The sequence below is a fragment of the Hyalella azteca genome, unplaced genomic scaffold (assembly GCF_000764305.2).
Source record: "Hyalella azteca isolate HAZT.00-mixed unplaced genomic scaffold, Hazt_2.0.2 contig7398, whole genome shotgun sequence".
Taxonomy (NCBI): Eukaryota; Metazoa; Arthropoda; class Malacostraca; order Amphipoda; family Hyalellidae; genus Hyalella; species Hyalella azteca.
In genome coordinates, this window is record NW_025937524.1 from 98,463 (window position 1) to 242,641 (window position 144,179).

The 144,179-nt window shown below is 39.4% G+C and overlaps 8 protein-coding genes across 8 annotated transcripts; 5 read left to right on the top strand and 3 right to left on the bottom strand.

Annotated features, from left to right (window-relative positions):
* Nucleotides 1-11,639: 11,639 nt before the first annotated feature.
* Nucleotides 11,640-54,431, bottom strand: LOC108673131 (serine/threonine-protein phosphatase 6 regulatory ankyrin repeat subunit C). Its single transcript, XM_047881230.1, has 33 exons — nt 54,300-54,431; nt 52,457-52,558; nt 50,827-50,925; nt 43,745-43,861; nt 42,646-42,849; nt 41,111-41,216; nt 38,975-39,145; nt 38,499-38,623; nt 37,909-38,002; nt 36,524-36,732; nt 35,746-35,868; nt 35,044-35,178; nt 33,703-33,789; nt 33,012-33,188; nt 31,343-31,495; nt 30,642-30,842; nt 23,759-23,962; nt 23,476-23,623; nt 23,072-23,280; nt 22,505-22,585; nt 21,982-22,098; nt 21,403-21,609; nt 20,843-20,988; nt 20,473-20,485; nt 19,759-19,929; nt 18,292-18,422; nt 17,256-17,405; nt 16,206-16,397; nt 15,294-15,547; nt 14,593-14,717; nt 13,132-13,357; nt 12,495-12,638; nt 11,640-12,273 (listed from the first exon to the last, which is right to left on the bottom strand). Exons 1-33 carry the CDS (start codon nt 54,420-54,422, stop codon nt 12,023-12,025), a joined length of 4,995 nt encoding a protein of 1,664 aa, XP_047737186.1. The 5' UTR covers nt 54,423-54,431; the 3' UTR covers nt 11,640-12,022.
* Nucleotides 25,807-29,850, top strand: LOC108673143 (UDP-glucuronosyltransferase 2B16). Its single transcript, XM_018160927.2, has 6 exons — nt 25,807-26,524; nt 26,698-26,824; nt 27,458-27,556; nt 28,363-28,486; nt 28,754-28,973; nt 29,355-29,850. The coding sequence occupies exons 1-6, from the start codon at nt 25,839-25,841 to the stop codon at nt 29,644-29,646; spliced, it is 1,548 nt and encodes a 515-aa protein (XP_018016416.1). The 5' UTR covers nt 25,807-25,838; the 3' UTR covers nt 29,647-29,850.
* Nucleotides 54,432-60,687: 6,256 nt separating the features above from the next.
* LOC108673132 lies at nt 60,688-61,513 on the bottom strand. The gene is made up of 2 exons (XM_018160915.1): nt 61,467-61,513; nt 60,688-61,067 (listed from the first exon to the last, which is right to left on the bottom strand). The coding sequence occupies exons 1-2, from the start codon at nt 61,480-61,482 to the stop codon at nt 60,688-60,690; spliced, it is 396 nt and encodes a 131-aa protein (XP_018016404.1). The 5' UTR covers nt 61,483-61,513.
* A 3,445-nt stretch (nt 61,514-64,958) lies between these two features.
* On the top strand, nt 64,959-72,300 carry LOC108673149 (COP9 signalosome complex subunit 4). The gene is made up of 9 exons (XM_018160936.2): nt 64,959-65,084; nt 65,390-65,472; nt 65,953-66,071; nt 67,272-67,383; nt 68,091-68,230; nt 69,333-69,522; nt 70,130-70,300; nt 71,213-71,388; nt 71,770-72,300. The coding sequence occupies exons 1-9, from the start codon at nt 65,008-65,010 to the stop codon at nt 71,926-71,928; spliced, it is 1,227 nt and encodes a 408-aa protein (XP_018016425.1). The 5' UTR covers nt 64,959-65,007; the 3' UTR covers nt 71,929-72,300.
* A 97-nt stretch (nt 72,301-72,397) lies between these two features.
* LOC108673148 (N-acetylglucosamine-1-phosphotransferase subunits alpha/beta-like) lies at nt 72,398-88,967 on the bottom strand. Its single transcript, XM_018160935.2, has 16 exons — nt 88,640-88,967; nt 87,828-87,904; nt 87,492-87,650; nt 86,082-86,377; nt 84,735-84,856; nt 82,638-83,726; nt 82,122-82,321; nt 81,233-81,477; nt 80,452-80,588; nt 79,997-80,117; nt 79,022-79,293; nt 77,242-78,281; nt 76,785-76,937; nt 75,522-75,690; nt 74,583-74,764; nt 72,398-74,173 (listed from the first exon to the last, which is right to left on the bottom strand). Exons 1-16 carry the CDS (start codon nt 88,787-88,789, stop codon nt 73,822-73,824), a joined length of 4,764 nt encoding a protein of 1,587 aa, XP_018016424.1. The 5' UTR covers nt 88,790-88,967; the 3' UTR covers nt 72,398-73,821.
* Nucleotides 88,968-95,456: 6,489 nt separating this feature from the next.
* LOC108673142 (RUS family member 1) lies at nt 95,457-101,863 on the top strand. Its single transcript, XM_018160926.1, has 10 exons — nt 95,457-95,725; nt 96,217-96,331; nt 96,488-96,648; nt 96,960-97,158; nt 97,975-98,093; nt 98,404-98,606; nt 99,872-99,969; nt 100,252-100,362; nt 100,579-100,669; nt 101,214-101,863. The coding sequence occupies exons 1-10, from the start codon at nt 95,595-95,597 to the stop codon at nt 101,273-101,275; spliced, it is 1,290 nt and encodes a 429-aa protein (XP_018016415.1). The 5' UTR covers nt 95,457-95,594; the 3' UTR covers nt 101,276-101,863.
* Nucleotides 101,864-105,511: 3,648 nt separating this feature from the next.
* LOC108673133 lies at nt 105,512-110,173 on the top strand. Its single transcript, XM_047881231.1, has 3 exons — nt 105,512-106,197; nt 109,436-109,737; nt 110,075-110,173. Exons 1-3 carry the CDS (start codon nt 105,984-105,986, stop codon nt 110,171-110,173), a joined length of 615 nt encoding a protein of 204 aa, XP_047737187.1. The 5' UTR covers nt 105,512-105,983.
* LOC125178141 (transcriptional repressor scratch 1-like) lies at nt 109,769-111,554 on the top strand. The gene has a single exon (XM_047881237.1). It carries the CDS (start codon nt 110,188-110,190, stop codon nt 111,133-111,135), a length of 948 nt encoding a protein of 315 aa, XP_047737193.1. The 5' UTR covers nt 109,769-110,187; the 3' UTR covers nt 111,136-111,554.
* Nucleotides 111,555-144,179: the final 32,625 nt, after the last annotated feature.

Genomic DNA, 144,179 nt, shown 5'->3' on the forward strand with positions numbered 1-144,179 from the left:
GGAGTGTAGCAGGTGGTGGGTGATGGTAGCTATAAGAGTGTGGCAGGTGGTGGGTGATGGAAGCTATAGGAGTGTGGCAGGTGGTGGGTGGTGGAAGCTATAGGAGTGTGGCAGGTGGTGGGTGGTGGAAGCTACATATAGGAGTGTGGCAGGTGGTGAGTGATGGTAGCTAAATATAGGAGTGTGGCAGGTGGTGGTGGGTGGTAGCTATTGGAGTGTTGTAACGAAAATAAAGTCAAAGTTGTTTTGACAAAATAAAGTCAAAGTTTTGTGAGAAAACGAAAGTTTCAAAGATGAACACTGAAAATTTTGCATAAATTCAACAGGTTGTCGTGCTGGTCTCTCAAAATGGCTTTATCTTCAATGCTCACAGGCATCCTAATTCTAAGGATTACATAATTCTTATATACTGTGAAATAGCAATCATGTTCATTAGTTTATTTCAAAGTTAATAAATTCTTATATTAGATTCATGAAAGTTTTGCATTTTATTTGATTATTAAGGCAAACTACGACAAATTTGTGAATTGAGTTTTAACTTAATTAAATAGTTTATATTTAATAGTTAATTATGTAAAAAAGTTATGGCAATAATCAAAATTGGAGGATTTGCGACAAGTGACTGTAGACTTCATAAGTGGCCACCGCAGTTTGTATATAATGGCGGGTGTATTTGCAGTCTGTGAGATGAGTTGCAATATGCGATCCTGAAACCATTATTTGCTTCTGCTTTAAAGCTGATGTTTTAATAAAGGACATAATAATTTAAGGGAAGCCTCTCGACGCCAGTAATACAAGTAATAATAATTAAGTATTATTAATTTGCACGCTATATGAATCTCATGGTGGAAGCTCGATCTGAAGTCTCTTAAATCTGAAGCCACAGCCGCCATTGATGGAGCAGCTAATTAACGAGCAGGCTTTTAATAGGGGATGGTGAGCAGGAGTGGGGATGTGGTGAGCAGGAGTGGGGATGTGGTGAGCAGGAGTGGGGATGTGGTGAGCAGGAGTGGGGATGTGGTAAGCAGGAGTGGGGATGTGGTGAGTAGGAGTGGAAATGTGGTGAGCAGGAGTGAGGATGTGGTGAGCAGGAGTAGGGATGTGGTGAGCAGGCAAATGTGTAAGTAGACAAAGAAATAAAATGTACAACCATCCAACTATTAAAACTTGCAACGTCCCTAATAAGTATTTAGATTGAGAAAGAATTCGTATAATAAACCATAAGTTATTTACTACATCAAAGTTAAACAAAGCAACTGTAACTGTAATTTAGTCAAGTTATGTATTACATAAATAAATATTAGTTCTATCCGATATTAATTTTCATCGAATAAATTGGCACCACCAGAGCACAGCGGGTCCATTAAAAGCAACACTAAAAAAATGAATATGTAATTTTGAATGAATAGTTGCAAGCTCACAACGCGTTGCGCTGGCACGCCCTTATATCGGGCGAAACTGGGTCACGATGACCCACATATGTCATAAACTGCATCGCTTTTGGACAATGTTTCACTCATTTCTTTTAGTGTGGGACCGCGCAGCGCCGGGGGGCTGCGGACATTAATTTTCGCACGCGGGAGTAAGTGAGCGCAAAATGACTGAGTGAGCGCAGGACGCGGCATGAGCGCAATACGCAAAATGAGCGCAGCGGCGTAAACGAGCACAGTACGCAAAACGAGCGCAGTGCGCAAAACGAGCGCAGTGCGGAAAACGAGCGCAGTGCGCAAAACGAGCACAGTACGCAAAACGAGCACAATACGCAAAATGAGCGCAGTTCGCAAACTGAGCGCAGTGCGAAATACGAGAGCGCAATGCGCAAAACGAGCGCAGTGCGCAAAACGAGCGCAATGCGCAAAACGGGCGCAATGCGCAAAACGAGCGCAGTGCGCAAAACGAGCGCAATGCGCAAAACGGGCGCAATGCGCAAAACGGGCGCAGTGCGCAAAACAAGGGAACATCATTAACGTTAAGTAGATAACATGACAAGCTTGACACTAGTAAAAAGCGATCTTGTATAACATAATAATTCAGATCTTTCTCGACACTTTCCCTCGCATCTCATCTAATGGGAGTTTCACAACAATTTACACTATTTTCGCGTGTAAAGTTTACGGAAATATAGCGAATAAAATCTGTTTGTGAAAATTAAATACATTAATTACCAATTACCGTAAAAGAAAAATCGAGAAAATACAACCGTCATTTAAACGACACACGCTCGACAATGCTGTGCACGTGGTGTGACTTTCAAGTCAAATCGTCGTCGTTAGTACATGAAAGTAACCCTGAATTATTATCGATATGGTAAAAGAGGGAAAATTAAATGGTGTTTGGTTATTAGAAATCAAGTTTATCGTTAAATATATTTGACAAGATATTTGGGGGCTGGTAATTAAGCCGTGTTGATGTCACTAACTGAACGGTCATCGCCAGGACACAATCTGAAATGTGACTTGAGAGAGAAAATAACTTTCGTATGCAGTCACGATCGCTTGAGAAATGTCTATTCTTAATAAATTAATTAGTCGGTATAATCATCATTAATTGTCTATTCTTAATAAATTAATTAATACGAGACTGCAGTGTTTGCAAGCCAGTAGCACCGGTATAAAGTTTATTGGCTTTCATTCACGTGCCGATTGTTCCAGAGCTATCGTAGCTAGTTCGTGGATGCGTAGGTATTCTTGAAAAAGAAAATATAATGAAATCATCTGCATTGGAGCTTGTTTCGATACCTGACTACTTTTTCTATTTAAAAATATTCCCGAAAAATAATATCTGTTCGCATTAAAAAAGTTTCACTGAATGTTAATTTTCAGAAATTATAAATGGATGGCAAGTCAATAGTCATGATACAGCTATGAGTTTCACTCATTAATGGAGACTACGACAAAATTAAGAACTGACTGCCGCAGGTATTCACAAAATTTGTTTATAAAAATAACTTCAATTTATAAATAATGAATGAAAGCGAAGCCGAACATCAACAAAGTATATGTTTTAAATGAAGCAATTTATTAGAATTCACATGAAGACAGCTTTTTAGGCATTCTACTTCAATGATAATAATTTTCAATAATTAATTAGAAAATTCTTGGCATACTGTAAATAGAAACAAAACATAAAAGAACACAAAATTTTGTCCACTTTTTGAAGACCACGCCTAAGAATTCAAAATTTCGTACGAAAAGGAGATATTTTCAGCTCGTTTATCGTACGTAAAGCCGAAACGGAAGAAGCGCTCCAGCAGTCATCACTTTAAAAGACCACGGGAAGGTTTCTTAAAAGTCCAGTCGTGAGATTTTGCCGGCATGTCCTCAGAACGGAAAAATATTTAAAATCTTAATCTTTGTGATCTATATCGTAAAATCTCCGCTCACCACAATAAGTGAATTAAATAATAATATAGTCGATAGATATAGACCATATAGTCTATAGATATAGACTATAATAATCACTATATAGTATATATATTTAGTCTATAAATATCTTTGATTTGCAAAGAGCAACCCGAATTTCATCGAGAACGTTTGATAAAGCTTACGTTTCTGCGAGAATCACACGGAGGTAATATACATGTAACATTAATATCTTTAATTGTTCTTGTTCTATAATGAATTGCGCGCCGAAGCTCCGGAACAAACAACGCTGCACAACAGCTCGTATTGCCAACATAATTGGGTGATAGAGATGAGATTTAGTCAAGCAAACCTGAGCAGATTTTCCATTTCGTCATAACCTGTTTATGCAGTTTTGTCACTTTATGCTACATAAATATATAGTCTGAAACTTATATCTGGTGTTAAACTATCTTTTTGCAGTGATATTCTTCGCCCGGTCCTACATCGTGAGAAAAATGCTATATCCACGGGCAGGTAGAATACGAGATGAGGTCGCCTAAATTATATCAGGACTGGAGAGATGTCACTTTATGCTACATAAATATATTGTTTAAACTTATATATGATGTAACACTATCTTTTTACAATGATATTCTTCGCCCGCCCCTACATCGTGAGAAAAATGCTATATCCACGGGCAGGTAGAATACGAGATGAGGTCGCCTAAATTATGTCAGGACTGGAGAGATGGAGAGGCTTCAACGCGGCCCACACGCGGCCTGGAAACACGCGCGCGAGACCGCGAGGCACAACCTTACACGACCACCGCCAGCGCATCACTGAGTGTCGTGCTCTGTAGAAATGTCGCACAAATTGGCAAATAAAATATCTATTTCGCAAAATTTGATTTCGATTTTTATATTTCAGGCCGAAGCATACAAAATAACTAAGAGCTAATCACGAACAACTCTGTCAGCTAATCACTGACAGCTTTTTAAGCTCAACTCGAAAATCACGGACGAGAAATTGGCCTTTACGAGTACTTAGGCCGCTACAGGACGTGTACTTTGGCAGCTACGCGTACATAAGCGAGTTTTGCTAGTAGAGCCCTTGTTATAAGAAGCACAGCATAAGTCATGGGCTCATAATTAATTTGTAGATTAAGAATTTTGTGGGAAAAATAGCAGCTGCTCCGATCTGTTAATCAGGAAGACTCTTTATATTCCTACCGCAATTGAGATCAATACTGAACAACGTCAGCACGAAATGTTTACTAAAAGGTCAGAAAATTACTTTACAATTTGCCATGAGGTGTGCACGTACAGTGATATTTCATTCCATAATCTTGCGCTTCTTTTTTTCGATTTATAGGTCAAAGGGCAGGTAATTTAGAGGCAGAAAAATAATATTTCCAATTATTTTACGTTATAGTTATTTATGGTTATAGTTTTATATAGTATATATAAATAATATTTTTCGGTAATAGTCCTTGAATAGCGTTTTCATTCATTATTGATCGAAAAACAACATTTTGAAATCAATCTGAAAATTATGTCATTATTCTTGATTTTATAGTGATAAGAACAATCGTATTTTAGATTAGAAATGAAAATAATCCGCTAGAAATGTATTTACTACACGCATTCTACGAAAAAAATCACTTTCTCGGTCAAGTGAAGATAAAAGTTTTGTAATCTGACATTCGGGGCGAAATAAATTGTGAAAATTAACCTAATCTGTTCCACGGAATGGAAATACCAACTGCAAAGTTGATGCTAGCCAGCAGACTGCCGCATCACTCACAGAAATGAACGAGTCTGTCCAAATAACGATACACTTTCTGCCTGGTGTGGTTCACCATAACCCAGTTCATCCCTGTAAAAAGGACGTATCAGTGCTACGTGGAGAATGCTTGTTACTAGTTGGAAAACTTGAACAATTAATTTTTAGCGCATTTTCCCATTTATGAAAAAAGGCGCTATTCTGCTCGCCATGTCCGTCCGTCCGTGACTTCACGTTTTCGTCGACAAGAAAATGCGCTCTCTGTCACTCACTGCAGTGAGTACTGAGTTATATTCTTTGTGTGTGGGTTTGGCTCAACCGAAAGACGTGAATTCTCATCACTGATCGGCGCCCTTAAAGGTCACGCTCTTTCCTCATGCAAAGAATTAAGGCGAGGTGATATTTCGAGGAATGTTTTGTACGAATTGAAGGTGATATTATTAATATTGATATTATTATTAATATTGATATTATTATTAAGGTGATATTATTAATTGAAGGTGATATAATTAAGGCGAGGTGATATTTCGAGGAATAACCGCTGGCCTCATTTGTTTCGAACTTGATGCCTACCGATCAGCTGATACGTAAATGATAACTTATGACAAAACAATCACATGTTCACTCTATGTAAATGCATGCATTTCCCAGAGCTTAAAATTGTAGTTACTTGTTGATTGAAATCCATAATTAATTTTCAATTAGACAGCAGCCCCGGCCTTTGTTTTGTTGAGAACTAATTAATAGCGTCACCAGAGCTTCGGTAGTTCTAGAATGATGTGCACGGTGCTAAACAATTATACGTATACTGATCAGTGTGCTGAGGTGCAGTATATGCATACTGCGTTATACTGATCGCTGTGCTGAAGTGCAGTATATGCATACTGCGTTACACTGATCAGATGCGTTATACTGATCGCTGTGCTGAGGTGCAGTATATGCATACTGCGTTATACTGATCGCTGTGCTGAGGTGCAGTATATGCATACTGCGTTATAATAACCGCTGTGCTGAGGTGCAGTATATGTATAATGCGTTATACTGATCACTGCACTGAGTGAGATGTATGCAAATATAATTCATTGAGAGTGCAAAGCTTTTCTAAATATCGTATAAGATTTTGATCACAGCGCGTTGACTTCATTTATAAAATCATAATTAAAATTTCTTACTTTTATTTTCAGCACAATAGTGAGAGTTTTGAACCATCTGGATGATATGTGCTTAATCCTTAATGGGATTATATCGATATCAATTACAAGGAACAATGTCAAGTTGGATGAAATAATGTACAAAAAAAACTAAAGTCATTTCAACGAAGTTTTTAAAAATGAATTACGAGAAAAGATTGACAAATTCGAGAAATTAATTAAAATTTATCACCCAGTGTATAAATATGACGCTGGTTTACAATTAATTTTGAAGTAAAATTATCCGAGTTCGTAGATCAGCGTTGGTGTATTGAAGGTAACAAAACCTGTAAGTTCAAGTTCAGTGTCACCTATAGCTTCCTGCTAGCAACTTTCCAAGCAATTCCAGTACAATAATTATTACTGTTTTTACTCGCGTACCGCTTTTTCACGCAATTTCTTGCTCTGTTCGTTCAGTTTTTCCTGATATTCCGTGTCCAGGCCACGCAGCTTGAAACATTCTTTCCATGATAATCCGTGCCCAGTCCACGCAGTCTAAAATATTTTTTCCTAGGAAGTGCATGCGGAGCTTAAGCATTCGTCAAAGAGCAGTGCGCCGTTTCTGCAGGATGCCATCAAGTGCCCGAAGGATGGCGCTAATGTTGCGTTTGGTGCCCCCTAATTTGCTTCTAATTTCGCCATGCAACGTCCGTCTTGCAGCTCGCGGTGGTCGTGGCCATTTCTCACCTGCACGGCCGCTACCACCGCTTCAGTTCTTCAGTCTAACCGCCCGTACAACCGTCGGCTGCTGTTCTCTTGTGCTGCTCGGCCAAACCAAAAACTTTTCTGTGCCTCGTGGAATTCTTCTTGAATGTATATAATATTCTTTAGGTTTAAATAGGCAAATATTTACCGCAGATTTAAATTTGAATGCAATAAATAATAATTCAGGCCAGTACATGTAGCTGTAACGTTTATATGAAAAAAATATTACTCGGTACTCACTGCAGTGAGTGACAGAGAGCGCATTTACTCGTCGACGAAAACGTGAAGTCACGGACGGATGGACAGATAGACAGGCGAACGGACAGACGGACATATGGCGAGCACAATAGAGCATTTATTCCATAAATGAGAAAATGCGCTAAAAAGAGCGTCCTGATATACCATTTCTTAATTTTCTCGCATGGTGTAAAGAAGAATTCTGCGACAGCACTTGGATCACGACAGCTCCATATTTTATTCGCATGAACTCCGTAATTGTTTATAACTTCAACAAATGACGGCACCTAACCCGCACCCGAATTCATCGAATAGATAATTTGATATATCAGCTCTCTCGTAATCATCAAGTTGATGTAAGGTATTGAGACGAACTCAATATCGATCAAATTTGGGCTTTCTCGGTATAGTGCGATATGCTTGACAAAGTTTGATACGTGCAGAAAGTTCCTAAATTTAAAATAAAATCCCTGATAAATATCTTACATGTTATATCCCTGATAAGTATCTTACATGATAATATATCCTTGATAAATATCTTACATGTTAATGTAAAAAAATTCCATGTATACGAGCAGAGAAACAATATTAAATAAATTTTACCAATTTATCTTCAATCTTGTATTTCAAATGACAAAAAAATTTAGAGATTTCAATTTTTGCTTTCAGTCATATTTCGAGAATTTTGTCACGAGTGGAAATTGCAGCTGCTTCTTTATAAAATAATATTATTGTGTATTTTTCTGAGAATTTTTTCTAAAGAATATCCATTACTCGGCGCATGACATTATTTCTTTATGGCTGTGCCGTCAAGCAGCTTCAGTGTACTCTCAAAGAAATAATTAAAACTGTGTCCAATTAGCGATGCACTTTTTGCTCGTGTGTGCGTCATCATTACCGAGTTTGGCACGGTACATGGCGTGACAGTATGACATTATGACCCATTCAATTTTTTGAGTGCAGCGCACGCTGTTGCGTAAGACGATACTTTGATGGCTTGGGCCGCACCAGCGCCGCCGCATCCACACAAACTTGCCGAGATAATTTGCAGCGACAGCCAAACATCTTAGAGCTGAAAAATTAATATGATAACTTGAGCCGGCAGTTATCGTGAGGAATATTTGAAATAAAAATATTTCTATTGTACCGCGTGCCTGGAGAATTAAAATGATAACTTGATCCGGCAGTTATCGTGAGGAATATTTGAAATAAAAATATTTCTGATGTACCGCGTGCCTGAAGAATTAAAATGATAACTTGAGCCGTCAGTTATCGTGAGGAATATTTGAAATGAAAATATTTCTGATGTACCGCTAGCCAGAAGAATTAAAATGATAAATTGAGCCCGCAGTTATCGTGAGGAATATTTGAAATAAAAATATTTCTATTGTACCGCTAGCCAGAAGAATTGAAAGGATAACTTGAGTAGGGAGTTATTGAGAGGAATGAATAGGTATACATCAAGCGCCTGAAGAACAAAGACGTTAATATGAGTAGGGACTTATCGGGAGGAATGGACCATGCCTCAAGAGCCTGAAGAATTTAGATAACTTGATCAGACAGTTATTGTGAGGAATGCAAACATCCCGAAGTACAATTTTTCTGCCTTTCGATTTTACCTTTCGAACCTTTCCTCAACGTACGTCGTCGCAAGGCCTTTTACTTACTGACAGTGTCGGAATAAATTGTCTAATTCAGTCTACGGATTTTGCTCCTAACATTTAATTACCTCTAATAATAACTGTTTTGCGGATTTTACAGTTTCCAAACAACAATATTGCATTTAAATGTAAATTTTAAGTTTGAAAATTGGTCACTGAGATTTTTCACCATTCATTACATGAATGATATATATCAACATGCGCATAAAATCTTAAAAAGAATGAATGGTCTAGATGATAATTATTTAATACGTTCCAATAAAGAGATGAAGAAAAAAGTATCCTATGAAACATTCTTGCAGATTCAGATTTCTTTCTTTATAAAAGAAAACTCGAAAACTTTTTTGAATCGGCTTAGGCTACCACTCAATTGCAAGATTTTCTTTACGATCATGACCGTTTCCTTGAAATGACACTTTTTAAATCTTGTTCGTTAAGTCACGAAGTGCAATTCAGTGATAAATAAACAAGTAGGGAAATGAAACAATGAGTCTAATTTCTTTTAATTTTGTTCTAGATTACCATTGTATGGGAATACTAAGTTTAAAGTATACTAGTTAATTAATGAGCGTTAGTTCAATAATAAATACATATTTTCATCAAAAGTCCGCACCGATTCGATAATCCCAAAATGAACGATAAAACCCCTTATGCTAGACCTCAAAATGACATTTCATTTTCTTTATTTATTTCATTTAGCCAAACGTCCGAATTAGCTCGGCAGGGTAAGTTGTTAAATAACAATAATAGAATTAGAAAAGAGAATACGTTGAAATTGGATTATGATTTTTAAGTTGTAGCTACATTTATTGTTTTGTGTCTTTATGACAAAAAATATTCCATCCTAATAATCTTGCTGGATATGCAGTGAATTTTGCTCTCGAATCCACCTAATTAAATCTGCAGGCATCTCTACAAATGTTACTTACCTAACAGGATGAAACTATCAGACAACTATACGGATGTACCTGCATCACCTAATGAAACCTGCAGACAACTCGACGGATGTTACTTTCTGAACCTACGGACAATTCTAATGGGGCCCTTCAACAGATGAGGCCTACAGACAACTCTAAGGGGGCTCTTCATCGGATGAAACCTCTAGACAACTCTACGGGGGCTCATAATCGGATGAAACCTCAAGACAACTCGAAAAGGCTCTTCACCGGATGAAACCGATGAAACCTTCAGACAACTCTAAGGGGGCTCTTCACCGGATGAAACCTCTAGACAACTCTAAAGGGGCTTTTCATAGAATGAAACCTTCAGACAACTCTACGGGGGCTCATAATCGGATGAAACCTCAAGACAACTTTAAAAGGGCTTTTCATCGGATGAAACCTGCAAAGAAATCTATATGGGCTCTTCACCGGATGAATCCTGCACACAATTCTAAGTGGGCTCTTCATCGGATGAAACCTCTAGACAACTTAAAAGGGGCTCTTCACCGGCTAAAACCTGCAGACATCTGTAAGTGGGTTCTTCATCGAATGAAACCTGCAGACAACTCAAGGGGCTCTTCACCGGATGAAATCTGAAGACAACTAACTCTAAAAGTGTTCTTTACCGGATAAGAAAACATCGTGCTTCCTGCCATCAAAATAATTCTCAAAGTAAGAGTTACGTAATCAAATTTGAGGCTGATACAAACCCATACTCTTAAAAATCCTGCAAAGTATTTTTTTACATCATTATGGAATATAATGATGGAAACTGTTCAATATGCTCCACGTTGGCAGTGCCTCGTGTTAGCACTGATACCATTAAACCCCTCAATGGCGACATGCTGCGAGGAAAGACATGCCACGATGCTATCCACGAGACCGCGGAAGCCTTCAAAACCAACACAAAATATTCCTTACATGTATAATAGATATACGTATGTAATACCGCGGAAGCCTTCAAAACAAACACAAAATATTCCTTAAATATACAGTATAATAGATATACGCATGTAATACATGCATCCAGACATTCACATTTAATGATATACGACCTAATTCTATTAATCTAGAAGCGCGATATTTGTACTAGAATATCCAGTTGATGATTATGGAAAAGTTCATTGTATCTAAATACTGAAAAATACTAAACATACGTACAAGAAATAAAGATATCCATTCTGTGATACGCATCTAGTTTAGTTTTCATGTAAGCGTTCTTCGTAATTCACGAACAATGAATGTCACGATGTGATAAATATATATTATCCGATGTGATGTATTATACAATTATCCTATAGTATATGCATGTATTATAAATTATCCTCTAATGTATACATGTAAATAGTAGTAGTATTACATGTAATTAATACTCAACGCGTAAAATATATAATGTTATGGTAATAGAGTACATGGTGGATAATAATTATAATAGAGCTCATGGTTGTACGTGGAGATCACACTATCAATATAACTGCTACGCGCAGGAACGTAATATCATCAAAAAATATATTCTTCATGACGCAAAATTTCGGATTGAGATGACAAATTTCTCTTGGATCTCCATCTGTGGATGAAGATTTTGTCCATCTCTTTGTTGACGAGCGGACTAAGAGTCCTTGTTAGCAGCTTCCGGCTCGTCTTTTCGTCCCTTATCCTCTTCGTCCTTCGTGATCCCTACATCTCTTTGTTGACGGGAGGACTAAGAGTCCTTGTTAGCAGCTTCTGGCTCGTCTCCTCGTCCCTTGTCCTCTTTGTCCTTCTTGATCCCTACATCTCTTTGTTGACGGGAGGACTAAGACTCCTTGTTAGCAGCTTCCGGCTCGTCTCCTCGTCCCTTGTCCTCTTCGTCCTTCTTGATCCTTACATCTCTTTGTTGACGGGAGGACTAAGAGTTCTTGTTAGCAGCTTCCGGCTCGTCTCCTCGTCCCTTGTCCTCTTCGTCCTTCTTGATCCCTACATCTCTTTGTTGACGGGAGGACTAAGAGTCCTTGTTAGCATGGCTCGTCTCCTCGTCCCTTGTCCTCTTCGTCCTTCTTGATCCCTAAATCTCTTTGTTGACGGGAGGACTAAGAATCCTTGTTATCAGCTTCCGGCTCGTCTTTTCGTCCCTTGTCCTCTTCGTCTTTCTTGATCCCTACATCTCTTTGTTGACGGGAGGACTAAGAATCCTTGTTATCAGCTTCCGGCTCGTCTTTTCGTCCCTTGTCCTCTTCGTCTTTCTTGATCCCTAAACTTAGCTCGCCGCTGCTGGCCTGAGCGTTCTTGGCAGTGAGGGAATCTTTTTCCTTCTTCTCTCTGTAGCGCTTAACGACGTGGCTCCAGTCCACGCACTCCGACACGCTCTTGATCGCTTCTTCGCCCTCCTCGCCGCCCAGGTCTGACGTGCTTCCTGTTGCCTGGATCAAGTTCTCTGAAGAAATACATCAATTTATTTAAATCATCCATCATCAATTTATTTAAATTGATCTTTTTCTCGGATCAAATTCGCTGAAGGTTTACATATACAAATATATGTATAACAGATAAGCAGATTTACAACAACAGATGTGTTGGATCGAATTCTTTGCAGATATACCAATCGGATCTCAATATATATATTGATTAGATCGCATTCCCAGTGTCATGACCTACCTGTGCTGTGCGGGGCTATGCTGCCGCGGCTCTTGTTGAGGCGCTTGTTGAAGCGCTGCTCGGCCCTCGCCTCGATGGCGTGCGCGCTCTCCATGCGGCCCTCCTTGCGGATGTAGTCCAGCGCCGCCTCCGAGCATAGGTTACCTGCGGCAGTACCGCATCGTTACCCTCCGGTATCGTTACCTTCCTGCATCATTACCTTCCTGCATCGTTACCTTCCTGCATCATTACCTTCCTGCATCGTTACCTTCCTGCATCATTACCTTCCTGCATCATTACCTTCCTGTATCGCCCCATCCTGCATCATTATCATCCTGCATCATTATCATGCTGTATCATTACCATCCTGCATCATTACCTTATTGCATCATAACCATCCTGCATCATTACCTTATTTCATCATAACCATCCTGCATCATTACCATTCTGCATCATTACCCTCCTGCAACATTACCCCTGCATCATCATTACTAATGGAAGCCATTAAATACGAATTAAACTATAGATTTCATTTCAGTTCCCGGCAGTTCAGTTAAAAAATCCATAAAGAGGCACTAAACGAAATTTCTACTCATTTTGCAACTCAGAACCTTCCATAGTTTTATTCTGAATAAAAATGTGCTTGGCTGCGACTCACCTCTATACTTGGCGCACGCAACTGCGCTCACGGTGAGCTTGAGCAGGAGGTTGAGAGGCGAAGGAGTGCCTGAAGTTCTGCTCATGTTACGAATAAGTTTAGCGAGTCCATACTTCCATTCTATGTCGCTCTTAGCGTGTATTCTTTGGTAAGTGTCTGACATCATAGCAATGAGCAGGTTGATCAGTACCACAACTGTCACCATCTGGTACACGCCGAACACCACCTGACAAAATATATGAGTGAGATTTGACTTTCGATTTCATGATATTCATATATACTTTTTAGGTAAATATATATTTGATTGGAAAAGTACATATATAAAATTTATTGCATTTTCATCTACAAATGAGAAAGGAAGAAACATTTTTTAATTTTACAATTCGAGTAGGCGAATTCTTTTAAAGCTGGATAAAGAAAGCTCAAAAATAAGAGTTTAGAATTACTAATTCATTATTTTTCACAGAAATCAATTCATTCAAAGACCACTAAATGAAAGCATCATTTCCTCCCATAATTTTTTTTTGGGGGAATTTAAATTCAGATTGATCTGACATATGCAATTTCCTGTAGCTTAGAATAACTTTAAGATAAAACCAATCAATAGCTAAGAACCTTGCAATTGGAGCGTTGTTTGGTGTGAATGCTACCGGCAATAAAAGCTTAGTGTTTCTTTTCTTGTAAGACTCTAATGTAGGTGATCGCATTCCTCGCAAGTCTCAAATAAGGGTGGTTTGAAAACCCGGGCCTAAGATAAGATTACCTGTAGCTTACTTATCACGGCGTAGGTTGCTTACTTACAGTATCTAGCTTGCACTTCTTCTATCGCATGGCCAATGCTAGTACCTACAACCTTCGCTTTTATCTCTCACGATGTATAAATTAATAATTACTGTACTTAATCAAGTCTCTCCGTTTTCGAAGAGGCTTGTACGAACAGGAGTCACTGCTATTTCTACTCATTGTGTTCAGGTGCGACCAGAGATTCCATCACTCACGCGTGTTCTGATTGCAAGGCACTGCTGTGATTAAGCGTTTAATTCATCAGCCTTTAGCAACGGAGAGTAAGTTTGCCGAACGCACACGTACGGTTTCGTAAGACGTCTAGGGAAGTTCATATTGATTATACGACATTTTCTTCCTTATGTTTTGTTGAGGCTTGAATCCTCGACAGTAGTTTCTGTCCTCTTACCATCGTCTTCGTGGGCTAAACCCTAGACAAACTTGTCAATCCCATTTTGCGCCTTATTTATTTGATGCATTTATCTATTTTACGAGCTGCTGGAGCTGATACGTTATGCTCTCGTGTTATCGTCCACAAAGATAGCAAAGTGTTTCGTAGGAGTTGGTAATCCCTATCAAAACTTGTGGCAGACAATTTAGAGACCACTGATGACAACTTATGGACAATTTAGTGAAGAAACTCATGCGCGGAATTTTCTTTAATGAATCAATTGTTACCTTCATCAAGGTCTTTGCCCAGAAAGGATGGCTGTAGAAGGGTGGCATGTAGTCGGGCTCTACGAGACCGAAGAGCGAGAAAAAGAGCAGCTCGGAAGTGGAGAAGGGGTCTTGAACAGGGGCCTCTGCAGTTAGTAAGTATAATAACAGTGACTTTGAATCGATTTATATAGTCTAGAATACCTAATTGCAAGCTTTAAGCGAATAAATACATTAAAATATATATTAAATATTTTTATACGTTTGTAATATGCAAAAAATGCTAGTACGACGAATGCTATAGGTGCGAAATTGGTAGGTAAGAATGCACACAGTGCAAAATTAATAGGTAAGAGAATCTTACAACAAGAAAGAATCCTACATCTGTAGAATGAATACATTCAGATAGAGATCTTGCCAACTTGCTTGGTCATAAATATGAAATTGGTTCCAAGGAATTTGGTTCTAATGTGAAATATTATTTGCTTCTAGTATGAAATTTGGTTCGTAAGCAGTACTGGCAGCCAATGCTACATTCAAATGCTAACCGCCACTAATTATCAAGTTACTGGCCTGGTGAAAAGGGTTACTCGGTCCTTCCGTGTCCAGTAATGCTTATGCACGATGCCAATAGCAGGGTAAAAAGTGGCGGTATGTTTTTGAAAGTGATACTGGCCGCCATTATTGTTCCCATATACACTGTCTTGGTTTTTTCGACTCACCGAAAGGAGGGTAGCCTGAGCCCACGACGAGCGAGGTGTTACGTCCGGTGTAGATGGGGCGCATTGGGTTGTAGATGGCCGATAAATACATTGTGAATCCAAACATGAAGATGGCTAAGATAACCAGGAAACGACCGAGGTCAACCATGAGCTTACCAATGATTACAGCCCACGGACCAAACAAGTTGTGAAAAGACAGAAAATCCAGCAGCTGGACCGTGGCTAGCAAAAGTCCGCAGCCAATGAGCACATTTCTGTTGCAGAAAACAGGCAAGTGACAGGACTCAGGAGTCTGTCAATAAACATGATAACTAAAATCTATTAATTTATGTGAAATTGTCAGCATATTTATTCGTAAAATGTCTTATGAGTTTTTTGATGGTTATGTCAGAGCATTCACGAAACAATTAATTATTTTTCTTTTCAGAGACGTTTAAAACTTTTGCTTCTAAAATATTTTGTATTAATGCCTCAAATGAAATTTTCAATGATTTTTCTCATGTGCATCGCAAATCATATTGAAATTCTGATTGTGTTACTAAATACCAGACCATTAGCCACCGATCTCTGGTGGCGAACGGTCTAAGTTTTCAAATTCTCTTATTTTCGATACTAATATACCACCAACTATTTGCCAAAAATTATAGAAATTTTACTCAGTTTGTTCCGTTTATTGGAAATTATGTTCCGTTCCAATGCAACGGAGACCTTAAAGATTAAGTTAGATTAAGTATTAATGCTTCAGTAGTTCCTTCGACATCAATACTTAATCTAACTTAATCTTTAAGGCCTCCGTTACATTGGAACGGAACATAATATCCAATAAACGGAACAAACTGAACAAAATTTCTAATACAATCGCTATATGAAAACTCCACGAAAATCATCGCCAAAACAAACAAAATTCTTTACCTGACGTAAAGAATTTCTTGCAGCGGCCCCTGATGGCCGTAGTACAGGAAGCCGAAGACGTGAGTCAGGACGCCCATACCTCCGAACATCAGGACAAACACTTTGATCCAACCAAGTCCTGTTCGGTCACCGGGGCTGGTGAGTTCTGCCACCAGGTTACCGCTCAGCCAGCCTAGCAACATCCACTCGTACCTGCAGAAATACTATTGAATGAATGGTGCCATTCATATGGATGAATGAATGAATACCATTTACTTAGATGAATGAAGGAGACATAGTTTAGCACTTGTTATCCTAGTTTTCGTTATCGCGACCCATTTTGGCACAGAAAACGGCGTATATCAAGGGACACTCTCAGCTTGTGCTGTTGACAAGAAAGTATGTCACTATTTGGACAGAATGACCCATTCATTTTCTGAGCATATCCATTTGATGAAATGCCGTAATCGAAAATGAAAGTGATAATTCTGTGGCTGGTATAAATTGTCTTTCAGTTTATTAATTTAGTTTTTTTGAGGTTGCTTCTGATTTATAGGCATTATTTTTCTACTAATAATGCATTCGACGGAAAACGCAAATTTTTTCCTTTAATCAGGATTATCCAAATTATAATGAATATAGTGATATCATTAGAATCATTGGCTGAATTAGGTCATTAGATTCAATGCCTGTATAATGTCATTAAATTCAATGCCGGGATAATGTCATTTGATTCAATTGTTTGATAATGTCATTAGATTCAATGGATCGATTATGTATGCCATTTAATTCAATAGCTGGATAATTTATTCGGATTCAAAGGCAGCATTTTTTGCAGACGCGAAAACTGGATCGAAGAGCACGCCCAGCACCTACCATCTGGACAAGAGGTCGAGGAGCATGTCCAGCACCTACCATCTGGGCATGAGGTCGAGGAGCATGCCCAGCACCTACCATCTGGGCATGAGGTCGAGGAGCATGTCCAGCACCTACCATCTGGGCATGAGGTAGAGGAACATGCCCAACACCTACCATCTATACATGAGGTCGAGGAGCATGTCCAGCACCTACCATCTGGGCATGAGGTCGGTGAGCTCCCAGATGGGACTCAGGGGGGTGACGGTCATGAGGATCATGAGGAGCAACATGTAGCAATGCGAGACCAGGTAAGACAGGAACTTGGTGAAGGGAATGCGGTAATACTTGTGGCGGAGTGGAAGACTGGAAAAAGAGAATAACATCAACACACGCATTACAGGGGAACAGTATAGTGAAGAAAATGTCATGGCAACTCGTTCTAAAGTGATCCATAATTCATAATGAATTTATTAATACAGTACTGTGCAAATTAGTTCGGAAAGTGGTTGAAATAACACAATTATTTGCCCCATTGAAGTTTATTAAAAAAAACATGCCACTGGTACAAAATATGATATAATTAATAGGAGTAATGACCCCCTTTTGCTTTTACAAGCATTCCAAGGCCATTAACACTAAAACTACCCCCAAACATCTTCTTATGCTGATGTTTGGGAGATGGCATTTTTCAGCAGGATCACGCACCATGCCATACTTCAAGTAAAATGCCCCCATTCTTTGAAGAAAGTGGACTGGAGATTTTAGACTGCGCCTGGAAATTTTCCAGACATCAATGCCATTGAAAACTTATGGGCTATAATCAGACAAAGACTCCTGAAAGAAGACTGTCCGACAATGGCAAAGCTAATTAGTACTGCAATTAGGACCTGGTATCATGATGAGCAAGTGACTAAAATGTGTTCAACTTTGGTCGAATCCATGCCAAATCGTGTTCAAATGCTTGTAAAAGCAAAAGGAGGTCATATCTTCTATTAATTATATCATATTTTGTACCATTGGCATATTTTTTTAATAAAACTTCAATGGGGCAAATAATTGTGTTATTTCAACCACTGTCCGAACTAATTTGCACACTACTGTATGTATTTTCGGTGTGATTGAATTGATTTCTTTTGGATAAATATATACTGATATCGGTTATAGTATAAGTTATGGGATATTTCGCGAATCGGAAAACGCATGAGTGTCTCGTTTTCACAATTTTGAAAAACTTTAAAGTAGGTATTACCTGAAGAAGATCCAGACTGGCGGGACTATGAGGCACATGAGGAAGACGGCCGCCATCTTCCATGCCGGCCACTTGAGGCTGCCCATCCACACGTCATTGAGGTAGCGCTGCACGCTCGGGTGAGCGATCACCTGCGCCACGAGAAAAATATACACAAATTAATACAAACACAACACAAATGAATCCTGTTCTACTGGGCAACTATGGGCGGTTAGTACTAATTAACTTACGCTTAATCGCTTGGAAAGAATATCTGATGAATAAACACAGATGAAATAAGCATATCGTGAGCTAAACGTCTTGAGCCGAGCTACCCAAAATGCTAACTTTAACTCAGCCATCAATAGGTGAGTTTTAGCTGGGAAATTACTGGTCGGCACGCGAGAAATCATCGGTATATAATGCATTATTGCTACAAGAGATTGTAGCAATAAACTGTCATAAGAGAAGTTTCGACACGACGTATCGGGCATCAATTACAAACATGAACAAAGCAGTGTCTCATCAAACTCAATAACAGAACTCAGAAGCTAATGGCAACTCAAAGCACAGCTGACAACTTCTTCCTCTAGTCTAAAGATGGAGTGTGTAATCCTTATGACAATTCTGAGCGGAGCTGACTTTCGGGCGGAGTAAAAATGACAGCTCCATGTTCTTGTACAAAGGCGGAGCTAAGAATGACAATGATAACTACATGTGCTTGTCCAAACATGGAAATTGGAATGTCAATGATAACTCCATGCTCTTGTCCAAACATGGAGCTGGGACTGGCAATGACAGCTCCATGCTCCAGTCCAAACATGGAGCTGGGACTGGCAATGACAACTCCATGCTCTTGTCCAAAGATGGAGCTGGGACTGACAATGACAACTCCATGCTCTTGTCCAAAGATGGAGCTGGGACTGACAATGACAACTCCATGCTCTTGTCCAAAGATGGAGCTGGGACTGGCAATGACAACTCCATGCTCTTGTCGAAAGATGGAGCTAGGAATGGCAATGACAACTCCATGCTCTGGTGCAAAAAGGAAGCTAGGAAGGGCAATGACAAATCCATGATCTTGTCTAAAGATGGAGCTAGGATTGGCAACGACAAATCCGTGTTCTTGTCCATAAATGGAGCTAGGAATAGCAATGGAATGGCAATGACCACTCCATGCTCTTTTCCCAAGATGGAGCTAGGAATGGCAATAACAACTCTATGTTCTTGTCCAAAGATGGAGCGATAGGAGGAATGGCGATAACAACTCAATACCCTTGTGCGATAACAACTCAATAGCGATAACAACTCAAAGGAATGGCGATAACAACTCAATACTCTTGTCCAAAGATGAAGCATGGAATAGCAATGACAACTCAATGCTCCTGTCCAAAGATGGAGCTATGAATGGCGATGACAACTCCATGCCCTGGTCCAAAGATAGAATGATGCATGACGGGGAAATCAAAGCAGAGTGACGCGGCTGACCATTTTCTGCTCGTGTTCGATGAGGGAATCAAGGAGCGCAATACCGCGGCCGTCGAGGGCGCGCAGCAGCACGCCGGGGCTGAACGAGGCTGACGCGATCGCCACCAACTCCGTGGCCAGCTCCTCGGCGAACACCGACGCCTCGATCAGGTCCTTCTGGCTCTCCTTCTCCTGAAATTAAAAAATATATATAACTCAGTACTCACTGCAGTGAGTGGCAGAGAGCGCATTATCTCGTCGACGAAAACGTGAGGTCACGAACAGACGGACGGACGGACATGACGAGCCCAATAGTGTATTTTTTCCATAAATGAGAAAATGCGCTAAAAACATACATGGCTCTAAAAAACAATCATGGCTCTCCAAGCACAAACACGGCTCTTTTTCTGGTGATATCACAGGAACAAACACAGCTCTTCTTTTCCTGAGATCACAACATGCATGCTCGACATGGAGCATCTGGGTCGTCAATGCATTAAAAATAATAATTGGCCTTAATCACAAGATAACGTATCTTGCAAGAGATTAAAATTTGAAGCCAACAATTTTTATGATATGCTATGCTAAGCCTAATATTGTTTTTTATTATTTCAAATTCTTTATGATGTTTGTTGTAAACTCAACGCATATTTTGTTGTGCCGCCATATAACATGCTGATCGGGATGAGCATTTGTACTCACTTTCTGTCGTCTATAAATAAGTTAGACGGAGACCGAAAATGGAAGACTGAGAACAATTTGTGTAAAGGTTGAAGGACAGTTCAGTGATGAGTAACTCATGAATTAATAGGTCAAGGAAAGGTAGAACAAAGGTAGAAAGTTACATTAGTTATTTTAAATGAAAGCCCAAGGCACAAGATGAGAAATGTTGTCATCATGCAGTAATTTTCAAATTTTGAATTGTTCAAATTTCAATAGTTTGAAGACAGTTCCGAAAATTTATTTCTATCGTTTTATTGCAGATGCCATTTTATTATTATTTTTTTTGTCGGAAAAGTTTGTTTTATTGCCTTTTTTGGCCGGATAAGTTAGTTTTATTGCCTTTTTTGTCGGAGAAGTGAGTTTCAAACATTATTTAAAGCACTAGAATAAACTCACGGTTTCTGAGAGGTGCAGCAGCGTATGTGAGAGCTTATGAGCGATGTCAGGAGGGGCGGGAGAGAGCAGCACGTACTCCTGGAGGGGCTGGTGCGCGTACTTGCGGGACATCACCGTCAGGTCGTGCACATACTGCAGTAATTTATTTAATTTATATTAAGTTAATGCACATCACTGTTAACAATAATTGATATTAAGTTAATGCACATCACTATTACCGTTCATTGATATTAAGTCTGCACACAACTGTAATCATGCAAGCAGAGACTGAGATGACGGGAAGTTATAAGTTGTATATATATATTTATTAAATTACATTGATTTACTTTATATATAAGTTACAGACGGATTGTCGAGTAATGATGGAATTTCTTTATTATCATAGCTCTCATTAAATGATTCTTAAAGTCACTTGAGTCTGGACATTCACATTAAGCAAACTAACTTGAGTTGAAAATCATTTGCCTGTAAAATAAATTAAGATATGTGACGCAAATCCAAATTTGTTAGTGGAACTGTACCAATTCATTCACGCTGTAAACAAACCTTTTTATCTCCGAGTAGCTCGTAGGAATCGTGCTCCTTCTGTATGAGGTAAGAGAAAACTTCGACATGATCGTAAGCCGCAGCGTAGCAGATGGGAATTTTCCCCTCGTTTGTCTTGTCGGTGGTTTTGGCTCCTGCTTCTGTGAGTAGCCGCACTACCTTGATGTGACCCATCTTGGCTGAGTAATGCAGCGGCGTCCAGCCCTCCTGTCGTGAAATATTGTTACAAAATATTATATATATACAACCGATATATATATTTATATAAACAATTTATTATTTTTAGCGCATTTTCTCATTTATGAAAAAAATGCACTATTGTGCTCGTCGTGTCCGTCTGTCTGTCCGTCTGTCCGTAACTTCACGTTTTCGTCGACGAGAAAATGCGCTCTCAGACTCTAACACTCACTGCAATGAGTACTGAGTTATATTTTTTATTAAATCTTTAGATAATTCAGACTGACTTTCTATTATCTAAAATTTATCGGAAATTTACAATTCTTAACCTCATGAAAAAGAATCCCTCAAGTTCACAGCGTCGCTCAAAGTGACATGTATACGTAATTGATATTCACGGACCCGATCTTTGGCTCCGAGGTCCACTCCTTGCCCCATGAGCAGCGCCACCATATCGTAGTGACCGTGAGTGGCCGCTATGTGTAACCCGGTGCGACCTTTTTTGTCGGCAATGTGAACCTGCGGGAAGAATGCTGATGTTGATGAATAATATGTTGATATCAAGTTATAAGGAACATAGAAGTTCAATAATTAAATAATTGATGCTTACATGCAACAATGTAAATGATGCATCCAAGAAAAGTGTCATTGTATCTATCGAAGGAGAACGATATTTTTCAATTGTTGTAGAAGGTAAAGTGTTAGCCATAAATTCCAAATTGAAAATAAAAAGTGAACAAATTTTCATTCTTGAAATTCTCTTGCAACTTTATAAATTAAATTTTATGAGCTAAAGATTAACGTACAGACTTACATTCAATACAGTCAATCCAGTTAACAATCAATATAAATATTTAATAATAATCAATATCAACTAATTGATGATAATTGACCTCCCTTTGTTCATGTACGGTTCATTTCACACCTGCTTGGCTGACTTTGACAGGAGGAGCCCCACGACGTTCGTGTGGCCGTTGATGCACGCCATGTGTAGGGGGATGTAGTGCTGTAATATTGACATTATCAAATCTCAAAGTACTCAAAGTATTACAACGCTATCACGGTAATGATTCAATCGTAATGAGTTAGGCAAAGAAAAAACAGAACAGTTGTCAAACACAACAGTTCGAATTTACACAAACGAACTATTTTCCAAACATCTGACTAGCATACATGAAGTGCAATAATATTGAGATTATTAAATCTCGAAGTATTACATGACTATCACGGTAAAATTGCAATCATAATGAGATAGGCAAAGTATAACAATAACAGTTGTTAAGCAAAAATGTTCGAATGTACAGAAACGATTTATTTTCCAAACGTCCGAGTAACATACATGAAGTGCAATAATATTTAGATTATTAAATCTCAAAGTATTACATGACTATCACGGTAAAGTTGCAATCATAATGAGTTAGGCAAAGCATAACAGTTGTTAAGCAAAGCAGTTCGAATTAAAAAAAATCATCCAAACGTCCGAGTAACATACGTGAATTTTAGACTTGACGTCAGCGACGACGCCCGGTGAGTTGAAGAGGACGCGGATGACGTTCTCGTTGCCCTGGTGGGCGGCAAGGTGCAGGGGCGTGAGGTCAGACTCTGCCCCGAGCTCGGGGATGAACGGCTTGCCGCCCTTCGCCGCGGGAGGCATCGACTTTATTGTCGCCGGCATGTGGCTGATGAGCTCACGCAAAATTTCTGCCCAAGTTCAATAGGTATAAAAATTTCTGCCGAAATTCAAACCGTGCCAACATTTTTTCAACTGATGCGACTGTACTTAAATACGAGTAGAATTAACTTTGAAATTTATTTGGGCTTACAAACGAGTAGAAAAATTATTGAAATTATCTAGAGGGTATTCCAAGAGAAAACGGCCACCATTCTCTCACTCACCCGTCTGGCCGTAGTGAGCCGCGATGTGTAGAGCCGTCATGCCGAGTTTCCTGCTGAAGATGCCGAGGTCTTGGTGCGTGTAGCCCAGCGAGTTAATCACTTCGAGGTGGCCGTATCGTGCCGCTAAATGCACCGCCGTTAAACCTTCCTGCAGCACAAAACATTAATCATACCAAACAATTGATGCGAAGAAACAATTATTGTGCACTGAATTAAAGAAGTGATATAGTTAAGTCGGGATCTTTTGAGAATTAGCAAGAAGGTACCAATATTGAATGTTTACCCCGTCTTCCAAGGTAGCCGACGCTCCGTTCGTGACGAGAAACTCGACGAGCTCCGCATTTCCACCTTCTGCCGCGAGGTGCAGCGGTGTACTGTAGCTGCGGTTGCGCCCTCCCGTCACCATGCTGGGGTTGTGCTTCATCAGCTCTCGCACCACGTCAACAGACCCGCGCAAGGCAGCGATGTGTGCGCATGTGTTGCCGTCCTGAGTGGCAACAGATTCAAGAAATTGTGTTATTGGAGATTGTGGATTGAAGGGTCCTATAAAATAATATTCAATTCAATGACAAGTTTGGAGTAAAGATGTATAGATTTTGTATAGCGGTTTGAAAGCAGCCCCGCCTCTTGGCATGGGGGGGAGGGGCAAAGAAATTGAGCGACTGGTCCGTGATCTCGGAGTGTTGATGTGGCAATAGTTGCAAAAGGCAGACAACAGAGAAGCGGCGCTAATTTTTACACTTCTCAGAGCCTCGTGTTCTCCATTGTGGAGTACTGCTGTCAGCTTTGGGCGTCTCTCAAATCGGGCGTGGTGCGGCAATTGGAGGCCGTTCAACGAACCTTCACGTCCAGGATCAGCAGGATAAGAGACCTGCGCTACTGGGCTAAGTTGAACTGTACTCACTGGAGCGAAGAAGGGAGAGTTATATCGTACTGTCCACTTAAAGGATGATAAACGAACTGGCCCACAACTTTGAAAGGGAGACCTTCAGAATAGTGACGTATCACGAAAGGAGCTGAGACTGTGCATAATACACCCACTTGACAACCGAGCTGCGGTAGTAAAACCGTATTTCAAACTCTTCGACAGAATATCTTCCCGTTCAGTGGCTGTTCAATGCCTTGCCGAAGTAGTTTAGAGAAGGGAAGTTCACCCTTGAGACATTCGAGAGACGACTGAATGCGTTTTTGAGAACTATCTTGGATCTTCCGTCTATGCCTCGCTAGCAACAGTATTTTTCAGCAGCTGGCTCAAATTAGGGCTAAAGCGCGGTGGTCACGTTCAACGTTACTTCCGGGCCTCGGTAGCGTGCGTCCTGTCTATCGACGGTTTGGAGACGGAAGACGACGAAGGCGGCGCATTAGCGTGGCCTTGGACCAGGATGTCCTGAATTTAACATAGGGGCATAAGGATACTGATTTAATTTGACCATAGGCTGGGAAAGTCAATACGACCGTACGTGATTCCCAGACGGTCTTTGCCTTGAGCTTACAATTACGAATGTTCTAATCGAAGACTAACGTAGTACACAAAGGCTTTGTTTACGAGCTGAAGAAGTCCTCACAGTCTGAAGCAAATTTTCAAGTTTTAATTAATGTCTGTATAAGTATTTTGGTAATATATTCGGAATTTCAGCAAATTCCACATGAACTTGACCCATTGTCAAGAGTTACCATTGAAACAGCAATTATTACATCCTTCAAAAATTTGACCGTGCAAACGACCAAAACTTAAAAATTAAATTAAATTCCTCAAGTAATTGAACATGAGCCACAATAATTTTATTAATGATGAGCTTAAGGTTCAACTCGAGAGTAACTACGAGATTTGATCAAATCTATACGAATAACTCAGAGGAGCTCAATCAGGGCAAGAATGCCAGTTGAATAAGGAAATTATTCAGGAAACGAACTCATGCTCCGTGGGAATTCGTCCTACGTGCGGGTTAAGAGAACGGCCGTTATCAATCGCAGCGATAATCTTGATGGTCAAAGAGCTCCATCAAGTGCCTCCTTGAAGCTGATAAATAGCGAGCCGGCAAATTCGCTGACAGTCGCAGTAGGCAACTCGGTAATGTGTACGAGTTACTTAACGCTCCGCTATTGAAGAAAATTGTTTACAGCTGTTAGCCCTAAAATCTATTTTTGAAAATCAGAATTCAAAATTTCATTTTCCTCGATATTGTTTAAAGCTTTCAATGTATGCGGTGGCGGTGCCCTATTAATATACTGTAACTATTGAACTACACTTTATACATTTGATAACGTTTTCTGGTACAGGTATACTATTTAGAGTTTTCGTAACAACTTAAGTGAAGTAAAAACTTCGGTGCAGCCTGAAGGCAACGAAGTACTGATGAAACATGAAATTAAAAGTGACGATTGTTGCGGCGATTCTATGGGCATGCATGCTACAGGGTGAAGGCTTCAAAATATTGATCGCGGCACCGGTAACAACGATCTACGTCAAGGATTCACTATGTGCCATAGCAAGAGCCCTCATCAACAACGGCCATCAGGTGTCGATGATCACTCCTCTTGTTCCTAATTTTGCTCACAAAAATCTCAAAGTCATAAAAATTGTGCCCAAACTTAAATTCCTTCAAAATGTTAATTTATTTACTTTAAATTCATCGATCCTGGAAGAACATACAACAAAAGTGCTCGCGGCGACCGCAGAAGCCATGTGGGAAGGACTACCAATGCGAAGAGAGATGGGAACTTTCGCCAGTTTTGACGCAGTAGTGATCCCTAAATTTCTCAATGAGCTCATATACCCATTCTTGGACGACTTCGACGGAGTTTTCTTAACATTTACGACCCTAGGGGCCGAACACTACGCGGTGTCCCACATGCATGGACTGGAAGTAGGATATTGGTTCGTCAAATCACTACTTGATGGTCCCTACGTTGGTTCTCACTCGTTAACCGAAAAATTCATACTGAGTATTCTGGAATTGAGTGACCATAACTTCAATCACTCCAAAGTTCATCCTTCTGCATCGGATGCTATTAAGAAGTATGACTCACGTTCTATTGACTTTGAAGAGTAAGTATGGTACGGGGTACTGATATACGCATGTAAATGAAATAGGTATCATTGTTAAATCCCGTCACTGAATACGGAATTGCTAAGAAGCTCATTAAATTTTTCATTACATGTTCTTTAAATAATTTTATAACATGAAACCGCAGAACTAAAGAATTACAAGTCCTGTTTAGGTATGAAGAGAAAAGCCGCCTTCGCCTGCTAGATGGTCACTGGCTGCTGGACGGTCCCTTGGCGCATACACCAGCAACAGTGGAGGTTGCTTCGCTTACGGCCAGAGATGGCCAGCCGCTGCCAGACGTATGTGCTTATTCATTATAATGTCATATTATGCGATACTATGATAATACTTAGTTTAAAGCGTATTTGCATAGGATATTAAATAAATGAAGATCCTATATAGCTATGGCCCAGTGGTTAAAGTTCAGAGTACCAAGATTGGCGCAGAGAGGCGCGGGTTCGATCCCAGCTCTGTGCGCCGGTTTCTAGTCAGAATCGGCGAGGAGGCCGGGCGGTTAAGCACAGCAGAATTGTAGAAGTGAGTTGCGAGTTCGAGACCGCAACAAGCTGTGAATGTTCTGCGATGTTGAGAATCGGCGACAGGCCTACGGCCTAATAACGCTGAAGCCGCTATTATTATTATTATTATTATTCTTTATTATTATATCATTGTTCTGCTTAAATCGCAACTTTGATGATGACATGAGGAATTTATTAGTCGTTTTCTCAGTTTATAAGTAGTTGATAAAAGAAGATCTTTTTCTTCTTCATGATAGAGTGGATACTCTATAATTGAAGAACAACTTCACTACTCTAAGAAAATTGCAATTTATTTTGTAATGGGCATTCGAAATGAGATTAATTTACATTACACTAATGGAAATACGGAGGTGAAAATTACCTATTTCCATTATTTTCTTAATGATTCCACAGAGCCTCGAAAAGTTCTGGAGGTCGAACTCATCGCAGGGAATAATATACGTCAGTTTCGGTTCTTACCTGAAAAGTTCATTCATACCAACGCACCTAAAGGTAGGTCAGCTTAATTAATATAGCTGATACAGAAACTAGTTTTTACTCGCCAAAAATCGAAAACGATATATTTAGAGTTTTTTTTAGAGTGAGATTCTTCAGTAAAAATATTTCAAAATATATTATGAATGGAATCAACGGGAATAAAGACCTGCATGGCCCTGCTATTTTTAACCGAGATCCTCTGTAGAAGGGTACATAAATTACGTGCCTTCATCTATGGAAGGTACGAGCTTTATAAATTGTTAATTTCACATTGTATTTTCCTTCGGCACTGTAAGGTTTGTTCGGTTCGTGGGATCTGAGTACGCGAGTTTTCTTGATCTTCTAATTAAAATCGTTTTCTATTGAAAATAGTATTGCACATGAGTAAACGATTTCAATACTTTAATTCCAACACGAACAAATAAGATCTAAACCCGTTTTAAATATTAAGAACATGATTTCTAATTAAAAGACGTACAAATTGTTCACTTCAACCAGGTAATTTGAAAGCCAGCATCGAACTGCAATAATATACGTGGATTAAAATCGACTGTAACTTAGTTGTGTACGACACACAAGCACCACAAGAGAACGATTTAGCCAAAATATTCACACTTAATGACTATTAAATTCAACAGGCATCAACTCAATTTTTGATGTGTCTCAAACAGATCAATCAAAAATGACGCAAAAATTGCGATTTTTCTCGTATTAACTACTTATTAATAATTCAATGAGTCTCATTAATAATCTTTTAATAAATTTAATAATTTGTCAATTTTAATTTGTCAATTTGTCATAATAATTTAATAATTTGTCAGCACACTCTACTGCAAGCGTTCAGCAGCCTGCCCCATCGAGTGGTGTGGCAATACGACGGAGTTGATCTCGACTTACCGGCCAACATCTTCCGTCAAAAGATCCTGCCGCAACAAGATCTTCTAGGTCACAAGATCTATAATTCCCAGTGACTATTTCTAAATTATACACAATAATTTTGAAAGTGATATTTAAAAATAGAATGACATTGTTTCTGGCTTCCAAACAAGAATCGAACAAATAAGCTCAACCCTTTCACATTAGAAGCAAACTTAGATGAAATTATTGTACTAATACATTTCCAGTGTGTTATAGCAGTTGAAGATCAATAGAGAGGTAAATCAAATGATCACAAACGATCATCTTCTGAAAGGTAATATCAATAAAATGCAGGGGACAACCGGACGCTGCTATTCATCTCGTACTGCAGCGCGTCTGCGATGCGTGAGGCGGCCTATCACGGCGTGCCGGTGCTGGCTCTGCCCATTGCACTCGACCAGCACAAGAACGCCAAGAAACTTGAGGCCCTTGGGGTGGCAAAAATTCTCGACTGGCGAACGGTTACTGCGGACCAGATTGTCGGAGCCGCTACTGAACTCACTACTGATAAAATGTGAGTATTTAATTCATATGGATTGTTAAAATTTATTTGTAAACAACAAAAGAATACCTTAAGTTTTGTTGTGCAAGTCAATTTTGTTGGAGATGTTTAGTATATTATAATGAATACAATTTAATTTATGACTAAAAATGCCAGTGGAAAACGTACGGGATTCGAATTGGAAAAGAGATTAGGTCATCAAAATGTGTGTACGTAAGGGACCTGCTGAGAACCTTTCACATACAAGCTGCTGTTTTTTGGCTACTTTCCCGATGAAATACATGCATAAAATTAGGGGTAGTTGACCAAAGTTATGTGGATCTTATGCCGAAGCTGAGCGATGTGTATAAAAAATTAAAAAATCATCGAATAAAAAAATTCCTTTCCTCAAAGGTTCGCTGAAAAGATGCGCGAAATTTCTCGCGTATTGCGTGACGAGAAGGAGCGACCAGGTGACGTAGCAGCCGGGTGGGTGGAGCACGCCATACTTCACAGGGAGGCACCCCGCCTCCAGCTGCCCTATGGGCCCGAGCAGTTATGGGTCCTGGGGGACCGAGACCTGAGGATGCTGTGGGCAGCTACTGCTGGGGGACTCGGCTTTTTACTGGGAGTGATTTTGACAATGATTTATGTATCTGTCTGCCGCTGCATCAGAAGATTGAGGCATAAGGAAAAATCAGAGTAGTCGTGTGTAACATTTGGAGTATTTTTGTTTTGTAATTATTTGCAAGCTTCCAACTTCGACAATGCAGCATCGTTTCGTGTACTTACAGTGCTTGAACAATCGAGAAAATGAATGCTTAATTATACATTAACCCACTGGAGTTAAATTGTTTTTACTAATTTCTAGAAGGACTTCTAAATTTGTATGATAAGCCCCAGAATGTGAATTAATAAGCCAATAAAATCTGTCTTTCCCAACTTGTTCGACGCATGCCAATTAACCTTTGTTTCCCATGTTCATTTTTTCATAACATAACAAAGCATATTGATGTCAGCGCTGAAGGCTAGGCCTGATGTGGCCTGTCGCCGATTCTTGTACTTTTCGTGACTTGTTCACAAGAAATCAAAAAATATGTCCTTTGACCGGAACTTTTCTAAATTGACAATAGTTTGAAATAGCTACTAGACTTCCACAAGATTTGACATGGTGCTAGGCATTTTAAGTGTGAACAATTATTTTTCCATAGCTTTTTCTCCATAATTTTTAAAACTTATTCTCCTTCAGGCAACACTTCTCATTGCTTGCTATCGAATACTATTCCATCGTTGGAAATATAATTAAACGATGAAGCAATAACACATTTTTTCGTTGTGTTGGTTTTTAATACTAGCTTTGTGATGGAACTCAATTTCTAACAGACTTTCGTTCATCTTTCTTTATGGAATGTTTCACCATAAACTCGAATATATCACTATTACCTTTTTGCCCTCGACAAATGAAAAAAATTTAGATTTCACATAATACGAAATCCTTGATCAGATTCTCCCGAATTTGTTAAGCCGCCTGTCCTTGTCAGCTATGGATACGAGCTCTATTTTAATCAGCCTAACCTTATCAGCTGGGGAGAAGAGTTCAGTTTTAAGCCGCCTAACCTTGTCAGCTGTGGAGACGAGATCTGTTTTAAGCAGCCTGACCTAGTCAGCTGTGGAGACGAACTAAGGCTTAAGCCGCCTGACCTTGTCAGCTGTGGAGACGAGCTCCGGCGACAGCTTCAGAAAATGTTTGACCACGTCGGAATGGTTGCGCATGGCTGCGAGATGGACGGCCTTCTTGCCCTCCTCGGTGGTGGCGTTTGTGTCGGCGCCGAGCTGCAGGAGCGTCTCGATCACCTCGAGCTGGCCGTGCTCTGCAGCCAAGTGCAGCGGGGTTTGTTTCGTCTGAGAAGTGGAAGGATATTATTATTTTTCCTGAAAATAAACTCGTTTCCATGACATGCATGAATTTGCATTAGTAAATTTGATAAAATTTTATAATTACACACGGTTGAATAATTTCAGAAGTCACAAGAAATATAAAGGCATGAATGGTCAATTGGCAAAAATGATTTTTAAGTTGAAGATAAGGTTGATTTGTACTCAGGTGAAGTAAGGGAATTTACTTTTCAACTAATAAAAGCAACATCCTTGACATTACTACTTGTAAAAAATGAAATCATCTATAACTGAATAGCCGAAAGACCAGAGTCTTTTATCATCAGTCTTTTCTTGACGATGAATCGTTGAACTGGAATGAAACTATCCTACCATCATCATCGTATTTCTGCTTCACTCTTCAAAATCGCGATGGATCTTATATTTTTGGGCGCTGTGCTCAATGATGAGATCTTACATTTGATAAAGGATCTTTCTGAGCGCTGTGCTCGATGATGAGATCTTACATTTGACAAGGGATCTTTCTGAGCGCTGTGCTCTATGATGAGATCCTTGACAAGGAAGGTGTAGCCGCCGACCGCTGCGAGGTGTAGAGCAGTCAAGCCTGCCACGCTACGGGCGTTCACGAAGGCCTTGTGAGCCAGCAGAGCGTCGCTTACCTGTACAGCGGCAATCACTCATGAATTACTCACAATCACTCATGAATTACTCGCAATCACTCGTGAATTACACAATCACTCATGAATTACTCGCAATCACTCATGAATTACTCACAATCAGTCATGAATTATTCACAATTACTCATGACTTACTCACAATTAATCATGAATTACTCACAATTACTCATGAATTACTCACAATCACTCATGAATTACTTACAATCTCTCAAAAATTAATTACAATCACTCATGAATTACTCACGATCACTCATGAATTACTCGCAATCACTCATGAATTACTCACAATCACTCACGAATTACTCACAATCACTCATGAATTACTCACAATCACACATGAATTACTCACAATCACTCATGAATTACTCACAATCACTCATGAGTTACTCACAATCACTCATGAATTACTCACAATCACTCATGAATTACTCACAGTCATTCATGAATAACTCACAATCACTCATGATTTACTCACAGTCACTCATGAATTACTCACAGTCCCTCATGAATTGTCTGTTAGCCCTTATCGAGTCGTCAGCTAAATACTTGAACTTTTGCTTGACCAGCATCGTAAATTTTAATTAAACTTAGGGAACTTTCTACTTTGATTGGCGGGTATTTAAGAATCTCTAATTCTACATTAACTATAAAACTCAACCTGTAAATGCCAGAGTGTTCTTGCTAAGTTTTGGTGCAATTTATATGCGAAAAAGTGGCGACCTATATAACTTGTATCTTTCGCGGTCTTCAATAACTTCTAGTACGACCGCGTTAAACCTACCGTCTAAAACTTGCATATTGCAATTGCCGCGGCATTTCTAAAAGACCAGTACGTGCACTTATTTTGATTTATTAAGGTGAGCTGTGATAAGGGATTAACGCTATATTGATACTCTGAATTATTCGCCATCCTCAAAACTTCAAGTTACGGCCTCCATAAAGCAGACCGGGACGCTATTTTTTCTAAATTTGGATAACCTCGATTGAAAGAACAACTTCCTGTACAGCAGAAGATATCTGATTAAATCAGTTAAACTCCTTTCATTGTTGTCACTTGTTTCAAACCCTTGTTGAATTATTGCGATAGACTTCTAGAAGAGGATTTCCTCAAGCGTAGGGAGAAAATACCCTACACTGTCTCAAAGAAAACTAAATCAATAACCAATACCCTCAGTTTTTAGCAGGAAGCCCTCGTTTTGATTGGCTACCCTCGCTGACCGGCTCAAAGCCCTCGTGATGCCTGACTACCCTCACTGACCGGCTCAAAGCCCTCGTGTTACCTGGCTACCCTCACTGACCGGCTCAAAGCCCACGTGATGCCTGACTACCCTCACTGACCGCCTCAAAGCCCTCGTGTTGCCTGGCTACCCTCACTGACCGGCTCAAAGCCCTCGTGTTGCCTGGCTACCCTCACTGACCGGCTCAAAGCCCTCGTGTTGACTGGCTACCCTCACTGACCGGCTCGAAGCCCTCGTGTTGCCTGGCTACCCTCACTGACCGGCTCAAAGCCCTTAGCAGCGGCTAGGTGCAGCGCAGCGTTGCCGTCATGGTCGAACACGTCGACCCTGGCGTGGTTCTCCAGCAGGAGGTTGACGATGTTGAGGTGACCGCAGTCTGCCGCAGACAGCAGCGGCGACCAGCCTTTACGCGACGGCGCGTTCACGTAACTTTGAACCTTCAAACAGTCATTCGAGAGAATTAATTAAAAAACATGAATTACAGGAATGGTAGAATGAAAATAATTTTCTGAGGCCGCATGAATATTGTTAATATTCTATGTCTAAAATTCAATAAACTGTATAAAAAATAGTTTTAAATGTGAGCTCACTGAATTCCTCCTCATGAAAATCAAGAGGATGAGAACATTTGCATGAAATCCTGCATGTATTCCGATCTCAAGTCCAATTGATGTCGTGTTGCCTGGCTATTTACGAACAATTCAGGAAAATATTACTAAAGTCATCATTAGTGTAAAAACGCTTTCCGTTTTTGAGTTTGGGTTGCCGTAAGTCCGCGTTCAGGTTTTAGGATAACCACGGTTTCAACAACAAATTTCCTTTTATATTATGCATCATTAGCATCATCAACATTATTATGCATCATTAGCATCATCAACATTATTATACATCATTAGCATCGTCAATATTATTATGCATCATTAGCATCAATAATATTACAACCCACATTACCTTTGAAGGAGGCACGTGTGCTAGCATCTCTCTTAGCACAGCTTCGTTGCCGGAGACGCAGACATAGTGGAATGGTGTCTCCTTCGTCTGCAGCCCAGAATTACGAAATATTATGAAGAAATGTTTTATGAATAACCAATATTGAACATTAACAGCTTAACTTGGCATTGCCACTGATGCATTTGGTTTAACAAGTGCAAAATCAAATTTAAATGTGATCAAATGCTATCCTCTCCTTCGTCAAATCCTTTTAAATTTTCCCACATAGAAAAAAATTTAAGGTTTAGGTTATATCTCGACACGATATTAAATATCGAGTATCAGTATATTTGCGGTGCCAGGCTCCGAACACACCACCACAAACGCTCATACTTTGACATTTATACAAAGGAGTTACTGCCAAATGTCGCGTCCAGTACGCGTGCGACATACGCTTTTAGTTTGTAGCCATACACTGTTAGCGTAGCTGTATTCGGGGTCGCAGCCTCCTGCCATTCATTACAGTTTTGATGTTCCTAGGAGTTGAGCTTACGCTGAATTAATCTTTAGGTAAATTTGCTAGAATTGTCATATTGTCTTGTTGATATTATAGTAGTTAGTTTATAGTTCTCCAGTGTAAAGTAAAATCGTTTTCTTTCGTTTGGCAAAGTAAACTTAAATTCCCGTTGACAATTTTGAATTTAAAGACTATAGGGCACATACCATCCACAAAAGTTCCTAGTGATCTGTATCTGTTGCCACGTTCATATTTACTTTAGCCAGGAGTTGTGCGATACTAAGATATTGGTTTATTAATACCCATGTATATATGTACTTGGTAAAAATATTCAGTTTTGTATTTTCATTTGTTTTGATGTGCGGTATTTGTCCCGCAGTTTTACAAGAAGAAAAGGAAACCCGGAATGACTAAACTTCTTTCCTTATCATTGTTCCTGCCTGGCTCGATGAGGTGGCCGTTTGTAATTTAGCCAGGACACCAAATATTTATACAAGTTATCTCAATGATTATACAAATTATAACATATACTAAAAGATTGTATTGAAATCTATTAATAATTTTACGCGATTAAATCCCCTCCTCCCATCAGCGCAATCTCCCGTACGGTAGCAAGATTTCCCCTCATCTCCCTCATCTCCCCTCATCTCCCGTAAGGTAGCAAGATTTCCCCTCATCTCCCTTATCTCCCCTCATCTCCCGTAAGGTAGCAAGATTTCCCCTCATCTCCCCTCATCTCCCGTAAGGTAGTAAAATCTCCCCTCATCTCCCCTCATCTCCCATCGTCTCACTCATTTCCCGTAAGGTAGCAAGAGCTCAACCCGTTAACAGGTCCTCATGCGCACCTCATGCGTCTGGGCGCCGATGTTCTTGCCGTTGCTGAGGAGCAGCGCTGCCATCTCCTTAGACTGGTCGGTCTTGGCAGCGCTGCTGGGGACAATACGCGCCGTGTAGTGCAGCGGCGTCTCGCCCTTCAGGTTCTGGGGTGCAGAGTACGGTTTCATTATAACTTTGTTATAAAGTATATATCAGTACTACGGTATGTATTAGAATGATTTTTTAAACCGTCAAAACTCAATATGGACAGGAACGAGGTGATTATCTCCCGCTGTAGTCGGGTAAATGTGCTACCTTAATAATTTTAGGGTCTCTGCCTGCGGGCACTGCGATATGCGGATGATATGAAATCTACCAGAACTATTTCATATGGCCAGTATATATAATTGAATATTGGAGTAAATAATGAGAGATGACTTAATCCACATGGAACGACAAAATTCAATAATCCCACAACAGATTAAATTTAAAGAGCGTTGAAACTATAACAAAAAGTTTGGAATAAAACTAACGATTGATGCGCTGCTATTGACCACTATAGGTTTGGTTTTCCAGTTTTACTCTCCAGCCGCGTTTGGAAATGTGCTTCGACTTGAAATCTGGGGAGCACAGACCAAATATGGCTAACATTCAGCCGGCTACATCGCAAAGCTAGTCTCCGTTAGAAAATTATTAAATAACTGGTTATAATAGCGAGAAAATCTACTCACGGCCGTGTCGACGACGCTGGTCACGGCATCACGTCCGCTCTTGCGGATGGTGTACTCCAGGAGGCTCTTCGCCACGTCCACACGACACGTCTCGCAGGCCAGGTGCAGGGCCGTCTCACCGTTCTGATCAGCAATAATTAAACTTCAATTATTCAAAATTACGCTTTTTCATACAAAATTCTTAGTTATTCTCTAAATGGTAAAACTAGTAAATCATAGCATTATTGCGAACCTTTGGAAGCTCTCCGTGCATGTAGATGCTGGTGTTGTTGTTTTTTGTATTTGGATGCACGATTTTTTTCATAAATTCTAAATTCTAAGAGTCCCCTCAATTCGGTATAATTGAAACTTTTTTCGACATAACAGGACGAGAAAAGAGTTACTTTTAGCTAAATCGATCCGCAATAACTTATTCATGAGATCAGCTTAGGGACTGGAAAGATTACCTCGCGAGTGATATAGTGACTGGCGCTATTTGATTGTATATATAAATGAATTTAAAAATGTAAATCTCACCACTGACCGCAAATCGGACCACAGGGTGGCACCGCATACAATGACTGACGCTAATATATTGTTTATATAACACAACATTAGCAATGCAAGTTACGCCAGTGACCGCAGACCGGACTACAGGGTGGCACCACATACTTGGTATCTTGGTACCAGGTACCAAGTAAAATGACTGACGCTAATAGATTGATTATAGCATACAATGACTGACGCTAATAGATTGATTATATAACACGAAATTAACAATGCAAGTTACGCCACTGACCTCAGATCGGACTACAGGATCAGCGCCGTACTCTATAAGTAGCTTCATGACTCTGCTGTTGCCGTGATACGCTGCCAACATCAACGGCGTCTGGCCATCAAACTTCTGCAGGTTGGGGTCAGCGCCGGACTTGAGGAGCATTTCGGCGCACTTCTCGCCATCCTTCACTCGAGCTGCCAAGTGCAATGCTGACTCTTTGCCTGGTCCACCTAAAGAGGAAAATATTTAGCATGCTTTATAAAATTTTAGTGTCATAGGGTACGCACACAGTGAAAGCAGGTTTGCCCGCGCGGGCAACCTGCTCCAACCTTCCACAAGAATGAACATAGGGTAATAATGTAAGTGTTCACAGTGAAAACCTGTACGAATAGGCTTCTGTATTCTATGGTTTCAGGCGCCAGCCTGAGCAGGTAACCAGCACGCTGGCAACCTGCTTTCACTGTGTGCGTACCCTAAGAAACAAGTGGAACAAGCCATGATTTCATAAAGTTTGATGGACGAAGATCCCACCTATAAATTTGTCACGACTGAGGAGAAATACATATCATATTATAAACACTGTTCCGTTGTATCTCTCCGGAAATATATTTGTGTGCAACAACTGATATTAGTAGGGGAAATATTATTGATCATCAAAGACAAATTTGTAGATACGAAGAGCTTATTAGCATATAGCTAGAGTACGACTGTCGAAGTAAGCACCTCGCACGCTATTAGCGCCACAACTTTTTACATCGATATGATAGCAGGCACGTTCTCTTATGCGAGTAACTTAAAAGTCGCATTGAAAGTTGGAAGTCGAAGTCACGGCACGCGTAGAATTGTTGCTCATTAACCTATGCGGAATTTGATTACGTTGCAATAATCTATGTAATATTAAAGCTGAGTTGTGTCCAAAATTTAAATCCTCATAACTTATAGAGAAGTAAACGTAAAGTTTGGAATAGCCAGTCAAAAGAATTCGATAAACTCTAAAAATTATTCGTCTGAACGAAAATATTTTCGTTAGCGTAAATGAAGTGAATCACGAACTTAATGAAAGTTAGGGCAAGAATATTCGCTTGAGAATGTTCTTCATGATCCTAAAAATCTGCCCGCGAACCCAGCAAATACTCTAAAACAAATAAATACTAATTGATATAACTTGAAAAAAATCGATGTTAATACTCGAAATAATCATTGATAACTAACTAGATATCATAAACTTTGTTTAAATTGATTTATTTCCTTTTCAAAACCATCCGAAAAACTTTTTTTTTGTGTTACAGAATTGAACAAAATAATTTCATTTATTGAGTTTTTTTTTAAACCATCCGAACAACTTTTTTGCTCAAGAACAGCTTCGGAGAGTGCTATCGTGGACTGGAAATTTCGAACAACTTTACCTTGGATTTTCAGACTTGCGCCCCAACCCAGGAGGGTTTCGACCATGCCAGGTTTGTTGGCTTTCACCGCAATGTGCAGAGCTGTGTAGCCGATCTGCCCAAGATAAAAGTTTTGTTCGCATGTATGAAGTATAACACGATTCCTGATTACCAACCAACAAATTTGATTGGGTAGTTCCAGAAAGTTGGTGCCAAAGTGAAGCCCATATATATGATTATCGAATATTTCAAACATAAGTTTAAATACATATAAATGTATTTGGTTCTCTTTATAACATTCCTAAATGGGAGTGTTATGAATAATTTTTTACACGCCTCATCAAATTGAGATAACAGTGCTTTATATTTACCGATTGCAGCCATGAAAAAAATATAACTCAATACTCACTGCAGTGAGTGACAGAGAGCGCATTTTCTCGTTGACAAAAACGTGAAGTCACGGACGGACAGACGTCTAACACGGACGGACAGACGGGCATGACGAGCACAATAGTGCATTTTATTCCATAAACGAGAAAATGCGCTAAAAACAATTTCCCATCAATAGAAATATTATGCAGATGGTGAAAGTGACAAGTGATCCCTCTTACATTGGTGGGTACATCAACGTGTTCCCCTTTAGCCAGTATGGTGTTCACCACACCGATGTGACCAGCCTGCGCCGCGGTGTGCAGACATCGCGCCCCCTCCTTGTTCGGCATGTGCAGCGGCACTCCTAACATAGTAAGTTATCTTTTGTAATTATAATTTAACATTTAATTTAACTGATTTAACTAATTTTTAATTTAACTGATCATTCAGGTAACAGGTCATTTGTTTTTCTGAATGGCAACTTTCAGTTATGTTCTACCGAATGCCATCTGGATATTTACGTATCCCAATTAATTATGGCAAATTTATAATTGATTTGCATTGAATTTACGACAAACTTTACATGATTAGAAGTGCAAAAAATCTTGGAACTAAACATTTGTTTCGATTAATTCAAAACTTGAAGCGCACAAATGAAATTTTTCTTCATTTACATTCCATTCGTTTGTGTTCATTGTTTCCTCAGCATGATTACCTTTTTTAAGAAAGCTGAGTACGGTGTCGGGGTGGCCGTGCAGAGATGCAATGTGAGCGAGGGTGGATCCGTCCTTTGTTCTCTCCATGACCGAGGCTTTGAACTTGTCGGACAACAGCTCCACGATGGCCGTGTTGCCATGCTCGGCCGCCGTGTGGATGGGAGTTCGTTCTGATCAGCAGATGCAACATGTTTAGACAGCAAAATTTTCTGTTTGCTAAGATTACATTTTACTTTTTATAGGAAGCAAAATGCAATCAAACCCGAAAAAACACCACTTACTGAAACATTATGCATTCGAAGTTGGAAATGAAAATGAAACAACATCAAACAAAAATTAGGCAGGAAAGGAAAATCTTTCCGATCGTAAAGTTCATAAGCCCCAGTCGCGTAAGTAAGAAGATAAATAACCGAAGCCAGGTTGGAAGCTAAAACTTTTCTGCATACTAAGTAACAATTGGAAAAGTAAAACGATAAACAACCAAAATAAGGTTAGGAGGGAAAACTTTCTTGGTATCAAAAGTTCAAATTGCACAACTATAATTGTGTATAACTACCATCGTGTAATGTTGCTCTAACGAACAGCGCTGAATGACACTTAACGCAGCGTCCGATTTATGGACGCTGCGTTGATAATATTGAGTCGATTCATTACTATCCTCGCGTCTCACGATTATTTATGAAAAGAAACTTTTCAATCTCGTGTTTTCTAACAGAATAATTTTGTTTAATAAATGACACATATACCGGTAATTCATTAATAGTTCTTTGTAGTGCTTTGAAACTAATTGTTTATTGTCAAAGGTTTAGCAGCAAATGTTCGTTACTTTTAAAATAGTGACCTCAGCAGAACTGCCCATTGTATTTTTTAACTAAACGACATCTTCAATAAAAGAATATGGGAAAGTTGTTGAATTTTAATGAAGGCTAAAAGAAGCATATATTAATTATTTCGTGCTCTAGAAACGTCACGAGAAAAGGCCGCTGAAGAGAATATAGTAGTCATGGACGATCACCTGAGCCAAGTTGACTTCTGTTATTTGGCACAAAACAGGAGCCGTGGCGAGGTCAGGTCGAGGGGGAAGGGAGGGAGGGGAGGCAGGAGAGGGAGGTCAGGTCGAGAGGGATGAGAGGGGAGGTCTTCAGGTTGGATCGAGGTCACGCAAAACACGGACTTATTATAGATGGTGCCGTAAAATTCTGCACTATTTGCTTGCATTGCTAATATATCTGAAAATTTGGGGTAACGTATCTAAACAAGTTTTGAATCAGTTCAAGAACTTTTCTTGTTAATGAGTCAGTTGTAATCGACATTGATGTTCACATTTCGCATGTGTAGTAAAAATTCATACATGAATTCAAGTGATATTAGAGCTATACGAGCTGCACTGGTGTTGGAGTAAAAAATAACTCTACGAACTGCACTGGTGTTGAAATTAAAAATAACTATACATACGAGCTGCACTGGTGTTGAAGTCAAAAAATAACTATACGAGCTACACTGGTATTGAAGTAAAAAATAACTATACGAGCTGCACTGGTATTGAAGTCAAAAATAACTATACGAGATACACTGGTATCGAAGTTAAAAATAACTATACGAGCTGTACTGGTTTAGAGCCACCACAATATCTACGGGCGACGCTTGATGATGCGTGTACGATGACTGTAATGTTGGGTCGTCGCGTAATCTACTTACCGCGCTTAGCAGATTAAAAAGGTCAAGGTTCCTTAGCAAGTGAATTTGTCTCTTGAAATTGATTTAAAGCGGAAACATGACATTCATAGTGACAATTTTGACCATCGTATCTTGAACTGTTCGAATGACGTATGTTTTCATCGCAACAACATATTCCGATCCCTCATTTGTTAAATTAGAATAGAAAATGAAATCGATCTATTAAAAAGAAATGGGAACTGACGATAGATTTCGAAACTTAGTTTTATGCGATGTTGTGGTTGAAATGCACGACTCACCTTGGTTGTCGACGATGTTTGGGTTCATGTGGATGTTGTTCATCAGGACTCACCCTGGTTGTCGACGATGTTTGGGTTCACATGGATGTGGTTCATCAGGACTCACCCTGGTTGTCCACGATGTTTGGGTTGATGTGGATGAGGTTCATCAGGACTCACCCTGGTTGTCGACGATGTTTGGGTTGACGTGGATGTTGTAGAAGAATTTAGCTGTTGCGTCGTCACCCATTTCAGCCGCCACGTGTAGCGGCGTTTTTCCGGCGGCCTGAAATTGTCGCCATCATGATAATTCCGATTAATTTTTCTAACGAGTCTTCGACAATTCTATTGAACTTCCACATCAAAGCCATGAAAAAATAATGAAATTTAAATCTATTCAATTTCATTATTTTCATTATAATTGAAAGCAAAAATAGAGTATTTAAATGTAAAGATAATTTTCTTTATATTTTCCACATTAATTTCTGATATCATTCGCAATTCAATTGATTTCTTTTGCCTGACGTGCGGCAAGCAGTTGACGCGACCTAAGGTCACGCACATTAGCTGCTTTGTACGAAATCAGGATGTCATTTGGCTAAGTGCAGCGATCGTTACGTGCAGTATTTCCTTGTACTTTGTTTATTACTTAGAGCAGTTCTGGCCTTTAGGAGGTCATCAGCAGTAATAGAGCTCGGAGGTATGTAAGGCTAGGAATTGTGACTCATCTTCTACAGAAGTCTAGTTGATAACTGTTCCTTGACTTTGGTCTTTAGGAGGCCAACAGTAGTTAGGGCTTGGTGATCTTAATTTTATCTATCAACATCAATGTTGGTGATCTATCAACACTGTGATTTCTTGGAAAGCATTCAATAAAAGTCACTCATACAAGGATCAGAGCTATAACAGAGTGTAATTGATACTATACACTGACCAGCGTTGCTCTATCTTTGCTGTATGAGGAACGGGTAAGTGCGCTCTGTACGCGTCATTATCCGAGATAATGTTACCCTATATTGCCAACGAATGCAAATACTGTCTTTATGCTTAGTATTTAATAGTAATCGGATGATTAATTCGTGATTGAAGTCTCTGTACACGCGGCATTAGGGAGTGCATGAGGCATTGTGTCAATAAAATAATGTCACCTTCGCTAGAGGCAATTCGTGACCCCGAGAATAATGGCTGGTCGGAAGCTAGCAGTTTGTCTACACAGGAAGTCGTAACTCTATTTGAGTTAGTTTACCTGGCGCCTGCTCCTCGTGGAGAACGATCAGCCAGAACAAAGACCTGAGGTGGGCCTACCAAAAGTGATTGCTTCCTGCTGGGACAAGAGCTTCAGGGCGCGAGACTATTGACGCTCTTTACCATTGAATAAAGGCACATATCAGGACGATGGTTTGAAATGATAGAGTTAATGAATCTCGTACACATTTTTAGCATATAAAACCTTACTTTAAGGGAAAATTTTTATTGGGGGGGGGGGGGCGGGGGCGCAATCGGTAATCAAGGATGATACCAAAAAAATCCTATAAAAATCTTAGTTTAAACAATATTTGTGCATGATTAATAAATTATCTTCCACTGTGAGTTCATTGGCCTCCTAAGCGCAAATAATTAAAAAAAGCATTGATTACATGATTACAATTAATTTATTTTATATATATAAACGATAAAAGTATATTTTCTCGACCACATCCGGCGATCACACCTACATTTTTAGCGTCGACGATGCTGCCGGCGTCGACCAGGACCCTGGCGAGCTCGGTATCCTTCTTCCAGCAGGCGATGTGGAGCGCCGTGTCTTTGGTCTTCTGGCGACTGTCCCGCACCTGCTCCCTGGCGTGGTGGAACAACAGCTCCTTCACCAGACCTGAGTTGCCTGCCTCGATCGCAGTGAACAGTGGCAGATCTCCTTTCTGTTCATGGGAGAAAAATATGTTTTAACGATCGCAGTTTCTGGCCTCGATCGCAGTGAACAATGGCAGATCTCCTTTCTGTTCATAAGAGAAAAATATGTTTTAAAGATCGCAGTTTCTGGCCTCGATCGCAGTGAACAATGGCAGATCTCCTTTCTGTTTATAGGAGAAAAATATGTTTTAACGATCACTGTTTCTGGCCTCGATCGCAGTGAACAATGGAAGATCTCCTTTCTGTTCATAAGAGAAAATATATGTTTTAACGATCGCCAGTTTCTAATTGGAAATAACAATAGTACGTGGTAATAGCGTTATTAATATTTATTCAGTTTCGTTTGGTGCTTGTCACTTTTTTATACGTGTGGGGAATAACCTTTAGGTATACAAAAATTAATAAAGAAATTACAAAATAAAAAATAATAACGGGGAGAAAAACTTTAAATGCGACAGCGAGTTTCTGATTTCTGATATTAATAGAGGGGACTATCAGCTTTATTGGACATGTACTCATTTTAGTTAGGTATTTTTTCGCGGTGCTATGCAAGTGCTATGCACCCACACGGAGGTAGATCATATGGCATTCAAAACCGATATTGAAATGCTGCGCTATTTACTTAGGAGTTATGATAATTAATTTGGAAATTTTAAAACTTAATACCGTGCATAATAAACTTGAAAATATTAAGGATAAAACTTAATTTTTTAAATCGAAAAAGGAAAATTGTTTCTTCTAGGTAATGTGTTTCTAATAAAAAGAATTTTTTTCAATGAAAACAGCAATAACATTACAGAAGAACACAATATGTGTAACAGTTTTATGGTGTATAATAATAATAATAATAATAATAATTATTATAATAATAATAATAATAATAATAATAATAATAATACTTACGTTATCTTTGACAAGTCTTAGCTCAGGTTTGCCGTACATTAGGATAACTTTCATGAGCGAGACCGCGGCGCCGATGCTGCGACCTGCCACCAGGTGCGCCACCGTCTGTTCTTTAGGCTGCAAAAACATGACAATTTCTCTTTATTTCTGAACGTGGCTGGATGCGAAAAATTCTATTTAAAAACTCGCTAAATTCTTAAGTATAACGTTGAACAGGTTTAGTTTTAGGCAACAGGTATTATTTTCACATATATTCATGCATAGCAACAAGGCACTAGTTCACATATGTGTTCACATAAACTCTGGCTAGTATCTAATTTCAATCATTTAACTAAATTTGTATCACAACACAGACAGAAAGGACATTGAAGCCATCCACGATTATTAACTAAGGCAGACATGTTAGAAACTAAGCTCTCTAAAAAACCAAGGGTCTGGACACTTGGAACATACGAGTATTGACACCTAAAACTGCATGATATATACATACATGTATATATGATGTATTACAATGATATTTAGAAGGACCATGCGTATTTTAACATATTCATGCATGTATGGAACGATATTCTAATGAACGTTGGAGAAAATAAAAACGAACAACCAGTCATTGAAGGCTCAAATATTAAAAGATTATGTCGAAAAATTCATAAGAGACTTAGGCATCTTGCATGTGCAAAGGTTTACAAACTGAATAGACTGATTCATTTTCTTTTAAATTAATTTTTGGAAAGATTATACTAAATCTGCCCGAGTGCTGGACACATTCTAGCAGAAAGTTGAGCATGCATTACACAATAACAGTGATGTCAAATATACACGGCGGTGTCACTCAAGGAAGTGATGCGAAATATTATATATATTACATTACTATAATGAATATATGAATATATATACGCAGTGATGTCACACGAAGACATGGGTGCCAAACATATACAAACAGAACATCAAAAAATGAAATAATGGGCTGTTATTGATTGTTCAATGCACAAGTACAAGCAAACAAAACGTTTAGCACATTACAGAGAAAAACACAAGAGAACACGCATGCTTGTTCTATTATATTATATTCCATACGCAATAAAATCCTCAGACTTCTTACAAAAATATCTATATAAAAAATAATCGTCAAGAACACGATACAAAATTCAAAATAAATGTGTAGATCAAAATCGATGCTGATTCGCCCGGAAGAGTCTGCAAAAATGTTAAAACCGTAGAATAGTAAAAAATATTTGAAGATTCCGAGTCGCTTCACAAGATGAAAGAAAAGTGTTCTGTGTTAAAATGTGTGAGATATTTGAAAATACTCCGCTATTTGATCTTGATTTTGATACAATCAAAAGGAGAAATGCTCAGATTGAGGGGATCAAAACAGGTGCGGAATGTACAAGGTGTCATTTTTTCGTAACGAATTTTCCTAGGATGCAAGTAGCTTGGGTGCATTTTCTAGAAAACTTGAGTTGCATTTGAATTGAAACGTTTACATTTAAATTCATAGAACATTTAAACATATAGATTGTTTAAATTAAGATTCAGTCATCAAATGGTACACGTAGAGGTTCGAACTATCAGTGAACGATCACCGAAGCTACTTGTACCCCAGTGTAATTTAAAGTCAAAATCCGCAATTATATCATGGCTGTTATATGACAGCGAAAAAGCATGGAAATAGATACGCAGTACAGATGCGAGAGGGAAGTAAGGTAAATGAAATGTTTGCACGTTATTGAATACATCATGTTTGCCAGTCTTGGATTTGGGAGGAAGAGGCCTGGAGACGACGTGGTGTTGAGGTCGCTGGGGCAGCGCTCGCTCACAAGCGATGTGAAGTAGCGTTTGTTCGAACGGCTGCGGGAACACACCACTCAGCAACCAATAATTTCATATAAATTTATTAAAGAATCTGTGAGTTTGTTTGGAGGCTATAAACTTATACAGTATATGCAGGAGATGTTCGTTGCACGTTTGTTCGAACGGCTGCGGGAACATACCACTCAGCAACCAATAATTTCATATAAATTTATTAAAGAAACTGTGAGTTTGTTTGGAGGCTATCAACATAAATATACAGGGAATGTTCGTTTCACGTTTGTTCGAACGGCTGCGGGAACACACCACTCAGTAACCAATCATTTCATATCAATTTATTAAAGAATCTGTGAGTTTGTTTGGAGATTGTCAACATAAATATACAGGGGATGTTCGGGTGGATCTCCAGGGTGCTTATAGTTTTGGGCTACTACCTTGACCTGAAATTTTGTATTCAGAGAGAAAAGTTGGGCATGGCAATACAGGGAGGAAACGGTTGGAGCCAAAATTGAAATTTTGGTTTAAATTGGTGACTATATATTGAATTTAAAAGCCAACCATTTTTTCTCAATATTTGAAACTAGAGACGCATGCATGTTGGATGTTTAGAGTATATTTAGGATTTAGAAGGACATTTCATAATTAGAATAAATTTGACTGAATTGTTGTTGACGATCTTCAAGAAAACGGATATAGGTAACGAAATATTGGATAACAGGAATGAGATTTTCAGAAATTATGCAACCCGTTAACGAACACATTATACAACCCATTAGAGAACACATTATGCAACCATTTGCGAACACATTATGCAACCCGTTAGCGAATACATTGATGCTTAAAACAATATTTGAAGAACACAATTAAAAATTTATGTGAAATATTTTATCGCCTTAACGAGCCAATAAATAAGTATTTCGAATGAGTGACAAGGTGATTGTTGGGATAACTCCAAATAGAAACTGTGAATGCACTCTAAGACATATGGTTTTCGTCTTGTGAATATAATATCATACATAAGTTTATGGACTCAATGACGATCGAGGTCCTTATTTCTTTAAACCAATAAAACTTGTAAGGAGCCAGAACAGTTTTTTGCTAACATACAATAGCCGATAGAATAGACTAATCGATGTACAAAAGTTCCATAATATTATTCCTGTTAGAAACAACCCATTATTGGCCAAACTCAAAGTTCTAACGCTCGTCATTACCCAGTCTATGGCCCTGCCATTCCGCATCGTTCACGTTTATGCAGCAGTCTTGCACTGGACATCAAGTGTAGTCTAACATCGCAAATATTTCAGGCGTTGCAAGCCTACTTCGCTATCAACGATGATGTTACAGCCCGCATCAGCTATTCTTATGCTGTTACAACCCCGTATCAGCCATGCATGTGATGCTGAAGCCCGCATCAGCCATAATCCTTATACTACAGTCCGCATCAGCCATGCATTTCGGCAACAGGCCAAGGGCCTATTTTCTTCAATGCCGACACTTTTATTCTATGTGTTTGACGCTGCAATTAACCCCGCATCAGCAACGTTTCTTATCTTGAAGCTTCGTATTGATTATGGAGCCTCAAATCAGCTTTTCTCATTTATATGGCTTGTATAAAACGTGCTAATCAATAACTTTTGGACCTACAACCTTCCCGTTTTCTTCAATACACTAATTTAAGAAATGGTACTTAATCAATATTAATTTGGTCACTTGAAATTGCTCCCACACTCTGTTCACAATCGAATCTGTACCAAGCAACATTAAATCAGTTCTACTGTCCGTCCTCGCCTTAGCCTATGTGGATTTGAAATTCTTTATTATTCAACTTGTGACTCATTCCTCACGTTTCCGGAACCAGTCAAAGACTATAGTATGTGACCCTGCACACCGTATGTTTATGACGCAACGCGCCGCCATCGCTCCCTGCACACCGTATGCTTATGACGCAACGCGCCAGCATCGCTCCCTGCACACCGTATGCTTATGATGCAACGCGCCAGCATCGCTCCCGGCACACCGTATGCTTATGACGCAACGCGCCAGCATCGCTCCCTGCACACCGTATATTTATGACGCAACGCACCAGCATCGCTCCCTGCACACCGTATATTTATGACGCAACGCGCCAGCATCGCTCCCTGCACACCGTATATTTATGACGCAACGCGCCAGCATCGCTCCCTGCACGCCGTATATTTATGACGCAGCGCGCCAGCATCGCTCCCTGCACGCCGTATGTTTATGACGCAATTTTAACGCGCCAGCATCGCTCCCTGCACACCGTATGTTTATGACGCAACGCGCCAGCATCGCACACCGTATATTTATGACGCAACGCGCCAGCATCGCTCGCAATTAACGTATATTGATCACAAGATCCAGCGAACGTCGCGTGCTGCACTGCGATGCAGCGAGGCGGACTCATAGCAGGACAGCTCAGCCCCCCGAGTAAGTCAACTGTATTATGTCCAAGCATGAATCTTTACAAATGAATATTCAGGTTGATTTTCAATGATTTTAATGTCAGTACACTTGATTTAAATATTATTTAACATTGTTGATTCTTGCAAGGTGATATTGTTTGATTTCGGTCTACGTATAAGATTTGTCAGGTCAACCAAGGAATATTTTCTTTCGTCGATTGCTTTGGATTGGATTCTAGTGAATAAGTGCCAGGTTGCGAATCTCATATGAAAAAAGTTCAATTTGCATATTAGCTATAAAATGCGGCAAAACGTTAAAATGATGTAAACTATGAAGGATATTTTTTTCAAATTTTAAGAAATTTCAAATTTTCCAACAAAGTATTCAAGCACATATAGCATCACAAAATTCTGCCGGAGCATGAGGATAAGAACTGTATATATAGTTTATGCTGTCATGAGAAACACTTCATGTTTGCTTTAGAGTGGCCATTATTATGAATTTCATAGCATTCATTAGGAATTGAAAAAAATAAGGCTTTTTACTGTTGAATGACAAGCCTCGTTGACGTTTGTCCTCGCATCAAACTTGGGATATTTAAAAACCGTTTTTAAATTCTTAGTATTCATATTTGGTGTACGATAACTCCGTTATGTACACAGTAAATCTAATTGGTAGATAGAATATAAATGGTTGGCCGTATTTTTTCTTCCAAAACGTAACGATCCTTTAACAACTTGGTAAAAGAAATCTAATTCAAAAAAGGCAAGGTGTGGAGGAGCTACAAGGAGCATCGATCTTCAGTCCGCTAATCAAGTCTGACCTCCTGGAGGTGCGGATAACTGCTTATTGTAACAGCTCTGACGCCACGAACCTGATTGCAGCAATCGCCTGAGCTCACGAGTGTCTTTGCAGCACTAGTAAATGCTAGAGCTACTCCAGCACTAGCACTAGAACGGGCTTCCGATAGGCAGAACAATTGATGGCGGAAATATCTAAATTGTATACAAATATATAAGTCATGGAAGCACGGATGCAGTGCTTAATTAAAGCCCATTGTTCAAAATTATTTATACTCGAAATCCCTCGAATCTTAATATCAGTGTTCCGGGCGTCGAGTTGAATAGCGGGGCTCCTATTACTGAGCCACGACCGGTAATCAAAGGTGCAAACAGCAGAATTAACTCGTTTAATCTCGGGATGTGCCAAAAGATATAAATATTATTATAATAATTTGTGTATTATTTTTAATAAGGTGCTCGTGACGATTCCATTAAGAGCAGCCTTGTCACGGTTAGTTGAAGGCCTGCGGAGGAAGGCCACAAGGAGCGGGGCTCCTAATGCTATAGCGGGGCTCCTAATGCTGAGTCACGACCGGTAATCGAAGGTGCAAACAGCAGAATTAACTCTTTTAATCTCGGGATGTGCCCGAGATTTAAATAATATTTTAATAATTTGTATTGTTTTTAATAAGGTGCTCGTGACGATTCCATTAAGAGCAGCCTTGTCACGGTCAGTTGAAGGCCTGCGGAGGAAGGCCACAAGGCTGCCCCGACTGCGGCTAGCGTGTCCCGGCAGGTCAAGCGATCAATGCTTGGGATTCATATCCAGGCGAGCCGCTCAGGCGACCTGTAGGATCGCGGATTCCTGAAAACATTCCTATTGATTTTGTTGCTCTGCAACGATTCCTTGTAATGCTACGAGGGGCTCAGTCAGCGAACTGCTGAAGTTTCGAAGAATGCGTAACCAAAGAACTTGGAAACGAGAACGATACGTGTAAATTCCTCGGTTGTTAACTATTACATGCAATGCACGATAAAAACGATTCGACTCACACTATACGAAGAAAACCGTAATAAGTACGGCCTTTGGCCATTGCAACGAATTCTTTAACCGCTTACAGAGAGACAGGGTTCACATTAGATACACAGACTTGTGAGATTATTAATGAGTAATGGTGAAAAGGTTACATACCCATACGTATAATAAAATTGAAATTTAATGATTCCTTCTTTTTAAACTAGCTTGATTTTTTCTGAGATTTTAACACTCATTTGTTATTACATGATACTTTTAGAGGTAATCATACTTCGGCCCAAGGTCGTCAACATGGTCTAATGATAAACCTTATCTGCAGTTGGTACCATTAAAATATATCGTAAAAAAGAACTTCTTCATCTTATCTTTTCGTGGTACAGCGCTAATACCTATCATCTACCGCCGTCCTTCATACTCTCTCACCCCTGCCACTACCGTCCTTCATACACACTCACCCCTGCCACTACCCTCCTTCATACATCCTCACCCCTGCCACTACCGTCCTTCATGCACACTCACCCCTGCCACTACCGTCCTTCATACATCCTCTCCCCTGCCACTACCGTCCTTCATATACCCTCACCCCTGCCACTACCGTCCTTCATACACACTCACCCCTGCCACTACCGTCCTTCACACACACTCACCCCTGCCACTACCGTCCTTCACACACACTCACCCTTGCCACTGCCTTCCTTCAAACACCCTCACCTCTGCTCATTCACCTAACTATTGTAGTATCCTTATTACACATTCAATTCAGCCACTGCTTGCATTCATTCCATCACACTCATGGCATAAAATGCAATCATTCCTGCATTCTCTTCCACTGTATTGCACCAGTGAACTTCAACGCTTCCTTTCATAACTCATAGAATTGAATCACTGATGACATTCATTGCATTCATTCATGTCAGTACATTCCACTAGTGACCCTGAATGCGTGACATTCATTGCATTCATTCATGTCACTACAGTATATTCCATTAGTGACCCTGAATGCGCCGTGGTCACTGCGAACTCACCCCTCCAGTAGCGTTGATGTCTGCCCGTCGATGGACGAGCGCCCTGATGGCCTCCTCCCTGCTGTACATCGCAGCCAAGTGCACGGCAGCCCATCCATCCTGCCAGAGCCACAGAGAATCAAATTAAAGTTTGAAATTCAGAAGTAATTATTGAGTTTGAGACTGAATAGCGCCAAGACTTTTAATTTAGAGACGCATTCGAAAACGGTTGATATATTGTCCACATAAGATATATGGGAAATATTGATATATATCCCATATATTGTCCACAATGAATCCAATTAAAAGTCGAAGGAAATAATCAAATCGGATTCGGAATTATATCAAGACTTTTAATTTAGCTACGCATTCGAATAAGGTTGCTGTACCAAGCTATATAGAGGGCGTTTAAGATATTCCATATCGCTGTTGGGCGGAGAACAACCAAATTAAAATGTAAACAGTAGCGCCTGCTATTGAGGAAGATGAGTACGGGACGAAAAGACTATATATCGTTGCCTAGCCGCTGGCTATAAGGCGCTCAGTTTTGGGACTGTTCTTTTGAACAATAATGTTTAAGATTCAGCTAAACACTCTTGCTGGCATGATATTGATTAGAAATTTTCGCATTAATGAAAAGAATTTGCGATGGCGGTATTAGCAAATATTCATGCGTTTCAATTATATGTCAGCGCTATATTTATTTTAAGCGCTACCTGAGGATCGGGATACGGGACTAAGGCGTGAGGGATAAGTATATATAAGACACATCTGTCTAGATAACATATCTTGATATACAGAGTGGTAATACAAGAGTTACGATACAGGTTGAGGCCACGGCGTTGACCGTAAGATCGGAGAACTACAATGACGCAAGTTACATCGCGGAGCGCTTATCAACTACTGTGGGGGACCTTAATAAGGTTCCCAGCCCTTTTCTATACATCGTACCTCCGTGCACCGGGTTCTTGTCCCCGTGATACACATGCTAAGTAATCTGTCGACTCAACGTCTGAAGCAAGCTCTCAGTGACATAGTGGACTCATAGCTAACTAAATCTGCTTGTAAACACACAAGGATTTGTTTCCAAAAACTACTCTGGGACAATATCCGTATTTCCTTTAACAATATCAGTATTTCCTTTATCCGTATTTCCTTTAAAAACGGAAATACATTGAAAACTGGCACGGGGATTTCGGCTGAACGCGGCCGACAGTAAACTAAGATTACTCCATTTAACATTTGTTTTTCCGGTTATACTCCTTTGTTTTTACCATACAAAAGTAACAATCACTTGAAAGATCTATGGGGTAGCGCCAAATCATTGGTGTGAGTTTAGTAAGTTTTCCCTTGGTCCACATTCGAATCCATTTTTTATAATGATCACCAAGTTTAACTTGTAGATAAAATAAACTTGACTGAAAAGTGTACTGACGTATTTTCATTTGACTGGTAAAAACGAACGGCATAAAGAAAACGAACGTGACGTGATATAAAAAAAACTAAGAACAGTTTCAAAACCAGCATGCCTAATTCTATAGAACACAGCTAAAATCAAGCTCAACAGAAATCGAGTTTTAAATTATTCTTCAATGTAATCAAGCATTATTAAACTGGCCAATTGGCTGGAATCTTGTCTATGTTATCTAACCTTAGTCTTAGCGTTGGGATCGCAGCCGAGGTCGATGAGTCTATCGATGATCTGTACGCGGTTGTCCCGCGCGGCGAACAGCAGAGGCGTGTAGCCGCTCGCCTGTTGGCAATTAAAATATTCATTAAATATCCATTAGCAATAATATTTATTCTCCACGTAAAATGAATGAGCTAAATTTTAATTTTTCATTTTTATGGGCTTGTGCATGAATGCCTTAAAAATGTGTACTCATTCATTTCGAGAAATTTCGAGAAGGAAAAATGTTTTAATGCGGATTTTGAGATTTTGTACCAATCCTCCCTTCAGAAAGTGTTGGTCTAGAGACGAATGGAACCATCATAAAGGATTCAGTCATGCACTCACAAACTTAGCAGGAATGAGACGTTTGCTTCTTAAGAACAAGTTTTGGAGCGAAATAGCTACCTTACAGACAGAGAAACGTAATGACGTACGCTTTCCTAATTTTTCATGCTATTCTTGTCATTTTTACTTGACTCTACATCATAATTTTTGCTGCCGATTGTCCTATTGTAACAAAGAAAAACGGAATTTCTTCGCTAGCATTCATTTCAATATGGAAGGAGCAACATTAATGAGAATGTTTCCCCTCAATGTAATCGTTTATTTTCCTCGGCAAGCTGTGTCCCCTCGTTAGTAAACAGGAACGGGAAATTTCCCCTCAGGAGGAATGAGGACGAATATATGACCAAAAATGAAAGAAACGATTACTTTCTTTCAAAAAACATTTTGAGTTACCAAATATTCCTGATGACTTGCAAAGCCAGCCTTACTTCAGAAGGATTACAAACGGAGTCTTGATCGTTCACCGGTGGACTGCCATCCTCTGTGTCATTACAAGTCGAGTCAAGATGATGACTTGGTCTTTATAAAAGCCGGCGTAATTGATGAACAATAATGAAGACATTCGCTTCTCCGCAGTGCGGCGGCGTCCTGTCAGGCTAGGTAGTTAATGCGCTGCACAAATGGCTTCATACTATTGAGCTGCTGGAACTGACGAGAGTAATTTCTTCTCAAGGTTATATGCGAATAAATGTTTTAAGTTCAATAAATTATGGGTTAACGTGGTAAGCTGAGTATTCATGGCCTAAAATAATTGATAGCAATTGCTTGACGTAGGTATGTTATGAAATTCGAATAAATTTCCCTCTTAACAAATACTTCGATTTTTTTCAAGTCGTTGCCATATAACGTATGCTGGTAACGACATATTATGGGAGATATTTTAGACTTAATGTTGTACGTGTCCAAGTTTTGAGACCGGCCGTAAAATTGTCTGAGATTCATGTAGCTGCAGCTTCCCGAATGCTTCAAATGTTAAGTGCATCAAAGCTTAATTTGAAGGAACATTATTGGATCAATTTATTCGCGAACACTATTTCCAAGGCTACTAAGTCCCATTAAAGCCTAACAATTAATTAATGAAAATGTGCAGCAGGCTTTAGCTATAAGTTAGTCATGTATTAGAATTAAATACGTGTCTTCGAAAAATATACAATTCTGTAAGCTTTCGACGATTTCCATTGGAATATAGTGAGATTAAAAATTATTCTTTATTTCGCATGAGGTTAGTGATGTTCGGCCGCGTTTTAATACTCATAAAAAATTATTTTTGTCAATATCTCAACTTTATTTACAATTTTATTATTTGTTGTTGTAAAGCAGTTATGACTTGAGTAAGATATTCATGTACTTTGCTTCAAAATTTTACTTGAACTCAAACATCAACCAGGATGAATGCGTTACACTGTTTTCAACGATTAAAAAACTCGAATTCAAATGAGTTATTTATAAAAATTGTCATTGTCAAATAAAGAATTACCTCGTCAACAAGAGGTCGTAGAGGCGCGTAAGGTTCGAACTTAGTGCTCGGCAACCTGATTTGTTCCAGAATTCTGATGGCGTGGTCGATAGCTGGCCAATCCCCTTTGAGTGCCAAAGGCATTATGCGAGCGGTTTGTCGTTCTACCTCCAGCAGGATATCATCATCGAAGATGGTGGATCCATCATCGTCAAGATCATCATCAGAGTCACCATCTCCATAATCAGGCACCGATCCGATCGTAGAAACTCTTGATCGAGCCGACATATCAGGGGCTCTTGATGTCCTACTAAATGCAGATGCATCAGTTGGTCTCCCAGTACCGCGGCCTCTGGCTGGACTAACATCCCTAGATCGAGATGCACCAACTTTGGGGTTTACTGGAAGCAAGGAACCTGCCCCTCTTCCTCCTCTACCTCCTACAGTTCCTCTGCCTCTCGCTCGTCCTCTACCTCTTCCGCGCTTCCCAATGAGAGTATTGAGGTACGGATGCTGCGGTTTATTCTTGAAAGCTGCTTCGTCTTGGTCAGCTGGAGCTCGGGATGAGCTTTTGTCTCTCGGTGTCTTGGACACATTCTCTGGCACTGCAGATCCTTCAGGGCTTTCTTGCAGTAAAGGTGTGCTATCGTCCACATAGTCTTCACGCTTCGGTAAAGATTTAATTTCGAAGTTAGAGGCATTATCAAGATTCTGATCTATTTTTTCACCGGCATCAGCTGCCTGCTTCTGTCTCTTATTTGCTAAATTACCGCCTTCGACTTCAAAGAATGGATCGCGAAGTGTAGGATCAATGCTTCGTGGCCTTCGACTAGATTTTGATGCAGAATCTCTGGGTAAATTCTGCATATTCGATGAATATTTTAGTTGTTCTGGCAAGTGAAGCGTTTCTGCACTGCCAACAGTTCGATCACTGCCGCTAGCTGGCTTTGATTTCGGTAAAATATCTTCGAACGCACTGAATGGCTTTTTAAGAACCTCATCTAGAATTTGACGACTCTTCGCGGAAGATATTTTGGAAAAATCTCCAAAAGATTGACCGGCAAGTGCACCGCCAATTAGATAATCGTCTGGCTCCAATTCACTTCCGGGGTTAATTTGGGAATAGGCGGTATTTGAATCGTCAACTTTATTCCGTGGACTTGGTTCGGTAGAATCGGCAGCAGTCCTCGCAGCAATGCTCATCGCCACTGACCGAAATTTGTCCAATCGACTCTGCCTCACCACAAGTTTTTGACTTGCCGCTTGAATTGGATCAGAAGCAGGCAAATTCATACCAGTCTGGGAGTCGTCATCTTTAGTGAATTCTTCGTCACTACTACCCGTCTGGTAGTGAGGAGGTGTGGCCGCTCGCGACTCATAGACGCTCGTCAATCCCGACCCTCCAGGATCTTCGAGAATTCCCAGAGATGTTGTTGCCGAACGATAAGTGTCGGCGCTTTCCCGTCCTCTGGGACCATTTTTTGGCTGCTTGGAGGAGCTGGAAGCCCTACTTGGATTTGACTTGCTAGCTCCAAAACTTGTTTTCTCTGAGCTTGAAGAACCAAATTCGCTGTCATAATTTTTTTTGGCCGTTGCTGGTCTTGTCGCTGGTGCAGATAGAGTGTCTGAGTTCGCTTCTCGCGACATTGTGGCAGATCCAGCACCTTCTGAGGTGCCTGAAAGCACGCTGCTTACAGTTTCTGATTGCAGCGCTGAGGCATCGGAAGTGATATTTGCATCCTCTTGGACATATTCTGGCCTGTGAGCATCTTCATCTTGTGTAGTTTCTTCCTTTGAGATTGATATCTCTGTTTCATTTTCCCGACTATTCTCTTCTGGATTATGAGATGTATTTGCTCCACTCCCTGTTGGTTTTTGTGTCTCAGGGAGAGTAAAATCTGGCTCTGGCTTGTCTTCAACCTCAGCCTCCTTATCACGAGTCCCTGCAGATCTCGTTTTTACATGAAGCTGATTTCCAGACCGGTCATTGCTTTCTTGTTCCTCTTCTTCATCTCCTCTGTTGTCTCGAGATGCATCTTCTGATTGTAGATTTTTCCTATACATTCTGCGCTCTTATATTAAATTTATTTTTTCACTCTCACTGCTTGGCCCTAGTCATGAACTAAACGACGTATTTCTCTGCATAAAAAAATCACATTGTTTTCATATGCTAAAATTAAAAATTCAATGTTCCAATGAAATCGAAAATTTTACAGGTAACCTACGGCTTGCAACGCACAAATCAAATGCTCATCATTAGTTCCAGCGACGCAGGTTCAGATAAGACGCTCGAACGGTTGTCTTCCGCGCTGCGGTGGCTACTTTGATACTGACCTGTCCAGGTCACGCCTGCGGACTTACTGGTCACAGCGAACTCTTGGGTCAGCCAATCATCATCCAAAGATTGTGCGTGATGTGATTCACGCTGAGGGGTCTGAAGATTCGAGAAAATAAAAACTTACGAGATACCATGTATAAACTTGTCAGACTGTTTTCTCTATGCATTGTTTGCCAACTTAGCTGTACATGCCAATATGTTACCACTATGAAATCATATGAATGGTAGTTGGTCTAATGTTGAGGACATATTATTATTCTTTAAACGCCGAGACGACACTACAGCGTGAGACGCGACTTATCATTAAAATCCCTTCATTCATTAAATGTAATTTTTTTATTTTGCAATTTCTGAAAAAGAAATAGCAAAATGAAGTGTGTCCAAATAAAATTGGAAATGTATTTAAATTAAATTTATCTCAAATACGCTGTACGCTTAATAAAGTCATTGTTTGAAGATAAGAACGAAGATAAGAGGATAAGATTGATGGGTGAGAACGCGTACAGTTTTTTCGTTTCAAATAATTTTCTTGTCAATAAAGTTTCAATCTCTTTGGTGTATATTTACCGGTCCGACATGTCGTACTGCTAATTTTATTCATATCCTAAACCTAAAAAAATTAGGAATCGATTATGATAATGGTATATGAAATATTTTCAATGAAGATATGGTGATTTTAATTGACATTTTCCTTGCTTTCATATTTTTGGGTAAAAGTGATTTGACCAGTTTGGTGATATAAATACTTTATTTTTCCGGTAGTGCGGATTGATTTGAGAGTATATAACCTGCTTCTTGCTTCAGTCACTCTCAGTGCTGGGAGTACGGGCTGTACGGCCGTGCACCACCAATTTTGTGCACCAATAAGCCCTGAATAGAACGCCTTGGATTTCTCCGGAGTCCGGACATCCACCAATCAACCGTGAACCACTCGGCTTTGTCTTCCTCCGGCCTCGTATTGAACCTGCCGCGTACCACCAGGCCGCGGATCGAATCTGACTTCCGGGCATCGTTAAATTACGTAATTTTACGTTCACCGCATCTGAAGTTAGATTTCACTGTTTCAGATGGCATAGTTGAATAGTTCTGTTCCAAAATTTATCGTCCTTCGACAAGTGGCCGTTCAGCCGAGGGCTGGTTCGACCCACTGTCTAGATACGGACGGCTTGAAGTGTTGAAGATGAAGGCTACGTTCCGCAAGGCAGAAATCATCATGGTCCATTACATCCATGATCCAGGGCAGTGGTGACTAGTGGTCTTCAGCAGGCGACCCCTCAGCCTCAGTGCTTGACAAATTAGACTAATTAGTCGTTTGACGTCGCTCGTTGAAGCTAGTACTGTGGCAGTGTGGCGTGGCCGCCGTGGCGGACGGCCCTGCACTAGCGCGTGACTAGCCCACTAAGCCCAAGCTCTCGTGCTTATTCGTGCAAGTACTGAAGTACATATTAACCCTTTACTGCCCAAATTATTTTTATGCAGCGAGTAAATGTTTTGATCATGAATTTATGTTGTTTCTGACTCAAGGGAAGGCAATATAAGAAGAAATCACCAAATATATTTGTATGTATACTAGTATGGAATATATCTACTTGGCGAGCCGCGACTGAATTTTTCGAGCCGTGGTTTTATGGATTTGCCAGCCGTGATTCCATTTCTACAGGAAGTTGAAAATTTTATGAAATGACATGTTTGCGAAGTGCAAACCGCGATTTTTTAATCAAACAAAAATTTATGACATTCAAGACGCGAGATTTCATACCTACTGAAATTATATGATATTAGAGCCGTGATATTTCAGACAAAAATAGGACTTTTCCAGACTAGTATGTATATAGATACATAAACGCAACTTTATGATCCACTTGGGCTTCTGAAAGAAAAATCTACACTGGCTTTCAAAATACACTTGGGCAAATGAATAGAATCAATTGACTAGAATAAAATAAAACATCTCTAAAACTTAATAAAATACAGCAGAATACTTCACAACCTACATATATCTAAATACATGTTCAAAAGCATTTATTCTTGGTGAAATTTTTTGAAGCAGTTGCGAGATTGTTCAAAGCACAAGTGGACATTACATTTGTGACAGAACACTAAAACACATGCTTTGCATCCAGGCATTTTGCATGTTGCTCTTTCTGCAGCATAGTCAGGAAGATGAGATGATCAATACGATCCAGTCGGACATCATCTTCAGGAATGGGCTTAGTTGCTTTACCTTTTCTTTTTCTTTACCTTTACCTTTTTTCTTTTCCTTGTAAGCTTTTGCTACAGACGAGGGGCGGCCTTGCCAAGGAGTCATTTGCTTACCACTTACCAGCCATCATGAGTGATTTTGAGAGTCTCAATTTGAACTGCGACAGTGAATCTTGTTTCCTGTTTGGTATCTCAGCTTTATCCGCAGCCCTTTGGTAAAGCAACCAGGAGTTTATCCACTATGCAGAGAGTGGATGAATATAGCAAGATCTTTGGCGACGCTTCAGTAGCCAAATTTTCGCCTTCAGAAGATATTGCCGACACATTTAGATTGAAATTCTTGCATTTAATATATTTCTCAGTCTTCGGCCAACTATTTAGAAAAAAGTAAGGTTTCCGGTATGTTGGATGGATTACGATGCAGCAAAACTTGTCCGGAAATCAGTTGCGATGAGTTCCCGCAAAAATGTAAACAACATTTTTTCGATTGCGTAGTTTCGGTCACATTAGAGTGGTCAGACTGCTTTATTACATGTTCAGTTAACACTTACTGTACAATCGGACTGTTTTTAGGGTAAAATTAGTTATGTGGGGTAACACGTGCCTGCAACCTTTTAAATACGTTTGTGGCTTGTAAATAGTTCGTCATTACTCAGCGTAAATGGCTTTTCATTAAAAATTACCCGGCGACGCATCTTTAAAATGGCCGGCGACGCTTTGGGCTTAAAAATCCATATATTGGCGACGCTGCATCCACCCTCTGCATAGTGGGAGTTTATCACCGCCATGTCCATCATATGGAAAACTAATCGCATGTAGTACCTTTTTGAACAAAAAGACATCATGTAGTATGAAAGGAATTGATCATGTAGGTCTACTCCTCCCATGTGGTCATTGTAGATTCTAACAATATGAGGGATGGGGACATCTACATACTCTTTCGCTTTCTTATTGTACTTGTTTGCTTGTTCAATTGGAGCAGATGAAGAGAAAGAAGAAGCTAAACAGACAGCACGATTGTCGTACCACTTGATGGCTGTCACAGTTGTACCTCCGCTTTTTGTTTCATGTTCATCAAAAGTTCCTCATCCTGCAAGAGCCAGTTTCTTGTCATCCTTGAATGATAAACCAGGGATTCTGCGTGCCTGAATTGTGCCACAAACCCATATTGCTCTTGTTGCCAAATGCTCAATCAAAGGTATGGACGTGAACCAGTTGTCTATGTAGAGTTTATGGTTTTTATTTTCAGGTATTGATTTTGCTAGGATCAGAACAGCGTTAGCACTGGCTCCAAGATCCAGTACCCCTTCTCTGTTTACTGGTTGCAATTTACCATGATAGGGGAAAAAGTCATATATCATTCCCTTATGGTCTGCAAGGACAAACAGTTTGTACCCCCACTTGATAGGCTTTTTAGGAATATACTGCTTCAGTCATGAAGCCCCTTTGAAGGGAACCATCTGCTCATCAATTGACAAATGTTCAGTCATAGGGATTTGCTTGAATTGCTGACGAAGGTGATCCAACAGTAGTCTTACTTTAGCAATCTTGTCATTTCTGTCGATAGATTCATTATCTACCAAATGGAAACATCTTTTGATGTCCTCCCATCTTTGCCTGCTCATGACTGCCCCAATCGCTTCAGTGAGACACTCTGATGACCAATGTTGACGGGTGGAGCCAATCCTGGTCAAAGACATCCTCAAGGAAATGCTGATCCATTGCTCCAATTCTTCTCTCGAAAGACTCAAAGGTTTATTAGGGTTTTTCTGTACTGCATATATATTGCATTGGTGGACAATTTGGTCCAAAAAATCATCTGAGAAAAACCCTTTGAAGTAGGTCATGGGTGACAGACTTTCATCATCTTCATCTATTGATAGGTATGTCCAAAAGAGGAGGAGTTTCTTTTGGAGGTTGATTTCCTGTTACAGAATTCCAGGTATAATTAGATTTTCGTTTTTTCCTCTTTGGTCTTTCCATTTGTGGATCATTATTGTTTCCGCCTACGTCATCAATATGCAAGACTACAGTTTCTTCTTCATCATGGATTGCATCCTCATCATCAGATAGAATAGATATATAAGTAGGATCTTCTATGTCGTCATCTTCAGATAGATCCAACCCATCTGATTCACTGTCAAAATCTTCTGATACTATCATTCTCTCCATGCGTTTTTCTCTCAATACAATGGGTTTTGCTGCTTTGGAATAAAACATACTAGCAGGTAGTATGTTGCGCGATGATCCTGAAAAAATAACTACAATGAACAAACAGTCAAAAACAATATCTCTTTCGTGGAGGGAATGAAGGGATAAAAGCGATTATTCTGTATGAAGTTTTCCTGATAACATGTTAAAAATGTGAAAATTATAAAATATTATCTTTCACATGACAAAAATATCGCTGTTCATTCAAAAATTGTAAATTTAAAAATTTGTACATAATTTTATCCAGCTTCAACGCCCAGATGTACTTTCAAATCCACAATCGTTCATGGCACCTTGAGCCCAACTGGATTTCTAAATCCACCCAATAAATACTGATGGAATGAGAGCAATGTCACCTCAATATCTGATGTATGCAATTCTTTTCTTTCTTTATATATCAGTGAAGATGCACAAATTATTTTGAAACATTTTCTCACCTGGTTTATCCTCCATTGCACGTCAAATCAGGGACATTTACAAGTGCAGCATTGCATATCATAACGCCACGGAAGTTGGCGGGCAACTGACGAACGAATGTAAACAAACCGCTCATTCACTTGCTGAGCTTTGCATAGCAGTGTAATCTGAAGGCCAGTTGGGCTGCTGAGCCATATGAGTGAGAAATATTCCCTATACAAGTGTTTTTTTGAAAGGCGACTTGAAAGTCCGATTTGGCGGTAAAGGGTTAAGGCCCTGATTGAAAGCCGAGAGGCTTCGAACAGGCTCGGCTCTTCCCTAAGCGTTTCTTCGCTAATTAGGATAGACTTTAATCCACTCGCAAATGAGATGGCGATATGGATTTTTCCATACTTACCCAGCTATTTATTTATAAGCGTCGACCAGTAACAAAAAATATGTAAACTTTGTATTAAAAGAGTTTAATGAGAGGAAATTTCAAGAAACTTTGAATATTATTGTCCATCAAGTCTGCAAATTTTACACTTTTTCAAGATATAAACGGGTTGTAATTTTTATTGTCAATTGAATGGTATATTCGGCATTCCTTGGTCAGCTTCCATGTTATAGATATTTTCCACCAAAAAATATTTATGATCGAGTCTGCTGATACGCGGAGGGAAAATCCCGCATACTAGCTGCTCAAATGGAGATGTTGTGCAATGTTTGAGGGGAAAGAGACGTCGTAAATTACTCCAACTGTCAGTTCACAATGGGTGACATGGTAAAGGCGAAGTCAATGAGGGGCGAAGAATAAGACGTGGCCAGTGGTCGGCCTATCCAATTAGTTATAGCCGACCGTTGGCCATTTCTCGGCCACCTGAAAGCGACCAGTTACCGCGAAGAAGGTTCTGGCTAGGATATCATATTACAAAGAGTACAAGCTCGAGGGTAGCGACTGGCTGAGCTTTGGGCAGATCAAGGATTTTACACGATGGTCGCGAAAACCTCGCTCTCAGACTTCGCTGCATTTTGACTACAAGCCTTAATGGTCGTTCTGTGGCTTCAAGTCCACCCATTGTGAAGACGTGGACATACTGTAAAGAGAAGCTGTGTTCAGGGACATTTAACAATATTCTATAGTATAAACTATAGGTAGGCACTAGGCCACACTCAGGATTATGTATGTTTTCAGGGAATTTTCCTGCGCATTTTGACTTTTTTTAAGTTATTGCTGCGCACAGTTGGCACAACTTCTGGCCATCCCCACTTGCGCGTGCAAGTGTCTGCGCAGGCCGCAGTGCGCACATACATTTTGTCGAGGGAAATAGACAGAAAACGTATAATACTCAAGTCAATATGCATTTCATTATCCATCAATAATCTATGATTTTCCTTGATATGGAAATTTCGTGAAAGTAAAAATCTAGAAATTTATTGTCAAAGAAATTTTCTACAAATTTCTTATACGAACTTACAAACATCGTTTGTTTACCTTCCGTAGAACAAACCCATTTCTCCAGCGTGCAGGATGTTGGGAACGTAACGTATTCCTGACATTGACATTCGGGTTTGTACTTTGTAGGTACTATTTGCCAACGTCAGTCCTTTGTTAGAAGGAACAAATCTCAAGCCATGTGGATTGTTTCCTTCTACTATTCAGTTTTGTAATTAATTTCCAACCGAATTGTGATGTATGAATAATGAATAATTATTCATAACATTGCTGACTCTTAGAACCTGAGTTAACTGGTTAGAAATCCAGTCAATGTGATGCAGATATTTGTTCGTGTGTGATAGCGTTGCCGCACATTCATTTTTATACAACTTTTGGAGCACGGCGCAGGCTGGCGCACGGTGCACTTTTTTACTGGCATATTACAGCGCACGGCGCATATTGATGCAATGATAATATAAATTCCCGCTCACCTGGCACATCTTCCTGACCGTGGTAGCCTGGTAGGTAGGTAGGCCAATGTCTGAGGCTATGTGCACAAAAAAATTTTTCCTTTGACTGTAATGAAAATTACACCACTGAAAAGAGAAAAAAATTAGAAAAATATCAGATAAGTATGAGTGGAGTAGGTCAAAAAGTGAAAAAAGCCATGAATTTTTTCATTTTTTCAACTTCACTTCAAAAATGGACCAACTTCTGTCTCCTTTTTTTTTTGAAAAGATCATTTCTAGGCTTCCTATGAGCCAATTTCAAAGATTCATGCACCATTGTAATATTACTATTACACTGTGACAGTGTTTGCCATTCTAGATGCATTCTTAATTACTGACACTGTCTACCTATGGAATTTAGTAGCACACCCAGGCCTGAGGCCCCAGTGGCATCACTGGCATGGAGCCATGGACCGGACTCTTTACCTTTAGGCAGGAGCCATCATCCATGGACTGATTTATATTTTCTAAACTAATGATGGTTACTTTTATATGTGCTGGCAACCTGGCTTGACCTTGACTCAGGACAGAGTAAAAAGTACTCAAAGAATATAAAATTTAGTTAATTTAGTTAGTAAGGGTAATTTGGGACTGGCATCTGGCACCTTACGGATAGCGTATGAAATTTTTTTGGAAATGCCATTTGATAGCCATCACAAAGAGCTTGAAAATAAACCCAAACATGTTTATGAAATGTTTCATGGTAAGAAGTTATTGACAAAAAACGCTCAAAACTGTCCCTTGTTGCTCCATTTGACAGCAGGGCTGCTGGGCTGGAAAAGTCGTATTTTTGTCTGAAATATCGTGGCTCTAATAATTTAGACTAATATAATATAATTTCAGTAGGTACCGTATGAAATCTCACAGCTCGAATGTCATAAATTTTTGTTTGATTGAAAAATCGCGGTTTGCACTTCACAAACATAAAATTTTCCACTTCTGCAATCCGCATTGCTTTACTGTTCCCGCCAAAATATCCTGCAGAAAAAACATAAACATCGTAATGTAAACAAATCAACTAAACGTTTTATTGAAGATCGCGCATAGTTGCGGTCATGTCAAAGTGGTCAGAATGCATTAACACATGCTCAACTTACAGTAAAGACAAATTTTATTGTTGCCATTTGACTTTTAGGGTAAAATTAGAGATTTGGGGACTTTGTAAATAAATTCACGCCTTGTAAATGGCTTTTCATGGCCAAGATATGGAATTCACGGCTCGGTGAAATGGAATCAAGGCTCAAAAAAATGTAATCACGGCTGGCAAATCCATAAAACCACGGCTCGAAAAATTCAGTTGCGGCTCGCCAAGTAGATATATTCCATGCCTGTTTGACAGTATACTTGAAGATTACATACCTCATTTTATGTTGTTATGTTAGTGCTGATTTTCATGATACCACTTGGGCTATTTATATTTAGGACTTGATAATGGTTAACAAAAATCTCTTGTTTGTCACTACTTTGGTATAGAGGAAAAAGCAATTAACTGTAAACTCAAATTCAGGCACTAATATGTTGGGAGGAAAAATACCTTATCAAACACAGGCTGTGAAATCTTTTGAAATAATTCCTATGCATTTTCCAGATTGTGATTTTTCCCTTGCACTACAAAAAGTTTGGAACTTGAACATAATGTCTGTCTCTGCTCAAGTTAAGCAGCAGTTGCAGAATCTGGTACCTGCTGGAGGTTCACATAAAGACCATGACAAGTGAGTTATATCATCCCTGGTTAATAATTGATACTACTATATATTTTTGTGGAAGATCAAATTTGATTTATTATTGTTATTTCTAGCATTTCTTAATTTTGTATCCCAGTTAAGCAAGTTTTCAATGTATTACTGGGTATATATATATTGACACTACACATTAATGACATTATGTCTTTTGATCATTGTTTGCATCTCACAAAATGCCCAATTGTAAAATCAAGCACTCTCATCTCTTGTCAAGTGTCAATAACTTCTATGTATGTGATATGTGATTGTATCTCTGAGCATTCTCATCTTTGCAGGTATAAAGCTGTCCTTGATCTTGTCTTTAGCTCAGCTGATGTGGAAGAAATGGTGAAAGCATTGCAGATTTTTGTTGAAGCAAGTAAGTTGATCTGTTTTTTTTTGTGATTCTTCAAAAAGTTTTTCTCCCAACACAGGAAATACCAAAGAGAGTAAAATTGTTCAAAAATGTTTTGAAAAATTTTGGGAGTTCAAAGTTAGAAATAATTTTTCTGACAATTTCATGAATAAATTTAATGTTATTAATGCTATTGATATAATATTGCAAATGGAAGTTATTATAATCATTGGAAATTATTCTATTCAATGGAAAATTTTGTATTGCCTATAATTTTTACTCTGTTATTGCAGTGTTTTATATATTACTGAAGGCTAATATTGCTGACCAAGTACAAGAGGCTGTTTCAAGTTATTATTGTCATCCTTATTTGTTTTATGAAGTATATTGCAAGTTCATAATTTTTATGTACTTACCGTACCCATTGCATTGTTGGTTTACTTCTATGTTTTTAGAAATTGTAATTTTCAGTTTTTAATTCATTTAGTGTGTGAATATTTGCAGTTGTTCGAGAAACGGTAAGCCTAGTCATTTCACGCCAGCTGCTTACCGAAGTATCCACTAAGCTGATCAGTATGCCAGATGAAGTGGCTAAGACGGTGGCACATTTCACACTCGACAAGGTGAGAGACTGGTTGTGATCTTTATAAACTTCTTGATGTATTATCATCTCTCAACAATTATATTTTTTAAATCAGGCTGCTTCAAAACCTGCAAAAATTTGGCAAAGCTTCTGTGGATTAAGCCATTTCTCTGTGTACGTATTTACTACCAAGCAATAAACCCATAAATTTTCACATATTTTTGGAACATATCACTGACGCTCGTAATTTGTAACCAATTCAACATATGATCCAACTTGTATTCCTCTACAATTTAATTATGTTTAGTATCTGATCACAATGCAGCTATGATAAACATGAACTGAAGTGTAAAATTTCAACTATACCACAGATGACATTGTGAGAGCTAAATTTTTAATGATGAAAATTCATGTATAACTATTTGAACAATATTTACCTATATTTTTTTTATCTTCCCTCTATCCATGATTTCACTTCTAGATGATGTATACAGTGAACGTTCTGTATGTATGTTTCTCATCAGATCTTGGTTATGAAGCCTGGTGTTTGTCTTAACATTAGGTCACACACTAGATTTGTGCGTCATACCTGAGTAGCAAGGCTTTGTAACTCACTGGACACACAAGTCTGATTACAAAAATCAGGTGTAAGACAGGGTGTGTACCGGTTATGGAAAACCCGGAAAGTCTTTGAATTTTATTTTTCATTTTCCAGGCCTGGAAAGTCATGGAATTTCATTTCAGGTAATGGAAAGCCATGAAATTTGCAAATAAATAAAGAAAAAAAAGGAAGTGTTTTTCTGTGCCACGTGTGTTAACCCATTAATGCCGAGCGGTTCCATTTAAAACCAGCGGAGAAAAATAGATTTATAATAAAATTGTATGATCAAATAAAGTATGCAAGTGGATGCGTAGGTACGTTTGATACACATCTTGTTCATGTTCTGGCAGAGTTTGGTTCTGCTGCGCCGACTATTCTCTTTTCAGTTAACGTTCAAAGATTACTAGAACCAGTTCATGGAATTTTTTTCTAAATGCCAGTAGGTACGCACCCTGGTAAGACCATATTAACTGCTACATAATAGATTAGTATTCCTCTTTTACAAGGTGTGTCAAAAACCTTCCTTTAAAAAAAACCTTCCTTTAATATATATGCATGACTTTGCATTAGGTTTTTGCTTTGTTCACTTTTTTATCAAATAATGACTAAATTTTAAGACTGTTTGCTGTGTTGTAATAGGTTCAACCGCGCGTGATTAGCTTTGAGGAGCAAGTGGCCACCATCAGACAGCACCTGGCCTCTATCTATGAGCGCGAGGGCGCCTGGAGAGAGGCTGCTAACACCCTCACAGGTATTAATCCTATCCCTAGCTTACCTACTCAACTGTCCCTTGGATTGCCATTGAGCTCATCTTTAATTGCTTGATTTCAGTCTGCAAGACGATGTAAAACAAAGATTTGGTCCTGATCTAGTCCTGTTTATTTCGATATAATGTTAGGTCTTGTTTAGGTTTTATGTCAGTCTTTGAATTTTTACTTACCGGTATAGAGTGATTTTATTCATTTTTAGTTTAGTCGAACTGATGATGGAGCTGGACTTCAAAACGTTTTCAATATCGAGATGGTGAATTTTCTTGGCGTTTCTTTGATTTTAAATTCCTTGTTAAACAAATATTTGGAAGTGATTAGAGACTTGATGTTTGAGCTTAAGTAATGGACGTTTGTATGCTTATGAACCAGTATGCAGTCTTGTTGATTTGAGTTCTCTTATGCAGTTCAATTATCCAGTCCGCCTGTGTTTATATCTTCAACATCTTATTTAGTTGGCTTAGGAACTCCACGTATTAATTAAACCTATTGTGCATCAGTTGACCTGTGGGAGCATAAATTTTTTTTCGGCATTTTTGACAAGGGAGGATTTTTAATTCCCATCATAATTGTGAATTGTTTATTTTTATTAACGAAGTTGTTTGATGCAGGTATTTGGAACGGGAGGATTTTGAATTACCAGGATTATTGAGAAATAGTAATTTTTATTAATGAAGTGTGTTTGGTGCAGGCATCCCTCTGGAGACTGGCCAGAAGCAGTACAGCGCTGACTACAAGCTCGAGACGTACCTGAAAATTGCCCGCCTCTACCTCGAGGACGACGACGTCGTGCAGGGAGAAGCTTACATTAACAGAGCCTCAATATTACAGGTTTGCTTTTATTTACTAACTTTCAGCTTAGCGTTCCCGTTTGTGCCCCCAAATGCATATATATATATATATATATATATATATATATATATATATATATATATTTTCATATAAACTTCTGGTGGTTTCATCAAGCATTCGGGGACAGGTTTGAAGAACTGACTCAGTAAGCAACTCGGATCAAACGAGTGTCTCGTTAGCTTCCAGTTTGCAATGTGTAATAGTGGTTTTCAGATAGTAGTATCATCATTTCTTTGCTTAAATTGTTAATTAGCCGTGGATTTAAAGAGCAGAGAAAGTGCTGGAGAAATTCACCAAACCTTCATTGAAGGCGTTTTGAAAACCAGCCCCAGCTGGTCGCCAAATCTCAAAAATCATGGGGTAGGTTAAGTGGCCCGTTTCGTTTTACTTGTGTTATTGAATTTATAACTGATTATTTAGCTGGTGATTTAGCTGGTCTCCAAAAAGTTTTCGATGAAAATTCTTCGAATTTTCTTTATCGCGCAGCATATTTGGCGTGTATAGAAGATAAGTGTTTTTTGCCAAAAATATTTTAGTTGGTCTACCTATTTTCTTAGTGAAATAACGACAGCAGAGATGAAACTGACACAAACATGAAGCTAAGGCAAGATGAAGCATTCAGGGCGACCATCGGAAAAGAAAAATAATTCCTAAGTTGAATGTGCTCAAGCTAATTCATGTGTGTGTATGTATAGCTTCGATGCTTCCAACAAATGAAAGTAAGCCTTTGATGGTGATAAAATATTTTGCGCAGTAATGTTTGAATTGCGTTGTGAATTGTGGGGCCGTACATAACCTGACAAACGTACTATGGCCATCAACCGGACTACAAATCATATACCTTTCAGGTCCTAAGAACTGAATAATGTTAGAACAATAAATTCGTCAGGTATTTTTGGTATTAATATTAAGATTATTTGGCTTCATTTCTGTCCTCAATAAATTAGAAAAATTTTTTTTTGCAGTCAAGTCGTCTTCATTGTGTTGGATTTTGAATCTGAGGTTAATTTTGCATCAAGAATAAAACATTTTATTTTCCAGTTCTCTACAATAATGACTCGGTGTTTTTTCTTGTTGGTAGGCAGAGTCTAAGAACGACCAGCTGATGATCTATTATAAAGTTGGCTACGCTCGCGTGCTGGACTACCGGCGCAAATTCCTAGAGGCAGCGCAGCGCTACAACGAACTCAGCTACCGAGCCATCGTGCATCAGGACGAGCGCATGGAGGCCCTCAAGAAGGCACTCATATGCACCGTCCTTGCTGCTGCAGGTTTGCTTTAACTCCTCAGCTTCCGCCTCGAAATGAAGATATTTATATGTAGTAAATACTCCTGGTGATGCTTAGTTAGCTTGTCAGAGGCGAGTGCGCCTCCCAGTGTAGAAAGTAACACAAATGGAAGCCAGAACAAAGGAATGACTGTGCGAGTAAACATTTAAAAGATTACTTTCAAAGTTACCTATCATATGGTCGTATCTTATTTCCGATACTTGAACAATGATTAACAGTATGCTTATTACGCAACTATGTACTGACAGAAATTGTACCTTCGATCCAGAATTGATGCCAAGTATCCTAGCAACAGCTACACAGATGGTACTCGAACTGAGCATTGAAGCAGAGCCGCACGCTTGAGTTATAGATTATTTTGCAACTCTAGACTATTACCTCCTCGGATGATGGGCCCGCGAAACCCTTATATAAATAGTTCTCGATGACTATCATCTGGCTTTCTATAGCAAACAATACTGATCGTAATCGCCTCAAAATTTGATAAAGCTTTAGCGTACCTGCTCAAGTTTTAACTATATGAAATTTTTTGTTTTAATATTATAACGTCAGAACATGTCTTGATCATGAATCTATCTTAACCATGCAGGTCAGCAAAGATCGCGCATGTTGGGCACCCTGTACAAAGATGAGCGATGTCAGCAGCTGCCGTGCTACAACATCCTGCAGAAGATGCATCTCGACCGCATCATCAGAGCGCCCGACCTCACCGAGTTCCAGGCCATGTTGCAGCCTCACCACCTCGCTACCACCGCTGACGGTACAGTCTTGGCAGTCCCTGCCTCGGTATAATGATTTACAAGAGATTAACCACCTCGCTACCACCGCTGATGGTACAGTCTTGGGAGTCGTGGCCTCGTGGTTGCCATATTATTTTCTGGCCGTACGAATTTTTTCTCGAGAATCTTCCGATTTTCTTTTAAGTAATTGAATAAGACAAATTTCAAGGTTTTTCCCTTGAAGTGCTTGTAGTGTTAAGGCATTTTGCGACTTTTATTTTGTAATAAGATTATGATTTACCTTTACCTTGGCAACACCGGTAGGAAGTTAACGTCGCAGACGATCACTTATTAGATTCAATCTTCAACAGATACGCACGTTGCCAAGGGTATTATTCTTTACACTATTTTTCCATCTTGATACTTGTATTCAAAGCCCACCTTCTTGTTAATTTGCCTTGCAGTAAAATCTCAGTTCCAGTCTCTTTCATTTCCATTCTTGTTTTACTGTGTGGGTAATGACTGGCACTTACCCCACATGCTAAGTGCACCTTATATTGATTGTCCTTTATATTTAAAGAAAAAAAATCCCGGTCATCGGTCAGATGAAAAATCAAATTCACTATCCGATGCAATCACTGCCGCCGTGAAATGTCAACTCTCAGATACTTCACTAACTTTAAAATTTTGGTCTTCATCACAGTTTCTTCTGGGCTTTTTCTCATGTTTCTTGGCCCGAGTCTGAAGTATAAATCCTTCACATGTTACCGTAAGTTCTGTAAATACGACACAGGTTGTTTGAAGCGCCAGCTTCAATGAGTAATCCTGTAATTTTTCTGTGTGATACTTAACAAGTTGTATAAACATTGTAATTATTTGATTAGCTTGTCACAGTTCTGAAAATCACTAAAAAGTTTTGTGACATTTTATGACTTTTCCTTATTTCTGTTCAGGTTGGACGTTGCTGGAGAGGGCAGTGACCGAGCATAACATGATCGCTGCCAGCAAACTCTACACGAATATTCGCTTCGATGAACTCGGCGCTCTCCTGCAGATACCGCCCGGCAAAGCTGAGACAATCGCCAGTAAAATGATAACTGAAGGGCGCATGTCGGGCTACATTGATCAGGTGAGACCTGCAAGTTTGACTGGAGTTAAATTCTGGTCTATCACATCTCATTCTTTGAAGGATTTCATCACTGTAGTCACGTCTGTAGCCGGTAATTTCTTTTTGACATGTCAAACGAAATTTCGTGTCTCCAGATGCTAGATAGATAAAATACATTACATCATTTATCTACATCATTATTTATCTACCTTCACATTTGTACTACAATAATTTGTCTTGATATCAGGTAGAATTTAGAAATTTGGATATGATTTTTGATGGTGACTAAGAACTATTGGTAAAAGTTCTAGTCCATCGTGCTTCTAGATTATCCAGTTATCCTAAAAATTTAATTTTATATTTTTATTTCATTTTTACTAATAGTATTTCTTTCGTTTACAGATCGACTGCATCTTACATTTCGAAGGGCGTCAGGTGTTACCCCAGTGGGACAAACAGATCGAGTCTGTGTGCTATCAGCTGAACTCCATCATAGACCGCATCACAGCCAAGCAGCCTGAGTGGTGTGCCAAGACCATAGAAAACCTCATGGTGCATTGACCATTGCGACTTAATTTGAATCTTGCATAGATTGGCGCTTGTGAGTTTCGAGTCGCCGGAGAAATCTTAGTTACCTATCGGCTCTTACAGTGACGGCCTGCAACAGCTTGTGTCAGTCAGGCTGCTATCATCTCAGCACTACTTGCAATACACGAATCGGGGTATTAGTCGTTTTCTGTCTAATATTCAGAGGTCATGTAAGATGCATAAGTTTATGCTATGAAATATTACGTTAAATTGCCCCTGTTATGTACAACTAGGACAAATTGCAAGATAACCTACCAGGTAATATTTGTAATACTGTTAAATTTGAAAGCCCAAATAACGGGGCAGTTGCAGTATATTTCATCTCAGTCCTACAATAAATGATGAAATGATAAAAAAGACGTCATGTTTATTTGGTAGTTATTCATTTAATAAGTGTGTTATTAATTTAAACTGCAATCATTTTCGTAAATTTTTTATTTATCGATGCAAGAGATATTAATGAGCACTTAGTTTCCGGGAGTTGCTTTATGTATGAACACCGGATATAACTTTTCGTTATCAGGTAGCAAGGATCAGTGTCCCAGTATGCTCTAAAATTATCATCAGAGAAATCTATTTGAAAATTAAATATCAGCACAAGCTCAGTTACTTCCGTGGACGAGCCACAAGCATGTTAAATTAATGTTGAATTATTTCGATGCCACACATAACGTTCCTTAGCGTACAATTCAAGTCTTATTGTAAAGAATGCTGTTAACCAACGAGATAATGCCAGCTGAGAAAAGCAAAGGTCTTCTGTCACAGCCAAATATTGCAGTAGCGTGCTCATGCAATCAAGCCAACTTCAAAGCACAAGACACCTTTGGTTACATAACCTTAATTAACTTAACGATACTTGACGATAAACAACATAATGCCGCGAGTTAAGTGAGACTAGGAGAACAATCATTGCACGTGTTTTGAACACTTAACGGCAACCCACGGTACCAGTAACATAGATACGAATAACGTGGACGACTGCTTATCAATACGCAGATGAAAGGTTCAAGCAGAAGCGAAGTGGAAATAAAAAGGAACACGCAAAACTCAAACTCCTACCTTTAAGACTGTTCACAGACACAAATGTGGACGTACGAATTGCATAATTTACGATAATTCGAAGACATGAAAATGGCGGACGGAGATCATATTAATTCGATCAATCGCAAGAATAAAAGCTACGGTGATCATGAAATAAAGAGCGTGGCAGCAGAAACCTAAAATGTCATGTATGAGACTTCATAAGGAGTAAGGTGTCTCCTACTCATGAGTTGAATGGGTAGGACGTGACTAGACTTTATTGGAATTTTCTTTGCCGACCGTTGCGGAGCACACGAGCGCAGTGCATTACCTCGCGTGAAGCACTTACACAGCGGAGTGAGAACTTAATTGCAGAAAATAAACCAATGGTCAACATGGATGAACTGAGCTCTCGCTCTCACGCTGGACTTTTACCCAGTTGCCGCACTCAATCCACAATGCGCGCAAGAGATCATAGAATGAAATAGCTAAATCAAATATCGAATAGCTTAATTTAAAACAAAATATAACAAGTGGCACCTGCATGTGCAACACATGCCGTGTAAGTTCTGGAAACGCTAACGTGCTAACAAATCATAGAACAGCAACATAAAAAACATACAAAATAAATATTTTATGATTAAAAATTATGTGATACTTAAGTAAAGAGAGAGAATTCGATGAGAAGAGATCAAGATTTCAAACAAACAACACAAAATCGTGTACAAGCCTAAAATCGTAGAAGCGATCAACTGACAGAATTAAAGTCGCAATGATGTTCAGCACCAAGCTAAGTTCGAAAGATCGGGCTAAAAGTGTCCTAAAAAATAAATAGGTACACTTGGCTTACACTGGGAATTCAATCAATCTTTTCTGCTGCTGAACTAAGTAGTGTCCGTTGCCTCTTCTTCTGCAGCAATGGCGCTTAAGAGCTTCTATCTTCGATCCCCAGAAGGTAGTGAGTGTGATGAGGAGTAGGAGAGCAAAGCAAGAATACACGACGACCCTCACAATGTTACGCCAGTGCCGCCACTGCTGCAGCTCCTGCAGGTACAGGAACCTGTTGCGGTAGTTGGGCGGCAGCTCAAAAGACGAGGGCTGAGGATACAGCGACTCGTACGTGTCCTGCAGCAGTGCCAGAATCATGTCGTTATCGCCGTGTTCAGGGTCGAGGTTATTGTTGAGGCACACGAACTTTCTGTGGGAATGGAGAAAATTGCTAGGCACCAATTCATTGAAAACGCTGTAAACCAGTAACTCCTTACTAAAAAGCTGATTAATTTGCAATGAAATTCATTTGAGATTGTGTTTCGAGATTGCGCCTAATCTGCTAACAGAACTTGCCTAATTACTTAAGTTACGAAAACTACGACAGAAGCCGTAAACATTCTATAAAAAAAGTGTGTTCTGGAATTTTTACCGCGTTGACCGAATTATAGTAACTCGTTATTCAATGCCATAATGCCCAGCCATAAAATAACGCCATCCAGGAAGCATGCTATCATATTCAAAAATATATCGTCAGAATTGAATTCGAATAACATTCAACATGTCGTGAATTGCGAGTTTTAGACAAAGTAAGGCCAGAAAGTTTGAAAATTGCGCACCTGGGTTCGCGTCGCACTTCATCGAGCATCGTGATGACTTTAGAGAGATTACTAGAGATCATCTTAAAGTGGAGCGAAGAGTCGGAGACCTCAGTTGCCCTGTAGCGCGGCACGGCCCGCAGCGGCGCCAGCAACGCATGCACTTCTTCGCACTGCTGCACCAGCGCCAGGCTTACTGCAGGCTGCGGGGCGGGGTTATAACATTTGTTCTTATTAATTGACGAGCTATGCAAACAGAAACGAAACGATTAGCTGATATTCTTGAGTCAACGTCTTGATAGACAGATAGACTTGAGTCAAAATTTTTAAATATCACGATGAAGTGTTTCTTACTGCAAGTCTTACAAACAAATGATGCAAGTCTTATAAACAAATGACGAGGTCGTTGAAATAAAATTCATACGAGAAAAGTTAATGATGATGTTAGTGTAGGAACTAAGACCGGTGGTCCAGCCATGAAAGTTTGACCAGTTCAGTATTAGAGAACGCGGACGAACAATATGCATGAGATAGGAAGTAAGCTAAGCATGGAAATAATTTAACGGAAGAAAAGATAGATGATCTTACCACTGCCTCTTAGGGACAGACATATGATCAGTATGTGTCGTCCACTAGACGAGATCAGAGTGGTCATAAATGGGTGGCGTGAGACGAGTCTCTGTACTCACGAGACACGAGTCTCTGTACTCACAAGATACGAGTCTCTGTACTCACGAGATACGAGTCTCTGTACTCACGAGATACGAGTCTCTGTACTCACGAGATACGAGTCTCTGTACTCACGAGACACGAGTCTCTGTACTCACGAGACACGAGTCTCTGTACTCACGAGACACAAGTCTCTGTACTCACGAGACACGAGTCTCTGTACTCACACGAGTCTCTGTACTCACGAGACACAAGTCTCTGTACTCACGAGACGCGCGACTCTATACTCACGAGATGGGAGTCGGCATATCGCTCGTAGGGCGGCGTGGGGACGGGAGGCACGTCATGCACCAAGGAGCAGTTGGAGAGCAGCTGATGCAGGAGCTTCACGCGCGCAAACTGCACCGGGATCTCGCCTACACGCGCCAACAGCGTGCGGATCTCGCGGTCTGACCACGTCCTGGTATTATGGAAACTTCGTCAGCAGCCGTAACTCCCATCAGCCAATCACTGATAATCATTCAAACTAAATCTACCAAAACAGATGAGAAATCTGGCCATTACGTGTACTTACATGGGCTGCTACGTGTACTTGCTTGGGCCGCTACTGTGCTTGCTTGGGCCGCTACGTGTACTTGCTTGGGCCGTTACGTGTACTTGCTTGGGCCGCTACGTGTACTTAAGGAAGTTTTGTTAATACGGTCTTAGGACCTTTCGCTGGGAACTACCTCAACGGTGATGCTGGCATATAGTCATAATTCGAACTATCGTGCATCTTTTGTTGCTTGCACTTGCAGACGTTCAACAACTAACTCAGAGTTGTGCGAAATGAATAGACTAATAAATCACTTTTCGCATCAGCCCCGTTCTAAAATTACAGCAAAAACTTCTTACGAATTTGCTCATAAAGTTCATAACGCTTTTTTATCTTAATTATGATGGATTGAATTTACCTGCATTCGCAAATCTTAAATTTTAAAGCTCTATCCCTTATCTTCCGACCTGACAACATTGTATAATAGTTGATAGGAAAAATAGTGGCTCTTTAGAACCCCTTTTTAAATAATTCATCGAATATAAAGTTAAGTGAGCAGAAATCGAATTATCCATTAAGAAGTATCATCCAGACACATGACACATTCTCGATTGTTATTACTTGCAACTTGAGCACAGATCCTGCAGAGCATAGAAGTTAGGGACTTGGTCTTCGGCAAAAACACTCAGTAGAGTTTTAGGTAAATTGTTCGAACTAACTCAATAGTTACCGGTACTTTAATCTTTGACTATAAATATATTGTCGGCGTAAGTATGGATTGTAGAATTGGTTCTTCTATAGGAATTCTATTGAAGACCAGAGAAAGAGCATTATCAAACATTTCCTCGATTTTTTTTATAAGTCGAACAAGAAAATCGTTAATAAACCCATTCTCTGATCATCAATCGTATTTGGAAGTCTCCAGTATGGTAAAACGGAAGCCATTTGTCAACTTGAATCACAGCCTCTTACCACTCATGAGAGCTTAATAACCAGGCACAACTTTCAGTTAAACTTACCCAGAATTGTCCGTATCAAACTCGACGAAGATTTCCTCGATAGTTCTGATGCGGGTGGCGCCCAGCAAGTAATAATAGTAAGAGAAAGCGAACTGCATGTCGTGGCTCTGACGCACTTTGTGCGATGACGTTGCTGTAAACTCGGCCGCAAATCTGAGGACAAAACGGGTTATTTATCAATGTATGGGAAAACAGCGTTAAATGAATTGAGATATTCCATCGCTGGACATATGGCCAGGTCTACAAATTATTGTCAATTGAGAGCATGAGGCATAACTGAAGCAAGTTCACATACAAAATTATTTATAGAATATGTAATAATTTATTGCAAATTGAGAATCCGGTCTAAAAAATGTTAATTTTTTAACTTCGGGAAAAAAATTTAACCTCGGGAAAAATCGGGAAAAAAATTCCCAGCCACGATAAGAAGAAGACAAGAAGATGCCGCAAAAAATACCTGTCTTGTAGGTCGGTCATGACAGAGATGTTGATGAAGTGCGGTGTGTGTGCGGGCACTTTGCGTATCTTCATGCCGAGCTCTTCGTTGTAAACTCGGTTGACGTAAAGCAGCGACTCCGCAAACATGTCTAGTAATGCACGCCTACCAGGAAACTTATTTTCCATGTCTGTTACTAAAGAAGTAACCACGAAATGGCTTGATTTAAGAATATTATTCTCTGGTATCTTTACTGAAAAATTTTGTAGAGGCTTATTGTAAAATTTTCGGATAAATCTACTATTAACGACTAGAGAATCTCCCAATCTAGAACGCATCTTCCTAATAATCTCATCCCAATCAGATTTATCTGAAGAATGACATTCAGGTTGTCTCTCCCATGGAAAAAAACCACGATAGCTTTCTAGATCACCTGAAGTTTTATCGTGAGGTTCACTCGATTTCAAATCTTGACTTTGAGACACAGAACTTTTATGGACAGACAATCTATGTTCAGATGAAGTAGATTTTGTTGGAATGTTTAGAAATTCATTCAAATAATCGAATTGCTGCCTAGTAAAATTTTGATGTCCATAAGCAGTCCAGAGCAATTTACGCCCAGTGCTGACATTCGCAGGATGAACAACAATATTTTGCACAACCGGAGTCTCAGAGGAGGAACTTTGATCCCTTTTTAAATCAGCTACCCAGGTCTCAGGATATCGTTTTAAATTATTTTCGAGGTGAGGATGATTCTTTACGTACTTTTCGACAATTGCCGACTTTTTTACTTTAAGACCAAGTTCCGTGAGATGTCCAAGAAGATACAGTTGCTCAAGATGCGCAACCTGCATTTTAATGTTAGGTTCCATCTTTGACAGTCGAACGTCAACGTCATGATACAACGTAGAAGCGTTGTTGCGGGGTTGAAGCAACTCCGGCGAATGGTATGTAAAGTTGAAGTGAAGGGGAGTTGCGGTGGCGTTATTGTCGGGGCTTTGCTGAGGCTCCGCAGCGGGATTGTCTTCGACCACGTCACTCACCGACACCACATATTTGAACTGCACAGAAATAAGTTCAAAGTACAATTTAGGTTAGTTTTTCAGTGAACAAAATGAGATAAGTGACCTCAACGTTATATCACTACTTTAGTTTGATTTGCGTCGGAAGACTGAATATACTGACGTGCAGTAAAACTATTCCTATAAAGAAGACGAACAAAATTTGAAACGCGCTGATTTTGCTTTTTTTTCATTGTCGATACTGCGATACAAGTTATTAATTTCAATAAAATAGTTCTTATATCTACGAAGTCAAAACGATAGCGGCTTATAGGCAAATAAAGTAATTTAGCAACATTAGAACTGTCAGCAGGTATATCAACTAGTGCCAAGGTCAAATCAAGAAGTTTTCCAAATTTAGAAAACTTTAGGAAATGCACCGCAATAATTTATTAAAATACAATTAAATAAATTAATTTAATAATTAATTAAATTAATTAAAATTAAAATACATTACAATTTTTTAGTTGCATCACAATTTTTAGTCTCCAAATATCATGCCAAAATAATTAATTTGTTGTCATGCTTCTAAATGTCCCTCAGATGGTGATGCTTCATACTTAGGTCACACTTCTTACTCAGGTCACACTTTTTACCCAGTTAATACTTCTTACCCAGGAAATATTTCTTACCCAGGTCACACTTCTTACCCAGGTAATACTTCTTACCCAGGTAATACTTCATACCCAAGTCATACTTCTTACCCAGGTCACACTTCTTACCCAGTTAATACTTCTTACCCAGATCATACTACTGGCTATCTTGTTAATAATTTTGATATGCAAGTGCAGATCTTGTTCCAGGTCTGGCGTCAGTACAGCAACGAGGAGCTTCAAGGTGGTACTGGCAGTGAGGGCGAGAACTCCTGCGTGTTGCAGGTCCACTGGCAGGGCGTACGGTGGACTTGGTTCTGCCTGGGGCGCTTGGCCAGACGTGAGCGTCGAGAAGTCGCCCTCGATGGTCGTATTGGCACCGAGCACGGCTGACAAATCCAGCCACCATGAGCGAGTTCCTGCGTCATTAGTGAACATTAAGTTTTTATGGGCGAGAACAAAAATTTGCTTCAGGAGCTGAGTTTTTACAATTATGCAAGAAGTGACTTTTTCAGAACCTATTTAAATAAGTCCCAATTCAGCATAATAATTCATGATTAGAGTCTAGCAGTCCAGATTCAAGGGTTAAAGTTATCTAATTTTTACGTTTAGAGGGTTGCTTTTAGTACACAGATTTTTATTTGATAATCCCTCATGACTTGAGTGAGATATTCTGATTGTATCAATAAACGCTCAAAAAGGTGAGGGAAATAATTCCAGAAATGTTCATCCCAGCTGCAATAATAACATTAGTGTTGTCTATAGTCGATATAACACATTAGTGTGTCGTAATTATGTTCATTATATAGGTAGTCATGCAAAAATAAAAATAAAATGGTGTCTAAATGTAGACCAATGACTTGACAATCGACATGAGAAACCAATTCCAATATTTATTACCAGCAATAGAACGCAAAATCACTAATAATAAAACTGTAAGGCTTACCGTAATTGGCTGAGCTACATTCACACGAGCTCTACGGCTTAGCCTCAGAACAAAGCCAGGATATGGCACAACAAAGAGACGTGAGTTAAATCAATTTTTTGATGGATTAGTTTCTTTCCACTCTCAACGAATGACTCGTCTTAATCGGTAGGCGGCTAACAATTATGAAGTAACACCTCGAGGCATCGTGTAATGAAGCGAGGTGTTGGGATGTGGCAGAGGCAGCTGAGGCAGATGTCGGAGTTCGCCGTCACCACAATCGCCGCAGTCGTAACCACATGACGCAACATTGCAAGCCTGCAAAACATATTAGGTTAGACAGATCTGTGGAATACTCGTATTATTCACACTAATGCCGGTAATGTCGTGTTTCCGTGGCCTAATAATAATCGTTTCTGACTTGGCCTCTTCTGCAGATAAACAATCTGGACTTGCGGCATCAGAGTTTATAATAGCTGGTTATAAGTTCAGGATCCATCGAAGCCAGGGCCATATGACATGTGCATTGTACATGTAAACCTCACATTGCTCCACATGCTCAGCAGAACTGACGTGACCACAACACAACTGACGTCACCACACCACAACTGACATCACCACACCACAACTGGCGTCACCACAGCACACTGACGTCGTCACAGTAGCCGTCTGCCAGCCAGGAGTCGATGCAGGTGTCAGCGCAGGCCCCGGGGCCAGTGCCGGCAAGGTCCTCGTAGGCGCTGTCCAGGCCACCGTCATCGGTGTAGTGCGAGCCGCCGAGCCCCACACCTACACATTAGAGGCTCAGGTAAACCATGCGACGTAATATTCAAACTAGTTTGAGTACATGTAGCGGCTCAAGTATACCCAGCTGTACAAGAACACCTAGCGGGTCTAGAACACTTAGCAAGCAAGTACAGGTAGCGGCTCAAGTACACGTAGCGGCTCAAGTACACGTAGCGGCTCAAGTACAAGTAGCAACCTACAAAGTACACGTAGCCAGCTTCTAAGTAGACATAGCAACCTACTAAGTACATGTGACAACCTACAAAGTACACGTAGCGGCCAATTTCTCGTCGTTTGGTGGGTTTAGATTTAGTGTTTGGTGACAAGAGTTACGAAATCTAGAGGTAGCTAATATTGACGGACGCAGCGCTTCACCAAACTGACTTACGTATGTGACACAAAATTTGAACACTCAAGTGCATTAATATATTGTAATATCATTTCCTCTTGGAAATTGATTTGAAAGTTATGTGTAACATTATAAAAATTATTTAAAACTACTTTTGCTTAACTAGCCTTCCACTTTCCACCCGTTTCGTAAATTTTTGTCTATTGGCCTCAGGCCAATATTATTTAATCCTTTGATCCATATAGATAAATCATATTCATTGTACGGGCATCTTAGTGTCAATTCCAAGTCCTCTTACCCATTTTAATGTCGACTCCGAGACAGTCGTGACCATCATAGCTGCATATGGAGACGTTACATGGAACGTCGCAATAACCATCCGCCAGCCAAGAGTTGGCACAGCCCGGGGCACAGCTGGGCAGCTGCCACGACAGGAAGACTCGCTGCCCTTCGTCAGCAGAGTGGAAGTCTTGAGGCCAGACAGGCGCACCCAACATCACGTCGTCGTTAAAGTACAAGAAGTTGAGTGACAGTCCGGGGATCCTGAGAGAACATTACGCATTAGGACCGAGCAGCGGAGGAGACGTGAGTTAAGCATGCAAACATGTACCGCGAACATTTACAAATAAATAAAGAACAGCAACCTTGAAAAATTGCTACAAACGTTGTATACAACAGTCTTGTCCGTTTGGCTATGTTCGTCGAAAATTAATTTGGTGTTAGGGACTAGAGACAACAAGTGATATGAAAGGCGTCAGTTTGCCATGTTCAGTCAGCCAAAGCTAACAAAACTTGCTGAATAACAGCAGACATTGAGTCACCTCATACTTTTTCAGCTGCCTCAAGATTACACTTACACTTTCAGCTGCTTCAGGATTACACTTACAATTCCAGTTGCTTCAAGATTACACTTACACTTTCAGCTGCTTCAAGATTACACTCACACTTTCAGCTGCTTCAAGATCACACTTACACTTTCAGCTGCTTCAAGATCACACTTACACTTTCAGCTGCTTCAAGATTACACTCACACTTTCAGCTGCCTCAATATCACACTTTCAGCTGCCTCAATATTACACTTTCAGCTGCCTCAAGATTACACTTTCAGCTGCTTCAAGATTACACTTACACTTTCAGCTGCCTCAAGATTACACTTTCAGCTGCGTCAAGATTGCGCAAGAACGAACCGGTGCAAATGACTCTCGATTGCAGGGGAGGAGTATGTAGGTAGGTGTGAGGCGTCAGGGAAGATGGCAGAGTGAGGCACAACAGTGAGGCGGGGATGGTCGAGGTCAAGCCAGTACGGCAGTTGGCCGTTGGTGACGAGGTAGACGTGGCGCACCCAGCCTGCGTATCGCTCCAGCGAGCGCAGTGAATAGCGAAGCTCCTGATGTACATGGGATACTTGATAGTAAACTGATAATTATTACATAAATTGCGAGAGAATGACGGCCTGCTGCTTAGTCGTAAACTATTAAAAATAATACGAGTTGGCATGAGTAATACGCACTACTTGGTAAAAAAAAAGGTGATTGCTTGCAAACTGTATTACTTATTTCATGAATTTAAAAGGAAATGTCATGCAATCAAGAAAAAATTGATAAAACCAGATACAGGTTGCAGAAAAGGGAAGAAAACACAAAGTAACGTGACTCAAAACTAACTATTTTTTCCAAGCTGAAGCTAACTGGTAGTAATCGTACCTCACTGTCCTGGAATCTGTTGACATTCACGCCATCTCTAAGCTTGTCGTTCTCTACAGACTGCAGCTGCAGCAGCGCCGGCAAGAACTGAACGCGTCCGCTCAGTAGCGCGTCAGGAACGGCACTGGCGTTTTTCTTCATAGGGGATGACGAGCTATTGGCGGCCTTTGCATGATTGCCTTTAGCTTCCAGAAATGTATTTCTTTTGCTAAGACGCTCGGGAATAAGAGTATGTGCATATTCAAACTTAGGTTGAGACTCTTTTGAAGATGCAGCACCTTTTTTGGCAATATCAAAATCCTTTACAGATATATCACTGGCTTTCTTCAGCGCGTCTGACTTGACTCTGTCAATGAGATAGCTATCGCGTACGAGTTCTTTACTGGGCGCATCAGACGTTGCGGTTTTAGGAGGGTTAGGACCTTCAGTCCTTTTTGACAATTCCAGCTCGTTTTTAGCAACGTCAGCAACATCGCCGCCTACACGAAAGTTCACTCTGGTGTCAGTTGCTTTTACTTCGCCAAGAAGCAAAGATTTGGATGATCTTTCTATGGACTGGCTATCCCCTTGCCTCTGCTTGAAGCGACCTCCTAAAACTAAGAGACGTCGAGGACTTCCAGCAATAGCTTTTTCACTTAGAGTTTTCAAATCATTTTGGTATTTTTCTTCAAGATACAGTTTTTCATCTTTGTATTCTTCAAAACCGACATTTCCTTCATCACTAACCGACTTAAGACGACGTGAACTGGAGATTTTTTCATCAACCCTGGCATGGACCTCTTTAGCTCTGGGCACATCAGGATTAACATTCTCCGTCAGCAAAACAGAGCCATCTTCAGCTCTCAATTTAATCTCTGCAGTCCGCGACGACGTCTCGACACGCTCGTCAGCATGAATTTTCTTCTGATGTCCCGGTTTATACTTGGCAAGCTTGGGAACTGTGTTGTGCAAGCTCGCCTCGACGCGTGCCATGTTTTCGTTAATTCGAGGCGTGTTGTACTGCATAACAGACTCCTTGAGGTCGTCAATAAGGAGTCTGTCAGTGCACTCTACGAAGAAGCCATCTTGTATTAGCTCTCTGTCACAGCTCTGGCAAAATAAAAGCAACAACTAGAAAAAAGCTATGAGGCTAGCACATCAACATTCATGAAAGAGAAAGCAGAAAACCATTTTAGCTGAAAGTTTCTTACTAAAGAATTACAGAATATATATCACTTGTTTGCTTAAATCGCAAATTAACTAAGAATTTAAAAGCAAAGAAAAGTCCACAAAAATTCATATCTTTATAGAAAACGTTTCGGAGACCAGCTCCATCATCAGTTCGTAGAATTTAGAATCACAAATCAGAAGTCACAAATTAATACATTGAAAGCACAGAACAAAATTAAAAACCTAAATTTACAAGTAATAGACGGAGCAAAAAAACTATCTATTAACAATTTCAAGGGGATAGGAGCTAGCAGCTATGATATGTTACTAAAATTTAATGCAAATTCTGGTATGAGAAGGTAAGAAATACAGTCATCATATTTTCATGAAATTCTTTAACTAATACTATATACATATTTACAAAGTTTGCGTGTAGGTTTGCTAATAGACTGGCACCACAAGAGTAGGTATAATGGCTGCAGAACCCTAAAGTGTCGGGATATTGCCTCAATCTGAAAATTTTTCATTTGTGAGAGAATAGGAAATGATTGGATATAAGGATTGCATCAGTAAATGAAATTTGATTTAGCCATAGGTTGTTATGAGTTTAATTTTAAAGATGCAAAATCGTTTTTTAAAAACTTCAGAACAGGAGTATAAAAGGAAACCTTTCTCCTATGAAACATGTGGGTTAAAAATAATTTATACCTTACTAGTATACATCAGCTTCGTCATTATTAACAGTATTAGGGATTACGGGAATGACAAAACTTGGAATAACAGGATTATCAAGATTACAGGAATTATCAAGCCCGGCAACAGGGCAAGCCTACTAGTCGCTAGTGCAATATCATATATAAATACGTCTTTAATGAAGCCGTTAACGTATTTTCTTTATCTGAATTATTTCAACCTCTGATAAGCATTGAGGTGTTTTGTAAGACTCACTTCAGCAAACTGAGGTATGGATTTGGTTAGCTTGTAGAACAATACATTGATATCTTCTTCCCCTGCCGTGTTGATGATGAAAGCTGCTGTGTCACGTGGGACGCTCCAGCCGTGGCTCTTCTCTGTAAAATAATAAACTTAAATATACTATCAAAAAAGCCCAAAATTTGTATGCTTGACTCCTATTTCCTATGCTTTACTCGTACTCTTCGTAACATAATAATGTCAGCATTTATTATTTAAATAATAACTTTGCACGAATAGAATGATCCACATGAAGAGATACAACAAGGTTTCCGGAATCATCTAACATCTTCCGTTGATGTCACTTATATTCGGGAATCGATTGATTTTTGTGGTGATGATAATAGTGAAAGATTACTGAAATGAAACTAAGATGGAAAATATCAAGACAATCATATGATTAAAACTTGTGAATTGATTGGTGGCATGTCCAACCTTTGTGCTTTCATTAATAATTTAGATCTTTAGAGATAAACTTATCAAGTTTAAAAAGGGGGATTTTGTTCATTGCTAGATGCGTATATCGGAGAGAAAAATATTCTTAAGAAACAATCATAGAGAACATGAGTATGTACACCACTTTCATTAGGAGCTTTGCAGCGCTGTCTTAGGTGGATATTTACCGTTGCAAATCATGAAAAATTGACCTAAATTATTGCTAGATGTTCAATTCACTATTCATTTAATGTGACCTGAGGTAACAACAATCTACAGCTGAAAGTGAAACCACTTAATGCACGAAACAATGTTTAAATAAAGAGCAGCAGCATGAATATAATTTTTATACATATATTCTTATATTAGTATAGGCTGGCAGAATTTCTTCTCTTAAGCAAGTTTTGTTAAAGACCAGAGAATTAGTTTTATTTATTAGCTTCTTGTTAGTTTTTTTAATAAGTTATACTAAATTCTTCGTAGGTGTTGGAAGATTGAAAATTAAATTACCGATAGACATTTTTAATATTGAACGACGTTTCGAATGTACAACATTCATTTTCAAGTTAAAGACGCATTGAGTAACGAAATTTGGGTTGACATATGTACGAAATCAAGTAAATTGGATACCATTCAAATAATGCTAAAATTTTGTTAACGTGATACTACCTACAGGAAGATTTTACAAGCGCAAAAACTACTCGGAAAACAATCTCAAAGTTCTAACGAAGCCGGTGGTTTGAAGGTTGATAGCTGGAGTCCTCTCCTTAATGATGAGGGCCTCTGCTATAGCCAGTCGTATAGGATCGGGGCACCGCATAATATATATATTCTTATATACCTATTGATAATATATATTCACACACAAAGAGCAAGCATAAAGCTCACCTGTCGACCAGACAGCTAGACTAGGGGTTGTCTCAACCCCAATTTCCAGCATGCGCTGTTGTACGTCTCCCAAGACTGCATCTAATTCTGGCACATCTTCAGCCTTGCCAGTTTGCCCATCAAACTGTTCTAAACCATCATCACCAGCTTGATCTTTAGAATCAGAATACATAACTCTAGCCACTAAAAAGTCCTTTTCAGCATCTCCATATTGGGCTATAACTCGCTTGATGCCGGCCAGTTTAGGCGTGATGCGTAGCATGGCTGACATGGTGTCAGCATCCGCAGAGGTGTGACTGCAAATAGGAAAATTGTCATTGAGCTGCTGATTATTGACATGTAAGTATGATGTTTCCATTATAAGCAATAGAAATAAATTATAGATGGCAGCATTTTAGAAAATTGTCATTGAGCTGCTGATTATTGCCAGGTAGGTATGATGTTGCTATTATAATCTATATGAATGAATTATTCAGATGGCACCATTTCAGAAAATTGTCACTGAGCTGCTCATTATTGACAGGTAGGTACGATGTTCCTATTAGAAGCAGTATGAATGAATTATACAAATGGCGACATTTTAGGTCAATCTATTCAATTTTTATATTATACAAAAATAATAATGATAGCCAGAAACCAATAAATGATTTTGTTTGAATAAAAAGTATGTAATTCAAGTATGTTAAATATTTTCAAGTATAAAATATTTTTAGAATGTTTGCAACTAAAACATCATAAATATCATAGGAAGACTGGAATATCTCATTATTAGGATCATTTAGAAAACTACTCCTGCCTGTAGAATATGATTTGTTATGTATTATGCCAGCTGGCATAACACAACTAGGTACCATATAGAGTTCTTTTGTTACCAGTAAACAATTTTCTGAAGTGAAAATATTGAGAATGCTAACAATTATCTAAGAAAATTATTGATAGAGTGTGTTATACAGGTCAAATAGGCAGGCAATCTCTGTCCAATGTTGGCAGTCAGTTTTTCTATAAACTAGGTACATAATATCCAAATAGATCTTACAAACATTAACATATATTCTTAGTATGAGGTTTCACACAATACATTCATTCTCTCTATAGATATTTTGCAATGGTTTATAAATGATTTATAACAAATTTCCTTAATAGGAATGATTCAACTTTAAGACATATTGGTATACAGGATTATGGTACACAATATAAATGATAGATACCTACTGTATTTGCAAAATATTCACAAAGTTTAGGTGCAACTCTGATCATGCAATTTTTCTGTTGAACTAGAGACTTAAAAAATCATTATCAGGAAAAAATATAAGTAGCAATTGATGGAGTGAAGGGTTGTTATGGAATGTTCTTATGAGTTTTTTCTTCTAAATTAAATAGTTATTATCAGATTCAGTGTAGAATACTCACAGAGGTAAAGCAACATATCTGCCCAGAGTGCAGTAGTGAGGAGGGCTACAATGACCGGTAAGATTTCTAAGCACTTGTCGGAGCCCTAAAGCCAGCTGTGGGTCTGATCCATTAACCCACGTGTACACAACATCAACAGGAAGTACAGATGTGGCCAGGCTGGAAAAAATATTTTATTTAATCAATATAAATGAATGAATATACTATATAAATGAATTATTAAACAGTGTATTAAAAGATTTAAATTAGTACTCTATATTGCTGTAACATTTATTTTCAACAAATTAAATCATAAGAGAAAATGATGAAGAATCAAAGAGCACAAAAAAATCTTACTTTGGTAAGAAGAATTTCCCAGCAATGTTATCAGCAAACACACCAGTGGAAGCAGTATGAGGAGGCTGAATTCCAGCCTGCAATATAAAACAAATTCTCAATATAAGTTTAAAGTTGATTTCTGAGCAAATTTCATGGCATCTATTCAGTCGTAATGAGAAATTGTTATTGATACTGGAATATAAATACTAGTACGGTATTGTGATTTTAAATGAAACTACTATTTCATGTATAGAAAATAAATGGAATTTCTTTGAAAAAAAATTGTAATAATGTGCCTTAAAAATAAATCAATTTCTACACCATGAAATATTTTTCTACTATCTTGACAAAAATTATTTACAATACATTATATCATTCATGAATAGATATTATATAAGTACCTACCTACAGAGATTTTTATTGCAATCAATACAATGTCAAGTACTATTTACTGTATATAAGCATCATAATTTGTATTTGTAAGACAATGATTTAAATAAAAGATGACTCATTGAATGCCTTTCTTATCTAGCAGAAATATACCTATATTACAATTGTATATAAATTATAATCTCTGATTGACAGAAGGAAATAATTAATAATATTCACCATTGGGTTGCAATTCATCTCTTGTTAAAGTTACACAAAGAAGTTAAGCAACTTGAAAATATTATTCTTGAGGTAAATTATGCTAACAAAATTAATATTTATTTTTAAATTTAGAGAAATGTTTACAGAATTAAAATGAAAGCACAGAAGTAAATCAGTTATATACAAATACTTCTGAATAATTATAACCAAACAAGCAGCTAAGGCAGACCATGACTTGCCTGGTAACAAGCTGACCAGTATCCGAAGAGGAAAAAAAGTGCAAGACATATCATTGCAGAAAACACAAAGAAGCAAAATGAACCTTTGCTATTCTCTACTGCTAAGAGATCCATCATCTTACGCTGGAACCATTTCTTCCAAACAACCATGATGAATTAATTCTAAGCAAGTATTATTCAAACAACAGCATTAATTATGATGATTTTCATAAGCTAAAAGAAAATACCCAAATAAAGTTCTATATGCAATAGGAAAAGCATTGAAGAATAAAATGCTTCCATGATTATCATGTAAGTCATATGCAGATCACAGCTGGTTACTCTGTAGTCTGTAGGGTTGGAATTTATTTATGTTCTTATTAATAATTAATGATGCCAAAGTGTAGAGTGGACTACACAATACTAGTACCTTAAATATTAGATAATACTCCTAGTCTCCTATGAGAAATAGATAAAAAAAATCCTGATAATTTGAGTTAAGGAATTAATATTTTCTATAGTTATGCCATACTGGAAAATTCCAAAGAAGCCATGATGATGAATTCAAATGAGGCAAAAATGCGATGCTTGTGGCAGTGATTCCTAGATAGCCAGGCTATAGGCTATAGCCCATGAATAATTTTTCGGTATAAATTAAGAAAAAATATGCTCACCAATAATTTTTTGTAATAACCTATGAAATATTGTTTTACTTTACTCAAAAATGAAACAATTTTGTCCAATATTCCATATTGGACAAAATGAGCTGTACTGCAGTAGTGTGCCGTAAAATGGGGTAACTTAGACCACTTTTTTATAAATGATGCCATTTTTTACTAGCTAAATTAAACTTGAATTGAAACATGCAAAATACAGGTCTATACTCTAGCTTCACTCACCACAAATTGCTGGCTCCTGCCTCTCATAATCTGTATGAAATTTAAAAAAAAGTGATGGTCTTTGTTACCCCAGCTCTTGGGGTAACTTAGACCGGGTGGTAAAATCAATTATATTTTTTGGTAAAATAACTCCAGGTTTTGGTGCACTGTAGTAGAACTCTTCTAGTTACATATGCAAATGACAAACTAGAGGAAAGTGTCATAGTTTGCAAATGGGGGGCACTGCCCCATAATGAGGGAAATGTGACTACCTAATGGCAGCCCTGATGGGGTAATACTGACTGGCTTGGAAATTAAGTTAAAATTATCATATATATGACTCTGTAGAGTCTGAAATATAAAGAAAAAACATAAATAGGCTGTCAAACATAAAATATGTTATAAATGTTAATTTCCAAGCCGGTCTATGTTACCCCGTCAGGGCTGACATTAGGTGGTCTAAGTTACTCCATTTGGGTGCAGCGCCCCCCATTTGCAAACTATGACACTTTCCTAAAATTTGTCATTTGCATACGGTATGTAACTAGAAGAGTTCTACTACAATGCATCAAAAACTGGAGTTATTTAACCAAAAAATAAAAAAATTGGAGGGGGTACTATGACCGGCTTTAAATAATAGCTTTTTTTCATGGGTCACATTTTTAATTTTTTAACCTATTAGATATGCAAACTTTTCAAATCTTTCTATTGTGTTATGTAGCCTCAGTATTAGGCCTTTAATGCCCATTGACAAAATTTTTCTATGTCAAATAGTTTTTGAGTTGTGGGGGTTTTTGTTAAAAAACAAAAAGTGGTCTAAGTTACCCCGCCGGTCTAAGTTACCCCATTTTACGGTATGCAAATAGTGAAATCAGACAAATTTACAATTGCTAAAAAATTTCAGTGCCCTGCTCTAAAGGTCACATATAATGATATATACTCTTTGCCAGTCTATGCCTCTATGGCAATAAGGCTTAAAGGCTATAAATTTAATGTCTTGAAACTTCATATATTGCTTTGCACTTTGCAGGTAAGGTGCTCTTGCATTTTTCCTAAGAATTACCAGTAGTTAAATTTTACCTAATTGAGATAATTCATCTTCATCAAGTAAAAATCTACCAGCTCCAGAAATCCAGTGATCCACAATCAAGTAGAGCTAGATTCAAATTTTACGGTTTCACATACTACAGTAGGTATTAAGTAGACATTAGCCTCTAGGCCATTAGCCATTATTGGGAGACAGGAATAGGTGCAGCACGTTTCAGAATTTATTGATTTTAAATAAATTGAAGGTCTTGTTCTGAAGATAAAAATTCAACCCACTGAACCCACACCCACTGTGGTCACACAAGGCATGGCAGGCATGGAATATATCTACTTGGTGAGCCACAGCAAACAGCTTAGGGCTGTGACTAGAGCTTTCCAGCCATTTCTGGAACATCAAGTTTCCCACCAGATGAATCACCTCATATCTAATTGTTAACAAAAGTGCAAAATGGGGCTGCAAGTTTCTAAATATCTTAGAAATTTGTCACTTCAGAGCCATGAGATTTTAGAAATGAGTAGGAAAATTTAAATCATGACTGTCTTGCAGTGTGGTGTGACAGGTGTGTGTCTGCAATCTAGTGAAACACTGAAACATACATTTCCAAATGTTATAGCTCAGATGGCAGTCATCTTGTCTGTCACCATCTGTGAAGCATTTTGACTCATTTTCTACCTATAATAATAATGTGTTCACTTTATTTGGAGGATTTGTAATAAAAAACTTTATCAAATAAAAACTTGAATTTGGATACGGTACTTGGGTTAGGTCAAGCATGGGCCTGTGTGGAAAACGTCTACCTTTAGCCTTTAGGGCCACTACTACTACTAGAGTTTTCCTACCATTTCTGGAACTGCAAGATTTCCACCAGATGAATTACCTCCTATCCTATCAAATTGTTAATAAAAGTGCACTGTCACTGTTCACGATTCCGATGATTGGGCTGCTGCGGCTGCAAGATTCTAATTGTATTAAAAATTTGTCACATTGGAGCTGCGAGATTTCAGAAACAAGTAGTAAAAATCCAATCCTGGGTTGGGTTGGGACTGTAGCCTTAAACCTTGTAAGTTGTAGGCAATAGGCATGAACATAGGGTAAACGCGGTATATTCCAACACATTAAGGACGCATCGAGAAATGAAAAACTATAAAAAAAACCGTATGCGTTACGTAAGTTCTGTTGCCTTCACATGACTCTCAAAACACTTCACTACGAGTCAGCAACGATGAAACGTCACAAAATGTTGCCATATTTATTAAAAAGCCTTTAGAGTGGCATGCATTGTCTCTCTTTGGATCTCAATATTTTCCCACTAGATGGCCAAGACCTAGTGTTTTTGCAGTATTTCGACACGCAAATGTATGACGTCACCATTCCAACCATCAATGAACGGCTAACGCATGGAACTAAAACAAAGCTTAATATAAAGGAAAAGCTGGAGAGGTGACGGAATTACCTACGATGTCGGAATATACCGCGTTTACCCTAATGTTAGTACAATGATAAAATTGATAATACCTATTTTATTTTATATGTCAATCATAGTGGCAAAGCCGAGAGTTTTTTAGACTCTCCCTCAAGTTCATTTTTGAGTCCTATAAGTAGACAAGCAAAGTATCATGGATACCAGCATTATCATACATAAGAAATTGGTTTAAATCTTGAGTAAATGAGGAGATTAAAAATGAACTGATTCTAAAAAATCTCTGGTTTGTCACTATCAGTTTGTCACTCTGGTTTGTCAATAAAATAACTGTTTAAAAGCTAAACCCTAAAAAATCTAGCAGGCACTCGGAGTAGTCCGCACTTGTTTGTACTTGTACTGTTGTACAGAGTACAGTCTTGCAACAGGTCACACTTAGAAGCTGAAGGCGCTGACCCCTCACCCCTGTCGGCGGCCTGTCCCCTTGCAACACAAACACCTACACCGGCCCGGCGACCTGCCAAGCCAGGCTTGGCCAGCTCCAGCAGGCTTTGAGCCCTATGAGTTCAGTCTACGACTACGACCATTCTCGGTTTCTGCTACACAACTGAACGTTTCATAAAACTGATTTCAGATTGAAATATGGTTCTTCTTACAGTTACACGCTTTGCTATTAATTGATTGTGGAGTTGGGGTCCTGCCGTCCGCGTCCGGGTACTTCGCACTGAACCTTGAAGTGGCGAATGACTGATCCATGTGAAGCTACGGCACGTCAACTTCCGCAAATTTGCCATGTATTGTCGTGCCACCGTCGGACAAGATTGGTTAGAACCGTTAATTTAAATCAGAACCACCTACAGTATGCTCCGCGAGTACGTCTCGGACAAAAACGCGGCCTCTCTCACGGCCAGCCGCCTGTAAAGCAGCGTCTTTTGCAGCCAAGTCTGCTCGTTGGTGAACTGTTTCCAATGCTATGGAGAAAGTGCCTTAGGGTAATAAAATATAGAAGTCTGTGTTCATTTTTGAAATATTAGTTTAACCACGGTTGAACTATTAGTTCACCCATGACTGAGTTTTTTTTGCGCCAGTGATGTTTAGAGATACGTAATTAGTTTTTCATTCATTTATTAAATTACGGAATCACCCAATTCCCCGCCGTGTTTTAAGGATCTTTTGTACGCCACCCGTTTTGCACTTCAGCCAATCAGCTGAATCAGCTGTTCCTGTTCATTTATGTACATGTTCTATGAGACATACCAGATCATACATTGTCCCGCCCAGATCATACATCGCCCCGCACTGGGCCGCACATGTCATCTGTATGAGACTGAGTGAGTACATGACACTTGATGCCAATGCCATCATGCCGGTAGTGCTGGACGTTCTCCTTTCATGCCGACAGTTTAGTCGGGAGCGTCAGTCACTAATCTCCAGTGTTCAGGCCTTGGGTATTTTGCACCCATCTGTTCGAGTACTTCTTGGTGGAGGCAACTTTCAAAGAAACGTTCAACGCGCCATAATTAAAGCTACAGTCGCCTATTTAACACTGACAAATCGCCTGGCTTCCTTGTAGTGCATGAGCATGATGAGCATCGTCACGGCTTGGGCAGCAAACAAGACTGCAGGACCAATTGATGAAGCCTCCAGATGTCATTGAAACAAAATTAAACCTGCTGAGTCCAGGTGTAACCCATGGTCAGGAAGATGTGCCAGGTGCGCGGGAATTTATTTTGTCATTTTAACGACCTGCGCGGTGCGCCGTACTACGTTGGTAAAAAAATGCGCCGTGCGCGGTGCGCCGTACTTTAGAAAGCTAAAATAGTTCTACTATTTTAGTCGACACGACAATATACGCAAGTATATTGACTACGCGAGTCGAACTGACAATAATAAAATGTAAGACATGTCCTGGTTACTTCTGACTCTTCCGGTTGTCCGCCTTGTCGGATACGGAACGTACGGTAATCGTAAACTGCGGCTGTTATACATACGAGATGTAAACAGACGGTGTTCAGTGTTGCCATATGACTTTGGAGAAAATTTCAGTATTATTGCAGATTAACTACATCCAAAAAAAAGGGTGTTTTTTTTTTTAATTATATGTTTTTTGGGGTGTAGATTACGAATCTGAAATCCATTTTTGGCGGTCGGCATCGGAAAACCGATTTTTTTCCGACCCAAAAATCGCGCTAAAAATGCCTAAAGGGATTGCGCAAACACGTGCGCGAAGATAATAAATTTTCATTACATTGCGCCAACTGTGCACAGCAATAGCTTAAAAAAAGTGAAAATGCGCGGGAAAATTCACTGAAAACATACATCATCCTGAGTGTGGGGTGTAACAAGAGGTCACTACGCGACTACTTCCTCACCTACAAACTGCCAACTGGAAACAACAACAACAGCTACTGGACGTCGACCGTTCAATGGTTTCGGCCCTAAATCAAGTTAATTTTTTTGACTTTTAATAGAAGAGAAGATACGGTTAACAAAATATTGGGAGGAAGGAAGTGTCAGCCAGGCAGCAAGAAAGAAAATGGGCGTTAGGATGGGAGGAGACTACTCTAGAAAGAGAGAGGCTTGGCGGAAGTGAAATGTGGCCAAGCAACGGAAATGACAAATGAGTTTTCTCTGGACTATTCTTATGATAATGTGATTATTATTAATATGATAAACGTAATGTGATAAGTATTAATATTATTAAGATAAACATAACTGGTAGTCTGGTACAAGTAAAATTTTTCCGCTACGCAAGGTAAATTTAATCAAAATTCTTTGTTGTTGATTGATTTTATGTCAACTGCGGCCTTTGCTAAGTGCTAAGTCTAAGGCTCTACTGTAAATGCATTTTTGTAATGTCCCACAGTCCCTTAGGCTTAGCCTATTACCCAATACCCAGGGGGGGGGGCGGGGGGGGTGTCCCTTATTACCCCGTTGTGCGAAAATGGCCCCCATTTTTGTCTGGAATGAAATATGCTAATTCCGTCAAATGTGTCAGTCACATTTTAAAGCCAACACCTGTGTGCAACTTTTATGTAAGTATAATTTTTTAATATGGTAAATAATTTTTTGCTACAGATCTTAGCAGAGGTACTTTTCCCAAATCTCACTTTTCAAACTTCTTTCAAGGATTTTTTAGAGGTAGTAAAAGTATGACTTCTTGACTTGCTTTACATAGATAGAAAAATGTTAAACTTTAAGCCACCATTTTTTGTTTTTCAATATTTTAATTAGTTTAGCAGTTTAGCTGCTGCTACATTTCTACAAAATGTTAGAGGACTATCCCTTATTACCCTGCCCGTCCCATATTACCTGTTTGATGGTACCTTCACCAAATTGCAGATAGGATACAAATTGCAATTGGTGGAGAGTAGTCTCATTTACTCCTATAATTAGGCAAATTATTTGGTTGGCATGACAAGATGGGTCACTTAAACTCTTCTGCTGTAACATAGTAATGTTTATAAATTGTTTTACCTCCAAATAGTTTTATGCAGCATGAAGAGAATACCAGGACCGGTAGTGCCTTTATTTTCCATGTTGAAAACCTAGTTTATTGGAAGTGTTCAAATTATTAAGATATTCATATCAAGTTTGATTGAGTTACATTATTTTTTAAGGCTTGGAAAAATGATTATGCTTGACCTATGGACATTCTCGGAGTCTCGTCACAGCAATGAAGTCTTTAGATACACTGTGAGAAGGTCAACTAATGGTTTGCTGAAGTGTATTGATGACAAGGAGACTGCAGTGAGTGCAAGGTAATATTTTGAATTTATTGTTACCTGAAATGAATAAATTGATTTAAGATCTTTAATTACCGGTACCTCCATTGTGATGAATATATTTTGTTGATAATGTCATCTTATTGAAATGTTAACAATGATTATTTGACTGAAACCATTTAGGTTGGAAGGATGCATGCAAACAACTGAAATAAGTAATGATGAAAAATTCCTAAGATTTGTTCTGCACGGAAATGGAAATTTTGGATGGGGTGGAGGTCAAAATAGAATTTCAGAATGATTCCTTTGATTCATTTGAATCTGTTCAGTTAATCTTATAGGTATCATCAATTATAATTGGTTATGTTATCAAAACAAGTGAATTTTCCTCTGAGTCCTCAAATAGACTAGTGCCTACAATAATTTTTCAGAATTCAACTCAGTGTTATGGCATTGATCAATTCATTTGGTCTGTTGCACTTCATTCCATCATTATAATTCTAGCATTTTTCTGTGCCCAATTGCAGTGATGGTGTGAAAGCATCCTTACTTCAATGGCTGCGAGAAGCTTTCCTTCCTGAAGGTTATCCAGAATCAGTATCTGAAGACTACCTACATTATCAAGCTTGGGACACAATGCAGGTATATGCCTATGGTATATTCATTTTTATTACGTATATGATATTTTATATGTTCCCATTATTTATATATGGTACATCAAAATTCACAATGGAACCATTAGTCCCTGATGACATCTTTATATGTAATTCTTGACTTGATTTAATGTGTACTACACAGGCATACTGCAGCAGTGTGGCTGGCTCTGTATCATTACATGCCACGTTAGGAAGCCTGGGTGTGGGGCATGAAGGCTCCACTGCTTTAGCAGCCACACTCACGTGGCTCACCAACACGGGTGCTGGAATGGTGGCCTCCATTACTTTCACTTACTTCAAAGGGTGAGTAGTGATAGTTTCACCAGCAAGCTGGAAGGGGTGATGTGTTTGTTGCTCTAATATGCTTTGCTGGTACGCCAATAGCCAAATTCAGCAACATTTTACACTGAAGTTGAAAACAAATTTGGAAATTACCAACAGCCTCCAAATCAGATGATTAATTTTGTAACTACTACCTACTTATTGTGCATTAAAAGCCTACTTGTTTTGTCTTAGTCTATCATGTCTAATGCCTCATTTATCAATTATTTAAATGCTTAATCACAATTTGTTGGGTTAGAAATTTAATAGTATTTCTTGTGTACTTATATCAGGACGCACTTGGACAGCAACAACAAACAATGGCGTTTGTTTGCAGACGTGAGCAACGATGTAGCGCTACTACTGCGTCTAGCAACACCTCTACTGGTGCCCTACATGCCTGTTGTAGTTCCTCTCACTATTGCTGCTGTGCTCACTGCTCTTGTTGGGGTTGCTGGAGGAGCCACACGAGCTGCACTCACAGCTCATCAAGTCAGTGAATCTGCTGTGAAATGTATTTAGTTTGTAGCACAGAGTTCTATCTTACTGCACAAAGTTCTATCTAACTGCCCAAAGTTCTATCTCACTGCACGAAATTCTATCTCACTGCACAAAGTTCTATCTCACTGCACAAAGTTCTATCTCACTGCACAAAGTTCTATCTAACTGCACAAAATTCTATCTCACTGCACAAAATTCTATCTCACTGCACAAAGTTCTATCTCACTGCCCAAAGTTCTATCTCACTGTACGAAATTCTATCTCACTGCACAAAGTTCTATCTAACTGCACAAAGTTCTATCTAACTGCACAAAGTTCTATCTTACTGCAGATAGAACCAAAATATTTCTCTGCCAGTTCACTTGTAAAGCATGTATCTAAAAGTGATGATATCCAATTAGGGTTAATATGTGAGCAAATTTACAAAAAAATTATTGAAGTTTTTTAAAATTTGATTATTGCATGTGCATAATGATCTAGCAATATGTAACAATTAAAGTCTGTTGCTTGGAACATCTAACATGTTCTTCCTCGTCTCTTAGAAGCACTTTAGCCAACATGCAACAGCAAATTCTTAGAGGCTTTAAAACTGCGCAGATTTGCTGGGTTCTAGCCTATGTCTCAATAGCCATCTTTTTTTCCTCTAAATTATTCATGCTAAAATTAGAAATTTTTATTTATAAAACAGGCATTTTCCTAGTCTGCAGTTCACCACGACATTTGAATCAATAATAAAATATTGAAATATATACAAGTGGAATAATCAAAATCATGGTGTAATATACCTATTTTTATTTATTAAATCAGGCCAGACGGAATAATCTGGGCGATGTTGCAGCTAAAGATGGCAGTCAAGAAACCCTTGTGAATCTGGCTGCCCTGCTGACATCACTCGTATTGTTACCACTCATCACGCACAGTCTTGTGTAAGGAAAATATTCCTATGCATATTTGATAGTTTATATTTATCATGCACAGTTTTGTGTAAGGCAAAGTTTTTATTAGACTTTTCTCTCCTCACGCATCTGACTCCAATCATATCATGTTTTTTTTAAGATGAGGAAGTGGTCTCATTTGTAAGTGGCCCTAATTTCCAACATTCTACTGTATATGAAATTTGAAAATGCATTTGAGTTGCTTCACTGGTATCTACTGTCATAACAAAATAGATGATAATGTGTTAGATATCTTACTGTTTTTGTCAGTTTGTTGTTTGTTTGTTTACTGACCCTACAGAATGACGTGGTCTGTGTTTATGGTGCTGCTGGCGCTGCACCTGCTGTGCAACTACCAGGCAGTTCGAGCTGTGGTTGCGAGGACGCTCAACAGACCACGACTACTGTTGCTCATGCAGCAGTTTGCCGACACCTTTACAGTGATGCCGCTGCAAGAAGCTAACGCTGCTGAGCCGTTATTCACAGGCTCTGCCTTTTGCGCTGGTGTGTGTCACCTTGTGTTGTTGACAAGAGGCGCATTGCATCAAAACAGTACTATTAAAATTTGTACTCAGAGCTACTCACCCAAACCTATCAAATAACATGATTTATATCTATTAATAATTACAGGAGGGAGATTGCCGGTAAAAAAATTGCATCGCAAATGACTTTAGTATTCACCATTCTTCACTTCACATGCACCAACAATAACTTCAAAGACACACATATGTTCCTCTTAATACAATTAATGCATTACCATTCATACAGACTGGCCTTGTGGTTACAGTTCTTGGTACCAAGATTGAAGCAGTGAGTTACTGGTTCGATCCCGGCTTCCTGTGACAATTCTGGTCAAAATCGTTGCGGTGGCCGGGCCATTAAAATAATAGCAAGATTGGAGCAGTGAGTTGCTGGTTCGAAACCCCAGCAAGCTGTCCAGATTTCTGAATTTTGTGATATATAGAATTGGCGACCGGCCCGATTTAGCAAAATCAGATATAGAATTGGCGACCGGCCCGATTTAGCAAAATCAGCACGGACACCGCCATTTATATTACCATTTTTATATTGTTTCTCCTGTTATTGTGTAATGTTAACTATTATATAGCGAGGGTGGTAGTTTCCTTAATCTACTTTTTTTAATGTCTACATACCATATGTATCCTCCATTTCTTTCCTGTGAAAGCTTTTTTTTTATTTCATTCGAAGCTCGTGTCCAAGATGTTTTATCGTCAGCCATAGGTGTACACCAAATATCATCTAGAACAAGTTTTACTTTATCACTATAAATTTCGTCGTCATCTGTGCACATGCACTTTGGTTGAAAGTTTAAGCGTGTCACATCCGGGAAAATAAACAACAAGCCTTGGTCTCTCAATTAACTGTAAAATTAGGAGATCTTTCAGTTCCGTTGTTGTTTAGAAGTTTGAATTATATCAATAAGTGTTTGATTTACCAAGTTAGTGTCCGGCCCAGGGGTTAAAGTTCAGAGAACCATGATTGCAGCACAGAGGTGCGGGTTCGATCCCAGCTCTGTGTGCCAGTTTCTGGTCAGAATTGGCAAGGAGGCCGGGCGGTAGCGCACAGCAGAATTGGAGCAGTGAGTTGCGAGTTCGAGACCGCAATCAGCTGTGAACGTTCTGCGATGTTAAGAATCGGCGACAGGCCTACGGCTTAATTAACGCAGGAACCGCTATTATTATTATATTATTATTAAATTGTTACTAAGGAAGTCTGGGTGAAGGCTTTCATGAAGCTTGCGTGAGCAGAGTTCTTGTGTCCCGGTTGGCGACTTGAGCTGGGCAGCTCCTTGCAGCAGCTCCTCAACAGCTTGCGGACCAAACCTCGACTGGATGACAATTTCGCGGTGAGATTTGTTACCCTGTGGTGGCACTATCAAATATAGTCATTAGTTCATAACTCCGTCAGCAAATTAGTGACGGTTTCTATAGCTTGATATACCAAACAAAGGCAAGAAATCTTGAACATCAATCTTTATTCCAAACAATGTACAGTATATGCCCTAGGTTATGTTCACACTGCATTCAAAATAATTTGTTGGTTGTTTCCTTATTGATAATGAATTCACAATAGTTCGTTAACGATTTTCCAGTGGCTAATAAAATGCTTCGTTTAAACACGCATGCAGATCGTCGTGACGCGGAGACGCGTGCATGTTGTGCTCCACGACGACGTCACCGACAGGCAGCTGCTGCTGGCATGCTGGACGGCCCTGCATATAGCTCGTGTTGCCAGCAAGGTGAGGACCTTCAGTGCTAAAATATCTTGCGTTATTTGAAATAGAGAGACTACTTGGGCAGGAAAAATTTACCTTAAACTCAAAGGTGTGACTGGAAATGAAATGTTTTGTTGTATTCTATGTAGTTAGCAAACCGTGAAGATGTTTGTCTTGCATATACTCTTCATGTCTTGCATGCTAATTACTAGGGTTTCACTTTGATTTACTTATGAGCAGACAGGGAGTTTCAGCGATGGTGATGTGGAGCGCGTCAGAGAGAAGGCAACGCAATCTTTTCCTAGACTGGAAGAAGCGCTCATCAAAGAAGGTCAGTTTTGCTGTCCTGTGAAACGTTCTGATGAGCGTCACTTTTGTAAGACTTGTAAGACAGTTGTTTTAGTGTCTCCCCAAGAGGTTCTCTCCCCACTTACAATAATTTCACAACTGGTATAGGACCGACGCGGCGTGCGCTGCTATTCTGGCTCCGTATTTGCCGTTTTCTTTTGCTTCCTTTTACTCAAATTACTTTGACTCCTGTGAGAAATTTGCCCTTCTTCATCTCGTATACTTTAGCAGTTTTTTAGTAAGGTACCAAATATTATCAAGGTTTACAAATTAGCGTTAATAATTTTGAGCCTGAAACTCTACAAAGACATAATGCACTCAGAGAAATAAGGCAGACTTTCTGCAATATGCAATGCAATAGGAGATGCAATTTTTGCTCCTAAATGGGTCATCCTGACCCAATTGGGCTCGAAAAACGGGTGTATCAATGCCATTTACAGAAATGTGTCACTATTTTGACAGTATAACCCATTCATTTTTCTTAGTGTGAAAATAATTAAGACATGCTTTAAGAATTAATTTTTCAGGCTGGGCTGTGGACGAGCTGCACCTCAACACGCGGCCGTGGCGTGTGCTGCAAATATCCTAGAGGACATAGATTTATTTTGAGGATTTCCTCAGCCGCTCCTAAGTTTTGGGCTCGTGGGTGGGGCTATTGCACGTTTTAAATTGATTGTTAAACTTCGTTAGTTTTTCGAAAATCCTAATCTTTAGTGCACGGGAAGGGTTATGTTTTTTTTTCATCGAACATTTATCATCTTCTACAAGAAGTTTATTGTTTTACTTTGTTTTTATGTGTTATCGCTCCTCCTCATACTACCGCTAGGAGAATTTTTTTCTATCATGCGTTACTTCATTTTTTGTTGTTGATTGCACGTTTTCTTCTCCGTAATGTTTTCTGTCTGATTAAAGTTTAATATGTGTAAGAATTTACTTTTCTACTCCATTTTTTGTCATACGCAATTTTCTCGCCGTGTTAGATTATACATCATGTGTTAAAAATTGGTAAATTTTTGCAAAACTTTTGCAAATGTTTGTAAATGTTTTGTGTCTCCAAATTGGAGTACAAATGACGACTCCTTATCTCATAGCACTTACACGGACATAAGTGCACATTCGTCTTCTTTCATATGTATTAAAAACCTCGACATTCCATTAATAAATTTTTATACGATTTGATGGAAATTTTTATTCTATACGAAGCCTAGAATCTATGAAGGCAATCGCTTGAGTGGCGTAGATATTCAACTGTTCTTCTCTGAATGACGACCTATTAGGCTAGTCTTGCTGTGATCGCTGGCATATTACAAAGAACTGAGAGTATCGCTAAGTCGCTTGCTGGTACGAATTCAGCTAACACGTTCCTTTCGTCCACTAATTGAAATCACAGGAAAAACTTTCAATTGACAATTTCGATGTTAATGTCAGTTGCAAATTGCAACTTCAGTTTTACAGTGAATTGAAATCAATGTTATAATGTTAGGTTGCACATGGAGGATTTGCCTAAAGAAAGGTCTATTTTTATATTTATTAAATTGATTTCGGAAAATGCCTGCCAGACTAAAAACTGATGTTTTAACGAAAAACTTGTATTGAAGAAACACACCTAGTTGAACCACTGCAGCTCCTTCAGACATTTCGGCACTGAATAAATAGGCCCATGGCCTGTTGCCGATTCTTGAATTTCCCGTGACTTGATTCACAAGGGATCCGGCCTTTGGAACCCGATCTTTCCGTAACTGACGATTGATTGAGATAGCTGCTGGACTTATTGCCTGGTCCGTAATTTGCTAGGCATTTTAAGACTGAACATATGCACCTGCATAGCTTCGTCGAGTCTGTTTTTGAAGGCGTTCATACTCGGAGCGTCAACGATGCTATCAGGGAGGCTGTTCCACATGTCGGTGACTCGAAGCGAGAAGAAATGTTATCGCATGGATGTGTTACAACGCAGTTTTTTTAGTTTATAGCCGTGGCCCCTGGTGTTGGTTCTTGTTTCAAATTCTAGTAATCCTTCTGGGACCTTGTTTAAGCCATGAGTATACTTGTATGCTCCAATGAGTTCCCCACGCAGACGCAGGCTAGCAATATTGATGGCATGCCGAAAGGACTGTTGAGTTGTCGCATCAGCAGCCGCATGTACTGTGGACACTGAGCAGAATTGGCAAATGCACAGTTTGTGCGATTTCATTCTTCCTACAAAGCAACATGTTCAGTTTCTGGTCGTAAATATTGAACCAAAGGAAATTAGTTTGGACGTTATTGCAAGAAATTAGGCAACTCAAAAGCGTTGTCCAAACAGTGTTCCAGCTCAGTGGAATTAATGTTCAGTAAGAGGCAACAACGACTCGAGTGCGGGGGAGAGCGAGCTATTGATCGAGTAGTGGTGGCGGGCGGGGACGGGGTTAGGTTAGTGCGGCTCGGTAGTGACGCGTGCGCATTGTCGATCTCCTTGCAGCCACCGCCTCACGCTAGTCGTGTTACTCACTCCAGTGTTTCGTGTCTTTTCCTACACTTGCCACATTATCTCATGTTTACAGTGTTAGAAGCTACTATTTTACCTTATGATTTCCACGAGTCATGATATTTGTGCCTAATTGTGAGATGAATTACGCGACCATTGTTTGGCTGGTGTTGATAGTGAAGCGCGGGTGTGCTGTTGCTCGGGACTGGAAAGACAATTGTTGCTGCAGTGCTGGAACAGGTGGCTTCGCCACAGGCTAAACGCTACAGGCTCCGGGCCTCCAGAGTTCTGTCGAGGATCTGAGTGAACAATTTTGATTTAAGTTCAATTTACGATTGTGTGGAGAATTTTACAGTTGTACATTATGTCAAGGGGATGGGAACGTGTTTCATTGATAATAGTTTGACACGGCGTTTTGACTCGTTAAAAGGGCAAGAATTTCACTTTTCATGAGCGTTTTGTCCTGAGTTCAGGCATAGTGGAGCTTAGGTGAGAAATACCCTATTATTTCTATTTTATTGATTAATTTTTTATTGGGAAACCATTTACAGTGTTTATTATCAACCGGCATTGATTTGTTTGCTACCGAGAGGTCAGTAAAAAAATAAGAAACCTGCCTGGGACACCAAAGATCGATGCATACATGTGGTCTGGCTGGGTTCTGGAATGATTGTCCTATAGTAGCACGATAAAGTGACGGATTAACCATCGCTTTATTGGTAGTGACTCTATCGGGCCAGTCTCTTGACTCACAGTCGTGAGTGTTGAAGATGCGTAAAATCAGAATACACAAGCGAGTTTTTAATCTAGTTTAAGACACCGGTCATGTTCTTCTCACAAGCTCAAATTATGTTGGACTTAAATGTACTTCACGTAAATTTAAAATATGTTACTCGTCTAGGGTTGACTGTATCAAGGCTGATTTCAAAACTACATTATTTTCCGACCAAAGGAATGCTAGAATTGCGCGCTCTATTTCGTAGTGAGCTTGCAAAATACTTCAAATAGATGTGTTAAATTGATATTGCGGGTAATTAATTTGTCTTTAATCGAAGTGTCACCGCTGCATTGACAGAGGCGGCTTTCTTGGTCAAGAAAATCGTTACAGTTGTTGCTTTTTCTTCACTATTGGGTTTCACCCTTCACCCTTCCTTGCACACTCATGTAAATGAAATGTTTTATAAAGCCAAGTTAATGAGAATGTGTTCAATGCAAGTTACCAATTACCAATTCTTTGGCTTTCTTTTTACTATACAATTTTGTAAGGCAGACTAAATTTCTTAGTTTTAGCGCATACCTGGCAAGCGTGCTGCGTCGATGCGAAGTTCATGCTAGTAATGCAGAAATAGAATACCGCGCATTAATCATGGTAAGCTTCGTTTTCGTCTAGGTACCTCGATCCTCGAATCATAGTTCTGAATCTAGTTTCATAGTTCTAGTTTCATAGTTTCATAGTTCTGAAAAAGAATAACAATACAGCTCGATGCGAGGAGCTATAGGGAACTTTTTCGAAAATATACGTCAGATATTGCATATGTCATTAAAAATTAAGTTGTGTACTCAATAACTCCAGATAGCAATATTATTAATTATTATAATATTTTTTCGGCCTTGATAGATACAATATTTTAATCTTACTGTCCACGTTCTTCCTACAGAGGATGCAAGTTTTCTTCACTCTTTCCTTCAGAATCTTGAACAGGAAATGCTCCTTTCCCTTCCAACTTTTCACATGATGTTCTGAAACATATTTCTATATAATTTTCTTGCATTTAGTTTCAAATTTGGATGTTAAATGGAGAAACCTTTCGAATTCTATACAAATTTCTATATGTAAATGCAATAAACACATATACATTGAAAAAAGTGCCTCTATGATATTTGTTAGAGTTAACAATTTGTCATTAACCTCGGCGCTTTGGTATTTCCTGTACGGAGTTTCGTCATAAGTAAGTGAAGAATTCGTGTATATTTTCTCCTCGTTAACAAAACTAAGACGAGATGTACGTACATTGTTCTGTGTAGAAGATCAAACCAAAGGCTGTGAGTGATGACTCTATTTAAAAGAAGTTCCCGGAAGCTTCAGCCGGAATTCATCGGAGAAACCGCCATCGGGAGCATCATTCGTCGAGTGGCTTAGATAAGGAAGTGCTGGAGTTGTACGAATCGTTCCTCACAGAATAAACTAGCTTCTGATTTGAGTGTTGGACGCCTCTTGCAGAAACAAAGGTTGAATGTGGATGATGGTGCCCATACATCCGCTGTGTGAGCTTAAGAAAGAATCAAGCTTTGTTTCAGTTGTAAGACTCGCTGCGAAATGTCGAGGTTCATGCTAGTGAAAAGGCTTATATAAAGACGAAAAATGCACGTTGCAGGCATAATAGAGAATGAGGATTGCAAAGTGTATTATGTGTCATCAAAAGAAGAGTAGGTGGTGAAATCAGTAGATCAAGTAGCGGTTTATAGTTCAAGGACCCTAGTTAAGTTTAGGTACAAAGCAGCTGCGCTAAAAGCTGCGCAAAGAGAGCGATCAATGTCTATGGAAACTGTGCCTGAATAATTGATGTTTTTCGATACTTCTATCCTCTTGAACTTTTCCATAGATGGGCTTGGTCTCATCTACAAAGTAAATTGTTTGTGTAATTAATAAGGGGATTTGAAATACTTGTATCGTGGCAAAATGAGCAGAAAAGTATGACAAGAATAAGGCACTGAAAAGACAAGTATATGAGTGAATCCGCTGGCGCAATGATTGGTTGGGGGCACAGGAAAGGCCGGCCTGCCACGCCAGCGTGATTGGCGTGCTGGTAAAAATGAGACTAAGAGTTGGACGATGCCAACTCGTGTCAGGTCACACTTGACCAAAGGAAGACGATGTAAAGGCAGGAGAACCATTCATCCTGAAAACCCGTGTAGCAAAGGGCAGGTACGTCCAGGGACGCAGCAACTACCAAGCAGCCGTTCTAAAGCTGTAAACTTCTCGGAGAAAGTTGAGCGCACAATGGCTTTGAGTTCTGCAAGCGCCATCGACCAACAAGCTCTGACACGTGAGTTTGAGGAAATGTTATGCATGGTCCTTATATAGTAGGTTTCTGTTTCGTCTGAACAGATGGGCCGGATAGTTATTGTTACGTATTTCACAGCTAGTAAATTTTAGATATTTAGATATACGCAATTCATTTAACCTCAAATTTATTTTACTAATTCAAAAAAGCACAAGCGCTAATAGTCACGTTTTAGGTATCAAAACATAATAATTCCTTCTCCACAGCGTTGGATTATTTGTCCGGCGCAAAAATGTTTCGAATTTTTTTTAATTAAAAAAGATGCCATTACAACAAAATTGTTATCAATTATCTCGCTAAACTTGCAACTGGGTTTACGAATCCATCATAAAGTCTCAAGTTATGAGGCAAGTCGAGCAGTTCTAAATGTCGAGAAAGAATTTACTGAAGTCCGCGGAAGAAAGAGTAGCAGCTCAGGAGAAAAAATGTTCTCATGATCCAGCAAATGACCTCCTCATACCGTATTATATTAAAGGTCTAGCCGTGCATGATGGCCGTTGCGTGCCCAGGTTTCGTGACGGTCAGCGATTTGCTGTCGTGGGTCGCTGACTAAAAGCTGGTCAGAGGGCGCCGCTGTCGGTAACGTTTCTGTTGGGGCGGCAGTAGCAGAGAAATATCTTTATTGAGGACGCAATTCAAACGATTACTTAAAATGACGCAACATTGATGAAGTTAATTTGAATATAAAATTGGGGTAAATTTCGGAATTAGATGTTATTTTTGACGAAAGCGCCTCGGAAATCAACGCTATTGTTACGAAGTTTGTAAAAATTAACTCATTATTCAAACAATTGACGCGTTGAAGTCTGTTAGTAAAATTTAGGCATTATAGGGGTTAGACTACATTGTGGAATCGCCTTTTTAACGTGGTATAAGTTTATGTTTGGTAATAATTCAGTTTCTTTTCGCTGGAATTTTGATTAATATAAATTGGTTAGAATTTTAAGCAAATAAACGGCCTTCTTTTCACTTTAAAAATATGTACAATCCTTTAAAAGTTGAAAAAATCATATTATAAATATATAAAATATATAAAAATCATATTTTGCCTCTTGCCCACAGGTTCATTTCGTTAGATTACCAGCTTAATTGAATGCCTTTAAAAATTTTTTTTGTAGTGCAAAGGTTTGTTCGTTAAAGTTTTTTATTCCCAATTTTCGCCACTCACATCAAGCAGGCTGCTTTGAGACTGGATTTAGTTGGTACTCATCTTTTCGTGATCCTATGAGCCATGGTCTTGCGATGCTTTCGTAGAACTTGATTAAAAGTCGGACCGTATTTTGACATTGACGTTTGACTCTTTGACTTTGAAGCCATTCATTGAATTTTGAAGAGATAATGAAACAATATACGTATGTCCTTATACGCTTTTGGATCGATGTAAACATGTTTCAAAAAGCTGTCTACCCTGTTATTAGTAACATTCTGATGGGAATTTACAATATGGACCTGTTCTTTCGACAATCCATGAGCTTACTCTTCCGCCTGGTATTCCATGCGGCAAACAACAACATTTGTCCGCCAGTATCTCTTCCCTGCGAGGCCATCGATCCGACTCCTTTTCTTGTTCTTTGTGCGGGTAACTTTTTCTTGCTCCTGAGCCACGAATGCAAGTAGACGCAAATTGTGGCGTAAAATAAATGCCTTATTTCAGACATGGCAATTTATAAGGGCAAGCTGCATTGATTCGACCCAGCGCAAGTGCTCTGCTTCCTCACCAACTCCACGAAGGCCTGTTCAACGAATGCAAGAATAATAGCGAAGAAATTTCGCGATAATGCATTAATTGTTCAAAGAAAACTTGTCGATATTAGTGTTATTTTTTAGATCAGAATTAAAAATTTTAAATTCAGATATCTACTATATTTCTTCTTTACTTCCCTGAATTCAACTTTATGTCGATATATCGTACAAGGTTATCACCTCAGTTTTATACATATAAATCAATCTTGTGAAACAGACACACTATTTTGATCAGTCTTTAACATCGTCAAAAAATATGTTTTGACTCAACAAATTTTTTTTATATCATGAATGTATACAGCCTTCAGGAAAGTTGAAATTGTATTCAAATGAAAGTTAAGGGGGTAATTTGGGTAATTTGAAGAAAAGTTAATGGTTCTGATTGCCATGAAATGCTATTTGCATTGAGATAATCTCAGAATTTCGGGATAATTTTGGACTGTCGTAAGACTTTTGTGACGTATTTTGGCTGTTATGGACATTGCACGCAAATAAAGATCATTGTCCGTAAAGGATGCGACTAAAATAAAGTTTTCAAGCAAAGACTTGTTTTTACATGTTCTTCTCGCTGCCATAAAATTTAAAAGTTACGAAAACTTACTTCGATCTTGCTAAATATATCCGCTAATTTGGTGATGCAGTCGTCTACACAAGCCACTTTACTAATTCAATTCAAATGACTTGGGCAATATTTTTTGCAGCTTCAAGCAGTTTTGTTCTTTATTAACAAACAGTATGCATATAAATAATTAAACTAATGGTTTGATTTCAAGCATAGTTTAAGCAGCAAGAAGACCGTGCCGTGGCTTACTTTATTGTACATAAAAGACAGTTTTTTAAGGAGACTCTTGAGTTAAACATGTCCGTAAAGTCAATAACTCGACACGTGGCGAGCGATTGCACCGAAAATAAACTGGGATATTCGTAAAAATTTTACTGAAGTGTAAAAATATTAAGATGATTAATACGAGTTTGGCTCCTACTTTATTTCACGATAATTCATACGTTTAGGAACTCGGGCAATTTTATCATCGATCAAATCATACTTATTTTCTAGGAATTCTTTCTTGGCATTCAAATAGCTCCATGCAATTTACAAGAATTCCAGTTTAAAGGAGTTTACATCTTAGGCTACTTTCGCATCGCTCGGTTGTTTGTTGGTGAACATTTTTGTGAAGAAGTTTTCGTGCAAATTTTGCCATAAGGTGAGGCGAATAAAAAATATGAACTTGGCGAATTTTCTCGGTGTACTAATTAGAAAATTGATAGCAATAGCCATATAGATGGTGATACATTCCCCTTTCTCACTTGGACCAGCTACTATGTTGTAGATAATCATTCGGCAACATGACTAGTTTCGTAATTAATTTGTTTGACCTCATCTTAGGTTCTTTCTCGGACAACAAAAATTTCACTATATCAAAATATAAGTGCATGACGAATTTAGTCCATGGCTGATTGATGTCTTGTGTTGCAGGAGTGTGGGAGGAGGTCGATACTGTGGGACGTGGTGGGACGTACACTGTCAAGTTGCAATACTATCAGACCACTCCAGACCACGCTTACTCCAACGCGTCTCACCAGACTACTCCAGGCCACGCGTACTCCGACACGTCTCACCAGACCACTCCAGACCACGCTTACTTCAACGCGCCTCTTCAGACCACTCCAGACCATGTTTACTCTGACGCGCCTCCGGACCAGCAGAGACCTGCACTTCCAAATGACGTCTTCAAGCCATATCCGAATGACACACAACTCCATAAGACGTTCAGCGAGGCCGGTCAGCGAGAGAGAATTATTAGTTCCATAGACTCCAGCAGTAAGCAGAACAATCGAGGGAGATTTGGAGGAAACACCAATTGCATTATTCGGTCGACTTACCACGAATCCAGAGGCAAGCTGCAAGGCTTGGCTGTTGATAAGCGGCGTTGTCTAAATGAACGGCAGAAGAGAAATTTCGCCCTCCAAAATCATGCTCACAAAGAAGTTTTTCCGAATTTATCGAAATGTAGTGCGAAAATTAATGAGTCGTGCTTGTACAAGACTAAAACTGAATCTCTAAACAAATGCGTTTGGACCAACGAATCACTTTTGACGAGCTTACCTCCGTCAGAATCGATTGAGAATAGAACGCGACAACAAAATCAAGATCATTACGAACATTTTCAAGGTCCACTTCAAGTTTCACCAATCAACCGAGATGAGCAGTTGAACGAACAAAATATCATGGCATTACAAAATAAGGGTTATGATCAACACCAAATTCAGCAACCAGACGACCAATTTTCTCGCCTGCCCCAGCAAGAGCCTCCTCGGTACAACCAGCAGTACAACCAGGAATTCCTGCGGGCAGGCGATACTAGTGCCACACAAATCGAGCACAGAGGGAATTATGACTCTCATCAAAGCATATTAGAATACGAGACTCCGTTCAGAAGAAACTGTTTGCTCCCAAAAAATTTCACTCCTGTCCACTTACGTTCGCTCGAAGAAACTGAAGCTGCTCATGACCTACTTCAACTCGCCCAATCGGCACCAGCTTTTCCGAATGCCGTCAGCCTCGTTTTGAGTCCAAGCTACGAAGTGGCCTACGATAGCGAACCGACGACTCCAGCACCTTCACCAACAGGGAGCAGTGATGCCGAAAACGTGGCTCCACTTGACAGTTTGGAAGACGGCAGAGCGCGTATAAAGTCTGAGCTGACAGGATGCCCGCGCTATACGTGTTCCGAGTGCGGCAAGCAGTACGCAACGTCGTCCAACCTCTCCCGACACAAGCAAACGCACCGCACCCTAGACTCAGGCAATGCCCGCAGATGTCATGTGTGTGGCAAGGCTTATGTGAGCATGCCAGCTCTGGCGATGCATGTGCTCACTCATAATTTAAATCACAAATGTGGCGTGTGTGGCAAGGCCTTCTCTAGGCCGTGGCTCCTGCAAGGCCACATGCGATCTCACACTGGTGAGAAGCCTTTCGGTTGCGCGCATTGCGGCAAGTCTTTTGCTGACCGCTCTAATTTACGAGCTCACATGCAAACTCATTCGCAACTAAAAAACTTCAAGTGCAAAAGATGCAATAAATCCTTTGCTTTGAAGTCTTATCTTAACAAACACCACGAGTCTGCTTGCTACCGAGAAGGTTCTTGTGCAGACACGGCCGATGCGAGCACATGATGACGCTTTCAAGACAAACTTTTGAACGTAAACCGTTTTGTTTCTTAGAGTAGTCCATAGTTTACCCTAGTCCCAGAGATTTTAGCAGCGTTATATTTGAAGTGCAGTGCTGCTTTAGTGAAATGTGTCGTGATGCTGATCTGTGATTTGATGTTGTGCTAGAATTCATTTTTTGGTAATTTTACAGTACTCTGAAATTGTGAGAGACACGCGAGGCTGCTTATCTATATAGCTTTGCTTCTCAGTCCTTTACCATAGTGTTCCTTTAGTAAAGTTTTCGATGTTATTCAGACATTACGTTTTAGATAATTTTGCTTTAGAACCTCTTTGTAAATTGAAGTCTAATTTACGCTAATTCCAACCTGGCATTGCAACACCTGATTCAGAGAAGCTCAAGCATCGCCGCCACAGTTGAAGTTCCTATAATTCCTCTTATTCGGCATATACCCCTTAAAGGGCATCAGATATTCAAGTCTATCAATATTTATCAAGTCTCACCTAACTACTTATACGCCACACTGGCGATTCGGGAGAGAAATTCTACAGCCCAGCTTCAACTAGTCAAATATCGAAATATTCATCTCAAATTCAAAATGCTCTTAGGTTTATGAAATAGCTGATATTTACAAGGAATATTAGAAATTAGAAGTAATTTAGAGCGTTTATTATGGTCCGCATTGAATTTGAAACCTTGCACCGACATCAGATTTCATGGAATCAACAAAGGTTTCCGATAAATTTTTGGTAATATTTTAGTGGAATGATTTGGCTCAGCTTTGTTTCGTGATTTCTATAAACAGAATTCACTGTTCTGGTAAAAGTTATTTATTACTTTTAAAGATAGAATCAAATGAATTATTGAACAAAAAAAAACAGAACTAAGTAACTCTTGCTCAAATAAAAGAAATTGTTCTGAAAATTATGAAATTAGCACATTTAATTCGGTTTCTAATAAATTAATGTAAAAATTTATTAGTGTAAATGGATGGATAAAGAAATTAATCAGAGAAAAATTCTGCTTGACCGAAATTGAGGACATTTATGTAAATTATTGTTATTAAGTCCAAATCTTGGCTGCAAATTTAAAACAGTCCCAAAGGAGCTAATTTTTAACGGATTTTAATGCCATACGAATAATTGATTTCAAATTTCCATGTGCCAACGGTGAGCATAAACTTCATGACAATTTTGATGGCCATTTTTTTATAGCGTTCATTTGCATCAAGAGTTATTCATAATGTCAGATGGCAGTCACTAGCGTCTTTGCTATCAATAAACTTTTAAGATGGCCGCATAATCTATAGCGAAATTAATGTAGATAGAATCCGAAACATGTTTCTACACGCTAGTCATTTAATGATAGTCTGTTAGATTTAAGTACCTAAACTATCTCATTATTGTATAGCAATAGATGAACGGCGGAGGCCATTTTCACTAGATGATGTAGGCAGCAGTAATGTTTTATGCATTAGCCTGACAGTAGTTGCTCAACCTACCCTTTATACCTAGTTTACCTAGTTGCCTAGTATTCTAGTCACCTAGCCAGTCCTCGTGACCATCGTGTACAGCTTACCACTGGTAGAGTAATAATTAATTATTGAACGAGTTGCACTTAGACTAAAGCTTCGTAAGTTGCCTGCTCTTTGAGCTGCGACGCTCCGTATAATACATGTACAACGGCCAGTTGAAAAAAATATAACTCAGTACTCACTGCAGTGAGTGATAGAGAGCGCATTTTCTCGTCGACGAAAACTTGAGGTCACGGACGGACAGACAGACAGACGGACGGACGGACATGGCGAGCACAATAGTGCATTTTTTCCATAAATGAGAAAATGCGCTAAAAAGAGAAATTAGGAGTTATTCACAAAATACATCAAAAAAAGCCATCCAGTTACGCGTGTTAAGGTATGTACAATTTTGGATTGGAAACAAAGTTTACTCACGTCATTGATGTGCCATGATTTTGATTAGAAGCTGATTATTAAACTGGCTTGAAACAAATTGAAACCTGAAATTGTTTCTCCGACATATGATTTGAAAATTTACGCATCTGTTTAAAATTAAAAATCGCTACCAACGGAGCATGTAAAAAGACATGAGCGTAAATTCGACCTAATCAAAGTTCATGGAAACATTTCATTAAGAGACCATCACCTTTGATTAGACACAAACGGTTGTTGTACAACTTATTACAAGTGTTTGATAAACGGTCGAGAACGTATACAATATGTCCAAATTTATTGAATGTTTTACTAAACTAAAACAACAGTGGTATTGAATTACAAAATTATTAACCGCATTTGTAATTCAAAACCACTGTTGTTTTAGTTTAGTAAAACATTCAATGTGTGAAAATTTACAGTTTTTATGATGAAGGTTATATCCATGAGTGTTGAATCGAATGAATACATGCAACAACGAAAAGACATTTATAATTTTACTGTATTAAAATAATTGTACCGTTGTGAGCACTTCAGTGGATCGGATAAAGTCTTCAAACATGAGTTAGTGATGGACAACTAGATGTTTTTAAACTAAATTAAAGCAAAGATAAATATAAAGTAATGCGACCAAATGCATTCTAGAACACTTCTAGAGAAGGCGAAAATTCCATATTTGTAATATGTTTTGCCTGCCTTCAAATGTAATTATGGCGAAACCAAGAGAAGAAGGTGTCCGCTTTTTTCAACTGTTGGTGACATATTATTTCCGTGTGTTTTAGGTTGCTATCTGTTAAGGTTAAAATCAGCTCAACATGTTAATACTGACCATATCTCATATCAGTTATGATAACTTATTATTCTGAGTCAATGTAGCGACTAATAAAACATGTGTAATTTTTGATTAGTCTTATCGAACTGCTCCATCGTACAGGGTGTTTCCAAATTGTTACAATTATATCGTTATTTTATACCACTCGTTATGAATGTTCAGGTAGTGATTAAGATTGTGTGCGTTATCAATTCAACTGATGCTCAAATAATTTAGCCAATTCAATTTTACTTTCATTGACTATGTAACGTTTTGCTTACTTCACGGTAGTTAATTGTACAGTCGATTCCTTCCCTCGTTTGCAAGGGAAAAGACCGATCTTCTCTTCGCGTTTGTGTTGATGGTTGGTAGTTTTGGGGTCGCCTCAAAAACCGACATCCTAAAGTTGACTTGACATGAAATGAGGTAGTAGCAGAATCTCTTTCTTTCAATATTTTTAAGTTTTAAGCTATACTGCGCATTTGGCTTTATGCTAATAATGATTAATTAGCTCACATTATTCATATGTTTGAACAATAATCTTGAGATTAATTAAGATATTGCGTAATCCCGAAAGCTCATGAGATATTATCTTTTTTATGGTTCTCGTTAAGATATTTCCTAAAGTTTAGGTTTTGGCTCATCGATTTTCCAAAGCGTTTGCATGGCAGACTTGGGCATTTCTTATGCGCCCCCCCCCCTCGCCCTCGGTTCAGTTTTAGCTTTCTAATTTGTCAAGAAATTCTTATTTCCAGGACATCAGCGCGTCTCCCATTGCTGGGAGATTGCTGGAAACTTTTGCTTAGTGTAAAGGTAATAACGCAAACAAGCTGAGCCAAACGAAACTTTTGTTTAGTGTCAAGAGGCAGGACGAGGTAATAAAGCAATCGAACTTAGCCAAATCTATACATGGTGCAGTTGAATTACTCAGTGAAACTATATTCTAATATTGATTCTTCAGTCTGTCTCGTTCAGTACCCTTTGTATTGACTGTTCACTTAGTATCGTTCAGTTAAGTTAGTATTGATTCCTCAGTTAGTATCGATTCTTCAGTCAGTACCGATTCTTCAGTTAGTATCGATTCTTCAGTTAGCATCGTTCAGTTCAGTTAGCATTGATTCTTCAGTCAGGATCGTTCAGTTCAGTTACTTATGATTTTTCAGTTGGTTTCGTTCAGTTCAGTTAGTATCAATTCTTCAATTAGTATCGTTCTTTTCAAAAACTGGTTAAATTTTTTATTGGCCTGTTTTTTAAAGTTTTTTTTTTTAAGAAATGGGGCGGCAGCGCTCAGCGCCGCCATCACAAATGACGTTTGTGTAATTTGTTTTATCTGCAATTTGAATATTTTTTAGTAGGAATTTTCGATAATATTTGAAAGTTACGATTTACGACATTATAAAAAATAGTTGAAGTAAACGAATGCAATGAAAGAGGGATTCTCGACAGCGACGAATTTGCTCAAGTGCCTTCAGCTGAACTGCAGGAGGCGTGGGTGCAGGAGGCGTGGGTGCAGGAGGCGTGGGTGCAGGAGGCGACAGGAGGCGTGGGTGCAGGAGGTGTGGGTGCAGGAGGCGTGGGTGCAGGAGGCGTGGGTGCAGGAGGCGTGGGTGCAGGAGGGCTTGGTATTTTCTTTGATTGATTATTACTCAAGTTATTTATGTTCAGTTGAAGAAAGGTTTAGGCTCGAAAGTTCGACGTATTAGATAGATTGAATATAATAATAATATATTAGAGGGACAATAGCGTAGCAGCTGAGTTGAAAATGGATGTGCAGTTTTCCAAAGAAGTTGCCAGATTTATGCATTTGGTTACCATCACATTCAATTGGGATGGAAAAAAATAATTTTAGAATCACATTTTCATGATGGTTCGAGGGTAGAAGAATATTTTTTAAAATTAAAGTATTAAAATGTTAACATTAGAAATTATGGGAATCGCTGATGACGCTGATGAAAAATCTTGCATCCATGCATGCCTCTCTTCGTCATCCGCACCCATAGAAATATGTGAGATTTAGTCCAAATAGCGTTTCACTTCTTGCTGTTTTGTGGGTTATCCTGATGTAGTGGGACCCTGCAAAATAGTTAATAAGTGGGTTGTAATTTGGACAATATTACCCATTAATTTTGTTCTGCGCTCTTCGTGTTTGGAGGGGATAGAGGAGGACAATTGATGTCGCTCTTGCATATCTCTCTTGGAATCTCCGTGCTGCTTCACTGATACTTTGGTCCCTCCGAGACCCGACTTTATTTTCTGGCGCATTATGATAATACTTTTTAGCTCTGTTTTTTTTGTGTAATGAAATTGTGCGTGAATGAATTAAGTTATGAAAAGGAAACATTAACCACATATACTGCTCCGTATCTAGAGTAGATGTCAAAGTTTTTAAAAACTCCTTACTAAATTTCCTTGAAAATTGCAGCTTGAGTCATGTTAGGATTGAATATATCTGAAAAATCCAATGTAACGGAATAACACATTGAAATAAAATAATATTAGAGCACCTAAGACGAAATGCTTGTTTTAAATTTTAATTCTGTACTCAAACTAGGCTTATAGCAATAACCTTTTGCAATAAATTATTGTATCACAAATAATCTGTACAAAGTGTAGTGCTCACAACTGGAAGCTATAGCTCCTCTTAAGCGTATCTCGTTTACCTCATCAAAACTTGAGGTGTTTTTACACGAGGACATTAGATGCTTGTTACAAGTGGCGGCCAGAACAACTTTCAAATGCTAATTGTGAATAGTTTCGTGCTACTGGCCTCTAGTAAAGAGCAACTGGGCCCTTCCGTAGCTAGTTATCTACAGTAAAGCTACTAGTAGCAGCAAGTACAATTTTAGAATGTTAAGCGCGACTAAATATCGTGCTAATGGCCTCGTGTAAAGGAATATTGGGTCCTTGCTTGACAACTAGCAACTATATGCAAGGCCAATAGCACGGTAAATAGTGACGTTAATACTTAATACTCGTAAGCTATACTGGCCGCCGACACTAGTGCCCCGTTCATAAGCACTTATTAACGAACAGACAATTTGTCTGTATTTATATGCTATTTAGATATCTGGCTCAGCTTGCATACAGTTTTACTCAGTGATGGCACACGCGTACGTTGTGTAGATTTGTCTGACTTGTGGTGGAACGTAGTTTGTTTTTATGCATACGATAGCTCGCTAAGCCTACGGCCTGAACTGTTGAACTGAACGCGGTTTGGGATACTTAGACAGGCAGGGCTCGCTGGAGTCCGCAAGCATCTAACGCTTTCCCAAAAGTTTAGAGAAATTAAAGACAATTTCTTTGTGACACAAAAAAATTGTTGATTGAAATTGTAAAGATCCTTAAAATTACGAGTACTTACTGCTTAAATTTTCGTTTACTTATATTTCACTTAACTTGAACCAAAGAGAAATTAAAGACAATTTCTTTGTGTCACAAAACAATTGTTGATTGAAATTGTAAAGATCCCCTAAATTACGAGTACTTACTGCTTACATTTTCGTTTACTTATATTTTCACTTAATTTGATATCAAAAAACTTTCAGGAAAAATATTCTACATCCCTGATTAAGCAGATCGATAGTTGAATACGACGAAACAATCTTTTTAATTGAACCTCTTCTAATGAAATAACGTGAACGAATTTTAGATTTATTGTACATCGGAAGCCGCTGATGTTATGGTGTCATATAATAATCGAACAGAAAACAATGCCGGGATGCTGGATCAAAGTCCATACGCACGAGATAACAAACTCATTTGAATAATTTCCAGTGCATTTTAAAGAACTTAAGCTTCAAAGTTTAATTAATTATCGTAGAGTTTCCCTAAAGTTTTCTGGGACCATCATCAACCATTAGTATATTTTCCCGCCAAGTACCATCATCGATCCTGTTTCAAAGTTTAATTAACTATCGTAGAGATCCCTTAAAGTTTTCTGGGACCATCATCAACCATTAGTATATTTTCCCGCCAAGTATACCATCAACGATCCTGTTCTCCTTCCCTGCTTCCCTGGCTTCTTTCAACTCCGATTTCAATAAACTTGATGATATCTCTGGTGTTCCTATCCCTTGTTTATTATTTGGCTTGAAAACAGGATTCTCGATTTAACCCATTAGGAAAAATTCGCTTAGTCATTACTGGTTAAATAATGAAAAGACGTTCCTCATAATTTATAATAATTACATGGGTAGATTTTACATTTTTCAAACAAGATGGAAAGTTAAGGTTGTATATAATAATATCAATTGTTGGAACGATCTTATAGAAAGAGCCCGAGTTTCTGGTAATTTAACTTTATTACCTAAGAAACATGTCAGGGAAGCTAAAAATGACCATAATCATCTTTTGCTTTTTCGAAGTGAAATAAGACTATATGTAACTTCTATAATAGTATAATATATTAATAGAAGTCAAGTTACAAATAAATGTTTTGCGAGTAGCGTCACTATTATACATAATTACCAAGTTTGTAAAAAGGAGAAAATATTCTCGAAGAGGCTGCTTGGCAAACAAGATATCCTTGAAGATTATCAAGCTACTTCGCAGGCGCGGAAATCTCGACTCGGATCTGCAATGCGAGACGACGTTTGGGGCTCAAAGAAGCTTGGAGCAGCGTGATCAATCTTTGTTAGGTTCAAGTCACCACTGTTCCATTTAAGATTAGCAGCCATGAAATGAGGTTATGCAAATGAGACCAGATTTTGCGGCCTGCAGCAGAGAACACAGCCTAGCAAGATCCATGTGGGCGCCGCGCTTATCCCGATGGGAAGTCAGGCGCTGAATGATGTGAAATTGCAACCGTCATTACGATAGCTTAGGTTCTAAAATAAAATTAAAATTAAGTCTGTGAGTTCAGAAAGTCACTAATTTGATTACCTCGACCATAATGACTTGTAATTGACTACTATTTGTTCACATGAAAAATAAATTGAATAAATAGCAATAAATGACGATAAACTGTGCACGAAATTTTGCTAATGACTACACTAGCCATAGAATTAACCAATATTTGCAAACATGGAAGTAAATTGATCACATAATAATAAATTGATTCAGTACAAATTATCTAATGTTTTGAAAAGCTGCTAGCACGATGTTTGAAGTAACAAAGAAGAGTGATTGGAAGTCCAGCTATCACTAAATTACCTGTCGGTTAATACGGCAGTTGTACTAAAGACCGCGAAGAAGACCGGTGTTGTTGGAGCTCCTATTAATTGTACGTCGAGACAGAATTAATGTATGAATTAATGAGAGAACGTACCACACAATCAATAGAATAGAATAATGTTGATGATATTTTTTCATTTGGAACAATGTTGGAATGACACCGGCAGAAAGAAATGAAGCCGGAAATGAATTGAAACTTTGGAACTTAGATTTAGCAGACAAGTCGCTTCAAGTAAGCCTTTAGAAATGATAACTGACAGCATATTAGCGCTGTACAGAAACTGAGCTTCATGCTATGCAGACTCAAGCCGAAAATAGAGAACGTCGGCCGAGCTACGAGGTCACAAACTCAATAGTTGTGGCTTCAGAAACTACCTAAGATTTTTCTGAATTTTTCGTTTATTATTATTGCTACCAATGTCTTCCTCAACACCAATAGGACTAAATCAACCTTTGTTAATCAGAAATGTATACAGAAATGTACCTGCTAGAACAATAATCTGTGCATGCAAGCATGACACTGGCGCACCGCGCATCTCATAGAAAAATTACTCGCGCACAGCTGCGCACCGCGCATCTCTCGTACGCACCACACGGGCAGAAGTATTATGCCTGAAGAAGCCTAACTTGTGTTATGGCATTACGCTGGGGAGCTCATATGTGTCCCTGAGGGGAGGCTGCGACAGCCCCGCCTGATGGGGCTCACGCAGCACGTAGGACGTAGCTGATGTAATTAGCGCGCAGACTGCGATGCGCCTGGCGTCTTGGGCAGGGCTTGCTTTTGGGGGGACAGTGATGATGGTGCAGTGATGGTGATGGTCGGGGGACAGTGATTCTGGTGCAGTGATCCTAATGAATTTTTTTTTGTCAGCACAGCAGCTGTCAGCACAGCAGTTGTCAGCACATCAGCTGTCAGCACAGCAGCTGTCAGCACATCTGCTGTCAGCACAGCAGCTGTCAGTACAGCAGCTGTCAGCACATCAGCTGTCACCACAGCAGCTGTCAGCACAGCAGGTGTCAGCGCAGCAGCTGTCAGCACAGCAGCTATCAGCACAGCAGCGGTCAGCACAGCAGCTAGTCAGTGCAGCAGCTGTCAGCACAGCAGCTGTCAGCACAGCAGCTGTCAGCACAGCAGCGGTCAGCACAGCAGTTGTCAGCACAGCAGCTGTCAGCACAGCAGCTGTCAGTACAGCAGCTGTCAGCACAGCAGCTGTCAGCACAGCAGCTGTCAGTACAGCAGCTGTCAGCAAAGCAGCTGTCAGCACAGCAGCTGTCAGCACAGCAGCGGTCAGCACAGTAGTGCTAACAGTCCTATACTGCGCAGGCGTCAGGCGTGTCTGATTTCCGCGCAGTTTTACAGGCACTAATGCAATATTTGCCTTTCATTAGATCACCGCCGCCATTAAGAGACCCGCATCTTTTTCTCCGCTCTCGAGTCATCCATTTTACGTCTGTAAAACTCTCTCTCTCTGCACACCGACTTTCAAAAGTTCAGGCTAATATTGAATTCAGCGAGCATAATTTATTAATGTGATTTATGTTTCGCAGAAATTTGTACATTTTTTCTAACTTCTCTATACTTTTCAAGTGCCTCGCTCATGTCGATTGTCTAAAATAAAATTCGATAAAAAAAGAAAACCAACCATAAAAATCTTGCCTCCCGATGTTATAAAAATTGGTTGCTCCAAAAGCAAAACACTAATTCAAAACAGGTAAGTGAACATTTTTGATCTGAATAAACATGAAAGTAAATGTGTATCTGTAACAAATCTCGTCATTACATAATACGAATTATGCAGCATTATACACATCATTATTAACATCATGAACATTCTATCAACATTATACAAATCTGTAAAATGTTGGTCGTTTTAACGGCACGAAGTTGGGCTTTCATCATTTTTCGGCAAGACGGAGTAGCAAGAAGGGATCTCGTTATGCAAAGCTCACCATGGCAGCGGCGAAAAACAGCCTTATCTTTTAATTGGGCCGCGCTAAACGTCGGACCACCGGGCTCGCGGACCGAGGAGGGCAGCACTAAGGCGACGATCCGTCCTGCAGTGCGGACCGGAAATTACTGCCACAGCTCACCTCCAATATTCGGACAGTTTAAATTAGACGGCATCAGATAAACGCGATCGGCGCCAATGGTTAGAACTTGCAGGCAGCTTTCCGCCATATCTTGGCTCGAGCTCAATCTTAAATTGCTGAGGCGAATTCGAATTAAGTTGCTAAAAATGTTACTTATAAAATATCTTAGCAACAAGTAAAGTAAATAAACCTTTTCTTAAATCATTTAAAAAAAATTCATACACAAAAATCAAATTTGAAGCTGATTTTAGCTATCAGTTCCATTTTCTGTTTTATCCATGACTGAAATGAACTCGACATTGTATGGGCGATGAAAAAAGTCGTACAGCACCAGAGTTTGGTCGAAGCCATGTCTCCATATTGTAAACTAATTCTGAGTTTCACCATCGAAAGATTTCCTCGAGACCAGAAGTTCTTCCTGTTTTTCCATCCTGAACTTGGGGAAGAAAATGCGACAAAGAGGACAGAAGAGAGTCTGACCAAGCGGCAAATTGGGTGGTGTCTCAGGGAGGCTTAGTGACGCGGCGGCCTAGGCGAGGCGAAGGCCACATTAGAATGCCTGATACTGAAGAGAGGCTCGTAATGTGGAGGCCACATTAGAATGCCTGATACTGAAGAGAGGCTCGTAATGTGGAGGCCACATTAGAATGCCTGGTACTGAAGTGAAGCTCATAATGTGGAGGCCACATTAGAATGCCTGATACTGAAGAGGAGTTCGTAAAGTGGAGGCTACATTAGAATGCCTGATACTGAAGAGGAGTTCGTAAAGTGGAGGCCACATTAGAATGTCTGATACTGAAGAGAAGTTCGTTAAGTGGAGGCCTCATTAGAATTAATGCCTGATACAGAAGAGAGGCTCGTAATGGAGATGTCACATTAGAATGCCTAATACTGAAGAGATGCGCATAAAGTGGAGGTCACATTAGAATGCCTGATATTGAAGAGAAACTCGTAAAGTGAAGCCACATTAGAATGCTTGATATTGAGGAGGTGCGAATGTCACATTGGAATGACAGAGATTGAAGAAGTTATTTAAAAATAAAAGTGTGGGTTATAGAAGGAACATGATGTTGAAGAAGAGTTCATTATTTGAGGTTTCTCCTATAAGTGTAATATCGAAAAATTACCGTAAAAACACCCCAATAAAATGAAAAATATTGATAGTTAGGTTATAAAGTTGTCACTCAGTTTACAGCTGACATTTCCGATTAACTTGGAATACTAGATATAATGCTCATAATTTTACAAATAACTGGTCTGTGCCGAACCAAAACAGGAATTCAGATGCACGTTTATTAAATCTTATTATCGACGAGTGAAATCTGAACTTATTATCTTACGTAGGTCACGAGTTCGCAGGACAAAACATTTCGAGCTTTTCCATTTTTCTCATTAAGCTGCCGAGACGATCACTGAGGGCCTCTCGATGGCCTCATTGAGAAGCGTGAGGCCGACTTGCAGGGCCGCGTCAATGTTTGCTTGTGTCAAGAGGCCCTAAAACTGAAAAACATTCGCTCGGCTGACGGCTGGAGGAGCGTCGGACGGCTATAGGACGATCACAGGGGGAGTTTCATCGGCGATTTAGGAGCGGCCGACTGTTGGTTAATGAGTGGCCGCGGATAATCCTCTTATGGTTTAATATTTTTCCTTTCGTTGAAAAGATTTATTTCGAATCTATAAACGCGAATTATACGAATCGCTCTTCGACTGAAACAAACAAAGTCTTATCCAATTGGAGCGCAGGAAATTGTTATTTGAAAACTATAAATAAAACTTGGTGAAGGTATAAATTGAGCTCGAAATTATTGCTAGCAATGAAATAGAACGCAGATCGTGCAAGGCTCTAATTAATATAACGGAAACTTGTCATCGAATATTTATCAATATTAGTTTAATCCTGCCATTCCGAGCAGGATTGTGTGTAATACCGATAAAAATCAAGTGAACGGAGCTACAATAATTAGAAACTCTCCCCGTTAAGTTTTTTATACGCCAGTAAACTCAAGATGAGACAAAGAGCTCAAAAGTTCTGCCGTTACATCCTATAGCAGTTGAAGTATAACATCCAATGTGGTGCAGGTTATAATGCTCGCCAGGCGCTGGCAAGCCTTGTGACGTGGCACAGCTGGGACACGAGGCGGCAGCTGGGGCTCGAGGCGGCAGCCGGGGCGCGAGGCACGGCAGCTGGGGCGCGAGGCGGCAGCTGGGGCGCGAGGCGGCAGCTGGGGCGCGATGTAACAGTTGGCAGTAACCGCCTCGCGTCTCGCTGCCGCAGCGCGGCTCTTCCAACTATCAACGAATGCCCGTCAATGATAAAAGTTACATGCGCGTTATTCGCGGCCGGCTCTCTGTCAACGGGTGCAATACAATAATTCACTGCGGCTGCTGAGGACCGATTTTCGTCCCCGTCTATGTGTTAACAGATGGGCAGCGATAATTCACGTGGTGTTAGTGAGACAGCGCGCTACTCCTGCTACATATGTCCTCGGTTATGTACTACAATCAACTCAGTAGAATTGAGTTGATTGTCTTACCAATGCACTCGTAATAAATATAGTAAATTGAAGTATTTTCTTTGTGCGAAACTATTTAGAAAGAACGAGAAAAACAAGAGATGACTGAGAGTGGCAAAAAAAAGAGGAAGGAAAAATGAAAAAGAAAGGAATAGACGAAAATAGGGCAATGTGCAAGATTAGAATGCTATTGAACCTAATTTTATTAGTAGAAGCACAGCAAAGGAACAGTTTTGATGCTCTGAAATCAAATTTGAAAATGTGGGAGATGAACTCTCAGAAATCAAATGCTTAGATGTTGCTTGTCAAAGGACATGCCAGCTTAGCGCAGTGCGCGCTATTTGCATTAATAAAATTAAGAGCGTTAATAGTACAAAAGTGAGTTAGATTGGTGGGCGTTCTCTAGAACGTACATGGATGTAAATTTTTTGTCTCGTTATCATTATATGTAATTATGAGTGATAAGAAATGAAACGGATTTAATGAGGAACTTGGAGAAATTCAAGCAATTCTGATGCAATATCGAAACAAATAATTCATTTCACTTCCACTAAATATTCTAATTGGGTTCATTAAATATTAATAATTGCAGATAAATTTTTATATTCAACATGAAACGACATTTCTCATTAATGAATGCTTGGAATCTAGTAAATGATAGGTAGCTAGCAAGTGTCAGAAACTGTGATCGCATGGAACTTCGTAATTAATGAGATATAAGTACATAGTTACTATAATTTTAACACTGCTAACGAAAAATAGCTATATAACTTTACCTTTGAAACTATTTAGGAAATATAAGTACATAACAATAACTTCGTAACTAATCTCACGAACCTATGTAACTAATTGTAGCATGTAACAGTATAATTATAACTTTATAACTAATCTCACGGACCTATGTAACTATTATGAAAGCATGTACCAATAGAATTATAGCTCTAAAATTAATCTGAGGAACCTATATGTAACTAATTATAACATGTAACAATATACAAATAACTTTATATCAAATCTGAGGAACCTATGTAACTAATGAGGGTTTATATCTACATAACTACATAACTTCTAACTACTAACATGAACGTACTAAACAACAAAGTATATGAAGGTACTAAACAACAAAGTATAGGTTGGCCAGACGGTGTCAGAGCAAGAGAAGGTTAAGGCGTGCGAGGACTGGCATGGATGGCAGGACGAGCGAGGTCGTGTGGCTCAGCTGTGGCTATAAAAGCATCTAATTGACCCCAGCGCCTGCTAGGGGTAGAGGAAAGGTCGCTTGCCTCGGACAGCCTGCGGGCCATATAAAAAAGTCTCAGAGACTCAGACCGTCTCCTATAGGATCTGCTAGCGGGCCATATAAAAAAAGTCTCAGACCGTCTCCTATAGGATCTGCTAGCGGGCCGTGTAAAAAAGTTTCAGACCGTCTCCTATAGGATCTGCTAGCGGGCCATATAAAAAAGTCTCAGACCGTCTCCTATAGGATCTGCTAGCGGGCCATATAAAAAAGTCTCAGACCGTCTCCTATGTATAGGATCTGCTAGCGGGCCATATAAAAAAGTCTCAGACCGTCTCCCATAGGATCTGCTAAGGAACCAAGAATCCGAGGAAACCAGCTACTAATATAGAATAAATGTTGTGGAAGGCAACATAGTTAATAATGGTTCAAAAGAAGATCGTGTGTTGGTAATGTGTACAGTAAAATGTATATTAGTATACAGGAGGAACGTTTTAAAATTTTACAATTTATAACATTATTTGTTACAATCTTGAGATTTTGACTTTGAATACCATTTCAAAGAGAATATTACACAAATTTAATGCACATACATATTAGCAAAATTACCATATAAATTTAATACATCAGAAACGTGTTTGTCAAAATTTGTGTGTTCAAAGTCTGGCACCATAATAGATAGGGGCTGGAGAGGTGCGCATCAAGGACACTTATCGTGTCTTGGGATTATCTGGACCTGAGGTTTCGTTCTCAGTTGGTTTTATTGGGAAGCATTGCAGGCCTGCAGGGCCATACTTTCAAAACTGGCTAAGTGAACGTAAGTACTTACGCTCTATTTTCTTGTCTATGATTGGTGGATTTTGCTTGCGTGGACGTCAATGATTGGCTGATGCGACTTACGATCTCTTAACTTTTTTTGAAAGTATAGGCCCAGGGTAAGGACAAGGGGTGATTATGAAACTGAAATGAGATAGTCACTTTCTAGCGGTTAATTTTATTCCATGATAAAATATTGATATGAGCTTCGGATATCTATGTGGGGACTAAATGAGGGTTTTATGCTGAATACTGGTGGGTATGGAGCTGTCTTTATTTATATAACGTTCGTTTGTTCCGAAATTATTGACTGGAAACTGAATTCGTGATGATGATTTTTGAAATAAAATAATTCCGTGATTGGATAACGAAGGAAGGATGCGGATAACGTGATTTTCAAATTGGAATTGGTGAGGGTAAAAATAACATGATGACTAAAAATGGATGAAAATGACGAATTGCCTTTCCTTTAGAATTTTGTAATAGCTCGAGTCCATATATAAATTTAGCTAATTAGAATTTATGGATTAATTGAATTGTCATAAATTTAAGTAGAGCGCATTTGTATGCACAGTCGAGGGTTTGGACCCTGAATAATCAATGCAAAACTCTCCTAAATGATTTCAATCTGTGGCATTGATAAAACCGGTGCGATGGCGCGCGAAAATTAAAAACGCTGCGGCGTTCGCTGAAGCAGTTCCAGAAGCGCTCTTAATGCCTCTTTTATCCATTTAAGTCGACGATTCGATAGCTTTCTTATGCATAATAAATAGGAAACGACGCCTAATGTCGACAATCTCTCGCTATCAAATTCCACGTCGCTGAGCATTACTCCAATATTAAATTATTTACAGCTCCAGCTCAGGCTTCTTCGGCTTCCGTTTGTTGCTCGTTCGAGAATGAATTTGGAAAGTTGCCACCGTCGGAAGGAAGCGAGATTGAGAGCAATTTTATCGAGTTACATTCAATTTGGAGTCATTGTAGTGTGCGCGATAAGGAACGACTTGTGCCGCTACACGAGACAATGGACGACTTATGCCGCCACACGAGACAAGGGATGACTTGTGCCGCTACACGAGACAAGGGATGACTTGTGCCGCAATTCAAAACAAGAGTTCATTGTTTCTCACGATTATTCTACATTGTATGAATGTGTCCATTTCATATTTTATTTTCAGGTTATTCTTAAAAATTGAATCTGAATTTCCAATTTTCATCGTAAACACGCTAATTTCATAGGGTGGAAATTCGTTCGAGAATTATCCATCAAATAAAAAGCTAGTCAAATAATTGATATTTTGAGTCAAAAAATCATTGTCTTCGATCACACTTCCACTTCATATCTTCATCAGAAACAAGTAGCTGGCTCCTGAAGCTGTAGTAAACGAGGACCGAAAAATCAGGTTCGGCAACTGCGCAGATTAGCGACTCGGGGCGGGGGCACCACGGGGCAGAGGCTCCGTATTTTGACGGTACTTCCGTAAACAGGATACCGGCCATCGGCTGCCGTGGGCTGACGACGCTGATATACGAGCCGTTATACACAAGCCAGTTGGCGCCGATATAAGAGACGCCAAACACGAGCCGGTCGGCGCCGATATAAGAGACGCTATACACGAGCCAGTCGGCGCCGATATAAGAGACGCTATACACGAGCCAGTCGGCGCCGATATAAGAGACGCTATACACGAGCCAGTCGGCGCCGATGAGAGACGCTAAACACGAGCCAGTCGGCGTCGATATAAGAGACGCTATACACGAGGCAGTCGGCGCCGATATAAGAGACGCTAAACACGAGCCAGTCGGCGCCGATGAGAGACGCTATACACGAGGCAGTCGGCGCCGATATAAGAGACGCTATACACGAGACATTCGGCACCGATATACGAGATCTGAACCTGTACCGCCGTATGCAACACGTTGAGCCTGTGGTGAAATTATACGCACCGTTACTTACGAGGTAGTTTGATTCAAGGAATAAAATAAATATTCTCCGGCAAAATTGTTCATTCAAATTTCTGATTCACATATACTAAAGACCAACTTGCCCATAGTCAATTGAAATGAATTTCAGTTACAGGTAATTTATGCAGGCTATCTCCAATAATTAGCTATACACCCTAAATTGGATGTCGTAAAAGTACAATAAAAATATAATAATACTTGATTGAATAGCCGATACTTACCCTTTTTGAGTTCGTCAAGCGTCGGTTAGGCATGCAGCCTGGAGTCGAAGAGGTGTCCCTGATCAGCGGATTTGCAAGGTATCAGAAGCTTACAGGAATTTACGCAGTTCCAGGCTTGATGGCCGAGCTTGTTCGAAGTTCTTTCCGCAGTAATCCCTCTTCAAAGTCCTGACATCTTTTCAATTGTTCGAGAGTTCCATTAAAGCAATCGAGAGAGCAGTTACGGGAGGCGCTATGCAAATCATCAAGTGATTTTCAGATTACTCCACTGACGCATACATTAGGACTCATTCAACGCTAGAAGTGCACCTCCGGCTCGTAACTTTGGATCGTTCCGAATGAAAAATTTGCGAATTATTCAAAAAAAGGTGCGGTTGTCGTTTTTCAGCAACAGATAACGTAAGTATGGAATTTATAGTGAACTGTACGCAAATTACGCTATCACAACCATCACATATATAGTGAATAATGTATACATTCAATCAAATTGACTGCAATTCAATCACGACGAAGTTAGCTTCTGGCTCCACATTCTCAAAAAGAAGCTTCGACAGGATCTTTCGGAGCGCATCGTCACAGAAGCCCGCAGAGTGACGGAACTTAGTCAAGCGGAGTCCCTGCATGCATAAATTATTCATACAGTCACTGCGGCTTTTACTCATGATTGGCTCCTAAGAAAAAGATGCCTTCAGCATTCGAGTCTCGCTGCTTTGAAGTTTGACTACGGAGACAGAATTGGAAATCCCTTAGCATAGCCGCAGGTTTTTGATCTTCGATCGAGCCGACGTAGGAGCGGAAAGCATCGGTATTTGATCGAGATGCTTACTTAATATTGAGCAGTTATTGGATTGGGGTTACTGGGGAATAACGACGCAATGTATTATCTTTTGGCTGGAGCAGCCACAACGTATTTCCACCTTAAGAAGAATGCCATTCAGTAATTTGATCGATTCTGACAATGGAAGCATTTTAATTATTAAAAAAGAAGAAAAAACGAGTAAAAGTGAATCGGTAACATTAAGACAGTAGTTGACGGCAGACATAAGACGGTTGTATTTACCAACATTAAGACAGTAGTTGACGGCAGGCATAATACGTCGTATTTATCAACATTAAGACAGTGGTTGACGCCAGACAAAAGACGGTTGTATTTACCAACATTTAGACAGTAGTTGACGGCAGACATAAGACGGTTGTATTTACCAACATTAAGACAGTAGTTGACGGCAGACATAAGACGGTTGTATTTACCAACATTAAGACAGTAGTTGACGGCAGACATAACACGTCATATTTACCAACGCTAAGACAGTAGTTGACGGCAGACATAAGACGGTTGTATTTACCAACATTAAGACAGCAGTTGACAGCAGACATAAGACGGTTGTATTTACCAACATTAAGACAGCAGTTGACGGGAGACATAAGACGGTTGTATTTACCAACATTAAGACAGTAGTTGACGGCAGACATAAGACGCTTGTATTTACCAACATTAAGACAGCAGTTGACAGCAGACATAAGACGGTTGTATTTACCAACTTTAAGACAGCGGTTGACAGCAGACATAAGACGGTTGTATTTACCAACTTTAAGACAGCGGTTGACGGCAGACATAAGACGGTTGTATTTACCAACATTAAGACAGCAGTTGACGGCAGACATAAGACGATTGTATTTACTAACATTAAGACAGCAGTTGACAGCAGACATAAGACGGTTGTATTTCCCAACATTAAGACAGTAGTTGACGGCAGACATAAGACAGGTTAAGATTGAGCCGGCGCTCCACGCTTGCATAACTCGATGCCGAGCGAGCGGCTTTATGTGAGCGCCCGATAGCTGCCAGCCTCATAAAATAAGGCACTAGAATCTAAATCTGACTTTTTTCAACATCATAAAAAACAGGGAGCTGCTCGCCCAGCCTTTATCCCTGCATTTATGTGCGCAGAAAAGAATATTCAAATGTAAAAAACTTTCTTCGGGAGCATCATGTTCGTAATTTAATTATTTATCGTGCATTTTTTGGTACAAATTTAAAATGTATAGAAAAGAATAAAATATTTTACACACCTCAGGAAAGAGCAGCACAATTTATGCTTTTGATTTTTCTTTTCATCCGGAACTTTCTTATTTGTACTGGTAATTTTTGGGTATCGAGAGGGGCGTCGAGAATGACGTCGAGAGGGACGTCGTGAGGGATATCGAGAGGAATATCGAGAGGGAGAGGGACGTCGAGAGGGATATCGAGAGGAATATCGAGAGGGAGAGGGACGTTGAGAGGGATATCTAGAGGAATATCGAGAGGGACGTCGAGAGGGATGACTAGAGGGATGCCGAGAGGGGCGTTCAGCCCCAGCAAAAGACTAGGATGACACGACGTTTCTTTAGAAGGGAACTCGTAGGTAATTACCTCCCACCTGATCACTAGCACCTGCTCATCGATCTCTCCCTAAATTACTCACCTGAATTGATCGTAGTTTTACAAGGCGTAGAGGCATTAAATGTGGGTGGCATTAAAAGTAGAAGGCATTTATTGAACATGTCTTCTTTCCTAAGTCATTTTCGAGGCACCCCGTGAGAGATTGATTGAGTCGCTGGACACTGACAGTGGCAAAAAAATAACCAATAGTAGATCGTTTGTGAATTGATAATAAAAAAAACTAATCAGAATGTAATAAGAGGAGTATTATTTTAAAACTCATACCTAGTTAATTCAACATGGCTGATGAAAACTTAACCAAGCTTGTTGACATCGTTGTTTATTATGACGGCTCGATTTTTCGGTATCCCGTTTGAAATGTTACTGAATTTGAATTTCTGCTTGCATACCGAGAAAAGTTTTAAAGTTTCTTGTCCGTTATATTCAGAATTGATGCTTCCTAAATTTTGTAGTATTTTTGATAACGTTGAGCGCTCGCTTGTAATTGAATAGGTTGCACGCGAGCGCTTAACTTCATCCAAAAGATTGTTTGTGAATTAATTGGTGTACATCATTCAGTGTAATTATATTAGAGATTGTGATCAGAGAGTAGCATGAGACTATTTCCCTTTCGATCAGAAGGTATATCGGATTACAAATGTAAAACTGCAAAATCTTACTTCCGTTTTTAGCGCATTTTCTCATTTATGGAAAAGTGCACTATTGTGCTCGCCCTGTCCGTCCGTCTGTCTGTCCGTCTGTTTATCCGTCCGTGACTTCACGTTGTCGTCGACGAGAAAATGTCACTCACTGCAGTGAGTAATGAGGTATATTTTTTAGTTTTTGCGTCACAACATATCAGTTATTGCGCTGATAAGTTAAAAAAACAACGTACATATGTATTAATTATTTTATATTACAGTTACATTTACACCTGCAATTTGACACAACATTTGGTGTGAGGGGAAAGCTGCCAGATGTGGCAGCTGCATCGTCCGGCAGCACCTGATCTTTGACTGGAAATTCGTTAGTTTTTGTGCTAGCGTCGCTGCAAGCTTCGCTTACGAGGGGTATTTAATGATGGCGTCATTGTTAACACGGCGATCGATGCGTGCCATTCAGGCCTTATATTGTCCTTCCTGACGCCTATAGCTGCTGTCGCGGCCTCAGCGCATCGTCCTTACCCTAGCTCGTCCTCTTGTCCTCCACAATGATTATCGTGGTCACTACGAGTTCCAAGCACCTGCTTGTCCTCCTGTACGCAACTATTATCGTGGTTCGTACGAGTTCTAAAAACCAGTCGTACTCCTGTCCTCCGCAACGATAATCGTGGTCCGTACAAGTTCTAAGCATTAGCTCGTCTTCCCGTCCTTCGCAACGATTATTGTGATCCATACGAGTTCTAAAAACCAGTTTGTCCTCCTGTCCTCTGGCACGATTATTGTGGTCCGTACGAGTTCTAAGCACCAGCTCGTCCTCCTGTCCGCAACGACTATCGCATTTCCCTGAGTTCTAGGCACAAGCTCGTCCTCGTGTCCCTCTTACGATTATTATGGTCCCTACGAGTTCTTAGCTCGAGCTCGTCCTCCATTTTCTCAAAGGGTATCGTGGCCTGTATGTACACATCACCTGTTCTTTCTCTTTCCACACGCGTAACGGAATACAAATTCTGTAAACTATTTTTTTAAACATTGTTTTGCTTCTGATTTAACTCAAAGGATTACCTTATGTTTTATTAAGTAATGCGTTGACATTTTTTTTATTTCGTATCGTAAACAAGGAACCTCCTATAAATGTGATTATAATTTATCGATAGCGTTAAGTTACATTAGTCTGTTAGCGCCCCTCGTTTGCTAGCCCCGGCCACATTTAGACTTACTAGTACGATATTTTATTTGTAAATTGTGACTTGATAAATGATTTATTGACTTAGGTTAGTTAATGCAATTATCTTGCCGAAGTACATTGTTTTTAATGTGATAATCATAATGATTTACCCTTTTGTACGTAAATACGCGCTGTCAATGTACGGTAATATAGTCTAGGCGATTACTGCTATGTCGCTAACTTGCGTGAACAAGCGGAAATGTTAGAGCGATATGTTCTAGAAAAAGTCGATTGCAACCTGTAATCATGTTGACAAAAGGTTAAAAGGTATCTTCGTGAGTTATTCTATCATATGTCGAGTTTCATCTATCAATATGTGGCCAAAAGAATAAATTCCACTTATTATTATGTACAATAAATCATATTATCTAATTTTTTGCACATAGATGATGTTAATAGCCCATTTCGTGTACCTTATAAACGAGGTATTGTTGTGAGGTTATTTTGTTGAGTGATCCCTCGCGGACTAATTTTGTGTGCTCAGTGTGACTGGGTTGGGGTCCTAGCACTTATGGTACAAGAACTTTTGGTAAAGCTGCTTATCGGGGCTCTAACCCTCAGAAGTCGTGCTATTTGGGCGTAACTGCCATCTAACACTTTTGAGTTTCGATGTGGCTCGTTCCCGGCATATCATTAGCATTTCTCAGCAATGTATTGAGGCTCGTACCCTCAGTAACAGTGACTGGATCTTCGCGTTTTTGGCGCGGCTCGTACCCGTGTCACTCACAGTCTGACTTTTCTGTTTCGATTTCATTTCAAGTGCAATTTCGCCACTTGTCGACGCTTCTACCTCTGAAGTTGTAACTCGGTCTTCTGGAGCTTTTGAACTGTTGGTGAAGAATAATATGTATCTAACTCGAGTGAATAAATTGTGCGCCTTTGTATGAAGAATCTCGTGCACAATTTAGAGATCATCAGTATACTACGAAAAGTCTCCCTTATGTTTATTCCTCCCCTCTCCAAAGCATGAGAATTTAGAGCCGGACCAAAGTGCGACTCTTTAGACCTTGTATTAATACCACAGCAGAAACCTTCTGCGAAGTCAGCACGCTCGCTGCTTGTAATCGCAATTTCACATGTACGCTTCACATAGTCATTTAGTTCAGACCTTCAGTCGTCCGCCTGAAGTTTACTTGAATTCAGTTAGTCAGTAGCAGCTCAGAACTGTCTTTGTGGCGAAATATTTCGGTAAGTTACTTTAGTGCTGCAACTTATTAGTCATTCATTATTGATTTTGATCTGATATTTCTTGGTTTAACTGGATTTAATGTTGCTTGTTTTTCTTATAGGTAGCTAATATTTCTTACGTCATACTTGCAGAAACTATGCTTTCAAGATTTTTCAATAAAACTCTTTGAAACCTGAGTATCGAAAATTCGCCAAAGCCTAGGGCTTAACGCTGCTCTCAACTATTTCAACTTCGCGGCAGTGTTTCCGGTTAAACACGTAAGTAACTATATCATGGCCTCGTGGTCACGCGTTCGTGTCGTAGTGCACTTCAGAGAAGTTTTTTCGTGGCACAATTCGTGAATAAAGTTCATTTCAGTGCAGAACGCAGAGATCCGATCGCTAAAATTCTGATATCCGTGGATCTGCCGAGGCAGCTGCTGTGCTTGCTGAGGCGAGCTTAGCTACAAATCTTTATTTACGTTGATTTGCCCACGATTAGATGAATTTAATTGCATTTTAAATTTTTATTGGTTTTAGACCTTACTCGAGCTGCTTTTGTAACAGTATAACGACAAATTCGGTTTAAAATTTGAACTTTGTTGAATGATTATTGAAGTTAAATAAGGTTCATTTTCTCACTTTTTGCTACAATGAAAAGAAATAACTCTTCTGCTCCTTATTATCCTATTTAAATTGAGATTTTCATCAGTAAATGCATATATATTAATCTCCGGCCTTGTTTCTCAATTGAATTCTACTTGTTCGTGGGTTCGGATGCACGAGGCTCGTTAACTCATGTTGAAGATATTTATCACTCGCATATTTTCTCAAATGCTGTACGTTTCTAAATTGATTTTCCTTGTTAGTTTGTCTTGATGAACAACTTCCCTTTTTTATATTTTATTGCATTAAGGGAGAGCGTTTCTACAGTAGAACTACTCCCAATTTATAGAATATTTACAATGGGACCAATTTGTCAGCTAATGGCGAGCACGGCTGTAGTATATTGGAAGCCTGTTGCGCAGGGGGCACCCTCGTGTGTAGAAGTTTGTGGCGCTAAAATGTTTCCCATGTCTAGAACAGGCTGGAGGGTGAGAAGACACGGGCGAAACAGTTGGATATTCTATGATTTTATTGCGATAACTTGCTCCAAAATAAATAAAATTTATTTATATAAGTGATAACGAATATTGAATTTCAGCGCAAGTGTAAATAAAAAGAATTAATGAAAACTGAGAAATTTTATTTTAACGACAAACGAAGCCGGTGAACAGCGGCTAGTTAGACGAGAACAGATAATCGTAGTAGTGGTTCGCACTGCATGGAAAACTGTCTGTTATCAGTAACTGTACAGAAATCAAGGAGTGAATATAGAAATATTTAATTCAAAGGAACAAATCACTGTAACGCAAGTTTTATGTCTCTCTCTCTCTCTATCCTCACCATTAAATCGCGGATTACAGAATAAAATAATGTAGTGGTAGGTACCAAATGAAGAGGCAGATGACAGGTTCGCAGGTCAAGTTGCACGTTACGGAGATTGAGTGAATTCTTATCAGGAGATAAAAGTAGATAAGAAGTTAGAACTTATATTGAAAATTAAGTCAAGATGTGACACAAGATGTATGTTTAGCAAGATGCGTATTCGCAAGATGTGTGTTCAGTAAGATGATCAAATAAATTACGAATAACAATTGTAAAATGATCAAATTAACTAACCTTTTTGTTTCTGTTGAAAGATCCTAGACAAGAGTTCTCATGTAGAGGCCTATGAAAAAGAAAATAGAGAAAACAGTATAAGGAGTCTTCGTTCGTACCTACATAAAGTTAAGCGCACGCAAGGATAGCATACAAGTTAATTCACAGCACTATAAGGCAAGTGACAAAAATAGGTTAAAACCCCGAAGCTCAAAGGAGCCAATAACCCTATAAGGTTGCAACCACTGTCGCGGAGCCAGCACAAAAAGATCTTAAATGAGGGAACACAGAAGTGCTAAGATGCAATTAAATGGAACGAAACAAAATGAAAACTCACTCATACAAACTCAAATTAAGTTACAGAAAAGCAAGATAGAACACGAGTAGAAATCCGGTTTGAGCAAAAGACCTCCACAAAAGTATAAAGTTCAAGTAATAATAATTACGAGCTAATGAACGTCGACTTCGTCTCCTAACACAATACTAACGTTTTCCAAAATTAGATATTTAATTTTAATATAACAATAATATACTTATAATTTTAATTCACCCTCTGTATTTTCATTCTAGGTTTACAGCCACGTGCTAACTTTACAAAAAGCGATGAAATTTGAACTTTGTTCCACAACAATTATGTAATTTGACTTGACGTCTATTACTGGAAGTTTTTTTTAAGTCATACAACAGCTTAACAACGCTATGCTATAATCCATACAACCTGCTTCATTCGTTGTAAGTTGGTCCATTGCTCCGAGAATATCGATCCCGGCGCATGGAAAGCGAAGTGTGGGTCCTGAGGATAGTTCCAGGGAAGTCCTGATGACGCTACAATGATCTTAATGTTGGAGGTTTGGTCAATGTCTTGTTTGCTGGACGCTGACTGCCTGCTGTCTGACTTCTGTAGGTGGCACGTCACAATCAACGCAGTGTTGAAAATATTCTTAGATGATGCATTCTGCTTTGTACTTTGTAGAAAGTACTAATAAATATACAAATGATGATACTTGGGCACCGATTAAAATACAACAGTAAAAATTATTACACGAATGAAGTGATTCATTCAAGTTCATCATGGACTGTAATACTCGCATTAATTGAGAAATTTTTATTTATTTTCATTTTACCTCTGCGATATGCTACTGACATCGCAATTCATCTGCAGTACTTCACTTAACAGGAAAGTGTTTCTGGTACTATTAAGCGCTTGCCAGGAATTACTTTTATCAATATTATATTGATAATCCGTGTAAATTCATGAGCGTCTTTATTCAACGACAAATTCTTTGATTGAAAGTTATCCTCACTAAATAGTGAGGTAAATTCATGGTATATGCTCCATGGAACCAACTACTGCCGATTATTATATATACGTTGATGTGGAGTTGACATTGCAGCGAGTGAATCCACATTAAAATATGCCTTCAATAAGAACACATGCGTTTTATTTCGAAATATATACAGTGTAGAAAACGACAGTACACAGAATAACATAACATAATAATGTCATTGAATATGCATACTCTAAAAATGAGTTATTGCTTAAAGAGAACATACAGCCAAATAATCGACGCTGTCCATTCATAGGCCTGACCGCAACATTATTAGTGCGACAGCCAATGGGAGGGCTGGCTCAGAGGCAGCTGCGTGAGGGACTTGAGGGTACCAGCTGTTACTGAGGAGCTTGAGGGTGCCAGCTGTTGCTGAGGGAACCGAGGGTGCCTGCTTTTGGTGAGGGAACCGAGGGTGCCGGCTGTTGCTGAGGGATTTGAGGGTGCTTGCTTTTGCTGAGGGAAGCGAGGGTAACGGCTGTTACTGAGGGAAGCGAGGGTGCCTGCTTTTGCTTAGGGAACCGAATGGAGCAGCACTGCTTATCAGTCACATCGTCTTCTGATCAGGCTTACAGCAGCTACTCTATTATTTCTAAACGCATTTCTGATTTGCTGACAACATTCATTTTATTGGACCTGCACCAGGGGCCGTACTATTATAAATAGTTACGAGCTGCCTGCCAATCACCAACAGCTTTTCAGACGAAACCCATCAATGACAGGCGATAAATCGGCCGTTACGTGTACTTAGGCCGTTATGTGTATTTAAGCGAGTTTTGACAGTACGGCACCTGACCAACTGCTCAAATATACAGTTTATCCCAGGCCTTTAGTGGCCTGGGTGGCCTTTTTTACAGGTGCCTGCACACAGGGACTCTAGTATTATACAGGTGTGTTATACCTAACCTAATCCAAATCTACAGTATTACATGTACCTGTACACAGAGACTGTAGTATTATACAGGTGTGTTATACCTACCCTGTCAAAATTTACGCGCGGCTATCCTTCCGATTTCGGTTGCGACTCTCGGATTAGAGATGAATCAGATGCGAAATGGCCGCCTCTTCTATTTAGCCGCCAAATAGGAGCTATTTTGAGTAGTTTCGTGGAAAAAAATATAAGGGTCAAAACAGAGATTGAAATGCCCCCTCCCTTCCCCCCATAAGGGGGGAAGGGAGGGGGCATTTTTTTAACGCATTTTTCAGATTCGGCCGTGTCTGTCCCGAACGTATCAGGTACCAAATACGCGCGCCCCACGATCGCCCCAAGCTCGACGGGGAATTTCACAAGATTTCATTTCGGCGCTTATTTCGCTCCGGCAACCGGAACCTAAAGCGGACATAGAGCTTCTAATTTACACCGTAACAAGAATTTGGGGCGTCCTTGTGCCAGCGGCTGACAGGAATAAAAGTTTCGATAGGGTAACCTAATCCAAATCTACTGTATTACATGTACCTGTATACAGAGACTGTAGTATTACAGGTGTATTACACCTAACCTAAAGTCTACTGTATTACAGGTGCCTGTACACAGGGACTGTACTTTTTACGGCAACTAAAACTGACAAATTCAAACAGCCGCAATTTACAGTGCTATTGTCCTCGTGTAAAGGCGAATTTAGTATTTGCAATTTGTACTAGTCTCCAATATTGTCCCCGATTACGAGCACCTTTATCTAAATATGAGCATCGGAACCAAAAATGAATCCATCCTTTTAATTATTGCTCTAGTATTAATATTGTAGCTGGAATTGTAATTGGTGTTTTTGGAAACTTCCCTGCTTACCAAATGGATCTTCACGGATAAGCTTCAGCAGATGCACGAAAGTATTGTATCATGGGTTAACGAATGCTTATAGTGTTTTTTGAACTTCTAAAATGGCCAGAAATGTTACTTGATACTCATCAAAAAGTCGCGTGATTTTCAATTCGTCACTGAGGTCTATTAAGCGACTAAATATTAAATATAGTGTGCGACTAAATATTTTAATTACTCTTAATCTGGATTGAAATGAACAGGTAAACTTTAAAAACAATTAATCCATTAATTATTTTTAAAAATAATTAATTTCCATAAAGACACCCCGGCTACAGAATCAGCGTTGACACGAGAACTTGTCGACTCGACGCCTTAATTAACGGCAGATAAGGAATATTTGGGGCGGTCCCCCCCCCACTCCAGGGGGCGGGTACCCTCTTGAGTGTAGGGGGGGGGGGGTTTGCTTTTGATATGAAGTGTCGCTATGCTTTGATGAACTCAAGCGTCGACTCCAGCTAAGCTTTGCCCGCAACTCAACAAGATTTTTCCTTTTACCAGGCATGATTCAAGTGAGAGGAGTCACTCAAAGAAATGAGTGAGCCGTGCCGAAAGTGTGTCACTAATTGGACAATATAACGCATTCATTTTTTTGACTGATAGATTTAATTAACATGTAAAACTGGGTGGCTAGTGTCAGACATTTGCACTTGATTCGCGAGCTTGATTCGCACTTGATTCTGACCTCAATGATCTAAATTATATAGACGAAAATTCAACAACTACAAATTTTAAATATAGTGCTTAATAGCCAAGAAGAAAACAAGATCTCAGATAAAGAGAAAACGCGAACGCAAGGCGTACGTTCATCAGCCATTATCATGCGTATTGCGTCGGTGCCGCTGCGCACTGCGATCGCCGCGCGCGACAAGCAACTTCCAGCGAGACGTCCAACTTCCAGGTTCCCAGCAAGAAAAGTTCGCAGCAGAAACTGCTTGAATTAATGCTGCCCTGAATTTATGCACAACTTTGAGCGAGACATGTGAATAGTTTTATTACGGGTGGAAATTTTATGTGTAATTGCGGTGCATCAACTTGCTCGGTGGTTCAACTTAGAACTCACTTCGTTTTCTCGGGCTCGCCGCGAGCGCTGAAGAGGAAGTTTCTTCACTGATTAGCGATGAAGGGGGGCGAGGAAATGTCTATTATATATCTGGAAACTGTTGAAAAATACAATTTTGGAGCCAAAAGTTTTAGCATACTTTAAGTGAGCATGAATGAAGATAGTAATATAATGGAATTATTATGACTAGTACGCGTTTCTAAGTTTCGAATTCATTAATTAGATTTCGAAAATGGACATTCCTTTGAGCAGATAAATGACAGACGAAAGTATTAACAAGGATATTAACTAGGAAGAGAATATGTAGGAATGGAAATGGGAAACTTAAAATCTAGGAAGTGAATACGAAAATTAAACAATGAGGGGGTAAATTATTTGAACAGGGATGGTCATAAGTTAAGAACACCTGTTTGTTATTAACGAATATTGTCTCAATAAAAGTCCTATTATTACAGACCTGAAAATTACAATTTTTTAAATTGAACTGCAGTGTTTCAAAGCTCTGCAGTGCGCGCCATTGCACTGTTTAAAAGCTCTGTCGTGGAGCTCTGTAGGAAGCAAAATCAAGGCTGGATCAAACGCAAAAAAGATCAGCTCGAACAACAGCAACAACAGCTACAACAGCAACAACAGCAACAACAGCAACAACAGCAACAACAGCAACAACAACGTGTGATCTCATCACCACCTCATCACATCGTGTGATCTCATCACCACCTCATCACATCGTGTGGACATAACACCACCTCATCACATCGTGTGGGATGAGGGAAACCATACGATGGTATAACACCACCACTTCTTGCACCACCTCATCACTTCCTGCAATTGATTATATTATACTAACTCTCACACTAGTCACCTCAACGCGGAGTTAAGACATTGATGATTACTTCAATAACTATTAAACTATTTTCAATTTCAATCAAGGTCCCCTGAGCTGTCGTTCGCCATCCATTGATCGGTCAAAGCGCCTCCTGCTTCTCACTCCTCATTAAAAGGTCATATCATAATCGATAAAAAATTTGCATTGCGTTCATTCTTAAATAAAACTTGATTAAAACTTCGGTAAAAATTCAATTTCCAGCACAAATATGCTAGCGAATGTAATATAAACAAGATAAGTGTGTAGTTTATACAAAACATTTATCATAAAATATATTCGTGCCACTTCGCTTTGCGCGGTATTTTGATCAATATCAATATTTTTCATTAAGTTCAAGGAATTGAAGAGAGTTCACTTCGGAACACTGTTCCGATCATATTCCAGTTGTAGAATTTACGATACACGTTTAAATCGTTGGAACTATTATTGTTTTCAACTTGTATTGTCTCTTCAACAATCGAACCGCAAACAAACGTGCAGCAATCGGCATGCCGGAACTTGGCTTTGACTCATCAGGAGTTCAAAGGCGCGCAGCCCCCGTCCCGCATCAGCAATGCAAATCAAGGCGAAACACATTGCAGGACATTACATTAGGACATAACCTGATTATCGGAGGACTGCGATGGGTGGAGGCGATAAGCGATGATGGTCTGATGATGCGAATTCGATGATGAGCGAAGAGACGAGCATCATTAGCGCCGTCACGATGTGACGTGCGAGCGATCGTCTTGCGATGCTGAGTCTGCAGAAACCAGGACTAGGCTGCAAGCTTAAAAAAATCAGTTGCGTGATCGTAAGTTCAACGTTCATCGTAAAATGGCCTTGTTCAGCAATCGTTCGTGTTAATGGTAAAGGTGAATTTAGATTTTTGAGGCATTAGCTTAGATGACAGATAAATGTGAACGAGAAGTGTCATTGTAAATCCAAAGCGATGAAGATGGTAAATGTTACTGTTTGACGTTGAATTAATTCTCTAACTCTTCACGCACGCACACCAAGTACTGTGTTGTTATTCTAAACATTTGAATTGTCTTGAAGGATCAATTATGGAGAATTATGGACTAAATTTAGATTTTTAAATATATATTCTTGTGAAACCGAGAAACTTGAAATCGTATTTCGAGAATGTCACGTTTCATTGTTTAGCGTAAAACCACCTCGGGTGGTGCAGTTATTAATAACACATATAGTTCTTATCATTTTGACATTGAGAAACTTTCAACCGTTTCGTTGTCGTTTTATTGACACCTAGGTTTAAATATTTTTCGTGTATATCTATATTTTCTTTGATGATTGTTCCTGTATTCATTAGAGTAACTGGTCTCCGAAACGGTTGCAATGAAGATATGGAGAACTTACTTGACATTCTTTTGTAATAAATTCTTTCTGAAGCTTGAAGTTAAGTAAACTAATAGCAGGCTAATGACTTGATCTAAACATATCAATTGACAAATAATCAATTTCAGCGACTGAAATTGGGCTGTACACGTTAACTTTACTCAGCTGGGCAAACTCAGCATTCTCATCTGTACGGCTCTAATCATGTACCCTCTACTAGACCCTCATGTACCCTCTACTGGACCCTCATGTACCCTCTACTGGACCCTCATGTACCCTCTACTGGACCCTCATGTACCCTCTACTGGACCCTCACAGGCAGCAGCAGGCAGCAGCAGGCAGCAGCAGGCAGCAGCAGGCAGCAGCAGGCAGCAGCAGGCAGCAGTTGGAGTACAAGATATAATCTGTTGAGGTACAAAGCTCTGCGTGTCGGGTGTATATCAGAGGCCCCTTTATAGGGCTCTTTCCTTAGGGCAAATGAGGCTCCATATATAGAGCGGGCGCATCAGATCTTAGCTTATAAGTATTAGAGGAGGCAGGTGGCCGCAGGCAACATGTTATACTAAGCCTGTGTGGGGAGAATTTTGAACAGAATACACTAATTTTATCGGTAATTTAAAGTGAAGTTCTCGTTCTGTGTTGGTTATCTTGGAATTTCAATTATTGCCAGCTCAGCAATATTTTTCAAGCAAAATTTTTTCAATTAGAAAAATTGTTATCTTAGTTGACTACAATTAAATAAACTATTTTGTATTAGAAGTAAACATGCTATGACATTTTATAATAAATAAAGTTCGATATTGTTTGAGTATCGTGGAAATTTTATCAGTAATTTGCTATTAATGTATATGTATATCCTAAACTTGGTGCTTCTTCGTTTCTGAAATTTCACAGGTTCAATGGAACAGGTTGAAATATTAATCAACTACAAATTTTACGACCAACACTCCACAAAATAACGAACTCCATTCACTGTGACAAAGAAGCGACCGCCTTCTCATTTCTTCAGGTGAGAAAAAACCTTAATGTTTATTTTCCCTGATGATAATTTCTCTCAACAGATGAGTTAACTCGAAGAAAAACGAGCAGTTCCGAAGCAATGGTCTTGTGGTCATAAGCTGCTCATTTTTACTGGAGCAATGCAATGAAAATGTCCGGTAACCAATCTTTCTGTCGGCTTTTGCTAATTATGGCGTGCTGTGATGACGTCAGCGTGCAGTGATGACGTCAGCGTGCAGTGATGACGTAAGCGTGCAGTGATGACGTCAGCGTGCAGTGATAACGGCAGCGTGCAGTGATGGCGTTGTTGTTGTTGCTGACGTGCAGTGGTGACGTCAGCGCGCATCAAGCAAGAGTCGACACGTACATGCTGGCCGAGGGCCTGCCTGGGTGAGTGGGTCTTGGCACGTGTGGGTGATGGAGAGCCGTAAGTCCAGCAAGAAGAGCGACGAAAAACCCGCAAGAAGGGCTTCTAAAGACCCGCAAGAAGAGCGACGAAAAACCCGCAAGAAGGGCGCCTAAAGACCCACAAGAAGGGCGCCTAAAGACAAGACCTGCAAGAAGGGCGCCCAAAGACCCGCAAGAAGGGCACCTAAAGACCCGCAAGAAGGGCGCCTAAAGACCCGCAAGAAGGGCGCCTAAAGATCCACAAGAAGGGCGCAGAAAGACCCGCAAGAAGGGCGCCTAAAGACCTGCAAGAAGGGCGCCTAAAGACCCGCAAGAAGAGCGCCTATAGACCCACAAGAAGAGCGCCTAAAGACCTTCAAGTAGGGCGCCTAAAGACCCACAAGAAGGGCACCTAAAGACCCACAAGAAGGGCGCCTAAAGACCCACAAGTAGGGCGCCTAAAAACCAGCAAGAAGGGCACCTAAAGACCCTCAAGAAGGGCGCCTAAAGACCCACAAGAAGGGCGCCTAAAGACCCAAGTTAGTGGAGCGCGGAGGCCAACTTGGTCCGCAGTCACCGCCCTGAATCGGCGTCCGCTAGGCCGCGACGCGCGCACAAAAGACGGACTCTAACTTGGCCAGAAGTTGTGCAGCGATCGTTGCTATCTGCAGTTCAACTAATCCTTCTGGCTGCCAGGGATGAGGAATCAAGTTCCTTTCAAAGAAAACCATCAAAATCTCATTAGTAAATTACTTCTATCCCATATTATAATTAAGTATACATTTGTATTATAATGATATAATACGCATTAGACAATAATATCTTATATAACAAAAAAGGATCTGCGTCATATGGAAATTATGATGAATGGATAAAAGTATCAACAAATTTCAATTAAGAAAAATTTAATTAAGATTTTGAAAGAATAACATCGTTTCATAATCAGCATCGCAGTTGAAAAACAGATTTATTCTAAAACGGAGAAAATGAAAGTATTATAATCCAATTATACAGGGTTATTCGAAATGATGGACCTAATTTAATAATTTTGTATTTATTTAAATATAAATTAGAAATGAATAATTTATACACCAATGGTAAGAATAATATTCGAAGTTTTTTTTTACACATTTATAAATGTTGATTATGTCCCCATTCTAAACGGTAGCCAAACATCCAAACGGTAGCCAAACTCGTCCCACACACGAGAAAGCATATCTTCTGTTACCGAGTGCACCGTAGCAGTGATACGGTGCACTCAACTAAAAAATATCGAACAGC

Bases quoted from the DNA above. Each gene is read 5' to 3' on its own strand.
- LOC108673143 (XM_018160927.2), top strand. From the start codon at position 25,839: ATGAAATTAAAAGTGACGATTGTTGCGGCGATTCTATGGGCATGCATG. The intron at 26,825-27,457 runs GTATGTGCTTAT...ATGATTCCACAG, and splicing joins ATGGCCAGCCGCTGCCAGAC to AGCCTCGAAAAGTTCTGGAG. The intron at 27,557-28,362 runs GTAGGTCAGCTT...ATAATTTGTCAG, and splicing joins TCATACCAACGCACCTAAAG to CACACTCTACTGCAAGCGTT.
- LOC108673131 (XM_047881230.1), bottom strand. From the start codon at position 54,422: ATGCCTTTGGCACTCAAAGGGGATTGGCCAGCTATCGACCACGCCATC. The intron at 50,926-52,456 runs GTTAGATAACAT...TGGCTCTGGCAG, and splicing joins ATCCCAACGCTAAGACTAAG to GATGGATGGGCTGCCGTGCA. The intron at 43,862-50,826 runs GTGAGTTCGCAG...ATGTTTTTGCAG, and splicing joins ACATCAACGCTACTGGAGGG to CCTAAAGAACAGACGGTGGC.
- LOC108673149 (XM_018160936.2), top strand. From the start codon at position 65,008: ATGTCTGTCTCTGCTCAAGTTAAGCAGCAGTTGCAGAATCTGGTACCT. The intron at 67,384-68,090 runs GTATTAATCCTA...TGTTTGGTGCAG, and splicing joins GGCTGCTAACACCCTCACAG to GCATCCCTCTGGAGACTGGC. The intron at 68,231-69,332 runs GTTTGCTTTTAT...TCTTGTTGGTAG, and splicing joins ACAGAGCCTCAATATTACAG to GCAGAGTCTAAGAACGACCA.
- LOC108673148 (XM_018160935.2), bottom strand. From the start codon at position 88,789: ATGGTTGTTTGGAAGAAATGGTTCCAGCGTAAGATGATGGATCTCTTA. The intron at 86,378-87,491 runs GTGAGTATTCTA...TCCTATTTGCAG, and splicing joins AGATATGTTGCTTTACCTCT to TCACACCTCTGCGGATGCTG. The intron at 83,727-84,734 runs GTGAGTCTTACA...TTATTTTGCCAG, and splicing joins CCATACCTCAGTTTGCTGAA to AGCTGTGACAGAGAGCTAAT.
- LOC108673142 (XM_018160926.1), top strand. From the start codon at position 95,595: ATGATTATGCTTGACCTATGGACATTCTCGGAGTCTCGTCACAGCAAT. The intron at 95,726-96,216 runs GTAATATTTTGA...GCCCAATTGCAG, and splicing joins GAGACTGCAGTGAGTGCAAG to TGATGGTGTGAAAGCATCCT. The intron at 100,363-100,578 runs GTGAGGACCTTC...ACTTATGAGCAG, and splicing joins TAGCTCGTGTTGCCAGCAAG to ACAGGGAGTTTCAGCGATGG.
- LOC108673133 (XM_047881231.1), top strand. From the start codon at position 105,984: ATGCCAACTCGTGTCAGGTCACACTTGACCAAAGGAAGACGATGTAAA. The intron at 106,198-109,435 runs GTGAGTTTGAGG...CTTGTGTTGCAG, and splicing joins CGACCAACAAGCTCTGACAC to GAGTGTGGGAGGAGGTCGAT. The intron at 109,738-110,074 runs GCCGGTCAGCGA...TACCTCCGTCAG, and splicing joins TCCATAAGACGTTCAGCGAG to AATCGATTGAGAATAGAACG.
- LOC125178141 (XM_047881237.1), top strand. From the start codon at position 110,188: ATGGCATTACAAAATAAGGGTTATGATCAACACCAAATTCAGCAACCA.